The sequence below is a fragment of the Sorex fumeus genome, unplaced genomic scaffold (assembly GCF_029834395.1).
Source record: "Sorex fumeus unplaced genomic scaffold, SorFum_2.1 ptg000170l, whole genome shotgun sequence".
In the NCBI taxonomy this organism is placed as follows: domain Eukaryota; kingdom Metazoa; phylum Chordata; class Mammalia; order Eulipotyphla; family Soricidae; genus Sorex; species Sorex fumeus.
In genome coordinates, this window is record NW_026606227.1 from 692952 (window position 1) to 837130 (window position 144179).

The window sequence follows — 144179 nt, forward strand, 5'->3', positions numbered from 1 at the left end:
GATTTCTGAAGGCTGGGTTTTGTGGACACGAAAATGTAGAGCTGAACAGGGTGGAATGGATAGCCAAATGAACAGCACGTCTCGTAGTAAGAACAGGCCACTGAAAACCAGCTTTGGCTTAATTGGACATTCACAAGTGGTGTAACGAAAACCTGACGGGAGTTGAGAATTAGATGAATTTCAGATTTGCAGTCAATGAATGGAACATTCTGTGGAGGAGATACCAATTGTTTCTGAAGTTTGGGTTATGTGGACAGGAAAATGGAGCTGAAGAGGGTTGAGTGGATAGCAAATTGAACAGCACGGCTGAGAGTATGAGCAGGCCACTTAAAACCAGCATTGGCTTACTTGGATATTTACCAGTGGTGTCACGAAAACCTGCCGGGAGTGGAGATTCAGATGAATTCCAGATTCGCTGTGAATGAATGGAACATTCTGTAGTGGAGATAACAATGATTTCTCCAGTCTCTGTGGTGTGGACAGGAAAATGTAGAGCTGGCCAGGGTTGAGTGGATAGCCAATTGAACAGCACCACTGCGCTTGTGAAGAAAACACTTAAAACATTGGGTTACTTGGACATTCAACAGTGGTGTAACGAAAACCTGCCGGGAGTGGAGGTTCAGAGGAATTCCAGATTCGCAGTGAATGAATGGAACATTCTCTAGTGGAGATTCCAATGATTTCTGAAGGCTGGGTCGTGTGGAAGGAAAATCAAGAACTAATCAGGATTTAGTGGAAAGCCAATTGTATAGCATGGCTGCGAGTGTGAACATGCAGCTGAAAACCAGCATTGGGTTACTTGGACATTCATCAGTGGTGTAAGGAAAACCTGCATGGAGTGGAGAGTCAGTTGAATTCCACATTCGCAGTGAATGAATGGAACATTCTGTAGAGGAGATTCCAATGATTTCTGAAGCCTGTGTTGTGTGGACAGGAAAATGAAGAGCTGACCAGGCTTGAATCGATAGCCAAGTAAACAGCAGGGCTGCGAATATGAACAGGCCGCTGAAAACCAGCATTGGGTTACTTGGACATTCAACAGTGGTGTAATGAAAACCTGCGTGGAGTTGAGAGTCAGATGAATTCCAGATTCGCAGTGAATGAATGGAACATTCTGTAGTGGAGATAACAAAGATTTCTGAAGGCTGGTAGTGTGGTGGGACAATGAAGAGCTGAACAGGGTGGAGTGAATTGTCAATTAAACAGCACGGCTGCGAGTATGAACAGGCCTCTGAAAACCAGCATTGGCTTACTTGGACATTCACAAGTGGTGTAATGTTAACCAGGCGGGAGTGGAGAATCAGATAAACTCCAGACTCGCAGTGAATGAATGGAACATTCTGTAGTGGAGATTGCAATGATTTCTGAAATCTGGATTGTGGGGACACGAAAATGAAGAGCTGACCAGTGTTGAGTGGATAGCCTGTAAAAAGCCTCGGCTTCGAATGTGAACAGACCACTGAAAACCAGTATTGCATTACTTCGACTTTCAGCAGTGGTGTAACGAAAGCCTGCGTGGAGTGCAGATTCAGATGAATTCCAGATTCCCAGTGAATGAATGGAACATCCTGTAGTGGAGATTACAATGATTTCTGAAGGCTGGGTTGTGTGCACAGGAAAATGAGGAGCAAAACAGGTTGAGTGGATAGCCAATTGAACAGCACGACTGCGAACATGAACAGGCCTCTGAAAACCAGCATTGTTTTACTTGGACATTCACAAGTGGTGTAAGATAAATCTGCAGGTAGTGGAGATTCAGTTGAATTCCAGATTCGCAGTGAATGAATGGAACATTCTGTACTGGAGATTGCAATGATTTCTCAAGTCTGGATTGTTTGGACATGAAAATGAAGAGCTGACCACAGTTGTGTGGATACCCAGTAAAAAGCAGGGCTTAGAGTGTGAACAGACCGCTGAAAACCAGCATTGTGTTACTTGGACATTCATAAGTGGTGTAATGAAAGCCTACCTGGAGTGCAGATTCAGATGAATTCCAGATTGGCAGTGAATGAATGGAACATTCTGTACTGGCGATTCCAATGATTTCTGAAGTCTGATATTGTGGAAAAGAAAATGAAAGGCTGACCAGGTTTGAGTGGATAGACAATTGAACAGCACACTGCGAGTGTGAAAAGGCGGCTGAAAACCAGCATTGGATTACTTGGTCATTCACCAGTGCTGTAATGAAAACCTGCCTGGAGTGGAGAGTCAGATGAATGGCAGAATCGCAGTGAATGAATGGAACAGTCTGTAGTGGAGATCCCAATGATTTCTGAAGGCTGGTTTGTGTGGAGAGGAAAATGAAGAGCTGACCAATATAGAGTGGATAGCCCATTGAACAGCACTTCTGCGAGATGAACAGGCCACTGAAAACCAGCATTGGCTTACTTGGACATTCACCAGTGGCGTAACGAAAACCTGCCAGGAGTGGAGGTTCAGATGAATTCCAGATTCGCAGTGAATGAATGGAACATTCTCTAGTGGTGATTCCAATGATTTCTGAAGGCTGGGTTTTGTGGACAGGAAAATGTAGAGCTGAATAGGGTTGGGTGGATAGCCAAATGAACAGCACGGCTGAGTGTGTTAGCAGGCGGCTTAAAACCAGCATTGTCTTCCTTGGACATTTACCAGTGGTGTCACGAAAACCTTCCAGGAGTGGAGACTCTGATGAATTCCAGATTCGCGTGATTGAATGGAACATTCTGTAGTGGTGATTGCCAACATTTAGAAATCTGGATAGTCTGGACAGGATATTGAAGAGCTGACCGATATTGAGTGGATAGCCAATGAACAGCACGGTTTCGAGTGTGAACAGACCACTAAGAAGCAGCATTGCATTACTTGGACATTCATCAGTGGTGTAACGAAAGCCTTCCTGGAATGCAGATTCAGATTATTTCCAGATTCACAGTGAATGAATGGAAATTTCTGTAGTAGAGATTCCAATGATTTCTGAACGCTGGGTTGTGTGGACAGGAAAATGAAGAGCTGACTAGGTTTGACTGGATTGCCAATTGAACAGCAAGGCTGTGAGTGTGAACAGCCGCTGAAAACCAGCATTGGATTACCTGGTCATTCACCAGTGTTGTTAGGAAAATCTGCCTGGTGTGGAGAGTCAGAGGAATTCCAGATTCGCAGGGAACGAATGGAACATTCTGAAGTGGAGATAAGAATGATTTCTGAAGGCTCGGTGTGTGGAAGGAAAATCAAGAGCTAACCAGCGTTCACTGGATAGCCAATTGAACAGCACGGCTGCGAGTGTTAACACGCAGCTGAAACCAGCCTTGGGTTGCTTGGACATTCACCAGTGGTGAAACGAAAACCTGCTGGGAGTGGAGAACAAGATGAATTCAAGATTCGCGTGAATGAATGAAACATTCTGTAGTGTAGATTGCAATGGTTTCTGGGGTTTGTATTGTCTGAACTGGAAAAAGAAGAACTCACCAGTGTTGAGTCGCTAGACCGTGAACAGCACGGGTTCGAGTGTGAATAGACCGCTGAAAACCATCATTGCGTTCCTTGAACATTCAGCAGTGGTGCAATGAAAACCTGCCGGGAGTGGAGATTCAGATGAATTCCAGATTCGCAGTGAATGCATGGAACATTCTCTAGTGGTGATTCCAATGATTTCTGAAGGCTGGGTTTTGTGGACACGAAAATGTAGAGCTGAACAGGGTGGAATGGATAGCCAAATGAACAGCACGTCTCGTAGTAAGAACAGGCCACTGAAAACCAGCTTTGGCTTAATTGGACATTCACAAGTGGTGTAACGAAAACCTGACGGGAGTTGAGAATTAGATGAATTTCAGATTTGCAGTCAATGAATGGAACATTCTGTGGAGGAGATACCAATTGTTTCTGAAGTTTGGGTTATGTGGACAGGAAAATGGAGCTGAAGAGGGTTGAGTGGATAGCAAATTGAACAGCACGGCTGAGAGTATGAGCAGGCCACTTAAAACCAGCATTGGCTTACTTGGATATTTACCAGTGGTGTCACGAAAACCTGCCGGGAGTGGAGATTCAGATGAATTCCAGATTCGCTGTGAATGAATGGAACATTCTGTAGTGGAGATAACAATGATTTCTCCAGTCTCTGTGGTGTGGACAGGAAAATGTAGAGCTGGCCAGGGTTGAGTGGATAGCCAATTGAACAGCACCACTGCGCTTGTGAAGAAAACACTTAAAACATTGGGTTACTTGGACATTCAACAGTGGTGTAACGAAAACCTGCCGGGAGTGGAGGTTCAGAGGAATTCCAGATTCGCAGTGAATGAATGGAACATTCTCTAGTGGAGATTCCAATGATTTCTGAAGGCTGGGTCGTGTGGAAGGAAAATCAAGAACTAATCAGGATTTAGTGGAAAGCCAATTGTATAGCATGGCTGCGAGTGTGAACATGCAGCTGAAAACCAGCATTGGGTTACTTGGACATTCATCAGTGGTGTAAGGAAAACCTGCATGGAGTGGAGAGTCAGTTGAATTCCACATTCGCAGTGAATGAATGGAACATTCTGTAGAGGAGATTCCAATGATTTCTGAAGCCTGTGTTGTGTGGACAGGAAAATGAAGAGCTGACCAGGCTTGAATCGATAGCCAAGTAAACAGCAGGGCTGCGAATATGAACAGGCCGCTGAAAACCAGCATTGGGTTACTTGGACATTCAACAGTGGTGTAATGAAAACCTGCGTGGAGTTGAGAGTCAGATGAATTCCAGATTCGCAGTGAATGAATGGAACATTCTGTAGTGGAGATAACAAAGATTTCTGAAGGCTGGTAGTGTGGTGGGACAATGAAGAGCTGAACAGGGTGGAGTGAATTGTCAATTAAACAGCACGGCTGCGAGTATGAACAGGCCTCTGAAAACCAGCATTGGCTTACTTGGACATTCACAAGTGGTGTAATGTTAACCAGGCGGGAGTGGAGAATCAGATAAACTCCAGACTCGCAGTGAATGAATGGAACATTCTGTAGTGGAGATTGCAATGATTTCTGAAATCTGGATTGTGGGGACACGAAAATGAAGAGCTGACCAGTGTTGAGTGGATAGCCTGTAAAAAGCCTCGGCTTCGAATGTGAACAGACCACTGAAAACCAGTATTGCATTACTTCGACTTTCAGCAGTGGTGTAACGAAAGCCTGCGTGGAGTGCAGATTCAGATGAATTCCAGATTCCCAGTGAATGAATGGAACATCCTGTAGTGGAGATTACAATGATTTCTGAAGGCTGGGTTGTGTGCACAGGAAAATGAGGAGCAAAACAGGTTGAGTGGATAGCCAATTGAACAGCACGACTGCGAACATGAACAGGCCTCTGAAAACCAGCATTGTTTTACTTGGACATTCACAAGTGGTGTAAGATAAATCTGCAGGTAGTGGAGATTCAGTTGAATTCCAGATTCGCAGTGAATGAATGGAACATTCTGTACTGGAGATTGCAATGATTTCTCAAGTCTGGATTGTTTGGACATGAAAATGAAGAGCTGACCACAGTTGTGTGGATACCCAGTAAAAAGCAGGGCTTAGAGTGTGAACAGACCGCTGAAAACCAGCATTGTGTTACTTGGACATTCATAAGTGGTGTAATGAAAGCCTACCTGGAGTGCAGATTCAGATGAATTCCAGATTGGCAGTGAATGAATGGAACATTCTGTACTGGCGATTCCAATGATTTCTGAAGTCTGATATTGTGGAAAAGAAAATGAAAGGCTGACCAGGTTTGAGTGGATAGACAATTGAACAGCACACTGCGAGTGTGAAAAGGCGGCTGAAAACCAGCATTGGATTACTTGGTCATTCACCAGTGCTGTAATGAAAACCTGCCTGGAGCGGAGAGTCAGATGAATTGCAGAATCGCAGTGAATGAATGGAACAGTCTGAAGTGGAGATCCCAATGATTTCTGAAGGCTGGTTTGTGTGGAGAGGAAAATGAAGAGCTGACCAATATTGAGTGGATAGCCCATTGAACAGCACTTCTGCGAGTTGAACATGCCTCTGAAAACCAGTATTGAGTTACTTGGACATTCACCAGTGGCGTAACGAAAACCTGCCGGGAGTGGAGGTTCAGATGAATTCCAGATTCGCAGTGAATGAATGGAACATTCTCTAGTGGTGATTCCAATGATTTCTGAAGGCTGGGTTTTGTGGACACGAAAATGTAGAGCTGAACAGGGTGGCGTGGATAGCCAAATGAACAGCACGTCTCTTAGTATGAACAGGCCACTGAAAACCAGCATTGGCTTACTTGGACATTCACAAGTGGTGTAACGATAACCCGCCGGGAGTTGAGAGTCAGATGAATTTAAGATTCGCAGTGAATGAACGGAACATTCTGTGGAGGAGATACCAATTATTTCTGAAGGTTGGGTTATGAGGACAGGAAAATGTAGAGCTGAATAGGGTTGGGTGGATAGCAAATTGAACAGCACGGCTGAGAGTATAAGCAGGCGGCTTAAAACCAGCATTGGCTTCCTTGGACATATACCAGTGGTGTCACGAAAACCTGCCGGGAGTGGAGACACTGATGAATTCCAGATTCGCGTGATTGAATGGAACATTCTGTAGTGGAGATTGCCAAGATTTAGAAATCTGGATAGTCTGGACAGGATATTGAAGAGCTGACCAATGTTGAGTGGATAGCCAGTGAACAGCACGGTTTCGAGTGTGAACAGACCACTAAGAAGCAGCATTGCATTACTTGGACATTCATCAGTGGTGTAACGAAAGCCTTCCTGGAATGCAGATTCAGATTATTTCCAGATTCACAGTGAATGAATGGAAATTTCTGTAGTAGAGATTCCAATGATTTCTGAACGCTGGGTTGTGTGGACAGGAAAATGAAGAGCTGACTAGGTTTGACTGGATTGCCAATTGAACAGAAAGGCTGTGAGTGTGAACAGCCGCTGAAAACCAGCATTGGATTACCTGGTCATTCACCAGTGTTGTTAGGAAAATCTGCCTGGTGTGGAGAGTCAGAGGAATTCCAGATTCGCAGGGAACGAATGGAACATTCTGAAGTGGAGATAAGAATGATTTCTGAAGGCTCGGTGTGTGGAAGGAAAATCAAGAGCTAACCAGCGTTCACTGGATAGCCAATTGAACAGCACGGCTGCGAGTGTTAACACGCAGCTGAAACCAGCCTTGGGTTGCTTGGACATTCACCAGTGGTGAAACGAAAACCTGCTGGGAGTGGAGAACAAGATGAATTCAAGATTCGCCTGAATGAATGAAACATTCTGTAGTGTAGATTGCAATGGTTTCTGAGGTTTGTATTGTCTGAACTGGAAAAAGAAGAACTCACCAGTGTTGAGTCGCTTGACCGTGAACAGCACGGGTTCGAGTGTGAATAGACCGCTGAAAACCATCATTGCGTTCCTTGAACATTCAGCAGTGGTGCAATGAAAACCTGCCGGGAGTGGAGATTCTGATGAATTCCAGATTCGCAGTGAATGCATGGAACATTCTCTAGTGGTGATTCCAATGATTTCTGAAGGCTGGGTTTTGTGGACACGAAAATGTAGAGCTGAACAGGGTGGAATGGATAGCCAAATGAACAGCACGTCTCGTAGTAAGAACAGGCCACTGAAAACCAGCTTTGGCTTAATTGGACATTCACAAGTGGTGTAACGAAAACCTGACGGGAGTTGAGAATTAGATGAATTTCAGATTTGCAGTCAATGAATGGAACATTCTGTGGAGGAGATACCAATTGTTTCTGAAGTTTGGGTTATGTGGACAGGAAAATGGAGCTGAAGAGGGTTGAGTGGATAGCAAATTGAACAGCACGGCTGAGAGTATGAGCAGGCCACTTAAAACCAGCATTGGCTTACTTGGATATTTACCAGTGGTGTCACGAAAACCTGCCGGGAGTGGAGATTCAGATGAATTCCAGATTCGCTGTGAATGAATGGAACATTCTGTAGTGGAGATAACAATGATTTCTCCAGTCTCTGTGGTGTGGACAGGAAAATGTAGAGCTGGCCAGGGTTGAGTGGATAGCCAATTGAACAGCACCACTGCGCTTGTGAAGAAAACACTTAAAACATTGGGTTACTTGGACATTCAACAGTGGTGTAACGAAAACCTGCCGGGAGTGGAGGTTCAGAGGAATTCCAGATTCGCAGTGAATGAATGGAACATTCTCTAGTGGAGATTCCAATGATTTCTGAAGGCTGGGTCGTGTGGAAGGAAAATCAAGAACTAATCAGGATTTAGTGGAAAGCCAATTGTATAGCATGGCTGCGAGTGTGAACATGCAGCTGAAAACCAGCATTGGGTTACTTGGACATTCATCAGTGGTGTAAGGAAAACCTGCATGGAGTGGAGAGTCAGTTGAATTCCACATTCGCAGTGAATGAATGGAACATTCTGTAGAGGAGATTCCAATGATTTCTGAAGCCTGTGTTGTGTGGACAGGAAAATGAAGAGCTGACCAGGCTTGAATCGATAGCCAAGTAAACAGCAGGGCTGCGAATATGAACAGGCCGCTGAAAACCAGCATTGGGTTACTTGGACATTCAACAGTGGTGTAATGAAAACCTGCGTGGAGTTGAGAGTCAGATGAATTCCAGATTCGCAGTGAATGAATGGAACATTCTGTAGTGGAGATAACAAAGATTTCTGAAGGCTGGTAGTGTGGTGGGACAATGAAGAGCTGAACAGGGTGGAGTGAATTGTCAATTAAACAGCACGGCTGCGAGTATGAACAGGCCTCTGAAAACCAGCATTGGCTTACTTGGACATTCACAAGTGGTGTAATGTTAACCAGGCGGGAGTGGAGAATCAGATAAACTCCAGACTCGCAGTGAATGAATGGAACATTCTGTAGTGGAGATTGCAATGATTTCTGAAATCTGGATTGTGGGGACACGAAAATGAAGAGCTGACCAGTGTTGAGTGGATAGCCTGTAAAAAGCCTCGGCTTCGAATGTGAACAGACCACTGAAAACCAGTATTGCATTACTTCGACTTTCAGCAGTGGTGTAACGAAAGCCTGCGTGGAGTGCAGATTCAGATGAATTCCAGATTCCCAGTGAATGAATGGAACATCCTGTAGTGGAGATTACAATGATTTCTGAAGGCTGGGTTGTGTGCACAGGAAAATGAGGAGCAAAACAGGTTGAGTGGATAGCCAATTGAACAGCACGACTGCGAACATGAACAGGCCTCTGAAAACCAGCATTGTTTTACTTGGACATTCACAAGTGGTGTAAGATAAATCTGCAGGTAGTGGAGATTCAGTTGAATTCCAGATTCGCAGTGAATGAATGGAACATTCTGTACTGGAGATTGCAATGATTTCTCAAGTCTGGATTGTTTGGACATGAAAATGAAGAGCTGACCACAGTTGTGTGGATACCCAGTAAAAAGCAGGGCTTAGAGTGTGAACAGACCGCTGAAAACCAGCATTGTGTTACTTGGACATTCATAAGTGGTGTAATGAAAGCCTACCTGGAGTGCAGATTCAGATGAATTCCAGATTGGCAGTGAATGAATGGAACATTCTGTACTGGCGATTCCAATGATTTCTGAAGTCTGATATTGTGGAAAAGAAAATGAAAGGCTGACCAGGTTTGAGTGGCTAGACAATTGAACAGCACACTGCGAGTGTGAAAAGGCGGCTGAAAACCAGCATTGGATTACTTGGTCATTCACCAGTGCTGTAATGAAAACCTGCCTGGAGCGGAGAGTCAGATGAATTGCAGAATCGCAGTGAATGAATGGAACAGTCTGAAGTGGAGATCCCAATGATTTCTGAAGGCTGGTTTGTGTGGAGAGGAAAATGAAGAGCTGACCAATATTGAGTGGATAGCCCATTGAACAGCACTTCTGCGAGTTGAACATGCCTCTGAAAACCAGTATTGAGTTACTTGGACATTCACCAGTGGCGTAACGAAAACCTGCCGGGAGTGGAGGTTCAGATGAATTCCAGATTCGCAGTGAATGAATGGAACATTCTCTAGTGGTGATTCCAATGATTTCTGAAGGCTGGGTTTTGTGGACACGAAAATGTAGAGCTGAACAGGGTGGCGTGGATAGCCAAATGAACAGCACGTCTCTTAGTATGAACAGGCCACTGAAAACCAGCATTGGCTTACTTGGACATTCACAAGTGGTGTAACGATAACCCGCCGGGAGTTGAGAGTCAGATGAATTTAAGATTCGCAGTGAATGAACGGAACATTCTGTGGAGGAGATACCAATTATTTCTGAAGGTTGGGTTATGAGGACAGGAAAATGTAGAGCTGAATAGGGTTGGGTGGATAGCAAATTGAACAGCACGGCTGAGAGTATAAGCAGGCGGCTTAAAACCAGCATTGGCTTCCTTGGACATATACCAGTGGTGTCACGAAAACCTGCCGGGAGTGGAGACACTGATGAATTCCAGATTCGCGTGATTGAATGGAACATTCTGTAGTGGAGATTGCCAAGATTTAGAAATCTGGATAGTCTGGACAGGATATTGAAGAGCTGACCAATGTTGAGTGGATAGCCAGTGAACAGCACGGTTTCGAGTGTGAACAGACCACTAAGAAGCAGCATTGCATTACTTGGACATTCATCAGTGGTGTAACGAAAGCCTTCCTGGAATGCAGATTCAGATTATTTCCAGATTCACAGTGAATGAATGGAAATTTCTGTAGTAGAGATTCCAATGATTTCTGAACGCTGGGTTGTGTGGACAGGAAAATGAAGAGCTGACTAGGTTTGACTGGATTGCCAATTGAACAGCAAGGCTGTGAGTGTGAACAGCCGCTGAAAACCAGCATTGGATTACCTGGTCATTCACCAGTGTTGTTAGGAAAATCTGCCTGGTGTGGAGAGTCAGAGGAATTCCAGATTCGCAGGGAACGAATGGAACATTCTGAAGTGGAGATAAGAATGATTTCTGAAGGCTCGGTGTGTGGAAGGAAAATCAAGAGCTAACCAGCGTTCACTGGATAGCCAATTGAACAGCACGGCTGCGAGTGTTAACACGCAGCTGAAACCAGCCTTGGGTTGCTTGGACATTCACCAGTGGTGAAACGAAAACCTGCTGGGAGTGGAGAACAAGATGAATTCAAGATTCGCCTGAATGAATGAAACATTCTGTAGTGTAGATTGCAATGGTTTCTGAGGTTTGTATTGTCTGAACTGGAAAAAGAAGAACTCACCAGTGTTGAGTCGCTTGACCGTGAACAGCACGGGTTCGAGTGTGAATAGACCGCTGAAAACCATCATTGCGTTCCTTGAACATTCAGCAGTGGTGCAATGAAAACCTGCCGGGAGTGGAGATTCAGATGAATTCCAGATTCGCAGTGAATGCATGGAACATTCTCTAGTGGTGATTCCAATGATTTCTGAAGGCTGGGTTTTGTGGACACGAAAATGTAGAGCTGAACAGGGTGGAATGGATAGCCAAATGAACAGCACGTCTCGTAGTAAGAACAGGCCACTGAAAACCAGCTTTGGCTTAATTGGACATTCACAAGTGGTGTAACGAAAACCTGACGGGAGTTGAGAATTAGATGAATTTCAGATTTGCAGTCAATGAATGGAACATTCTGTGGAGGAGATACCAATTGTTTCTGAAGTTTGGGTTATGTGGACAGGAAAATGGAGCTGAAGAGGGTTGAGTGGATAGCAAATTGAACAGCACGGCTGAGAGTATGAGCAGGCCACTTAAAACCAGCATTGGCTTACTTGGATATTTACCAGTGGTGTCACGAAAACCTGCCGGGAGTGGAGATTCAGATGAATTCCAGATTCGCTGTGAATGAATGGAACATTCTGTAGTGGAGATAACAATGATTTCTCCAGTCTCTGTGGTGTGGACAGGAAAATGTAGAGCTGGCCAGGGTTGAGTGGATAGCCAATTGAACAGCACCACTGCGCTTGTGAAGAAAACACTTAAAACATTGGGTTACTTGGACATTCAACAGTGGTGTAACGAAAACCTGCCGGGAGTGGAGGTTCAGAGGAATTCCAGATTCGCAGTGAATGAATGGAACATTCTCTAGTGGAGATTCCAATGATTTCTGAAGGCTGGGTCGTGTGGAAGGAAAATCAAGAACTAATCAGGATTTAGTGGAAAGCCAATTGTATAGCATGGCTGCGAGTGTGAACATGCAGCTGAAAACCAGCATTGGGTTACTTGGACATTCATCAGTGGTGTAAGGAAAACCTGCATGGAGTGGAGAGTCAGTTGAATTCCACATTCGCAGTGAATGAATGGAACATTCTGTAGAGGAGATTCCAATGATTTCTGAAGCCTGTGTTGTGTGGACAGGAAAATGAAGAGCTGACCAGGCTTGAATCGATAGCCAAGTAAACAGCAGGGCTGCGAATATGAACAGGCCGCTGAAAACCAGCATTGGGTTACTTGGACATTCAACAGTGGTGTAATGAAAACCTGCGTGGAGTTGAGAGTCAGATGAATTCCAGATTCGCAGTGAATGAATGGAACATTCTGTAGTGGAGATAACAAAGATTTCTGAAGGCTGGTAGTGTGGTGGGACAATGAAGAGCTGAACAGGGTGGAGTGAATTGTCAATTAAACAGCACGGCTGCGAGTATGAACAGGCCTCTGAAAACCAGCATTGGCTTACTTGGACATTCACAAGTGGTGTAATGTTAACCAGGCGGGAGTGGAGAATCAGATAAACTCCAGACTCGCAGTGAATGAATGGAACATTCTGTAGTGGAGATTGCAATGATTTCTGAAATCTGGATTGTGGGGACACGAAAATGAAGAGCTGACCAGTGTTGAGTGGATAGCCTGTAAAAAGCCTCGGCTTCGAATGTGAACAGACCACTGAAAACCAGTATTGCATTACTTCGACTTTCAGCAGTGGTGTAACGAAAGCCTGCGTGGAGTGCAGATTCAGATGAATTCCAGATTCCCAGTGAATGAATGGAACATCCTGTAGTGGAGATTACAATGATTTCTGAAGGCTGGGTTGTGTGCACAGGAAAATGAGGAGCAAAACAGGTTGAGTGGATAGCCAATTGAACAGCACGACTGCGAACATGAACAGGCCTCTGAAAACCAGCATTGTTTTACTTGGACATTCACAAGTGGTGTAAGATAAATCTGCAGGTAGTGGAGATTCAGTTGAATTCCAGATTCGCAGTGAATGAATGGAACATTCTGTACTGGAGATTGCAATGATTTCTCAAGTCTGGATTGTTTGGACATGAAAATGAAGAGCTGACCACAGTTGTGTGGATACCCAGTAAAAAGCAGGGCTTAGAGTGTGAACAGACCGCTGAAAACCAGCATTGTGTTACTTGGACATTCATAAGTGGTGTAATGAAAGCCTACCTGGAGTGCAGATTCAGATGAATTCCAGATTGGCAGTGAATGAATGGAACATTCTGTACTGGCGATTCCAATGATTTCTGAAGTCTGATATTGTGGAAAAGAAAATGAAAGGCTGACCAGGTTTGAGTGGATAGACAATTGAACAGCACACTGCGAGTGTGAAAAGGCGGCTGAAAACCAGCATTGGATTACTTGGTCATTCACCAGTGCTGTAATGAAAACCTGCCTGGAGCGGAGAGTCAGATGAATTGCAGAATCGCAGTGAATGAATGGAACAGTCTGAAGTGGAGATCCCAATGATTTCTGAAGGCTGGTTTGTGTGGAGAGGAAAATGAAGAGCTGACCAATATTGAGTGGATAGCCCATTGAACAGCACTTCTGCGAGTTGAACATGCCTCTGAAAACCAGTATTGAGTTACTTGGACATTCACCAGTGGCGTAACGAAAACCTGCCGGGAGTGGAGGTTCAGATGAATTCCAGATTCGCAGTGAATGAATGGAACATTCTCTAGTGGAGATTCCAATGATTTCTGAAGGCTGGGTTTTGTGGACACGAAAATGTAGAGCTGAACAGGGTGGCGTGGATAGCCAAATGAACAGCACGTCTCTTAGTATGAACAGGCCACTGAAAACCAGCATTGGCTTACTTGGACATTCACAAGTGGTGTAACGATAACCCGCCGGGAGTTGAGAGTCAGATGAATTTAAGATTCGCAGTGAATGAACGGAACATTCTGTGGAGGAGATACCAATTATTTCTGAAGGTTGGGTTATGAGGACAGGAAAATGTAGAGCTGAATAGGGTTGGGTGGATAGCAAATTGAACAGCACGGCTGAGAGTATAAGCAGGCGGCTTAAAACCAGCATTGGCTTCCTTGGACATATACCAGTGGTGTCACGAAAACCTGCCGGGAGTGGAGACACTGATGAATTCCAGATTCGCGTGATTGAATGGAACATTCTGTAGTGGAGATTGCCAAGATTTAGAAATCTGGATAGTCTGGACAGGATATTGAAGAGCTGACCAATGTTGAGTGGATAGCCAGTGAACAGCACGGTTTCGAGTGTGAACAGACCACTAAGAAGCAGCATTGCATTACTTGGACATTCATCAGTGGTGTAACGAAAGCCTTCCTGGAATGCAGATTCAGATTATTTCCAGATTCACAGTGAATGAATGGAAATTTCTGTAGTAGAGATTCCAATGATTTCTGAACGCTGGGTTGTGTGGACAGGAAAATGAAGAGCTGACTAGGTTTGACTGGATTGCCAATTGAACAGCAAGGCTGTGAGTGTGAACAGCCGCTGAAAACCAGCATTGGATTACCTGGTCATTCACCAGTGTTGTTAGGAAAATCTGCCTGGTGTGGAGAGTCAGAGGAATTCCAGATTCGCAGGGAACGAATGGAACATTCTGAAGTGGAGATAAGAATTATTTCTGAAGGCTCGGTGTGTGGAAGGAAAATCAAGAGCTAACCAGCGTTCACTGGATAGCCAATTGAACAGCACGGCTGCGAGTGTTAACACGCAGCTGAAACCAGCCTTGGGTTGCTTGGACATTCACCAGTGGTGAAACGAAAACCTGCTGGGAGTGGAGAACAAGATGAATTCAAGATTCGCCTGAATGAATGAAACATTCTGTAGTGTAGATTGCAATGGTTTCTGAGGTTTGTATTGTCTGAACTGGAAAAAGAAGAACTCACCAGTGTTGAGTCGCTTGACCGTGAACAGCACGGGTTCGAGTGTGAATAGACCGCTGAAAACCATCATTGCGTTCCTTGAACATTCAGCAGTGGTGCAATGAAAACCTGCCGGGAGTGGAGATTCAGATGAATTCCAGATTCGCAGTGAATGCATGGAACATTCTCTAGTGGTGATTCCAATGATTTCTGAAGGCTGGGTTTTGTGGACACGAAAATGTAGAGCTGAACAGGGTGGAATGGATAGCCAAATGAACAGCACGTCTCGTAGTAAGAACAGGCCACTGAAAACCAGCTTTGGCTTAATTGGACATTCACAAGTGGTGTAACGAAAACCTGACGGGAGTTGAGAATTAGATGAATTTCAGATTTGCAGTCAATGAATGGAACATTCTGTGGAGGAGATACCAATTGTTTCTGAAGTTTGGGTTATGTGGACAGGAAAATGGAGCTGAAGAGGGTTGAGTGGATAGCAAATTGAACAGCACGGCTGAGAGTATGAGCAGGCCACTTAAAACCAGCATTGGCTTACTTGGATATTTACCAGTGGTGTCACGAAAACCTGCCGGGAGTGGAGATTCAGATGAATTCCAGATTCGCTGTGAATGAATGGAACATTCTGTAGTGGAGATAACAATGATTTCTCCAGTCTCTGTGGTGTGGACAGGAAAATGTAGAGCTGGCCAGGGTTGAGTGGATAGCCAATTGAACAGCACCACTGCGCTTGTGAAGAAAACACTTAAAACATTGGGTTACTTGGACATTCAACAGTGGTGTAACGAAAACCTGCCGGGAGTGGAGGTTCAGAGGAATTCCAGATTCGCAGTGAATGAATGGAACATTCTCTAGTGGAGATTCCAATGATTTCTGAAGGCTGGGTCGTGTGGAAGGAAAATCAAGAACTAATCAGGATTTAGTGGAAAGCCAATTGTATAGCATGGCTGCGAGTGTGAACATGCAGCTGAAAACCAGCATTGGGTTACTTGGACATTCATCAGTGGTGTAAGGAAAACCTGCATGGAGTGGAGAGTCAGTTGAATTCCACATTCGCAGTGAATGAATGGAACATTCTGTAGAGGAGATTCCAATGATTTCTGAAGCCTGTGTTGTGTGGACAGGAAAATGAAGAGCTGACCAGGCTTGAATCGATAGCCAAGTAAACAGCAGGGCTGCGAATATGAACAGGCCGCTGAAAACCAGCATTGGGTTACTTGGACATTCAACAGTGGTGTAATGAAAACCTGCGTGGAGTTGAGAGTCAGATGAATTCCAGATTCGCAGTGAATGAATGGAACATTCTGTAGTGGAGATAACAAAGATTTCTGAAGGCTGGTAGTGTGGTGGGACAATGAAGAGCTGAACAGGGTGGAGTGAATTGTCAATTAAACAGCACGGCTGCGAGTATGAACAGGCCTCTGAAAACCAGCATTGGCTTACTTGGACATTCACAAGTGGTGTAATGTTAACCAGGCGGGAGTGGAGAATCAGATAAACTCCAGACTCGCAGTGAATGAATGGAACATTCTGTAGTGGAGATTGCAATGATTTCTGAAATCTGGATTGTGGGGACACGAAAATGAAGAGCTGACCAGTGTTGAGTGGATAGCCTGTAAAAAGCCTCGGCTTCGAATGTGAACAGACCACTGAAAACCAGTATTGCATTACTTCGACTTTCAGCAGTGGTGTAACGAAAGCCTGCGTGGAGTGCAGATTCAGATGAATTCCAGATTCCCAGTGAATGAATGGAACATCCTGTAGTGGAGATTACAATGATTTCTGAAGGCTGGGTTGTGTGCACAGGAAAATGAGGAGCAAAACAGGTTGAGTGGATAGCCAATTGAACAGCACGACTGCGAATATGAACAGGCCTCTGAAAACCAGCATTGTTTTACTTGGACATTCACAAGTGGTGTAAGATAAATCTGCAGGTAGTGGAGATTCAGTTGAATTCCAGATTCGCAGTGAATGAATGGAACATTCTGTACTGGAGATTGCAATGATTTCTCAAGTCTGGATTGTTTGGACATGAAAATGAAGAGCTGACCACAGTTGTGTGGATACCCAGTAAAAAGCAGGGCTTAGAGTGTGAACAGACCGCTGAAAACCAGCATTGTGTTACTTGGACATTCATAAGTGGTGTAATGAAAGCCTACCTGGAGTGCAGATTCAGATGAATTCCAGATTGGCAGTGAATGAATGGAACATTCTGTACTGGCGATTCCAATGATTTCTGAAGTCTGATATTGTGGAAAAGAAAATGAAAGGCTGACCAGGTTTGAGTGGATAGACAATTGAACAGCACACTGCGAGTGTGAAAAGGCGGCTGAAAACCAGCATTGGATTACTTGGTCATTCACCAGTGCTGTAATGAAAACCTGCCTGGAGTGGAGAGTCAGATGAATTGCAGAATCGCAGTGAATGAATGGAACAGTCTGTAGTGAGATCCCAATGATTTCTGAAGGCTGGTTTGTGTGGAGAGGAAAATGAAGAGCTGACCAATATAGAGTGGATAGCCCATTGAACAGCACTTCTGCGAGTTGAACAGGCCACTGAAAACCAGCATTGGCTTACTTGGACATTCACCAGTGGCGTAACGAAAACCTGCCAGGAGTGGAGGTTCAGATGAATTCCAGATTCGCAGTGAATGAATGGAACATTCTCTAGTGGTGATTCCAATGATTTCTGAAGGCTGGGTTTTGTGGACAGGAAAATGTAGAGCTGAATAGGGTTGGGTGGATAGCCAAATGAACAGCACGGCTGAGTGTGTTAGCAGGCGGCTTAAAACCAGCATTGTCTTCCTTGGACATTTACCAGTGGTGTCACGAAAACCTTCCAGGAGTGGAGACTCTGATGAATTCCAGATTCGCGTGATTGAATGGAACATTCTGTAGTGGTGATTGCCAACATTTAGAAATCTGGATAGTCTGGACAGGATATTGAAGAGCTGACCGATATTGAGTGGATAGCCAATGAACAGCACGGTTTCGAGTGTGAACAGACCACTAAGAAGCAGCATTGCATTACTTGGACATTCATCAGTGGTGTAACGAAAGCCTTCCTGGAATGCAGATTCAGATTATTTCCAGATTCACAGTGAATGAATGGAAATTTCTGTAGTAGAGATTCCAATGATTTCTGAACGCTGGGTTGTGTGGACAGGAAAATGAAGAGCTGACTAGGTTTGACTGGATTGCCAATTGAACAGCAAGGCTGTGAGTGTGAACAGCCGCTGAAAACCAGCATTGGATTACCTGGTCATTCACCAGTGTTGTTAGGAAAATCTGCCTGGTGTGGAGAGTCAGAGGAATTCCAGATTCGCAGGGAACGAATGGAACATTCTGAAGTGGAGATAAGAATGATTTCTGAAGGCTCGGTGTGTGGAAGGAAAATCAAGAGCTAACCAGCGTTCACTGGATAGCCAATTGAACAGCACGGCTGCGAGTGTTAACACGCAGCTGAAACCAGCCTTGGGTTGCTTGGACATTCACCAGTGGTGAAACGAAAACCTGCTGGGAGTGGAGAACAAGATGAATTCAAGATTCGCGTGAATGAATGAAACATTCTGTAGTGTAGATTGCAATGGTTTCTGAGGTTTGTATTGTCTGAACTGGAAAAAGAAGAACTCACCAGTGTTGAGTCGCTAGACCGTGAACAGCACGGGTTCGAGTGTGAATAGACCGCTGAAAACCATCATTGCGTTCCTTGAACATTCAGCAGTGGTGCAATGAAAACCTGCCGGGAGTGGAGATTCAGATGAATTCCAGATTCGCAGTGAATGCATGGAACATTCTCTAGTGGTGATTCCAATGATTTCTGAAGGCTGGGTTTTGTGGACACGAAAATGTAGAGCTGAACAGGGTGGAATGGATAGCCAAATGAACAGCACGTCTCGTAGTAAGAACAGGCCACTGAAAACCAGCTTTGGCTTAATTGGACATTCACAAGTGGTGTAACGAAAACCTGACGGGAGTTGAGAATTAGATGAATTTCAGATTTGCAGTCAATGAATGGAACATTCTGTGGAGGAGATACCAATTGTTTCTGAAGTTTGGGTTATGTGGACAGGAAAATGGAGCTGAAGAGGGTTGAGTGGATAGCAAATTGAACAGCACGGCTGAGAGTATGAGCAGGCCACTTAAAACCAGCATTGGCTTACTTGGATATTTACCAGTGGTGTCACGAAAACCTGCCGGGAGTGGAGATTCAGATGAATTCCAGATTCGCTGTGAATGAATGGAACATTCGGTAGTGGAGATAACAATGATTTCTCCAGTCTCTGTGGTGTGGACAGGAAAATGTAGAGCTGGCCAGGGTTGAGTGGATAGCCAATTGAACAGCACCACTGCGCTTGTGAAGAAAACACTTAAAACATTGGGTTACTTGGACATTCAACAGTGGTGTAACGAAAACCTGCCGGGAGTGGAGGTTCAGAGGAATTCCAGATTCGCAGTGAATGAATGGAACATTCTCTAGTGGAGATTCCAATGATTTCTGAAGGCTGGGTCGTGTGGAAGGAAAATCAAGAACTAATCAGGATTTAGTGGAAAGCCAATTGTATAGCATGGCTGCGAGTGTGAACATGCAGCTGAAAACCAGCATTGGGTTACTTGGACATTCATCAGTGGTGTAAGGAAAACCTGCATGGAGTGGAGAGTCAGTTGAATTCCACATTCGCAGTGAATGAATGGAACATTCTGTAGAGGAGATTCCAATGATTTCTGAAGCCTGTGTTGTGTGGACAGGAAAATGAAGAGCTGACCAGGCTTGAATCGATAGCCAAGTAAACAGCAGGGCTGCGAATATGAACAGGCCGCTGAAAACCAGCATTGGGTTACTTGGACATTCAACAGTGGTGTAATGAAAACCTGCGTGGAGTTGAGAGTCAGATGAATTCCAGATTCGCAGTGAATGAATGGAACATTCTGTAGTGGAGATAACAAAGATTTCTGAAGGCTGGTAGTGTGGTGGGACAATGAAGAGCTGAACAGGGTGGAGTGAATTGTCAATTAAACAGCACGGCTGCGAGTATGAACAGGCCTCTGAAAAACAGCATTGGCTTACTTGGACATTCACAAGTGGTGTAATGTTAACCAGGCGGGAGTGGAGAATCAGATAAACTCCAGACTCGCAGTGAATGAATGGAACATTCTGTAGTGGAGATTGCAATGATTTCTGAAATCTGGATTGTGGGGACATGAAAATGAAGAGCTGACCAGTGTTGAGTGGATAGCCTGTAAAAAGCCTCGGCTTCGAATGTGAACAGACCACTGAAAACCAGTATTGCATTACTTCGACTTTCAGCAGTGGTGTAACGAAAGCCTGCGTGGAGTGCAGATTCAGATGAATTCCAGATTCCCAGTGAATGAATGGAACATCCTGTAGTGGAGATTACAATGATTTCTGAAGGCTGGGTTGTGTGCACAGGAAAATGAGGAGCAAAACAGGTTGAGTGGATAGCCAATTGAACAGCACGACTGCGAATATGAACAGGCCTCTGAAAACCAGCATTGTTTTACTTGGACATTCACAAGTGGTGTAAGATAAATCTGCAGGTAGTGGAGATTCAGTTGAATTCCAGATTCGCAGTGAATGAATGGAACATTCTGTACTGGAGATTGCAATGATTTCTCAAGTCTGGATTGTTTGGACATGAAAATGAAGAGCTGACCACAGTTGTGTGGATACCCAGTAAAAAGCAGGGCTTAGAGTGTGAACAGACCGCTGAAAACCAGCATTGTGTTACTTGGACATTCATAAGTGGTGTAATGAAAGCCTACCTGGAGTGCAGATTCAGATGAATTCCAGATTGGCAGTGAATGAATGGAACATTCTGTACTGGCGATTCCAATGATTTCTGAAGTCTGATATTGTGGAAAAGAAAATGAAAGGCTGACCAGGTTTGAGTGGATAGACAATTGAACAGCACACTGCGAGTGTGAAAAGGCAGCTGAAAACCAGCATTGGATTACTTGGTCATTCACCAGTGCTGTAATGAAAACCTGCCTGGAGCGGAGAGTCAGATGAATTGCAGAATCGCTGTGAATGAATGGAACAGTCTGTAGTGGAGATCCCAATGATTTCTGAAGGCTGGTTTGTGTGGAGAGGAAAATGAAGAGCTGACCAATATTGAGTGGATAGCCCATTGAACAGCACTTCTGCGAGTTGAACATGCCTCTGAAAACCAGTATTGAGTTACTTGGACATTCACCAGTGGCGTAACGAAAACCTGCCAGGAGTGGAGGTTCAGATGAATTCCAGAATCGCAGTGAATGAATGGAACATTCTCTAGTGGTGATTCCAATGATTTCTGAAGGCTGGGTTTTGTGGACACGAAAATGTAGAGCTGAACAGGGTGGAGTGGATAGCCAAATGAACAGCACGTCTCTTAGTATGAACAGGCCACTGAAAACCAGCATTGGCTTACTTGGACATTCACAAGTGGTGTAACGATAACCCGCCGGGAGTTGAGAGTCAGATGAATTTAAGATTCGCAGTGAATGAACGGAACATTCTGTGGAGGAGATACCAATTATTTCTGAAGGTTGGGTTATGAGGACAGGAAAATGTAGAGCTGAATAGGGTTGGGTGGATAGCAAATTGAACAGCACGGCTGAGTGTGTTAGCAGGCGGCTTAAAACCAGCATTGTCTTCCTTGGACATTTACCAGTGGTGTCACGAAAACCTTCCAGGAGTGGAGACTCTGATGAATTCCAGATTCGCGTGATTGAATGGAACATTCTGTAGTGGTGATTGCCAACATTTAGAAATCTGGATAGTCTGGACAGGATATTGAAGAGCTGACCGATATTGAGTGGATAGCCAATGAACAGCACGGTTTCGAGTGTGAACAGACCACTAAGAAGCAGCATTGCATTACTTGGACATTCATCAGTGGTGTAACGAAAGCCTTCCTGGAATGCAGATTCAGATTATTTCCAGATTCACAGTGAATGAATGGAAATTTCTGTAGTAGAGATTCCAATGATTTCTGAACGCTGGGTTGTGTGGACAGGAAAATGAAGAGCTGACTAGGTTTTCCTGGATTGCGAATTGAACAGCAAGTCTGTGAGTGTGAACAGCCGCTGAAAACCAGCATTGGATTACCTGGTCATTCACCAGTGTTGTTAGGAAAATCTGCCTGGTGTGGAGAGTCAGAGGAATTCCAGATTCGCAGGGAACGAATGGAACATTCTGAAGTGGAGATAAGAATGATTTCTGAAGGCTCGGTGTGTGGAAGGAAAATCAAGAGCTAACCAGCGTTCACTGGATAGCCAATTGAACAGCACGGCTGCGAGTGTTAACACGCAGCTGAAACCAGCCTTGGGTTGCTTGGACATTCACCAGTGGTGAAACGAAAACCTGCTGGGAGTGGAGAACAAGATGAATTCAAGATTCGCGTGAATGAATGAAACATTCTGTAGTGTAGATTGCAATGGTTTCTGAGGTTTGTATTGTCTGAACTGGAAAAAGAAGAACTCACCAGTGTTGAGTCGCTAGACCGTGAACAGCACGGGTTCGAGTGTGAATAGACCGCTGAAAACCATTATTGCGTTACTTGAACATTCAGCAGTGGTGCAATGAAAACCTGCCGGGAGTGGAGATTCAGATGAATTCCAGATTCGCAGTGAATGAATGGAACATTCTCTAGTGGTGATTCCAATGATTTCTGAAGGCTGGGTTTTGTGGACACGAAAATGTAGAGCTGAACAGGGTGGAATGGATAGCCAAATGAACAGCACGTCTCGTAGTAAGAACAGGCCACTGAAAACCAGCTTTGGCTTAATTGGACATTCACAAGTGGTGTAACGAAAACCTGACGGGAGTTGAGAATTAGATGAATTTCAGATTTGCAGTCAATGAATGGAACATTCTGTGGAGGAGATACCAATTGTTTCTGAAGTTTGGGTTATGTGGACAGGAAAATGGAGCTGAAGAGGGTTGAGTGGATAGCAAATTGAACAGCACGGCTGAGAGTATGAGCAGGCCACTTAAAACCAGCATTGGCTTACTTGGATATTTACCAGTGGTGTCACGAAAACCTGCCGGGAGTGGAGATTCAGATGAATTCCAGATTCGCTGTGAATGAATGGAACATTCTGTAGTGGAGATAACAATGATTTCTCCAGTCTCTGTGGTGTGGACAGGAAAATGTAGAGCTGGCCAGGGTTGAGTGGATAGCCAATTGAACAGCACCACTGCGCTTGTGAAGAAAACACTTAAAACATTGGGTTACTTGGACATTCAACAGTGGTGTAACGAAAACCTGCCGGGAGTGGAGGTTCAGAGGAATTCCAGATTCGCAGTGAATGAATGGAACATTCTCTAGTGGAGATTCCAATGATTTCTGAAGGCTGGGTCGTGTGGAAGGAAAATCAAGAACTAATCAGGATTTAGTGGAAAGCCAATTGTATAGCATGGCTGCGAGTGTGAACATGCAGCTGAAAACCAGCATTGGGTTACTTGGACATTCATCAGTGGTGTAAGGAAAACCTGCATGGAGTGGAGAGTCAGTTGAATTCCACATTCGCAGTGAATGAATGGAACATTCTGTAGAGGAGATTCCAATGATTTCTGAAGCCTGTGTTGTGTGGACAGGAAAATGAAGAGCTGACCAGGCTTGAATCGATAGCCAAGTAAACAGCAGGGCTGCGAATATGAACAGGCCGCTGAAAACCAGCATTGGGTTACTTGGACATTCAACAGTGGTGTAATGAAAACCTGCGTGGAGTTGAGAGTCAGATGAATTCCAGATTCGCAGTGAATGAATGGAACATTCTGTAGTGGAGATAACAAAGATTTCTGAAGGCTGGTAGTGTGGTGGGACAATGAAGAGCTGAACAGGGTGGAGTGAATTGTCAATTAAACAGCACGGCTGCGAGTATGAACAGGCCTCTGAAAACCAGCATTGGCTTACTTGGACATTCACAAGTGGTGTAATGTTAACCAGGCGGGAGTGGAGAATCAGATAAACTCCAGACTCGCAGTGAATGAATGGAACATTCTGTAGTGGAGATTGCAATGATTTCTGAAATCTGGATTGTGGGGACACGAAAATGAAGAGCTGACCAGTGTTGAGTGGATAGCCTGTAAAAAGCCTCGGCTTCGAATGTGAACAGACCACTGAAAACCAATATTGCATTACTTCGACTTTCAGCAGTGGTGTAACGAAAGCCTGCGTGGAGTGCAGATTCAGATGAATTCCAGATTCCCAGTGAATGAATGGAACATCCTGTAGTGGAGATTACAATGATTTCTGAAGGCTGGGTTGTGTGCACAGGAAAATGAGGAGCAAAACAGGTTGAGTGGATAGCCAATTGAACAGCACGACTGCGAACATGAACAGGCCTCTGAAAACCAGCATTGTTTTACTTGGACATTCACAAGTGGTGTAAGATAAATCTGCAGGTAGTGGAGATTCAGTTGAATTCCAGATTCGCAGTGAATGAATGGAACATTCTGTACTGGAGATTGCAATGATTTCTCAAGTCTGGATTGTTTGGACATGAAAATGAAGAGCTGACCACAGTTGTGTGGATACCCAGTAAAAAGCAGGGCTTAGAGTGTGAACAGACCGCTGAAAACCAGCATTGTGTTACTTGGACATTCATAAGTGGTGTAATGAAAGCCTACCTGGAGTGCAGATTCAGATGAATTCCAGATTGGCAGTGAATGAATGGAACATTCTGTACTGGCGATTCCAATGATTTCTGAAGTCTGATATTGTGGAAAAGAAAATGAAAGGCTGACCAGGTTTGAGTGGATAGACAATTGAACAGCACACTGCGAGTGTGAAAAGGCGGCTGAAAACCAGCATTGGATTACTTGGTCATTCACCAGTGCTGTAATGAAAACCTGCCTGGAGCGGAGAGTCAGATGAATTGCAGAATCGCAGTGAATGAATGGAACAGTCTGTAGTGGAGATCCCAATGATTTCTGAAGGCTGGTTTGTGTGGAGAGGAAAATGAAGAGCTGACCAATATTGAGTGGATAGCCCATTGAACAGCACTTCTGCGAGTTGAACATGCCTCTGAAAACCAGTATTGAGTTACTTGGACATTCACCAGTGGTGTAACGAAAACCTGCCAGGAGTGGAGGTTCAGATGAATTCCAGATTCGCAGTGAATGAATGGAACATTCTCTAGTGGTGATTCCAATGATTTCTGAAGGCTGGGTTTTGTGGACACGAAAATGTAGAGCTGAACAGGGTGGAGTGGATAGCCAAATGAACAGCACGTCTCTTAGTATGAACAGGCCACTGAAAACCAGCATTGGCTTACTTGGACATTCACAAGTGGTGTAACGATAACCCGCCGGGAGTTGAGAGTCAGATGAATTTAAGATTCGCAGTGAATGAACGGAACATTCTGTGGAGGAGATACCAATTATTTCTGAAGGTTGGGTTATGAGGACAGGAAAATGTAGAGCTGAATAGGGTTGGGTGGATAGCAAATTGAACAGCACGGCTGAGAGTATAAGCAGGCGGCTTAAAACCAGCATTGGCTTCCTTGGACATATACCAGTGGTGTCACGAAAACCTGCCGGGAGTGGAGACTCTGATGAATTCCAGATTCGCGTGATTGAATGGAACATTCTGTAGTGGAGATTGCCAAGATTTAGAAATCTGGATAGTCTGGACAGGATATTGAAGAGCTGACCAATGTTGAGTGGATAGCCAGTGAACAGCACGGTTTCGAGTGTGAACAGACCACTAAGAAGCAGCATTGCATTACTTGGACATTCATCAGTGGTGTAACGAAAGCCTTCCTGGAATGCAGATTCAGATTATTTCCAGATTCACAGTGAATGAATGGAAATTTCTGTAGTAGAGATTCCAATGATTTCTGAACGCTGGGTTGTGTGGACAGGAAAATGAAGAGCTGACTAGGTTTGACTGGATTGCCAATTGAACAGCAAGGCTGTGAGTGTGAACAGCCGCTGAAAACCAGCATTGGATTACCTGGTCATTCACCAGTGTTGTTAGGAAAATCTGCCTGGTGTGGAGAGTCAGAGGAATTCCAGATTCGCAGGGAACGAATGGAACATTCTGAAGTGGAGATAAGAATGATTTCTGAAGGCTCGGTGTGTGGAAGGAAAATCAAGAGCTAACCAGCGTTCACTGGATAGCCAATTGAACAGCACGGCTGCGAGTGTTAACACGCAGCTGAAACCAGCCTTGGGTTGCTTGGACATTCACCAGTGGTGAAACGAAAACCTGCTGGGAGTGGAGAACAAGATGAATTCAAGATTCGCGTGAATGAATGAAACATTCTGTAGTGTAGATTGCAATGGTTTCTGAGGTTTGTATTGTCTGAACTGGAAAAAGAAGAACTCACCAGTGTTGAGTCGCTAGACCGTGAACAGCACGGGTTCGAGTGTGAATAGACCGCTGAAAACCATCATTGCGTTACTTGAACATTCAGCAGTGGTGCAATGAAAACCTGCCGGGAGTGGAGATTCAGATGAATTCCAGATTCGCAGTGAATGAATGGAACATTCTCTAGTGGTGATTCCAATGATTTCTGAAGGCTGGGTTTTGTGGACACGAAAATGTAGAGCTGAACAGGGTGGAATGGATAGCCAAATGAACAGCACGTCTCGTAGTAAGAACAGGCCACTGAAAACCAGCTTTGTCTTAATTGGACATTCACAAGTGGTGTAACGAAAACCTGACGGGAGTTGAGAATTAGATGCATTTCAGATTTGCAGTCAATGAATGGAACATTCTGTGGAGGAGATACCAATTGTTTCTGAAGTTTGGGTTATGTGGACAGGAAAATGGAGCTGAAGAGGGTTGAGTGGATAGCAAATTGAACAGCACGGCTGAGAGTATGAGCAGGCCACTTAAAACCAGCATTGGCTTACTTGGATATTTACCAGTGGTGTCACGAAAACCTGCCGGGAGTGGAGATTCAGATGAATTCCAGATTCGCTGTGAATGAATGGAACATTCTGTAGTGGAGATAACAATGATTTCTCCAGTCTCTGTGGTGTGGACAGGAAAATGTAGAGCTGGCCAGGGTTGAGTGGATAGCCAATTGAACAGCACCACTGCGCTTGTGAAGAAAACACTTAAAACATTGGGTTACTTGGACATTCAACAGTGGTGTAACGAAAACCTGCCGGGAGTGGAGGTTCAGAGGAATTCCAGATTCGCAGTGAATGAATGGAACATTCTCTAGTGGAGATTCCAATGATTTCTGAAGGCTGGGTCGTGTGGAAGGAAAATCAAGAACTAATCAGGATTTAGTGGAAAGCCAATTGTATAGCATGGCTGCGAGTGTGAACATGCAGCTGAAAACCAGCATTGGGTTACTTGGACATTCATCAGTGGTGTAAGGAAAACCTGCATGGAGTGGAGAGTCAGTTGAATTCCACATTCGCAGTGAATGAATGGAACATTCTGTAGAGGAGATTCCAATGATTTCTGAAGCCTGTGTTGTGTGGACAGGAAAATGAAGAGCTGACCAGGCTTGAATCGATAGCCAAGTAAACAGCAGGGCTGCGAATATGAACAGGCCGCTGAAAACCAGCATTGGGTTACTTGGACATTCAACAGTGGTGTAATGAAAACCTGCGTGGAGTTGAGAGTCAGATGAATTCCAGATTCGCAGTGAATGAATGGAACATTCTGTAGTGGAGATAACAAAGATTTCTGAAGGCTGGTAGTGTGGTGGGACAATGAAGAGCTGAACAGGGTGGAGTGAATTGTCAATTAAACAGCACGGCTGCGAGTATGAACAGGCCTCTGAAAACCAGCATTGGCTTACTTGGACATTCACAAGTGGTGTAATGTTAACCAGGCGGGAGTGGAGAATCAGATAAACTCCAGACTCGCAGTGAATGAATGGAACATTCTGTAGTGGAGATTGCAATGATTTCTGAAATCTGGATTGTGGGGACACGAAAATGAAGAGCTGACCAGTGTTGAGTGGATAGCCTGTAAAAAGCCTCGGCTTCGAATGTGAACAGACCACTGAAAACCAGTATTGCATTACTTCGACTTTCAGCAGTGGTGTAACGAAAGCCTGCGTGGAGTGCAGATTCAGATGAATTCCAGATTCCCAGTGAATGAATGGAACATCCTGTAGTGGAGATTACAATGATTTCTGAAGGCTGGGTTGTGTGCACAGTAAAATGAGGAGCAAAACAGGTTGAGTGGATAGCCAATTGAACAGCACGACTGCGAATATGAACAGGCCTCTGAAAAACAGCATTGTTTTACTTGGACATTCACAAGTGGTGTAAGATAAATCTGCAGGTAGTGGAGATTCAGTTGAATTCCAGATTCGCAGTGAATGAATGGAACATTCTGTACTGGAGATTGCAATGATTTCTCAAGTCTGGATTGTTTGGACATGAAAATGAAACACTGACCACAGTTGTGTGGATACCCAGTAAAAAGCAGGGCTTAGAGTGTGAACAGACCGCTGAAAACCAGCATTGTGTTACTTGGACATTCATAAGTGGTGTAATGAAAGCCTACCTGGAGTGCAGATTCAGATGAATTCCAGATTGGCAGTGAATGAATGGAACATTCTGTACTGGCGATTCCAATGATTTCTGAAGTCTGATATTGTGGAAAAGAAAATGAAAGGCTGACCAGGTTTGAGTGGCTAGACAATTGAACAGCACACTGCGAGTGTGAAAAGGCGGCTGAAAACCAGCATTGGATTACTTGGTCATTCACCAGTGCTGTAATGAAAACCTGCCTGGAGCGGAGAGTCAGATGAATTGCAGAATCGCAGTGAATGAATGGAACAGTCTGTAGTGGAGATCCCAATGATTTCTGAAGGCTGGTTTGTGTGGAGAGGAAAATGAAGAGCTGACCAATATTGAGTGGATAGCCCATTGAACAGCACTTCTGCGAGTTGAACATGCCTCTGAAAACCAGTATTGAGTTACTTGGACATTCACCAGTGGCGTAACGAAAACCTGCCGGGAGTGGAGGTTCAGATGAATTCCAGATTCGCAGTGAATGAATGGAACATTCTCTAGTGGTGATTCCAATGATTTCTGAAGGCTGGGTATTGTGGACACGAAAATGTAGAGCTGAACAGGGTGGAGTGGATAGCCAAATGAACAGCACGTCTCTTAGTATGAACAGGCCACTGAAAACCAGCATTGGCTTACTTGGACATTCACAAGTGGTGTAACGATAACCCGCCGGGAGTTGAGAGTCAGATGAATTTAAGATTCGCAGTGAATGAACGGAACATTCTGTGGAGGAGATACCAATTATTTCTGAAGGTTGGGTTATGAGGACAGGAAAATGTAGAGCTGAATAGGGTTGGGTGGATAGCAAATTGAACAGCACGGCTGAGAGTATAAGCAGGCGGCTTAAAACCAGCATTGGCTTCCTTGGACATATACCAGTGGTGTCACGAAAACCTGCCGGGAGTGGAGACTCTGATGAATTCCAGATTCGCGTGATTGAATGGAACATTCTGTAGTGGAGATTGCTAAGATTTAGAAATCTGGATAGTCTGGACAGGATATTGAAGAGCTGACCAATGTTGAGTGGATAGCCAGTGAACAGCACGGTTTCGAGTGTGAACAGACCACTTATAAGCAGCATTGCATTACTTGGACATTCATCAGTGGTGTAACGAAAGCCTTCCTGGAATGCAGATTCAGATTATTTCCAGATTCACAGTGAATGAATGGGAATTTCTGTAGTAGAGATTCCAATGATTTCTGAACGCTGGGTTGTGTGGACAGGAAAATGAAGAGCTGACTAGGTTTGACTGGATTGCCAATTGAACAGCAAGGCTGTGAGTGTGAACAGCCGCTGAAAACCAGCATTGGATTACCTGGTCATTCACCAGTGTTGTTAGGAAAATCTGCCTGGAGTGGAGAGTCAGAGGAATTCCAGATTCGCAGGGAACGAATGGAACATTCTGAAGTGGAGATAAGAATGATTTCTGAAGGCTCGGTGTGTGGAAGGAAAATCAAGAGCTAACCAGCGTTCACTGGATAGCCAATTGAACAGCACGGCTGCGAGTGTTAACACGCAGCTGAAACCAGCCTTGGGTTGCTTGGACATTCACCAGTGGTGAAACGAAAACCTGCTGGGAGTGGAGAACAAGATGAATTCAAGATTCGCGTGAATGAATGAAACATTCTGTAGTGTAGATTGCAATGGTTTCTGAGGTTTGTATTGTCTGAACTGGAAAAAGAAGAACTCACCAGTGTTGAGTCGCTAGACCGTGAACAGCACGGGTTCGAGTGTGAATAGACCGCTGAAAACCATCATTGCGTTACTTGAACATTCAGCAGTGGTGCAATGAAAACCTGCCGGGAGTGGAGATTCAGATGAATTCCAGATTCGCAGTGAATGAATGGAACATTCTCTAGTGGTGATTCCAATGATTTCTGAAGGCTGGGTTTTGTGGACACGAAAATGTAGAGCTGAACAGGGTGGAATGGATAGCCAAATGAACAGCACGTCTCGTAGTAAGAACAGGCCACTGAAAACCAGCTTTGGCTTAATTGGACATTCACAAGTGGTGTAACGAAAACCTGACGGGAGTTGAGAATTAGATGAATTTCAGATTTGCAGTCAATGAATGGAACATTCTGTGGAGGAGATACCAATTGTTTCTGAAGTTTGGGTTATGTGGACAGGAAAATGGAGCTGAAGAGGGTTGAGTGGATAGCAAATTGAACAGCACGGCTGAGAGTATGAGCAGGCCACTTAAAACCAGCATTGGCTTACTTGGATATTTACCAGTGGTGTCACGAAAACCTGCCGGGAGTGGAGATTCAGATGAATTCCAGATTCGCTGTGAATGAATGGAACATTCTGTAGTGGAGATAACAATGATTTCTCCAGTCTCTGTGGTGTGGACAGGAAAATGTAGAGCTGGCCAGGGTTGAGTGGATAGCCAATTGAACAGCACCACTGCGCTTGTGAAGAAAACACTTAAAACATTGGGTTACTTGGACATTCAACAGTGGTGTAACGAAAACCTGCCGGGAGTGGAGGTTCAGAGGAATTCCAGATTCGCAGTGAATGAATGGAACATTCTCTAGTGGAGATTCCAATGATTTCTGAAGGCTGGGTCGTGTGGAAGGAAAATCAAGAACTAATCAGGATTTAGTGGAAAGCCAATTGTATAGCATGGCTGCAAGTGTGAACATGCAGCTGAAAACCAGCATTGGGTTACTTGGACATTCATCAGTGGTGTAAGGAAAACCTGCATGGAGTGGAGAGTCAGTTGAATTCCACATTCGCAGTGAATGAATGGAACATTCTGTAGAGGAGATTCCAATGATTTCTGAAGCCTGTGTTGTGTGGACAGGAAAATGAAGAGCTGACCAGGCTTGAATCGATAGCCAAGTAAACAGCAGGGCTGCGAATATGAACAGGCCGCTGAAAACCAGCATTGGGTTACTTGGACATTCAACAGTGGTGTAATGAAAACCTGCGTGGAGTTGAGAGTCAGATGAATTCCAGATTCGCAGTGAATGAATGGAACATTCTGTAGTGGAGATAACAAAGATTTCTGAAGGCTGGTAGTGCGGTGGGACAATGAAGAGCTGAACAGGGTGGAGTGAATTGTCAATTAAACAGCACGGCTGCGAGTATGAACAGGCCTCTGAAAACCAGCATTGGCTTACTTGGACATTCACAAGTGGTGTAATGTTAACCAGGCGGGAGTGGAGAATCAGATAAACTCCAGACTCGCAGTGAATGAATGGAACATTCTGTAGTGGAGATTGCAATGATTTCTGAAATCTGGATTGTGTGGACACGAAAATGAAGAGCTGACCAGTGTTGAGTGGATAGCCTGTAAAAAGCCTCGGCTTCGAATGTGAACAGACCACTGAAAACCAGTATTGCATTACTTCGACTTTCAGCAGTGGTGTAACGAAAGCCTGCGTGGAGTGCAGATTCAGATGAATTCCAGATTCCCAGTGAATGAATGGAACATCCTGTAGTGGAGATTAAAATGATTTCTGAAGGCTGGGTTGTGTGCACAGGAAAATGAGGAGCAAAACAGGTTGAGTGGATAGCCAATTGAACAGCACGACTGCGAACATGAACAGGCCTCTGAAAACCAGCATTGTTTTACTTGGTCATTCACCAGTGCTGTAATGAAAACCTGCCTGGAGCGGAGAGTCAGATGAATTGCAGAATCGCAGTGAATGAATGGAACAGTCTGTAGTGGAGATCCCAATGATTTCTGAAGGCTGGTTTGTGTGGAGAGGAAAATGAAGAGCTGACCAATATTGAGTGGATAGCCCATTGAACAGCACTTCTGCGAGTTGAACATGCCTCTGAAAACCAGTATTGAGTTACTTGGACATTCACCAGTGGCGTAACGAAAACCTGCCGGGAGTGGAGGTTCAGATGAATTCCAGATTCGCAGTGAATGAATGGAACATTCTCTAGTGGTGATTCCAATGATTTCTGAAGGCTGGGTTTTGTGGACACGAAAATGTAGAGCTGAACAGGGTGGAGTGGATAGCCAAATGAACAGCACGTCTCTTAGTATGAACAGGCCACTGAAAACCAGCATTGGCTTACTTGGACATTCACAAGTGGTGTAACGATAACCCGCCGGGAGTTGAGAGTCAGATGAATTTAAGATTCGCAGTGAATGAACGGAACATTCTGTGGAGGAGATACCAATTATTTCTGAAGGTTGGGTTATGAGGACAGGAAAATGTAGAGCTGAATAGGGTTGGGTGGATAGCAAATTGAACAGCACGGCTGAGAGTATAAGCAGGCGGCTTAAAACCAGCATTGGCTTCCTTGGACATATACCAGTGGTGTCACGAAAACCTGCCGGGAGTGGAGACTCTGATGAATTCCAGATTCGCGTGATTGAATGGAACATTCTGTAGTGGAGATTGCCAAGATTTAGAAATCTGGATAGTCTGGACAGGATATTGAAGAGCTGACCAATGTTGAGTGGATAGCCAGTGAACAGCACGGTTTCGAGTGTGAACAGACCACTAAGAAGCAGCATTGCATTACTTGGACATTCATCAGTGGTGTAACGAAAGCCTTCCTGGAATGCAGATTCAGATTATTTCCAGATTCACAGTGAATGAATGGAAATTTCTGTAGTAGAGATTCCAATGATTTCTGAACGCTGGGTTGTGTGGACAGGAAAATGAAGAGCTGACTAGGTTTGACTGGATTGCCAATTGAACAGCAAGGCTGTGAGTGTGAACAGCCGCTGAAAACCAGCATTGGATTACCTGGTCATTCACCAGTGTTGTTAGGAAAATCTGCCTGGTGTGGAGAGTCAGAGGAATTCCAGATTCGCAGGGAACGAATGGAACATTCTGAAGTGGAGATAAGAATGATTTCTGAAGGCTCGGTGTGTGGAAGGAAAATCAAGAGCTAACCAGCGTTCACTGGATAGCCAATTGAACAGCACGGCTGCGAGTGTTAACACGCAGCTGAAACCAGCCTTGGGTTGCTTGGACATTCACCAGTGGTGAAACGAAAACCTGCTGGGAGTGGAGAACAAGATGAATTCAAGATTCGCGTGAATGAATGAAACATTCTGTAGTGTAGATTGCAATGGTTTCTGAGGTTTGTATTGTCTGAACTGGAAAAAGAAGAACTCACCAGTGTTGAGTCGCTAGACCGTGAACAGCACGGGTTCGAGTGTGAATAGACCGCTGAAAACCATCATTGCGTTCCTTGAACATTCAGCAGTGGTGCAATGAAAACCTGCCGGGAGTGGAGATTCAGATGAATTCCAGATTCGCAGTGAATGCATGGAACATTCTCTAGTGGTGATTCCAATGATTTCTGAAGGCTGGGTTTTGTGGACACGAAAATGTAGAGCTGAACAGGGTGGAATGGATAGCCAAATGAACAGCACGTCTCGTAGTAAGAACAGGCCACTGAAAACCAGCTTTGGCTTAATTGGACATTCACAAGTGGTGTAACGAAAACCTGACGGGAGTTGAGAATTAGATGAATTTCAGATTTGCAGTCAATGAATGGAACATTCTGTGGAGGAGATACCAATTGTTTCTGAAGTTTGGGTTATGTGGACAGGAAAATGGAGCTGAAGAGGGTTGAGTGGATAGCAAATTGAACAGCACGGCTGAGAGTATGAGCAGGCCACTTAAAACCAGCATTGGCTTACTTGGATATTTACCAGTGGTGTCACGAAAACCTGCCGGGAGTGGAGATTCAGATGAATTCCAGATTCGCTGTGAATGAATGGAACATTCTGTAGTGGAGATAACAATGATTTCTCCAGTCTCTGTGGTGTGGACAGGAAAATGTAGAGCTGGCCAGGGTTGAGTGGATAGCCAATTGAACAGCACCACTGCGCTTGTGAAGAAAACACTTAAAACATTGGGTTACTTGGACATTCAACAGTGGTGTAACGAAAACCTGCCGGGAGTGGAGGTTCAGAGGAATTCCAGATTCGCAGTGAATGAATGGAACATTCTCTAGTGGAGATTCCAATGATTTCTGAAGGCTGGGTCGTGTGGAAGGAAAATCAAGAACTAATCAGGATTTAGTGGAAAGCCAATTGTATAGCATGGCTGCGAGTGTGAACATGCAGCTGAAAACCAGCATTGGGTTACTTGGACATTCATCAGTGGTGTAAGGAAAACCTGCATGGAGTGGAGAGTCAGTTGAATTCCACATTCGCAGTGAATGAATGGAACATTCTGTAGAGGAGATTCCAATGATTTCTGAAGCCTGTGTTGTGTGGACAGGAAAATGAAGAGCTGACCAGGCTTGAATCGATAGCCAAGTAAACAGCAGGGCTGCGAATATGAACAGGCCGCTGAAAACCAGCATTGGGTTACTTGGACATTCAACAGTGGTGTAATGAAAACCTGCGTGGAGTTGAGAGTCAGATGAATTCCAGATTCGCAGTGAATGAATGGAACATTCTGTAGTGGAGATAACAAAGATTTCTGAAGGCTGGTAGTGTGGTGGGACAATGAAGAGCTGAACAGGGTGGAGTGAATTGTCAATTAAACAGCACGGCTGCGAGTATGAACAGGCCTCTGAAAACCAGCATTGGCTTACTTGGACATTCACAAGTGGTGTAATGTTAACCAGGCGGGAGTGGAGAATCAGATAAACTCCAGACTCGCAGTGAATGAATGGAACATTCTGTAGTGGAGATTGCAATGATTTCTGAAATCTGGATTGTGGGGACACGAAAATGAAGAGCTGACCAGTGTTGAGTGGATAGCCTGTAAAAAGCCTCGGCTTCGAATGTGAACAGACCACTGAAAACCAGTATTGCATTACTTCGACTTTCAGCAGTGGTGTAACGAAAGCCTGCGTGGAGTGCAGATTCAGATGAATTCCAGATTCCCAGTGAATGAATGGAACATCCTGTAGTGGAGATTACAATGATTTCTGAAGGCTGGGTTGTGTGCACAGGAAAATGAGGAGCAAAACAGGTTGAGTGGATAGCCAATTGAACAGCACGACGGCGAATATGAACAGGCCTCTGAAAACCAGCATTGTTTTACTTGGACATTCACAAGTGGTGTAAGATAAATCTGCAGGTAGTGGAGATTCAGTTGAATTCCAGATTCGCAGTGAATGAATGGAACATTCTGTACTGGAGATTGCAATGATTTCTCAAGTCTGGATTGTTTGGACATGAAAATGAAACACTGACCACAGTTGTGTGGATACCCAGTAAAAAGCAGGGCTTAGAGTGTGAACAGACCGCTGAAAACCAGCATTGTGTTACTTGGACATTCATAAGTGGTGTAATGAAAGCCTACCTGGAGTGCAGATTCAGATGAATTCCAGATTGGCAGTGAATGAATGGAACATTCTGTACTGGCGATTCCAATGATTTCTGAAGTCTGATATTGTGGAAAAGAAAATGAAAGGCTGACCAGGTTTGAGTGGATAGACAATTGAACAGCACACTGCGAGTGTGAAAAGGCGGCTGAAAACCAGCATTGGATTACTTGGTCATTCACCAGTGCTGTAATGAAAACCTGCCTGGAGCGGAGAGTCAGATGAATTGCAGAATCGCAGTGAATGAATGGAACAGTCTGTAGTGGAGATCCCAATGATTTCTGAAGGCTGGTTTGTGTGGAGAGGAAAATGAAGAGCTGACCAATATTGAGTGGATAGCCCATTGAACAGCACTTCTGCGAGTTGAACATGCCTCTGAAAACCAGTATTGAGTTACTTGGACATTCACCAGTGGCGTAACGAAAACCTGCCGGGAGTGGAGGTTCAGATGAATTCCAGATTCGCAGTGAATGAATGGAACATTCTCTAGTGGTGATTCCAATGATTTCTGAAGGCTGGGTTTTGTGGACACGAAAATGTAGAGCTGAACAGGGTGGAGTGGATAGCCAAATGAACAGCACGTCTCTTAGTATGAACAGGCCACTGAAAACCAGCATTGGCTTACTTGGACATTCACAAGTGGTGTAACGATAACCCGCCGGGAGTTGAGAGTCAGATGAATTTAAGATTCGCAGTGAATGAACGGAACATTCTGTGGAGGAGATACCAATTATTTCTGAAGGTTGGGTTATGAGGACAGGAAAATGTAGAGCTGAATAGGGTTGGGTGGATAGCAAATTGAACAGCACGGCTGAGAGTATAAGCAGGCGGCTTAAAACCAGCATTGGCTTCCTTGGACATATACCAGTGGTGTCACGAAAACCTGCCGGGAGTGGAGACTCTGATGAATTCCAGATTCGCGTGATTGAATGGAACATTCTGTAGTGGAGATTGCCAAGATTTAGAAATCTGGATAGTCTGGACAGGATATTGAAGAGCTGACCAATGTTGAGTGGATAGCCAGTGAACAGCACGGTTTCGAGTGTGAACAGACCACTAAGAAGCAGCATTGCATTACTTGGACATTCATCAGTGGTGTAACGAAAGCCTTCCTGGAATGCAGATTCAGATTATTTCCAGATTCACAGTGAATGAATGGAAATTTCTGTAGTAGAGATTCCAATGATTTCTGAACGCTGGGTTGTGTGGACAGGAAAATGAAGAGCTGACTAGGTTTGACTGGATTGCCAATTGAACAGCAAGGCTGTGAGTGTGAACAGCCGCTGAAAACCAGCATTGGATTACCTGGTCATTCACCAGTGTTGTTAGGAAAATCTGCCTGGTGTGGAGAGTCAGAGGAATTCCAGATTCGCAGGGAACGAATGGAACATTCTGAAGTGGAGATAAGAATGATTTCTGAAGGCTCGGTGTGTGGAAGGAAAATCAAGAGCTAACCAGCGTTCACTGGATAGCCAATTGAACAGCACGGCTGCGAGTGTTAACACGCAGCTGAAACCAGCCTTGGGTTGCTTGGACATTCACCAGTGGTGAAACGAAAACCTGCTGGGAGTGGAGAACAAGATGAATTCAAGATTCGCGTGAATGAATGAAACATTCTGTAGTGTAGATTGCAATGGTTTCTGGGGTTTGTATTGTCTGAACTGGAAAAAGAAGAACTCACCAGTGTTGAGTCGCTAGACCGTGAACAGCACGGGTTCGAGTGTGAATAGACCGCTGAAAACCATCATTGCGTTACTTGAACATTCAGCAGTGGTGCAATGAAAACCTGCCGGGAGTGGAGATTCAGATGAATTCCAGATTCGCAGTGAATGCATGGAACATTCTCTAGTGGTGATTCCAATGATTTCTGAAGGCTGGGTTTTGTGGACACGAAAATGTAGAGCTGAACAGGGTGGAATGGATAGCCAAATGAACAGCACGTCTCGTAGTAAGAACAGGCCACTGAAAACCAGCTTTGGCTTAATTGGACATTCACAAGTGGTGTAACGAAAACCTGACGGGAGTTGAGAATTAGATGAATTTCAGATTTGCAGTCAATGAATGGAACATTCTGTGGAGGAGATACCAATTGTTTCTGAAGTTTGGGTTATGTGGACAGGAAAATGGAGCTGAAGAGGGTTGAGTGGATAGCAAATTGAACAGCACGGCTGAGAGTATGAGCAGGCCACTTAAAACCAGCATTGGCTTACTTGGATATTTACCAGTGGTGTCACGAAAACCTGCCGGGAGTGGAGATTCAGATGAATTCCAGATTCGCTGTGAATGAATGGAACATTCTGTAGTGGAGATAACAATGATTTCTCCAGTCTCTGTGGTGTGGACAGGAAAATGTAGAGCTGGCCAGGGTTGAGTGGATAGCCAATTGAACAGCACCACTGCGCTTGTGAAGAAAACACTTAAAACATTGGGTTACTTGGACATTCAACAGTGGTGTAACGAAAACCTGCCGGGAGTGGAGGTTCAGAGGAATTCCAGATTCGCAGTGAATGAATGGAACATTCTCTAGTGGAGATTCCAATGATTTCTGAAGGCTGGGTCGTGTGGAAGGAAAATCAAGAACTAATCAGGATTTAGTGGAAAGCCAATTGTATAGCATGGCTGCGAGTGTGAACATGCAGCTGAAAACAAGCATTGGGTTACTTGGACATTCATCAGTGGTGTAAGGAAAACCTGCATGGAGTGGAGAGTCAGTTGAATTCCACATTCGCAGTGAATGAATGGAACATTCTGTAGAGGAGATTCCAATGATTTCTGAAGCCTGTGTTGTGTGGACAGGAAAATGAAGAGCTGACCAGGCTTGAATCGATAGCCAAGTAAACAGCAGGGCTGCGAATATGAACAGGCCGCTGAAAACCAGCATTGGGTTACTTGGACATTCAACAGTGGTGTAATGAAAACCTGCGTGGAGTTGAGAGTCAGATGAATTCCAGATTCGCAGTGAATGAATGGAACATTCTGTAGTGGAGATAACAAAGATTTCTGAAGGCTGGTAGTGTGGTGGGACAATGAAGAGCTGAACAGGGTGGAGTGAATTGTCAATTAAACAGCACGGCTGCGAGTATGAACAGGCCTCTGAAAACCAGCATTGGCTTACTTGGACATTCACAAGTGGTGTAATGTTAACCAGGCGGGAGTGGAGAATCAGATAAACTCCAGACTCGCAGTGAATGAATGGAACATTCTGTAGTGGAGATTGCAATGATTTCTGAAATCTGGATTGTGGGGACACGAAAATGAAGAGCTGACCAGTGTTGAGTGGATAGCCTGTAAAAAGCCTCGGCTTCGAATGTGAACAGACCACTGAAAACCAGTATTGCATTACTTCGACTTTCAGCAGTGGTGTAACGAAAGCCTGCGTGGAGTGCAGATTCAGATGAATTCCAGATTCCCAGTGAATGAATGGAACATCCTGTAGTGGAGATTACAATGATTTCTGAAGGCTGGGTTGTGTGCACAGGAAAATGAGGAGCAAAACAGGTTGAGTGGATAGCCAATTGAACAGCACGACTGCGAATATGAACAGGCCTCTGAAAACCAGCATTGTTTTACTTGGACATTCACAAGTGGTGTAAGATAAATCTGCAGGTAGTGGAGATTCAGTTGAATTCCAGATTCGCAGTGAATGAATGGAACATTCTGTACTGGAGATTGCAATGATTTCTCAAGTCTGGATTGTTTGGACATGAAAATGAAGAGCTGACCACAGTTGTGTGGATACCCAGTAAAAAGCAGGGCTTAGAGTGTGAACAGACCGCTGAAAACCAGCATTGTGTTACTTGGACATTCATAAGTGGTGTAATGAAAGCCTACCTGGAGTGCAGATTCAGATGAATTCCAGATTGGCAGTGAATGAATGAAACATTCTGTACTGGCGATTCCAATGATTTCTGAAGTCTGATATTGTGGAAAAGAAAATGAAAGGCTGACCAGGTTTGAGTGGATAGACAATTGAACAGCACACTGCGAGTGTGAAAAGGCAGCTGAAAACCAGCATTGGATTACTTGGTCATTCACCAGTGCTGTAATGAAAACCTGCCTGGAGCGGAGAGTCAGATGAATTGCAGAATCGCTGTGAATGAATGGAACAGTCTGTAGTGGAGATCCCAATGATTTCTGAAGGCTGGTTTGTGTGGAGAGGAAAATGAAGAGCTGACCAATATTGAGTGGATAGCCCATTGAACAGCACTTCTGCGAGTTGAACATGCCTCTGAAAACCAGTATTGAGTTACTTGGACATTCACCAGTGGCGTAACGAAAACCTGCCAGGAGTGGAGGTTCAGATGAATTCCAGAATCGCAGTGAATGAATGGAACATTCTCTAGTGGTGATTCCAATGATTTCTGAAGGCTGGGTTTTGTGGACACGAAAATGTAGAGCTGAACAGGGTGGAGTGGATAGCCAAATGAACAGCACGTCTCTTAGTATGAACAGGCCACTGAAAACCAGCATTGGCTTACTTGGACATTCACAAGTGGTGTAACGATAACCCGCCGGGAGTTGAGAGTCAGATGAATTTAAGATTCGCAGTGAATGAACGGAACATTCTGTGGAGGAGATACCAATTATTTCTGAAGGTTGGGTTATGAGGACAGGAAAATGTAGAGCTGAATAGGGTTGGGTGGATAGCAAATTGAACAGCACGGCTGAGTGTGTTAGCAGGCGGCTTAAAACCAGCATTGTCTTCCTTGGACATTTACCAGTGGTGTCACGAAAACCTTCCAGGAGTGGAGACTCTGATGAATTCCAGATTCGCGTGATTGAATGGAACATTCTGTAGTGGTGATTGCCAACATTTAGAAATCTGGATAGTCTGGACAGGATATTGAAGAGCTGACCGATATTGAGTGGATAGCCAATGAACAGCACGGTTTCGAGTGTGAACAGACCACTAAGAAGCAGCATTGCATTACTTGGACATTCATCAGTGGTGTAACGAAAGCCTTCCTGGAATGCAGATTCAGATTATTTCCAGATTCACAGTGAATGAATGGAAATTTCTGTAGTAGAGATTCCAATGATTTCTGAACGCTGGGTTGTGTGGACAGGAAAATGAAGAGCTGACTAGGTTTTCCTGGATTGCGAATTGAACAGCAAGTCTGTGAGTGTGAACAGCCGCTGAAAACCAGCATTGGATTACCTGGTCATTCACCAGTGTTGTTAGGAAAATCTGCCTGGTGTGGAGAGTCAGAGGAATTCCAGATTCGCAGGGAACGAATGGAACATTCTGAAGTGGAGATAAGAATGATTTCTGAAGGCTCGGTGTGTGGAAGGAAAATCAAGAGCTAACCAGCGTTCACTGGATAGCCAATTGAACAGCACGGCTGCGAATGTTAACACGCAGCTGAAACCAGCCTTGGGTTGCTTGGACATTCACCAGTGGTGAAACGAAAACCTGCTGGGAGTGGAGAACAAGATGAATTCAAGATTCGCGTGAATGAATGAAACATTCTGTAGTGTAGATTGCAATGGTTTCTGAGGTTTGTATTGTCTGAACTGGAAAAAGAAGAACTCACCAGTGTTGAGTCGCTAGACCGTGAACAGCACGGGTTCGAGTGTGAATAGACCGCTGAAAACCATCATTGCGTTACTTGAACATTCAGCAGTGGTGCAATGAAAACCTGCCGGGAGTGGAGATTCAGATGAATTCCAGATTCGCAGTGAATGAATGGAACATTCTCTAGTGGTGATTCCAATGATTTCTGAAGGCTGGGTTTTGTGGACACGAAAATGTAGAGCTGAACAGGGTGGAATGGATAGCCAAATGAACAGCACGTCTCGTAGTAAGAACAGGCCACTGAAAACCAGCTTTGGCTTAATTGGACATTCACAAGTGGTGTAACGAAAACCTGACGGGAGTTGAGAATTAGATGAATTTCAGATTTGCAGTCAATGAATGGAACATTCTGTGGAGGAGATACCAATTGTTTCTGAAGTTTGGGTTATGTGGACAGGAAAATGGAGCTGAAGAGGGTTGAGTGGATAGCAAATTGAACAGCACGGCTGAGAGTATGAGCAGGCCACTTAAAACCAGCATTGGCTTACTTGGATATTTACCAGTGGTGTCACGAAAACCTGCCGGGAGTGGAGATTCAGATGAATTCCAGATTCGCTGTGAATGAATGGAACATTCTGTAGTGGAGATAACAATGATTTCTCCAGTCTCTGTGGTGTGGACAGGAAAATGTAGAGCTGGCCAGGGTTGAGTGGATAGCCAATTGAACAGCACCACTGCGCTTGTGAAGAAAACACTTAAAACATTGGGTTACTTGGACATTCAACAGTGGTGTAACGAAAACCTGCCGGGAGTGGAGGTTCAGAGGAATTCCAGATTCGCAGTGAATGAATGGAACATTCTCTAGTGGAGATTCCAATGATTTCTGAAGGCTGGGTCGTGTGGAAGGAAAATCAAGAACTAATCAGGATTTAGTGGAAAGCCAATTGTATAGCATGGCTGCGAGTGTGAACATGCAGCTGAAAACCAGCATTGGGTTACTTGGACATTCATCAGTGGTGTAAGGAAAACCTGCATGGAGTGGAGAGTCAGTTGAATTCCACATTCGCAGTGAATGAATGGAACATTCTGTAGAGGAGATTCCAATGATTTCTGAAGCCTGTGTTGTGTGGACAGGAAAATGAAGAGCTGACCAGGCTTGAATCGATAGCCAAGTAAACAGCAGGGCTGCGAATATGAACAGGCCGCTGAAAACCAGCATTGGGTTACTTGGACATTCAACAGTGGTGTAATGAAAACCTGCGTGGAGTTGAGAGTCAGATGAATTCCAGATTCGCAGTGAATGAATGGAACATTCTGTAGTGGAGATAACAAAGATTTCTGAAGGCTGGTAGTGTGGTGGGACAATGAAGAGCTGAACAGGGTGGAGTGAATTGTCAATTAAACAGCACGGCTGCGAGTATGAACAGGCCTCTGAAAACCAGCATTGGCTTACTTGGACATTCACAAGTGGTGTAATGTTAACCAGGCGGGAGTGGAGAATCAGATAAACTCCAGACTCGCAGTGAATGAATGGAACATTCTGTAGTGGAGATTGCAATGATTTCTGAAATCTGAATTGTGGGGACACGAAAATGAAGAGCTGACCAGTGTTGAGTGGATAGCCTGTAAAAAGCCTCGGCTTCGAATGGGAACAGACCACTGAAAACCAATATTGCATTACTTCGACTTTCAGCAGTGGTGTAACGAAAGCCTGCGTGGAGTGCAGATTCAGATGAATTCCAGATTCCCAGTGAATGAATGGAACATCCTGTAGTGGAGATTACAATGATTTCTGAAGGCTGGGTTGTGTGCACAGGAAAATGAGGAGCAAAACAGGTTGAGTGGATAGCCAATTGAACAGCACGACTGCGAACATGAACAGGCCTCTGAAAACCAGCATTGTTTTACTTGGACATTCACAAGTGGTGTAAGATAAATCTGCAGGTAGTGGAGATTCAGTTGAATTCCAGATTCGCAGTGAATGAATGGAACATTCTGTACTGGAGATTGCAATGATTTCTCAAGTCTGGATTGTTTGGACATGAAAATGAAGAGCTGACCACAGTTGTGTGGATACCCAGTAAAAAGCAGGGCTTAGAGTGTGAACAGACCGCTGAAAACCAGCATTGTGTTACTTGGACATTCATAAGTGGTGTAATGAAAGCCTACCTGGAGTGCAGATTCAGATGAATTCCAGATTGGCAGTGAATGAATGGAACATTCTGTACTGGCGATTCCAATGATTTCTGAAGTCTGATATTGTGGAAAAGAAAATGAAAGGCTGACCAGGTTTGAGTGGATAGACAATTGAACAGCACACTGCGAGTGTGAAAAGGCGGCTGAAAACCAGCATTGGATTACTTGGTCATTCACCAGTGCTGTAATGAAAACCTGCCTGGAGCGGAGAGTCAGATGAATTGCAGAATCGCAGTGAATGAATGGAACAGTCTGTAGTGGAGATCCCAATGATTTCTGAAGGCTGGTTTGTGTGGAGAGGAAAATGAAGAGCTGACCAATATTGAGTGGATAGCCCATTGAACAGCACTTCTGCGAGTTGAACATGCCTCTGAAAACCAGTATTGAGTTACTTGGACATTCACCAGTGGCGTAACGAAAACCTGCCGGGAGTGGAGGTTCAGATGAATTCCAGATTCGCAGTGAATGAATGGAACATTCTCTAGTGGTGATTCCAATGATTTCTGAAGGCTGGGTTTTGTGGACACGAAAATGTAGAGCTGAACAGGGTGGAGTGGATAGCCAAATGAACAGCACGTCTCTTAGTATGAACAGGCCACTGAAAACCAGCATTGGCTTACTTGGACATTCACAAGTGGTGTAACGATAACCCGCCGGGAGTTGAGAGTCAGATGAATTTAAGATTCGCAGTGAATGAACGGAACATTCTGTGGAGGAGATACCAATTATTTCTGAAGGTTGGGTTATGAGGACAGGAAAATGTAGAGCTGAATAGGGTTGGGTGGATAGCAAATTGAACAGCACGGCTGAGAGTATAAGCAGGCGGCTTAAAACCAGCATTGGCTTCCTTGGACATATACCAGTGGTGTCACGAAAACCTGCCGGGAGTGGAGACTCTGATGAATTCCAGATTCGCGTGATTGAATGGAACATTCTGTAGTGGAGATTGCCAAGATTTAGAAATCTGGATAGTCTGGACAGGATATTGAAGAGCTGACCAATGTTGAGTGGATAGCCAGTGAACAGCACGGTTTCGAGTGTGAACAGACCACTAAGAAGCAGCATTGCATTACTTGGACATTCATCAGTGGTGTAACGAAAGCCTTCCTGGAATGCAGATTCAGATTATTTCCAGATTCACAGTGAATGAATGGAAATTTCTGTAGTAGAGATTCCAATGATTTCTGAACGCTGGGTTGTGTGGACAGGAAAATGAAGAGCTGACTAGGTTTGACTGGATTGCCAATTGAACAGCAAGGCTGTGAGTGTGAACAGCCGCTGAAAACCAGCATTGGATTACCTGGTCATTCACCAGTGTTGTTAGGAAAATCTGCCTGGTGTGGAGAGTCAGAGGAATTCCAGATTCGCAGGGAACGAATGGAACATTCTGAAGTGGAGATAAGAATGATTTCTGAAGGCTCGGTGTGTGGAAGGAAAATCAAGAGCTAACCAGCGTTCACTGGATAGCCAATTGAACAGCACGGCTGCGAGTGTTAACACGCAGCTGAAACCAGCCTTGGGTTGCTTGGACATTCACCAGTGGTGAAACGAAAACCTGCTGGGAGTGGAGAACAAGATGAATTCAAGATTCGCGTGAATGAATGAAACATTCTGTAGTGTAGATTGCAATGGTTTCTGGGGTTTGTATTGTCTGAACTGGAAAAAGAAGAACTCACCAGTGTTGAGTCGCTAGACCGTGAACAGCACGGGTTCGAGTGTGAATAGACCGCTGAAAACCATCATTGCGTTACTTGAACATTCAGCAGTGGTGCAATGAAAACCTGCCGGGAGTGGAGATTCAGATGAATTCCAGATTCGCAGTGAATGAATGGAACATTCTCTAGTGGTGATTCCAATGATTTCTGAAGGCTGGGTTTTGTGGACACGAAAATGTAGAGCTGAACAGGGTGGAATGGATAGCCAAATGAACAGCACGTCTCGTAGTAAGAACAGGCCACTGAAAACCAGCTTTGGCTTAATTGGACATTCACAAGTGGTGTAACGAAAACCTGACGGGAGTTGAGAATTAGATGAATTTCAGATTTGCAGTCAATGAATGGAACATTCTGTGGAGGAGATACCAATTGTTTCTGAAGTTTGGGTTATGTGGACAGGAAAATGGAGCTGAAGAGGGTTGAGTGGATAGCAAATTGAACAGCACGGCTGAGAGTATGAGCAGGCCACTTAAAACCAGCATTGGCTTACTTGGATATTTACCAGTGGTGTCACGAAAACCTGCCGGGAGTGGAGATTCAGATGAATTCCAGATTCGCTGTGAATGAATGGAACATTCGGTAGTGGAGATAACAATGATTTCTCCAGTCTCTGTGGTGTGGACAGGAAAATGTAGAGCTGGCCAGGGTTGAGTGGATAGCCAATTGAACAGCACCACTGCGCTTGTGAAGAAAACACTTAAAACATTGGGTTACTTGGACATTCAACAGTGGTGTAACGAAAACCTGCCGGGAGTGGAGGTTCAGAGGAATTCCAGATTCGCAGTGAATGAATGGAACATTCTCTAGTGGAGATTCCAATGATTTCTGAAGGCTGGGTCGTGTGGAAGGAAAATCAAGAACTAATCAGGATTTAGTGGAAAGCCAATTGTATAGCATGGCTGCGAGTGTGAACATGCAGCTGAAAACCAGCATTGGGTTACTTGGACATTCATCAGTGGTGTAAGGAAAACCTGCATGGAGTGGAGAGTCAGTTGAATTCCACATTCGCAGTGAATGAATGGAACATTCTGTAGAGGAGATTCCAATGATTTCTGAAGCCTGTGTTGTGTGGACAGGAAAATGAAGAGCTGACCAGGCTTGAATCGATAGCCAAGTAAACAGCAGGGCTGCGAATATGAACAGGCCGCTGAAAACCAGCATTGGGTTACTTGGACATTCAACAGTGGTGTAATGAAAACCTGCGTGGAGTTGAGAGTCAGATGAATTCCAGATTCGCAGTGAATGAATGGAACATTCTGTAGTGGAGATAACAAAGATTTCTGAAGGCTGGTAGTGTGGTGGGACAATGAAGAGCTGAACAGGGTGGAGTGAATTGTCAATTAAACAGCACGGCTGCGAGTATGAACAGGCCTCTGAAAAACAGCATTGGCTTACTTGGACATTCACAAGTGGTGTAATGTTAACCAGGCGGGAGTGGAGAATCAGATAAACTCCAGACTCGCAGTGAATGAATGGAACATTCTGTAGTGGAGATTGCAATGATTTCTGAAATCTGGATTGTGTGGACACGAAAATGAAGAGCTGACCAGTGTTGAGTGGATAGCCTGTAAAAAGCCTCGGCTTCGAATGTGAACAGACCACTGAAAACCAGTATTGCATTACTTCGACTTTCAGCAGTGGTGTAACGAAAGCCTGCGTGGAGTGCAGATTCAGATGAATTCCAGATTGGCAGTGAATGAATGGAACATCCTGTACTGGAGATTACAATGATTTCTGAAGGCTGGGTTGTGTGCACAAGAAAATGAGGAGCAAAACAGGTTGAGTGGATAGCCAATTGAACAGCACGACTGCGAAAATGAACAGGCCTCTGAAAACCAGCATTGTTTTACTTGGTCATTCACCAGTGCTGTAATGAAAACCTGCCTGGAGTGGAGAGTCAGATGAATTGCAGAATCGCAGTGAATGAATGGAACAGTCTGTAGTGGAGATCCCAATGATTTCTGAAGGCTGGTTTGTGTGGAGAGGAAAATGAAGAGCTGACCAATATTGAGTGGATAGCCCATTGAACAGCACTTCTGCGAGTTGAACAGGCCACTGAAAACCAGCATTGTTTTACTTGGACATTCACAAGTGGTGTAAGATAAATCTGCAGGTAGTGGAGATTCAGTTGAATTCCAGATTCGCAGTGAATGAATGGAACATTCTGTACTGGAGATTGCAATGATTTCTCAAGTCTGGATTGTTTGGACATGAAAATGAAGAGCTGACCACAGTTGTGTGGATACCCAGTAAAAAGCAGGGCTTAGAGTGTGAACAGACCGCTGAAAACCAGCATTGTGTTACTTGGACATTCATAAGTGGTGTAATGAAAGCCTACCTGGAGTGCAGATTCAGATGAATTCCAGATTGGCAGTGAATGAATGGAACATTCTGTACTGGCGATTCCAATGATTTCTGAAGTCTGATATTGTGGAAAAGAAAATGAAAGGCTGACCAGGTTTGAGTGGATAGACAATTGAACAGCACACTGCGAGTGTGAAAAGGCGGCTGAAAACCAGCATTGGATTACTTGGTCATTCACCAGTGCTGTAATGAAAACCTGCCTGGAGCGGAGAGTCAGATGAATTGCAGAATCGCAGTGAATGAATGGAACAGTCTGTAGTGGAGATCCCAATGATTTCTGAAGGCTGGTTTGTGTGGAGAGGAAAATGAAGAGCTGACCAATATTGAGTGGATAGCCCATTGAACAGCACTTCTGCGAGTTGAACATGCCTCTGAAAACCAGTATTGAGTTACTTGGACATTCACCAGTGGCGTAACGAAAACCTGCCGGGAGTGGAGGTTCAGATGAATTCCAGTTTCGCAGTGAATGAATGGAACATTCTCTAGTGGTGATTCCAATGATTTCTGAAGGCTGGGTTTTGTGGACACGAAAATGTAGAGCTGAACAGGGTGGAGTGGATAGCCAAATGAACAGCACGTCTCTTAGTATGAACAGGCCACTGAAAACCAGCATTGGCTTACTTGGACATTCACAAGTGGTGTAACGATAACCCGCCGGGAGTTGAGAGTCAGATGAATTTAAGATTCGCAGTGAATGAACGGAACATTCTGTGGAGGAGATACCAATTATTTCTGAAGGTTGGGTTATGAGGACAGGAAAATGTAGAGCTGAATAGGGTTGGGTGGATAGCAAATTGAACAGCACGGCTGAGAGTATAAGCAGGCGGCTTAAAACCAGCATTGGCTTCCTTGGACATATACCAGTGGTGTCACGAAAACCTGCCGGGAGTGGAGACTCTGATGAATTCCAGATTCGCGTGATTGAATGGAACATTCTGTAGTGGAGATTGCCAAGATTTAGAAATCTGGATAGTCTGGACAGGATATTGAAGAGCTGACCGATGTTGAGTGGATAGCCAGTGAACAGCACGGTTTCGAGTGTGAACAGACCACTAAGAAGCAGCATTGCATTACTTGGACATTCATCAGTGGTGTAACGAAAGCCTTCCTGGAATGCAGATTCAGATTATTTCCAGATTCACAGTGAATGAATGGAAATTTCTGTAGTAGAGATTCCAATGATTTCTGAACGCTGGGTTGTGTGGACAGGAAAATGAAGAGCTGACTAGGTTTGACTGGATTGCCAATTGAACAGCAAGGCTGTGAGTGTGAACAGCCGCTGAAAACCAGCATTGGATTACCTGGTCATTCACCAGTGTTGTTAGGAAAATCTGCCTGGTGTGGAGAGTCAGAGGAATTCCAGATTCGCAGGGAACGAATGGAACATTCTGAAGTGGAGATAAGAATGATTTCTGAAGGCTCGGTGTGTGGAAGGAAAATCAAGAGCTAACCAGCGTTCACTGGATAGCCAATTGAACAGCACGGCTGCGAGTGTTAACACGCAGCTGAAACCAGCCTTGGGTTGCTTGGACATTCACCAGTGGTGAAACGAAAACCTGCTGGGAGTGGAGAACAAGATGAATTCAAGATTCGCGTGAATGAATGAAACATTCTGTAGTGTAGATTGCAATGGTTTCTGGGGTTTGTATTGTCTGAACTGGAAAAAGAAGAACTCACCAGTGTTGAGTCGCTAGACCGTGAACAGCACGGGTTCGAGTGTGAATAGACCGCTGAAAACCATCATTGCGTTACTTGAACATTCAGCAGTGGTGCAATGAAAACCTGCCGGGAGTGGAGATTCAGATGAATTCCAGATTCGCAGTGAATGAATGGAACATTCTCTAGTGGTGATTCCAATGATTTCTGAAGGCTGGGTTTTGTGGACACGAAAATGTAGAGCTGAACAGGGTGGAATGGATAGCCAAATGAACAGCACGTCTCGTAGTAAGAACAGGCCACTGAAAACCAGCTTTGTCTTAATTGGACATTCACAAGTGGTGTAACGAAAACCTGACGGGAGTTGAGAATTAGATGAATTTCAGATTTGCAGTCAATGAATGGAACATTCTGTGGAGGAGATACCAATTGTTTCTGAAGTTTGGGTTATGTGGACAGGAAAATGGAGCTGAAGAGGGTTGAGTGGATAGCAAATTGAACAGCACGGCTGAGAGTATGAGCAGGCCACTTAAAACCAGCATTGGCTTACTTGGATATTTACCAGTGGTGTCACGAAAACCTGCCGGGAGTGGAGATTCAGATGAATTCCAGATTCGCTGTGAATGAATGGAACATTCTGTAGTGGAGATAACAATGATTTCTCCAGTCTCTGTGGTGTGGACAGGAAAATGTAGAGCTGGCCAGGGTTGAGTGGATAGCCAATTGAACAGCACCACTGCGCTTGTGAAGAAAACACTTAAAACATTGGGTTACTTGGACATTCAACAGTGGTGTAACGAAAACCTGCCGGGAGTGGAGGTTCAGAGGAATTCCAGATTCGCAGTGAATGAATGGAACATTCTCTAGTGGAGATTCCAATGATTTCTGAAGGCTGGGTCGTGTGGAAGGAAAATCAAGAACTAATCAGGATTTAGTGGAAAGCCAATTGTATAGCATGGCTGCGAGTGTGAACATGCAGCTGAAAACCAGCATTGGGTTACTTGGACATTCATCAGTGGTGTAAGGAAAACCTGCATGGAGTGGAGAGTCAGTTGAATTCCACATTCGCAGTGAATGAATGGAACATTCTGTAGAGGAGATTCCAATGATTTCTGAAGCCTGTGTTGTGTGGACAGGAAAATGAAGAGCTGACCAGGCTTGAATCGATAGCCAAGTAAACAGCAGGGCTGCGAATATGAACAGGCCGCTGAAAACCAGCATTGGGTTACTTGGACATTCAACAGTGGTGTAATGAAAACCTGCGTGGAGTTGAGAGTCAGATGAATTCCAGATTCGCAGTGAATGAATGGAACATTCTGTAGTGGAGATAACAAAGATTTCTGAAGGCTGGTAGTGTGGTGGGACAATGAAGAGCTGAACAGGGTGGAGTGAATTGTCAATTAAACAGCACGGCTGCGAGTATGAACAGGCCTCTGAAAACCAGCATTGGCTTACTTGGACATTCACAAGTGGTGTAATGTTAACCAGGCGGGAGTGGAGAATCAGATAAACTCCAGACTCGCAGTGAATGAATGGAACATTCTGTAGTGGAGATTGCAATGATTTCTGAAATCTGGATTGTGGGGACACGAAAATGAAGAGCTGACCAGTGTTGAGTGGATAGCCTGTAAAAAGCCTCGGCTTCGAATGTGAACAGACCACTGAAAACCAGTATTGCATTACTTCGACTTTCAGCAGTGGTGTAACGAAAGCCTGCGTGGAGTGCAGATTCAGATGAATTCCAGATTCCCAGTGAATGAATGGAACATCCTGTAGTGGAGATTACAATGATTTCTGAAGGCTGGGTTGTGTGCACAGGAAAATGAGGAGCAAAACAGGTTGAGTGGATAGCCAATTGAACAGCACGACTGCGAACATGAACAGGCCTCTGAAAACCAGCATTGTTTTACTTGGACATTCACAAGTGGTGTAAGATAAATCTGCAGGTAGTGGAGATTCAGTTGAATTCCAGATTCGCAGTGAATGAATGGAACATTCTGTACTGGAGATTGCAATGATTTCTCAAGTCTGGATTGTTTGGACATGAAAATGAAGAGCTGACCACAGTTGTGTGGATACCCAGTAAAAAGCAGGGCTTAGAGTGTGAACAGACCGCTGAAAACCAGCATTGTGTTACTTGGACATTCATAAGTGGTGTAATGAAAGCCTACCTGGAGTGCAGATTCAGATGAATTCCAGATTGGCAGTGAATGAATGGAACATTCTGTACTGGCGATTCCAATGATTTCTGAAGTCTGATATTGTGGAAAAGAAAATGAAAGGCTGACCAGGTTTGAGTGGATAGACAATTGAACAGCACACTGCGAGTGTGAAAAGGCGGCTGAAAACCAGCATTGGATTACTTGGTCATTCACCAGTGCTGTAATGAAAACCTGCCTGGAGCGGAGAGTCAGATGAATTGCAGAATCACAGTGAATGAATGGAACAGTCTGTAGTGGAGATCCCAATGATTTCTGAAGGCTGGTTTTTGTGGAGAGGAAAATGAAGAGCTGACCAATATTGAGTGGATAGCCCATTGAACAGCACTTCTGTGAGTTGAACAGGCCTCTGAAAACCAGCATTGGCTTACTTGGACATTCACAAGTGGTGTAACGATAACCCGCCGGGAGTTGAGAGTCAGATGAATTTAAGATTCGCAGTGAATGAACGGAACATTCTGTGGAGGAGATACCAATTATTTCTGAAGGTTGGGTTATGAGGACAGGAAAATGTAGATCTGAATGGGGTTGGGTGGATAGCAAATTGAACAGCACGGCTGAGTGTGTTAGCAGGCGGCTTAAAACCAGCATTGTCTTCCTTGGACATTTACCAGTGGTGTCACGAAAACCTTCCAGTAGTGGAGACTCTGATGAATTCCAGATTCGCGTGATTGAATGGAACATTCTGTAGTGGTGATTGCCAACATTTAGAAATCTGGATAGTCTGGACAGGATATTGACCGATATTGAGTGGATAGCCAATGAACAACACGGTTTCGAGTGTGAACAGACCACTAAGAAGCAGCATTGCATTACTTGGACATTCATCAGTGGTGTAACGAAAGCCTTCCTGGAATGCAGATTCAGATTATTTCCAGATTCACAGTGAATGAATGGAAATTTCTGTAGTAGAGATTCCAATGATTTCTGAACGCTGGGTTGTGTGGACAGGAAAATGAAGAGCTGACTAGGTTTGACTGGATTGCCAATTGAACAGCAAGGCTGTGAGTGTGAACAGCCGCTGAAAACCAGCATTGGATTACCTGGTCATTCACCAGTGTTGTTAGGAAAATCTGCCTGGTGTGGAGAGTCAGAGGAATTCCAGATTCGCAGGGAACGAATGGAACATTCTGAAGTGGAGATAAGAATGATTTCTGAAGGCTCGGTGTGTGGAAGGAAAATCAAGAGCTAACCAGCGTTCACTGGATAGCCAATTGAACAGCACGGCTGCGAGTGTTAACACGCAGCTGAAACCAGCCTTGGGTTGCTTGGACATTCACCAGTGGTGAAACGAAAACCTGCTGGGAGTGGAGAACAAGATGAATTCAAGATTCGCGTGAATGAATGAAACATTCTGTAGTGTAGATTGCAATGGTTTCTGAGGTTTGTATTGTCTGAACTGGAAAAAGAAGAACTCACCAGTGTTGAGTCGCTAGACCGTGAACAGCACGGGTTCGAGTGTGAATAGACCGCTGAAAACCATCATTGCGTTACTTGAACATTCAGCAGTGGTGCAATGAAAACCTGCCGGGAGTGGAGATTCAGATGAATTCCAGATTCGCAGTGAATGAATGGAACATTCTCTAGTGGTGATTCCAATGATTTCTGAAGGCTGGGTTTTGTGGACACGAAAATGTAGAGCTGAACAGGGTGGAATGGATAGCCAAATGAACAGCACGTCTCGTAGTAAGAACAGGCCACTGAAAACCAGCTTTGGCTTAATTGGACATTCACAAGTGGTGTAACGAAAACCTGACGGGAGTTGAGAATTAGATGAATTTCAGATTTGCAGTCAATGAATGGAACATTCTGTGGAGGAGATACCAATTGTTTCTGAAGTTTGGGTTATGTGGACAGGAAAATGGAGCTGAAGAGGGTTGAGTGGATAGCAAATTGAACAGCACGGCTGAGAGTATGAGCAGGCCACTTAAAACCAGCATTGGCTTACTTGGATATTTACCAGTGGTGTCACGAAAACCTGCCGGGAGTGGAGATTCAGATGAATTCCAGATTCGCTGTGAATGAATGGAACATTCTGTAGTGGAGATAACAATGATTTCTCCAGTCTCTGTGGTGTGGACAGGAAAATGTAGAGCTGGCCAGGGTTGAGTGGATAGCCAATTGAACAGCACCACTGCGCTTGTGAAGAAAACACTTAAAACATTGGGTTACTTGGACATTCAACAGTGGTGTAACGAAAACCTGCCGGGAGTGGAGGTTCAGAGGAATTCCAGATTCGCAGTGAATGAATGGAACATTCTCTAGTGGAGATTCCAATGATTTCTGAAGGCTGGGTCGTGTGGAAGGAAAATCAAGAACTAATCAGGATTTAGTGGAAAGCCAATTGTATAGCATGGCTGCGAGTGTGAACATGCAGCTGAAAACCAGCATTGGGTTACTTGGACATTCATCAGTGGTGTAAGGAAAACCTGCATGGAGTGGAGAGTCAGTTGAATTCCACATTCGCAGTGAATGAATGGAACATTCTGTAGAGGAGATTCCAATGATTTCTGAAGCCTGTGTTGTGTGGACAGGAAAATGAAGAGCTGACCAGGCTTGAATCGATAGCCAAGTAAACAGCAGGGCTGCGAATATGAACAGGCCGCTGAAAACCAGCATTGGGTTACTTGGACATTCAACAGTGGTGTAATGAAAACCTGCGTGGAGTTGAGAGTCAGATGAATTCCAGATTCGCAGTGAATGAATGGAACATTCTGTAGTGGAGATAACAAAGATTTCTGAAGGCTGGTAGTGTGGTGGGACAATGAAGAGCTGAACAGGGTGGAGTGAATTGTCAATTAAACAGCACGGCTGCGAGTATGAACAGGCCTCTGAAAACCAGCATTGGCTTACTTGGACATTCACAAGTGGTGTAATGTTAACCAGGCGGGAGTGGAGAATCAGATAAACTCCAGACTCGCAGTGAATGAATGGAACATTCTGTAGTGGAGATTGCAATGATTTCTGAAATCTGGATTGTGGGGACACGAAAATGAAGAGCTGACCAGTGTTGAGTGGATAGCCTGTAAAAAGCCTCGGCTTCGAATGTGAACAGACCACTGAAAACCAGTATTGCATTACTTCGACTTTCAGCAGTGGTGTAACGAAAGCCTGCGTGGAGTGCAGATTCAGATGAATTCCAGATTCCCAGTGAATGAATGGAACATCCTGTAGTGGAGATTACAATGATTTCTGAAGGCTGGGTTGTGTGCACAGGAAAATGAGGAGCAAAACAGGTTGAGTGGATAGCCAATGGAACAGCACGACTGCGAACATGAACAGGCCTCTGAAAACCAGCATTGTTTTACTTGGACATTCACAAGTGGTGTAAGATAAATCTGCAGGTAGTGGAGATTCAGTTGAATTCCAGATTCGCAGTGAATGAATGGAACATTCTGTACTGGAGATTGCAATGATTTCTCAAGTCTGGATTGTTTGGACATGAAAATGAAGAGCTGACCACAGTTGTGTGGATACCCAGTAAAAAGCAGGGCTTAGAGTGTGAACAGACCGCTGAAAACCAGCATTGTGTTACTTGGACATTCATAAGTGGTGTAATGAAAGCCTACCTGGAGTGCAGATTCAGATGAATTCCAGATTGGCAGTGAATGAATGGAACATTCTGTACTGGCGATTCCAATGATTTCTGAAGTCTGATATTGTGGAAAAGAAAATGAAAGGCTGACCAGGTTTGAGTGGATAGACAATTGAACAGCACACTGCGAGTGTGAAAAGGCGGCTGAAAACCAGCATTGGATTACTTGGTCATTCACCAGTGCTGTAATGAAAACCTGCCTGGAGCGGAGAGTCAGATGAATTGCAGAATCACAGTGAATGAATGGAACAGTCTGTAGTGGAGATCCCAATGATTTCTGAAGGCTGGTTTTTGTGGAGAGGAAAATGAAGAGCTGACCAATATTGAGTGGATAGCCCATTGAACAGCACTTCTGTGAGTTGAACAGGCCTCTGAAAACCAGCATTGGCTTACTTGGACATTCACAAGTGGTGTAACGATAACCCGCCGGGAGTTGAGAGTCAGATGAATTTAAGATTCGCAGTGAATGAACGGAACATTCTGTGGAGGAGATACCAATTATTTCTGAAGGTTGGGTTATGAGGACAGGAAAATGTAGATCTGAATGGGGTTGGGTGGATAGCAAATTGAACAGCACGGCTGAGTGTGTTAGCAGGCGGCTTAAAACCAGCATTGTCTTCCTTGGACATTTACCAGTGGTGTCACGAAAACCTTCCAGTAGTGGAGACTCTGATGAATTCCAGATTCGCGTGATTGAATGGAACATTCTGTAGTGGTGATTGCCAACATTTAGAAATCTGGATAGTCTGGACAGGATATTGACCGATATTGAGTGGATAGCCAATGAACAACACGGTTTCGAGTGTGAACAGACCACTAAGAAGCAGCATTGCATTACTTGGACATTCATCAGTGGTGTAACGAAAGCCTTCCTGGAATGCAGATTCAGATTATTTCCAGATTCACAGTGAATGAATGGAAATTTCTGTAGTAGAGATTCCAATGATTTCTGAACGCTGGGTTGTGTGGACAGGAAAATGAAGAGCTGACTAGGTTTGACTGGATTGCCAATTGAACAGCAAGGCTGTGAGTGTGAACAGCCGCTGAAAACCAGCATTGGATTACCTGGTCATTCACCAGTGTTGTTAGGAAAATCTGCCTGGTGTGGAGAGTCAGAGGAATTCCAGATTCGCAGGGAACGAATGGAACATTCTGAAGTGGAGATAAGAATGATTTCTGAAGGCTCGGTGTGTGGAAGGAAAATCAAGAGCTAACCAGCGTTCACTGGATAGCCAATTGAACAGCACGGCTGCGAGTGTTAACACGCAGCTGAAACCAGCCTTGGGTTGCTTGGACATTCACCAGTGGTGAAACGAAAACCTGCTGGGAGTGGAGAACAAGATGAATTCAAGATTCGCGTGAATGAATGAAACATTCTGTAGTGTAGATTGCAATGGTTTCTGAGGTTTGTATTGTCTGAACTGGAAAAAGAAGAACTCACCAGTGTTGAGTCGCTAGACCGTGAACAGCACGGGTTCGAGTGTGAATAGACCGCTGAAAACCATCATTGCGTTACTTGAACATTCAGCAGTGGTGCAATGAAAACCTGCCGGGAGTGGAGATTCAGATGAATTCCAGATTCGCAGTGAATGAATGGAACATTCTCTAGTGGTGATTCCAATGATTTCTGAAGGCTGGGTTTTGTGGACACGAAAATGTAGAGCTGAACAGGGTGGAATGGATAGCCAAATGAACAGCACGTCTCGTAGTAAGAACAGGCCACTGAAAACCAGCTTTGGCTTAATTGGACATTCACAAGTGGTGTAACGAAAACCTGACGGGAGTTGAGAATTAGATGAATTTCAGATTTGCAGTCAATGAATGGAACATTCTGTGGAGGAGATACCAATTGTTTCTGAAGTTTGGGTTATGTGGACAGGAAAATGGAGCTGAAGAGGGTTGAGTGGATAGCAAATTGAACAGCACGGCTGAGAGTATGAGCAGGCCACTTAAAACCAGCATTGGCTTACTTGGATATTTACCAGTGGTGTCACGAAAACCTGCCGGGAGTGGAGATTCAGATGAATTCCAGATTCGCTGTGAATGAATGGAACATTCTGTAGTGGAGATAACAATGATTTCTCCAGTCTCTGTGGTGTGGACAGGAAAATGTAGAGCTGGCCAGGGTTGAGTGGATAGCCAATTGAACAGCACCACTGCGCTTGTGAAGAAAACACTTAAAACATTGGGTTACTTGGACATTCAACAGTGGTGTAACGAAAACCTGCCGGGAGTGGAGGTTCAGAGGAATTCCAGATTCGCAGTGAATGAATGGAACATTCTCTAGTGGAGATTCCAATGATTTCTGAAGGCTGGGTCGTGTGGAAGGAAAATCAAGAACTAATCAGGATTTAGTGGAAAGCCAATTGTATAGCATGGCTGCGAGTGTGAACATGCAGCTGAAAACCAGCATTGGGTTACTTGGACATTCATCAGTGGTGTAAGGAAAACCTGCATGGAGTGGAGAGTCAGTTGAATTCCACATTCGCAGTGAATGAATGGAACATTCTGTAGAGGAGATTCCAATGATTTCTGAAGCCTGTGTTGTGTGGACAGGAAAATGAAGAGCTGACCAGGCTTGAATCGATAGCCAAGTAAACAGCAGGGCTGCGAATATGAACAGGCCGCTGAAAACCAGCATTGGGTTACTTGGACATTCAACAGTGGTGTAATGAAAACCTGCGTGGAGTTGAGAGTCAGATGAATTCCAGATTCGCAGTGAATGAATGGAACATTCTGTAGTGGAGATAACAAAGATTTCTGAAGGCTGGTAGTGTGGTGGGACAATGAAGAGCTGAACAGGGTGGAGTGAATTGTCAATTAAACAGCACGGCTGCGAGTATGAACAGGCCTCTGAAAACCAGCATTGGCTTACTTGGACATTCACAAGTGGTGTAATGTTAACCAGGCGGGAGTGGAGAATCAGATAAACTCCAGACTCGCAGTGAATGAATGGAACATTCTGTAGTGGAGATTGCAATGATTTCTGAAATCTGGATTGTGGGGACACGAAAATGAAGAGCTGACCAGTGTTGAGTGGATAGCCTGTAAAAAGCCTCGGCTTCGAATGTGAACAGACCACTGAAAACCAGTATTGCATTACTTCGACTTTCAGCAGTGGTGTAACGAAAGCCTGCGTGGAGTGCAGATTCAGATGAATTCCAGATTCCCAGTGAATGAATGGAACATCCTGTAGTGGAGATTACAATGATTTCTGAAGGCTGGGTTGTGTGCACAGGAAAATGAGGAGCAAAACAGGTTGAGTGGATAGCCAATGGAACAGCACGACTGCGAACATGAACAGGCCTCTGAAAACCAGCATTGTTTTACTTGGACATTCACAAGTGGTGTAAGATAAATCTGCAGGTAGTGGAGATTCAGTTGAATTCCAGATTCGCAGTGAATGAATGGAACATTCTGTACTGGAGATTGCAATGATTTCTCAAGTCTGGATTGTTTGGACATGAAAATGAAGAGCTGACCACAGTTGTGTGGATACCCAGTAAAAAGCAGGGCTTAGAGTGTGAACAGACCGCTGAAAACCAGCATTGTGTTACTTGGACATTCATAAGTGGTGTAATGAAAGCCTACCTGGAGTGCAGATTCAGATGAATTCCAGATTGGCAGTGAATGAATGGAACATTCTGTACTGGCGATTCCAATGATTTCTGAAGTCTGATATTGTGGAAAAGAAAATGAAAGGCTGACCAGGTTTGAGTGGATAGACAATTGAACAGCACACTGCGAGTGTGAAAAGGCGGCTGAAAACCAGCATTGGATTACTTGGTCATTCACCAGTGCTGTAATGAAAACCTGCCTGGAGCGGAGAGTCAGATGAATTGCAGAATCGCAGTGAATGAATGGAACAGTCTGTAGTGGAGATCCCAATGATTTCTGAAGGCTGGTTTGTGTGGAGAGGAAAATGAAGAGCTGACCAATATTGAGTGGATAGCCCATTGAACAGCACTTCTGCGAGTTGAACATGCCTCTGAAAACCAGTATTGAGTTACTTGGACATTCACCAGTGGCGTAACGAAAACCTGCCGGGAGTGGAGGTTCAGATGAATTCCAGTTTCGCAGTGAATGAATGGAACATTCTCTAGTGGTGATTCCAATGATTTCTGAAGGCTGGGTTTTGTGGACACGAAAATGTAGAGCTGAACAGGGTGGAGTGGATAGCCAAATGAACAGCACGTCTCTTAGTATGAACAGGCCACTGAAAACCAGCATTGGCTTACTTGGACATTCACAAGTGGTGTAACGATAACCCGCCGGGAGTTGAGAGTCAGATGAATTTAAGATTCGCAGTGAATGAACGGAACATTCTGTGGAGGAGATACCAATTATTTCTGAAGGTTGGGTTATGAGGACAGGAAAATGTAGAGCTGAATAGGGTTGGGTGGATAGCAAATTGAACAGCACGGCTGAGAGTATAAGCAGGCGGCTTAAAACCAGCATTGGCTTCCTTGGACATATACCAGTGGTGTCACGAAAACCTGCCGGGAGTGGAGACTCTGATGAATTCCAGATTCGCGTGATTGAATGGAACATTCTGTAGTGGAGATTGCCAAGATTTAGAAATCTGGATAGTCTGGACAGGATATTGAAGAGCTGACCGATGTTGAGTGGATAGCCAGTGAACAGCACGGTTTCGAGTGTGAACAGACCACTAAGAAGCAGCATTGCATTACTTGGACATTCATCAGTGGTGTAACGAAAGCCTTCCTGGAATGCAGATTCAGATTATTTCCAGATTCACAGTGAATGAATGGAAATTTCTGTAGTAGAGATTCCAATGATTTCTGAACGCTGGGTTGTGTGGACAGGAAAATGAAGAGCTGACTAGGTTTGACTGGATTGCCAATTGAACAGCAAGGCTGTGAGTGTGAACAGCCGCTGAAAACCAGCATTGGATTACCTGGTCATTCACCAGTGTTGTTAGGAAAATCTGCCTGGTGTGGAGAGTCAGAGGAATTCCAGATTCGCAGGGAACGAATGGAACATTCTGAAGTGGAGATAAGAATGATTTCTGAAGGCTCGGTGTGTGGAAGGAAAATCAAGAGCTAACCAGCGTTCACTGGATAGCCAATTGAACAGCACGGCTGCGAGTGTTAACACGCAGCTGAAACCAGCCTTGGGTTGCTTGGACATTCACCAGTGGTGAAACGAAAACCTGCTGGGAGTGGAGAACAAGATGAATTCAAGATTCGCGTGAATGAATGAAACATTCTGTAGTGTAGATTGCAATGGTTTCTGGGGTTTGTATTGTCTGAACTGGAAAAAGAAGAACTCACCAGTGTTGAGTCGCTAGACCGTGAACAGCACGGGTTCGAGTGTGAATAGACCGCTGAAAACCATCATTGCGTTACTTGAACATTCAGCAGTGGTGCAATGAAAACCTGCCGGGAGTGGAGATTCAGATGAATTCCAGATTCGCAGTGAATGAATGGAACATTCTCTAGTGGTGATTCCAATGATTTCTGAAGGCTGGGTTTTGTGGACACGAAAATGTAGAGCTGAACAGGGTGGAATGGATAGCCAAATGAACAGCACGTCTCGTAGTAAGAACAGGCCACTGAAAACCAGCTTTGGCTTAATTGGACATTCACAAGTGGTGTAACGAAAACCTGACGGGAGTTGAGAATTAGATGAATTTCAGATTTGCAGTCAATGAATGGAACATTCTGTGGAGGAGATACCAATTGTTTCTGAAGTTTGGGTTATGTGGACAGGAAAATGGAGCTGAAGAGGGTTGAGTGGATAGCAAATTGAACAGCACGGCTGAGAGTATGAGCAGGCCACTTAAAACCAGCATTGGCTTACTTGGATATTTACCAGTGGTGTCACGAAAACCTGCCGGGAGTGGAGATTCAGATGAATTCCAGATTCGCTGTGAATGAATGGAACATTCTGTAGTGGAGATAACAATGATTTCTCCAGTCTCTGTGGTGTGGACAGGAAAATGTAGAGCTGGCCAGGGTTGAGTGGATAGCCAATTGAACAGCACCACTGCGCTTGTGAAGAAAACACTTAAAACATTGGGTTACTTGGACATTCAACAGTGGTGTAACGAAAACCTGCCGGGAGTGGAGGTTCAGAGGAATTCCAGATTCGCAGTGAATGAATGGAACATTCTCTAGTGGAGATTCCAATGATTTCTGAAGGCTGGGTCGTGTGGAAGGAAAACCAAGAACTAATCAGGATTTAGTGGAAAGCCAATTGTATAGCATGGCTGCGAGTGTGAACATGCAGCTGAAAACCAGCATTGGGTTACTTGGACATTCATCAGTGGTGTAAGGAAAACCTGCATGGAGTGGAGAGTCAGTTGAATTCCACATTCGCAGTGAATGAATGGAACATTCTGTAGAGGAGATTCCAATGATTTCTGAAGCCTGTGTTGTGTGGACAGGAAAATGAAGAGCTGACCAGGCTTGAATCGATAGCCAAGTAAACAGCAGGGCTGCGAATATGAACAGGCCGCTGAAAACCAGCATTGGGTTACTTGGACATTCAACAGTGGTGTAATGAAAACCTGCGTGGAGTTGAGAGTCAGATGAATTCCAGATTCGCAGTGAATGAATGGAACATTCTGTAGTGGAGATAACAAAGATTTCTGAAGGCTGGTAGTGTGGTGGGACAATGAAGAGCTGAACAGGGTGGAGTGAATTGTCAATTAAACAGCACGGCTGCGAGTATGAACAGGCCTCTGAAAACCAGCATTGGCTTACTTGGACATTCACAAGTGGTGTAATGTTAACCAGGCGGGAGTGGAGAATCAGATAAACTCCAGACTCGCAGTGAATGAATGGAACATTCTGTAGTGGAGATTGCAATGATTTCTGAAATCTGGATTGTGGGGACACGAAAATGAAGAGCTGACCAGTGTTGAGTGGATAGCCTGTAAAAAGCCTCGGCTTCGAATGTGAACAGACCACTGAAAACCAGTATTGCATTACTTCGACTTTCAGCAGTGGTGTAACGAAAGCCTGCGTGGAGTGCAGATTCAGATGAATTCCAGATTCCCAGTGAATGAATGGAACATCCTGTAGTGGAGATTACAATGATTTCTGAAGGCTGGGTTGTGTGCACAGGAAAATGAGGAGCAAAACAGGTTGAGTGGATAGCCAATTGAACAGCACGACTGCGAACATGAACAGGCCTCTGAAAACCAGCATTGTTTTACTTGGACATTCACAAGTGGTGTAAGATAAATCTGCAGGTAGTGGAGATTCAGTTGAATTCCAGATTCGCAGTGAATGAATGGAACATTCTGTACTGGAGATTGCAATGATTTCTCAAGTCTGGATTGTTTGGACATGAAAATGAAGAGCTGACCACAGTTGTGTGGATACCCAGTAAAAAGCAGGGCTTAGAGTGTGAACAGACCGCTGAAAACCAGCATTGTGTTACTTGGACATTCATAAGTGGTGTAATGAAAGCCTACCTGGAGTGCAGATTCAGATGAATTCCAGATTGGCAGTGAATGAATGGAACATTCTGTACTGGCGATTCCAATGATTTCTGAAGTCTGATATTGTGGAAAAGAAAATGAAAGGCTGACCAGGTTTGAGTGGATAGACAATTGAACAGCACACTGCGAGTGTGAAAAGGCGGCTGAAAACCAGCATTGGATTACTTGGTCATTCACCAGTGCTGTAATGAAAACCTGGCTGGAGCGGAGAGTCAGATGAATTGCAGAATCGCAGTGAATGAATGGAACAGTCTGTAGTGGAGATCCCAATGATTTCTGAAGGCTGGTTTTTGTGGAGAGGAAAATGAAGAGCTGACCAATATTGAGTGGATAGCCCATTGAACAGCACTTCTGTGAGTTGAACAGGCCTCTGAAAACCAGCATTGGCTTACTTGGACATTCACAAGTGGTGTAACGATAACCCGCCGGGAGTTGAGAGTCAGATGAATTTAAGATTCGCAGTGAATGAACGGAACATTCTGTGGAGGAGATACCAATTATTTCTGAAGGTTGGGTTATGAGGACAGGAAAATGTAGATCTGAATGGGGTTGGGTGGATAGCAAATTGAACAGCACGGCTGAGTGTGTTAGCAGGCGGCTTAAAACCAGCATTGTCTTCCTTGGACATTTACCAGTGGTGTCACGAAAACCTTCCAGTAGTGGAGACTCTGATGAATTCCAGATTCGCGTGATTGAATGGAACATTCTGTAGTGGTGATTGCCAACATTTAGAAATCTGGATAGTCTGGACAGGATATTGACCGATATTGAGTGGATAGCCAATGAACAACACGGTTTCGAGTGTGAACAGACCACTAAGAAGCAGCATTACATTACTTGGACATTCATCAGTGGTGTAACGAAAGCCTTCCTGGAATGCAGATTCAGATTATTTCCAGATTCACAGTGAATGAATGGAAATTTCTGTAGTAGAGATTCCAATGATTTCTGAACGCTGGGTTGTGTGGACAGGAAAATGAAGAGCTGACTAGGTTTGACTGGATTGCCAATTGAACAGCAAGGCTGTGAGTGTGAACAGCCGCTGAAAACCAGCATTGGATTACCTGGTCATTCACCAGTGTTGTTAGGAAAATCTGCCTGGTGTGGAGAGTCAGAGGAATTCCAGATTCGCAGGGAACGAATGGAACATTCTGAAGTGGAGATAAGAATGATTTCTGAAGGCTCGGTGTGTGGAAGGAAAATCAAGAGCTAACCAGCGTTCACTGGATAGCCAATTGAACAGCACGGCTGCGAGTGTTAACACGCAGCTGAAACCAGCCTTGGTTTGCTTGGACATTCACCAGTGGTGAAACGAAAACCTGCTGGGAGTGGAGAACAAGATGAATTCAAGATTCGCGTGAATGAATGAAACATTCTGTAGTGTAGATTGCAATGGTTTCTGAGGTTTGTATTGTCTGAACTGGAAAAAGAAGAACTCACCAGTGTTGAGTCGCTAGACCGTGAACAGCACGGGTTCGAGTGTGAATAGACCGCTGAAAACCATCATTGCGTTACTTGAACATTCAGCAGTGGTGCAATGAAAACCTGCCGGGAGTGGAGATTCAGATGAATTCCAGATTCGCAGTGAATGCATGGAACATTCTCTAGTGGTGATTCCAATGATTTCTGAAGGCTGGGTTTTGTGGACACGAAAATGTAGAGCTGAACAGGGTGGAATGGATAGCCAAATGAACAGCACGTCTCGTAGTAAGAACAGGCCACTGAAAACCAGCTTTGGCTTAATTGGACATTCACAAGTGGTGTAACGAAAACCTGACGGGAGTTGAGAATTAGATGAATTTCAGATTTGCAGTCAATGAATGGAACATTCTGTGGAGGAGATACCAATTGTTTCTGAAGTTTGGGTTATGTGGACAGGAAAATGGAGCTGAAGAGGGTTGAGTGGATAGCAAATTGAACAGCACGGCTGAGAGTATGAGCAGGCCACTTAAAACCAGCATTGGCTTACTTGGATATTTACCAGTGGTGTCACGAAAACCTGCCGGGAGTGGAGATTCAGATGAATTCCAGATTCGCTGTGAATGAATGGAACATTCTGTAGTGGAGATAACAATGATTTCTCCAGTCTCTGTGGTGTGGACAGGAAAATGTAGAGCTGGCCAGGGTTGAGTGGATAGCCAATTGAACAGCACCACTGCGCTTGTGAAGAAAACACTTAAAACATTGGGTTACTTGGACATTCAACAGTGGTGTAACGAAAACCTGCCGGGAGTGGAGGTTCAGAGGAATTCCAGATTCGCAGTGAATGAATGGAACATTCTCTAGTGGAGATTCCAATGATTTCTGAAGGCTGGGTCGTGTGGATGGAAAATCAAGAACTAATCAGGATTTAGTGGAAAGCCAATTCTATAGCATGGCTGCGAGTGTGAACATGCAGCTGAAAACCAGCATTGGGTTACTTGGACATTCATCAGTGGTGTAAGGAAAACCTGCATGGAGTGGAGAGTCAGTTGAATTCCACATTCGCAGTGAATGAATGGAACATTCTGTAGAGGAGATTCCAATGATTTCTGAAGCCTGTGTTGTGTGGACAGGAAAATGAAGAGCTGACCAGGCTTGAATCGATAGCCAAGTAAACAGCAGGGCTGCGAATATGAACAGGCCGCTGAAAACCAGCATTGGGTTACTTGGACATTCAACAGTGGTGTAATGAAAACCTGCGTGGAGTTGAGAGTCAGATGAATTCCAGATTCGCAGTGAATGAATGGAACATTCTGTAGTGGAGATAACAAAGATTTCTGAAGGCTGGTAGTGTGGTGGGACAATGAAGAGCTGAACAGGGTGGAGTGAATTGTCAATTAAACAGCACGGCTGCGAGTATGAACAGGCCTCTGAAAACCAGCATTGGCTTACTTGGACATTCACAAGTGGTGTAATGTTAACCAGGCGGGAGTGGAGAATCAGATAAACTCCAGACTCGCAGTGAATGAATGGAACATTCTGTAGTGGAGATTGCAATGATTTCTGAAATCTGGATTGTGGGGACACGAAAATGAAGAGCTGACCAGTGTTGAGTGGATAGCCTGTAAAAAGCCTCGGCTTCGAATGTGAACAGACCACTGAAAACCAGTATTGCATTACTTCGACTTTCAGCAGTGGTGTAACGAAAGCCTGCGTGGAGTGCAGATTCAGATGAATTCCAGATTCCCAGTGAATGAATGGAACATCCTGTAGTGGAGATTACAATGATTTCTGAAGGCTGGGTTGTGTGCACAGGAAAATGAGGAGCAAAACAGGTTGAGTGGATAGCCAATTGAACAGCACGACTGCGAACATGAACAGGCCTCTGAAAACCAGCATTGTTTTACTTGGACATTCACAAGTGGTGTAAGATAAATCTGCAGGTAGTGGAGATTCAGTTGAATTCCAGATTCGCAGTGAATGAATGGAACATTCTGTACTGGAGATTGCAATGATTTCTCAAGTCTGGATTGTTTGGACATGAAAATGAAGAGCTGACCACAGTTGTGTGGATACCCAGTAAAAAGCAGGGCTTAGAGTGTGAACAGACCGCTGAAAACCAGCATTGTGTTACTTGGACATTCATAAGTGGTGTAATGAAAGCCTACCTGGAGTGCAGATTCAGATGAATTCCAGATTGGCAGTGAATGAATGGAACATTCTGTACTGGCGATTCCAATGATTTCTGAAGTCTGATATTGTGGAAAAGAAAATGAAAGGCTGACCAGGTTTGAGTGGATAGACAATTGAACAGCACACTGCGAGTGTGAAAAGGCGGCTGAAAACCAGCATTGGATTACTTGGTCATTCACCAGTGCTGTAATGAAAACCTGCCTGGAGCGGAGAGTCAGATGAATTGCAGAATCGCAGTGAATGAATGGAACAGTCTGTAGTGGAGATCCCAATGATTTCTGAAGGCTGGTTTGTGTGGAGAGGAAAATGAAGAGCTGACCAATATTGAGTGGATAGCCCATTGAACAGCACTTCTGCGAGTTGAACATGCCTCTGAAAACCAGTATTGAGTTACTTGGACATTCACCAGTGGCGTAACGAAAACCTGCCGGGAGTGGAGGTTCAGATGAATTCCAGTTTCGCAGTGAATGAATGGAACATTCTCTAGTGGTGATTCCAATGATTTCTGAAGGCTGGGTTTTGTGGACACGAAAATGTAGAGCTGAACAGGGTGGAGTGGATAGCCAAATGAACAGCACGTCTCTTAGTATGAACAGGCCACTGAAAACCAGCATTGGCTTACTTGGACATTCACAAGTGGTGTAACGATAACCCGCCGGGAGTTGAGAGTCAGATGAATTTAAGATTCGCAGTGAATGAACGGAACATTCTGTGGAGGAGATACCAATTATTTCTGAAGGTTGGGTTATGAGGACAGGAAAATGTAGAGCTGAATAGGGTTGGGTGGATAGCAAATTGAACAGCACGGCTGAGAGTATAAGCAGGCGGCTTAAAACCAGCATTGGCTTCCTTGGACATATACCAGTGGTGTCACGAAAACCTGCCGGGAGTGGAGACTCTGATGAATTCCAGATTCGCGTGATTGAATGGAACATTCTGTAGTGGAGATTGCCAAGATTTAGAAATCTGGATAGTCTGGACAGGATATTGAAGAGCTGACCGATGTTGAGTGAATAGCCAGTGAACAGCATGGTTTCGAGTGTGAACAGACCACTAAGAAGCAGCATTGCATTACTTGGACATTCATCAGTGGTGTAACGAAAGCCTTCCTGGAATGCAGATTCAGATTATTTCCAGATTCACAGTGAATGAATGGAAATTTCTGTAGTAGAGATTCCAATGATTTCTGAACGCTGGGTTGTGTGGACAGGAAAATGAAGAGCTGACTAGGTTTGACTGGATTGCCAATTGAACAGCAAGGCTGTGAGTGTGAACAGCCGCTGAAAACCAGCATTGGATTACCTGGTCATTCACCAGTGTTGTTAGGAAAATCTGCCTGGTGTGGAGAGTCAGAGGAATTCCAGATTCGCAGGGAACGAATGGAACATTCTGAAGTGGAGATAAGAATGATTTCTGAAGGCTCGGTGTGTGGAAGGAAAATCAAGAGCTAACCAGCGTTCACTGGATAGCCAATTGAACAGCACGGCTGCGAGTGTTAACACGCAGCTGAAACCAGCCTTGGGTTGCTTGGACATTCACCAGTGGTGAAACGAAAACCTGCTGGGAGTGGAGAACAAGATGAATTCAAGATTCGCGTGAATGAATGAAACATTCTGTAGTGTAGATTGCAATGGTTTCTGGGGTTTGTATTGTCTGAACTGGAAAAAGAAGAACTCACCAGTGTTGAGTCGCTAGACCGTGAACAGCACGGGTTCGAGTGTGAATAGACCGCTGAAAACCATCATTGCGTTACTTGAACATTCAGCAGTGGTGCAATGAAAACCTGCCGGGAGTGGAGATTCAGATGAATTCCAGATTCGCAGTGAATGAATGGAACATTCTCTAGTGGTGATTCCAATGATTTCTGAAGGCTGGGTTTTGTGGACACGAAAATGTAGAGCTGAACAGGGTGGAATGGATAGCCAAATGAACAGCACGTCTCGTAGTAAGAACAGGCCACTGAAAACCAGCTTTGTCTTAATTGGACATTCACAAGTGGTGTAACGAAAACCTGACGGGAGTTGAGAATTAGATGAATTTCAGATTTGCAGTCAATGAATGGAACATTCTGTGGAGGAGATACCAATTGTTTCTGAAGTTTGGGTTATGTGGACAGGAAAATGGAGCTGAAGAGGGTTGAGTGGATAGCAAATTGAACAGCACGGCTGAGAGTATGAGCAGGCCACTTAAAACCAGCATTGGCTTACTTGGATATTTACCAGTGGTGTCACGAAAACCTGCCGGGAGTGGAGATTCAGATGAATTCCAGATTCGCTGTGAATGAATGGAACATTCTGTAGTGGAGATAACAATGATTTCTCCAGTCTCTGTGGTGTGGACAGGAAAATGTAGAGCTGGCCAGGGTTGAGTGGATAGCCAATTGAACAGCACCACTGCGCTTGTGAAGAAAACACTTAAAACATTGGGTTACTTGGACATTCAACAGTGGTGTAACGAAAACCTGCCGGGAGTGGAGGTTCAGAGGAATTCCAGATTCGCAGTGAATGAATGGAACATTCTCTAGTGGAGATTCCAATGATTTCTGAAGGCTGGGTCGTGTGGAAGGAAAATCAAGAACTAATCAGGATTTAGTGGAAAGCCAATTGTATAGCATGGCTGCGAGTGTGAACATGCAGCTGAAAACCAGCATTGGGTTACTTGGACATTCATCAGTGGTGTAAGGAAAACCTGCATGGAGTGGAGAGTCAGTTGAATTCCACATTCGCAGTGAATGAATGGAACATTCTGTAGAGGAGATTCCAATGATTTCTGAAGCCTGTGTTGTGTGGACAGGAAAATGAAGAGCTGACCAGGCTTGAATCGATAGCCAAGTAAACAGCAGGGCTGCGAATATGAACAGGCCGCTGAAAACCAGCATTGGGTTACTTGGACATTCAACAGTGGTGTAATGAAAACCTGCGTGGAGTTGAGAGTCAGATGAATTCCAGATTCGCAGTGAATGAATGGAACATTCTGTAGTGGAGATAACAAAGATTTCTGAAGGCTGGTAGTGTGGTGGGACAATGAAGAGCTGAACAGGGTGGAGTGAATTGTCAATTAAACAGCACGGCTGCGAGTATGAACAGGCCTCTGAAAACCAGCATTGGCTTACTTGGACATTCACAAGTGGTGTAATGTTAACCAGGCGGGAGTGGAGAATCAGATAAACTCCAGACTCGCAGTGAATGAATGGAACATTCTGTAGTGGAGATTGCAATGATTTCTGAAATCTGGATTGTGGGGACACGAAAATGAAGAGCTGACCAGTGTTGAGTGGATAGCCTGTAAAAAGCCTCGGCTTCGAATGTGAACAGACCACTGAAAACCAGTATTGCATTACTTCGACTTTCAGCAGTGGTGTAACGAAAGCCTGCGTGGAGTGCAGATTCAGATGAATTCCAGATTCCCAGTGAATGAATGGAACATCCTGTAGTGGAGATTACAATGATTTCTGAAGGCTGGGTTGTGTGCACAGGAAAATGAGGAGCAAAACAGGTTGAGTGGATAGCCAATTGAACAGCACGACTGCGAACATGAACAGGCCTCTGAAAACCAGCATTGTTTTACTTGGACATTCACAAGTGGTGTAAGATAAATCTGCAGGTAGTGGAGAGATTCAGTTGAATTCCAGATTCGCAGTGAATGAATGGAACATTCTGTACTGGAGATTGCAATGATTTCTCAAGTCTGGATTGTTTGGACATGAAAATGAAGAGCTGACCACAGTTGTGTGGATACCCAGTAAAAAGCAGGGCTTAGAGTGTGAACAGACCGCTGAAAACCAGCATTGTGTTACTTGGACATTCATAAGTGGTGTAATGAAAGCCTACCTGGAGTGCAGATTCAGATGAATTCCAGATTGGCAGTGAATGAATGGAACATTCTGTACTGGCGATTCCAATGATTTCTGAAGTCTGATATTGTGGAAAAGAAAATGAAAGGCTGACCAGGTTTGAGTGGATAGACAATTGAACAGCACACTGCGAGTGTGAAAAGGCAGCTGAAAACCAGCATTGGATTACTTGGTCATTCACCAGTGCTGTAATGAAAACCTGCCTGGAGCGGAGAGTCAGATGAATTGCAGAATCGCAGTGAATGAATGGAACAGTCTGTAGTGGAGATCCCAATGATTTCTGAAGGCTGGTTTGTGTGGAGAGGAAAATGAAGAGCTGACCAATATTGAGTGGATAGCCCATTGAACAGCACTTCTGCGAGTTGAACATGCCTCTGAAAACCAGTATTGAGTTACTTGGACATTCACCAGTGGCGTAACGAAAACCTGCCGGGAGTGGAGGTTCAGATGAATTCCAGATTCGCAGTGAATGAATGGAACATTCTCTAGTGGTGATTCCAATTATTTCTGAAGGCTGGGTTTTGTGGACACGAAAATGTAGAGCTGAACAGGGTGGAGTGGATAGCCAAATGAACAGCACGTCTCTTAGTATGAACAGGCCACTGAAAACCAGCATTGGCTTACTTGGACATTCACAAGTGGTGTAACGATAACCCGCCGGGAGTTGAGAGTCAGATGAATTTAAGATTCGCAGTGAATGAACGGAACATTCTGTGGAGGAGATACCAATTATTTCTGAAGGTTGGGTTATGAGGACAGGAAAATGTAGAGCTGAATAGGGTTGGGTGGATAGCAAATTGAACAGCACGGCTGAGTGTGTTAGCAGGCGGCTTAAAACCAGCATTGTCTTCCTTGGACATTTACCAGTGGTGTCACGAAAACCTTCCAGGAGTGGAGACTCTGATGAATTCCAGATTCGCGTGACTGAATGGAACATTCTGTAGTGGTGATTGCCAACATTTAGAAATCTGGATAGTCTGGACAGGATATTGAAGAGCTGACCGATATTGAGTGGATAGCCAATGAACAGCACGGTTTCGAGTGTGAACAGACCACTAAGAAGCAGCATTGCATTACTTGGACATTCATCAGTGGTGTAACGAAAGCCTTCCAGGAATGCAGATTCAGATTATTTCCAGATTCACAGTGAATGAATGGAAATTTCTGTAGTAGAGATTCCAATGATTTCTGAACGCTGGGTTGTGTGGACAGGAAAATGAAGAGCTGACTGGGTTTGACTGGATTGCCAATTGAACAGCAAGGCTGTGAGTGTGAACAGCCGCTGAAAACCAGCATTGGATTACCTGGTCATTCACCAGTGTTGTTAGGAAAATCTGCCTGGTGTGGAGAGTCAGAGGAATTCCAGATTCGCAGGGAACGAATGGAACATTCTGAAGTGGAGATAAGAATGATTTCTGAAGGCTCGGTGTGTGGAAGGAAAATCAAGAGCTAACCAGCGTTCACTGGATAGCCAATTGAACAGCACGGCTGCGAGTGTTAACACGCAGCTGAAACCAGCCTTGGGTTGCTTGGACATTCACCAGTGGTGAAACGAAAACCTGCTGGGAGTGGAGAACAAGATGAATTCAAGATTCGCGTGAATGAATGAAACATTCTGTAGTGTAGATTGCAATGGTTTCTGAGGTTTGTATTGTCTGAACTGGAAAAAGAAGAACTCACCAGTGTTGAGTCGCTAGACCGTGAACAGCACGGGTTCGAGTGTGAATAGACCGCTGAAAACCATCATTGCGTTACTTGAACATTCAGCAGTGGTGCAATGAAAACCTGCCGGGAGTGGAGATTCAGATGAATTCCAGATTCGCAGTGAATGAATGGAACATTCTCTAGTGGTGATTCCAATGATTTCTGAAGGCTGGGTTTTGTGGACACGAAAATGTAGAGCTGAACAGGGTGGAATGGATAGCCAAATGAACAGCACGTCTCGTAGTAAGAACAGGCCACTGAAAACCAGCTTTGGCTTAATTGGACATTCACAAGTGGTGTAACGAAAACCTGACGGGAGTTGAGAATTAGATGAATTTCAGATTTGCAGTCAATGAATGGAACATTCTGTGGAGGAGATACCAATTGTTTCTGAAGTTTGGGTTATGTGGACAGGAAAATGGAGCTGAAGAGGGTTGAGTGGATAGCAAATTGAACAGCACGGCTGAGAGTATGAGCAGGCCACTTAAAACCAGCATTGGCTTACTTGGATATTTACCAGTGGTGTCACGAAAACCTGCCGGGAGTGGAGATTCAGATGAATTCCAGATTCGCTGTGAATGAATGGAACATTCTGTAGTGGAGATAACAATGATTTCTCCAGTCTCTGTGGTGTGGACAGGAAAATGTAGAGCTGGCCAGGGTTGAGTGGATAGCCAATTGAACAGCACCACTGCGCTTGTGAAGAAAACACTTAAAACATTGGGTTACTTGGACATTCAACAGTGGTGTAACGAAAACCTGCCGGGAGTGGAGGTTCAGAGGAATTCCAGATTCGCAGTGAATGAATGGAACATTCTCTAGTGGAGATTCCAATGATTTCTGAAGGCTGGGTCGTGTGGAAGGAAAATCAAGAACTAATCAGGATTTAGTGGAAAGCCAATTGTATAGCATGGCTGCGAGTGTGAACATGCAGCTGAAAACCAGCATTGGGTTACTTGGACATTCATCAGTGGTGTAAGGAAAACCTGCATGGAGTGGAGAGTCAGTTGAATTCCACATTCGCAGTGAATGAATGGAACATTCTGTAGAGGAGATTCCAATGATTTCTGAAGCCTGTGTTGTGTGGACAGGAAAATGAAGAGCTGACCAGGCTTGAATCGATAGCCAAGTAAACAGCAGGGCTGCGAATATGAACAGGCCGCTGAAAACCAGCATTGGGTTACTTGGACATTCAACAGTGGTGTAATGAAAACCTGCGTGGAGTTGAGAGTCAGATGAATTCCAGATTCGCAGTGAATGAATGGAACATTCTGTAGTGGAGATAACAAAGATTTCTGAAGGCTGGTAGTGTGGTGGGACAATGAAGAGCTGAACAGGGTGGAGTGAATTGTCAATTAAACAGCACGGCTGCGAGTATGAACAGGCCTCTGAAAACCAGCATTGGCTTACTTGGACATTCACAAGTGGTGTAATGTTAACCAGGCGGGAGTGGAGAATCAGATAAACTCCAGACTCGCAGTGAATGAATGGAACATTCTGTAGTGGAGATTGCAATGATTTCTGAAATCTGGATTGTGGGGACACGAAAATGAAGAGCTGACCAGTGTTGAGTGGATAGCCTGTAAAAAGCCTCGGCTTCGAATGTGAACAGACCACTGAAAACCAGTATTGCATTACTTCGACTTTCAGCAGTGGTGTAACGAAAGCCTGCGTGGAGTGCAGATTCAGATGAATTCCAGATTCCCAGTGAATGAATGGAACATCCTGTAGTGGAGATTACAATGATTTCTGAAGGCTGGGTTGTGTGCACAGGAAAATGAGGAGCAAAACAGGTTGAGTGGATAGCCAATTGAACAGCACGACTGCGAACATGAACAGGCCTCTGAAAACCAGCATTGTTTTACTTGGACATTCACAAGTGGTGTAAGATAAATCTGCAGGTAGTGGAGATTCAGTTGAATTCCAGATTCGCAGTGAATGAATGGAACATTCTGTACTGGAGATTGCAATGATTTCTCAAGTCTGGATTGTTTGGACATGAAAATGAAGAGCTGACCACAGTTGTGTGGATACCCAGTAAAAAGCAGGGCTTAGAGTGTGAACAGACCGCTGAAAACCAGCATTGTGTTACTTGGACATTCATAAGTGGTGTAATGAAAGCCTACCTGGAGTGCAGATTCAGATGAATTCCAGATTGGCAGTGAATGAATGGAACATTCTGTACTGGCGATTCCAATGATTTCTGAAGTCTGATATTGTGGAAAAGAAAATGAAAGGCTGACCAGGTTTGAGTGGATAGACAATTGAACAGCACACTGCGAGTGTGAAAAGGCGGCTGAAAACCAGCATTGGATTACTTGGTCATTCACCAGTGCTGTAATGAAAACCTGCCTGGAGCGGAGAGTCAGATGAATTGCAGAATCGCAGTGAATGAATGGAACAGTCTGTAGTGGAGATCCCAATGATTTCTGAAGGCTGGTTTGTGTGGAGAGGAAAATGAAGAGCTGACCAATATTGAGTGGATAGCCCATTGAACAGCACTTCTGCGAGTTGAACAGGCCTCTGAAAACCAGCATTGGCTTACTTGGACATTCACAAGTGGTGTAACGATAACCCGCCGGGAGTTGAGAGTCAGATGAATTTAAGATTCGCAGTGAATGAACGGAACATTCTGTGGAGGAGATACCAATTATTTCTGAAGGTTGGGTTATGAGGACAGGAAAATGTAGAGCTGAATGGGGTTGGGTGGATAGCAAATTGAACAGCACGGCTGAGTGTGTTAGCAGGCGGCTTAAAACCAGCATTGTCTTCCTTGGACATTTACCAGTGGTGTCACGAAAACCTTCCAGTAGTGGAGACTCTGATGAATTCCAGATTCGCGTGATTGAATGGAACATTCTGTAGTGGTGATTGCCAACATTTAGAAATCTGGATAGTCTGGACAGGATATTGAAGAGCTGACCGATATTGAGTGGATAGCCAATGAACAACACGGTTTCGAGTGTGAACAGACCACTAAGAAGCAGCATTGCATTACTTGGACATTCATCAGTGGTGTAACGAAAGCCTTCCTGGAATGCAGATTCAGATTATTTCCAGATTCACAGTGAATGAATGGAAATTTCTGTAGTAGAGATTCCAATGATTTCTGAACGCTGGGTTGTGTGGACAGGAAAATGAAGAGCTGACTAGGTTTGACTGGATTGCCAATTGAACAGCAAGGCTGTGAGTGTGAACAGCCGCTGAAAACCAGCATTGGATTACCTGGTCATTCACCAGTGTTGTTAGGAAAATCTGCCTGGTGTGGAGAGTCAGAGGAATTCCAGATTCGCAGGGAACGAATGGAACATTCTGAAGTGGAGATAAGAATGATTTCTGAAGGCTCGGTGTGTGGAAGGAAAATCAAGAGCTAACCAGCGTTCACTGGATAGCCAATTGAACAGCACGGCTGCGAGTGTTAACACGCAGCTGAAACCAGCCTTGGGTTGCTTGGACATTCACCAGTGGTGAAACGAAAACCTGCTGGGAGTGGAGAACAAGATGAATTCAAGATTCGCGTGAATGAATGAAACATTCTGTAGTGTAGATTGCAATGGTTTCTGAGGTTTGTATTGTCTGAACTGGAAAAAGAAGAACTCACCAGTGTTGAGTCGCTAGACCGTGAACAGCACGGGTTCGAGTGTGAATAGACCGCTGAAAACCATCATTGCGTTACTTGAACATTCAGCAGTGGTGCAATGAAAACCTGCCGGGAGTGGAGATTCAGATGAATTCCAGATTCGCAGTGAATGCATGGAACATTCTCTAGTGGTGATTCCAATGATTTCTGAAGGCTGGGTTTTGTGGACACGAAAATGTAGAGCTGAACAGGGTGGAATGGATAGCCAAATGAACAGCACGTCTCGTAGTAAGAACAGGCCACTGAAAACCAGCTTTGGCTTAATTGGACATTCACAAGTGGTGTAACGAAAACCTGACGGGAGTTGAGAATTAGATGAATTTCAGATTTGCAGTCAATGAATGGAACATTCTGTGGAGGAGATACCAATTGTTTCTGAAGTTTGGGTTATGTGGACAGGAAAATGGAGCTGAAGAGGGTTGAGTGGATAGCAAATTGAACAGCACGGCTGAGAGTATGAGCAGGCCACTTAAAACCAGCATTGGCTTACTTGGATATTTACCAGTGGTGTCACGAAAACCTGCCGGGAGTGGAGATTCAGATGAATTCCAGATTCGCTGTGAATGAATGGAACATTCTGTAGTGGAGATAACAATGATTTCTCCAGTCTCTGTGGTGTGGACAGGAAAATGTAGAGCTGGCCAGGGTTGAGTGGATAGCCAATTGAACAGCACCACTGCGCTTGTGAAGAAAACACTTAAAACATTGGGTTACTTGGACATTCAACAGTGGTGTAACGAAAACCTGCCGGGAGTGGAGGTTCAGAGGAATTCCAGATTCGCAGTGAATGAATGGAACATTCTCTAGTGGAGATTCCAATGATTTCTGAAGGCTGGGTCGTGTGGAAGGAACATCAAGAACTAATCAGGATTTAGTGGAAAGCCAATTCTATAGCATGGCTGCGAGTGTGAACATGCAGCTGAAAACCAGCATTGGGTTACTTGGACATTCATCAGTGGTGTAAGGAAAACCTGCATGGAGTGGAGAGTCAGTTGAATTCCACATTCGCAGTGAATGAATGGAACATTCTGTAGAGGAGATTCCAATGGTTTCTGAAGCCTGTGTTGTGTGGACAGGAAAATGAAGAGCTGACCAGGCTTGAATCGATAGCCAAGTAAACAGCAGGGCTGCGAATATGAACAGGCCGCTGAAAACCAGCATTGGGTTACTTGGACATTCAACAGTGGTGTAATGAAAACCTGCGTGGAGTTGAGAGTCAGATGAATTCCAGATTCGCAGTGAATGAATGGAACATTCTGTAGTGGAGATAACAAAGATTTCTGAAGGCTGGTAGTGTGGTGGGACAATGAAGAGCTGAACAGGGTGGAGTGAATTGTCAATTAAACAGCACGGCTGCGAGTATGAACAGGCCTCTGAAAACCAGCATTGGCTTACTTGGACATTCACAAGTCGTGTAATGTTAACCAGGCGGGAGTGGAGAATCAGATAAACTCCAGACTCGCAGTGAATGAATGGAACATTCTGTAGTGGAGATTGCAATGATTTCTGAAATCTGGATTGTGGGGACACGAAAATGAAGAGCTGACCAGTGTTGAGTGGATAGCCTGTAAAAAGCCTCGGCTTCGAATGTGAACAGACCACTGAAAACCAGTATTGCATTACTTCGACTTTCAGCAGTGGTGTAACGAAAGCCTGCGTGGAGTGCAGATTCAGATGAATTCCAGATTCCCAGTGAATGAATGGAACATCCTGTAGTGGAGATTACAATGATTTCTGAAGGCTGGGTTGTGTGCACAGGAAAATGAGGAGCAAAACAGGTTGAGTGGATAGCCAATTGAACAGCACGACTGCGAACATGAACAGGCCTCTGAAAACCAGCATTGTTTTACTTGGACATTCACAAGTGGTGTAAGATAAATCTGCAGGTAGTGGAGATTCAGTTGAATTCCAGATTCGCAGTGAATGAATGGAACATTCTGTACTGGAGATTGCAATGATTTCTCAAGTCTGGATTGTTTGGACATGAAAATGAAGAGCTGACCACAGTTGTGTGGATACCCAGTAAAAAGCAGGGCTTAGAGTGTGAACAGACCGCTGAAAACCAGCATTGTGTTACTTGGACATTCATAAGTGGTGTAATGAAAGCCTACCTGGAGTGCAGATTCAGATGAATTCCAGATTGGCAGTGAATGAATGGAACATTCTGTACTGGCGATTCCAATGATTTCTGAAGTCTGATATTGTGGAAAAGAAAATGAAAGGCTGACCAGGTTTGAGTGGCTAGACAATTGAACAGCACACTGCGAGTGTGAAAAGGCGGCTGAAAACCAGCATTGGATTACTTGGTCATTCACCAGTGCTGTAATGAAAACCTGCCTGGAGCGGAGAGTCAGATGAATTGCAGAATCGCAGTGAATGAATGGAACAGTCTGTAGTGGAGATCCCAATGATTTCTGAAGGCTGGTTTGTGTGGAGAGGAAAATGAAGAGCTGACCAATATTGAGTGGATAGCCCATTGAACAGCACTTCTGCGAGTTGAACAGGCCTCTGAAAACCAGTATTGAGTTACTTGGACATTCACCAGTGGCGTAACGAAAACCTGCCAGGAGTGGAGGTTCAGATGAATTCCAGATTCGCAGTGAATGAATGGAACATTCTCTAGTGGTGATTCCAATGATTTCTGAAGGCTGGGTTTTGTGGACACGAAAATGTAGAGCTGAACAGGGTGGAGTGGATAGCCAAATGAACAGCACGTCTCTTAGTATGAACAGGCCACTGAAAACCAGCATTGGCTTACTTGGACATTCACAAGTGGTGTAACGATAACCCGCCGGGAGTTGAGAGTCAGATGAATTTAAGATTCGCAGTGAATGAACGGAACATTCTGTGGAGGAGATACCAATTATTTCTGAAGGTTGGGTTATGAGGACAGGAAAATGTAGAGCTGAATAGGGTTGGGTGGATAGCAAATTGAACAGCACGGCTGTGTGTGTTAGCAGGCGGCTTAAAACCAGCATTGTCTTCCTTGGACATTTACCAGTGGTGTCACGAAAACCTTCCAGGAGTGGAGACTCTGATGAATTCCAGATTCGCGTGATTGAATGGAACATTCTGTAGTGGTGATTGCCAACATTTAGAAATCTGGATAGTCTGGACAGGATATTGAAGAGCTGACCGATATTGAGTGGATAGCCAATGAACAGCACGGTTTCGAGTGTGAACAGACCACTAAGAAGCAGCATTGCATTACTTGGACATTCATCAGTGGTGTAACGAAAGCCTTCCTGGAATGCAGATTCAGATTATTTCCAGATTCACAGTGAATGAATGGAAATTTCTGTAGTAGAGATTCCAATGATTTCTGAACGCTGGGTTGTGTGGACAGGAAAATGAAGAAGAGCTGACTAGGTTTGACTGGATTGCCAATTGAACAGCAAGGCTGTGAGTGTGAACAGCCGCTGAAAACCAGCATTGGATTACCTGGTCATTCACCAGTGTTGTTAGGAAAATCTGCCTGGTGTGGAGAGTCAGAGGAATTCCAGATTCGCAGGGAACGAATGGAACATTCTGAAGTGGAGATAAGAATGATTTCTGAAGGCTCGGTGTGTGGAAGGAAAATCAAGAGCTAACCAGCGTTCACTGGATAGCCAATTGAACAGCACGGCTGCGAGTGTTAACACGCAGCTGAAACCAGCCTTGGGTTGCTTGGACATTCACCAGTGGTGAAACGAAAACCTGCTGGGAGTGGAGAACAAGATGAATTCAAGATTCGCGTGAATGAATGAAACATTCTGTAGTGTAGATTGCAATGGTTTCTGAGGTTTGTATTGTCTGAACTGGAAAAAGAAGAACTCACCAGTGTTGAGTCGCTAGACCGTGAACAGCACGGGTTCGAGTGTGAATAGACCGCTGAAAACCATCATTGCGTTACTTGAACATTCAGCAGTGGTGCAATGAAAACCTGCCGGGAGTGGAGATTCAGATGAATTCCAGATTCGCAGTGAATGAATGGAACATTCTCTAGTGGTGATTCCAATGATTTCTGAAGGCTGGGTTTTGTGGACACGAAAATGTAGAGCTGAACAGGGTGGAATGGATAGCCAAATGAACAGCACGTCTCGTAGTAAGAACAGGCCACTGAAAACCAGCTTTGGCTTAATTGGACATTCACAAGTGGTGTAACGAAAACCTGACGGGAGTTGAGAATTAGATGAATTTCAGATTTGCAGTCAATGAATGGAACATTCTGTGGAGGAGATACCAATTGTTTCTGAAGTTTGGGTTATGTGGACAGGAAAATGGAGCTGAAGAGGGTTGAGTGGATAGCAAATTGAACAGCACGGCTGAGAGTATGAGCAGGCCACTTAAAACCAGCATTGGCTTACTTGGATATTTACCAGTGGTGTCACGAAAACCTGCCGGGAGTGGAGATTCAGATGAATTCCAGATTCGCTGTGAATGAATGGAACATTCTGTAGTGGAGATAACAATGATTTCTCCAGTCTCTGTGGTGTGGACAGGAAAATGTAGAGCTGGCCAGGGTTGTTTGGATAGCCAATTGAACAGCACCACTGCGCTTGTGAAGAAAACACTTAAAACATTGGGTTACTTGGACATTCAACAGTGGTGTAACGAAAACCTGCCGGGAGTGGAGGTTCAGAGGAATTCCAGATACGCAGTGAATGAATGGAACATTCTCTAGTGGAGATTCCAATGATTTCTGAAGGCTGGGTCGTGTGGAAGGAACATCAAGAACTAGTCAGGATTTAGTGGAAAGCCAATTCTATAGCATGGCTGCGAGTGTGAACATGCAGCTGAAAACCAGCATTGGGTTACTTGGACATTCATCAGTGGTGTAAGGAAAACCTGCATGGAGTGGAGAGTCAGTTGAATTCCACATTCGCAGTGAATGAATGGAACATTCTGTAGAGGAGATTCCAATGGTTTCTGAAGCCTGTGTTGTGTGGACAGGAAAATGAAGAGCTGACCAGGCTTGAATCGATAGCCAAGTAAACAGCAGGGCTGCGAATATGAACAGGCCGCTGAAAACCAGCATTGGGTTACTTGGACATTCAACAGTGGTGTAATGAAAACCTGCGTGGAGTTGAGAGTCAGATGAATTCCAGATTCGCAGTGAATGAATGGAACATTCTGTAGTGGAGATAACAAAGATTTCTGAAGGCTGGTAGTGTGGTGGGACAATGAAGAGCTGAACAGGGTGGAGTGAATTGTCAATTAAACAGCACGGCTGCGAGTATGAACAGGCCTCTGAAAACCAGCATTGGCTTACTTGGACATTCACAAGTCGTGTAATGTTAACCAGGCGGGAGTGGAGAATCAGATAAACTCCAGACTCGCAGTGAATGAATGGAACATTCTGTAGTGGAGATTGCAATGATTTCTGAAATCTGGATTGTGGGGACACGAAAATGAAGAGCTGACCAGTGTTGAGTGGATAGCCTGTAAAAAGCCTCGGCTTCGAATGTGAACAGACCACTGAAAACCAGTATTGCATTACTTCGACTTTCAGCAGTGGTGTAACGAAAGCCTGCGTGGAGTGCAGATTCAGATGAATTCCAGATTCCCAGTGAATGAATGGAACATCCTGTAGTGGAGATTACAATGATTTCTGAAGGCTGGGTTGTGTGCACAGGAAAATGAGGAGCAAAACAGGTTGAGTGGATAGCCAATTGAACAGCACGACTGCGAACATGAACAGGCCTCTGAAAACCAGCATTGTTTTACTTGGACATTCACAAGTGGTGTAAGATAAATCTGCAGGTAGTGGAGATTCAGTTGAATTCCAGATTCGCAGTGAATGAATGGAACATTCTGTACTGGAGATTGCAATGATTTCTCAAGTCTGGATTGTTTGGACATGAAAATGAAGAGCTGACCACAGTTGTGTGGATACCCAGTAAAAAGCAGGGCTTAGAGTGTGAACAGACCGCTGAAAACCAGCATTGTGTTACTTGGACATTCATAAGTGGTGTAATGAAAGCCTACCTGGAGTGCAGATTCAGATGAATTCCAGATTGGCAGTGAATGAATGGAACATTCTGTACTGGCGATTCCAATGATTTCTGAAGTCTGATATTGTGGAAAAGAAAATGAAAGGCTGACCAGGTTTGAGTGGCTAGACAATTGAACAGCACACTGCGAGTGTGAAAAGGCGGCTGAAAACCAGCATTGGATTACTTGGTCATTCACCAGTGCTGTAATGAAAACCTGCCTGGAGCGGAGAGTCAGATGAATTGCAGAATCGCAGTGAATGAATGGAACAGTCTGTAGTGGAGATCCCAATGATTTCTGAAGGCTGGTTTGTGTGGAGAGGAAAATGAAGAGCTGACCAATATTGAGTGGATAGCCCATTGAACAGCACTTCTGCGAGTTGAACAGGCCTCTGAAAACCAGTATTGAGTTACTTGGACATTCACCAGTGGCGTAACGAAAACCTGCCAGGAGTGGAGGTTCAGATGAATTCCAGATTCGCAGTGAATGAATGGAACATTCTCTAGTGGTGATTCCAATGATTTCTGAAGGCTGGGTTTTGTGGACACGAAAATGTAGAGCTGAACAGGGTGGAGTGGATAGCCAAATGAACAGCACGTCTCTTAGTATGAACAGGCCACTGAAAACCAGCATTGGCTTACTTGGACATTCACAAGTGGTGTAACGATAACCCGCCGGGAGTTGAGAGTCAGATGAATTTAAGATTCGCAGTGAATGAACGGAACATTCTGTGGAGGAGATACCAATTATTTCTGAAGGTTGGGTTATGAGGACAGGAAAATGTAGAGCTGAATAGGGTTGGGTGGATAGCAAATTGAACAGCACGGCTGTGTGTGTTAGCAGGCGGCTTAAAACCAGCATTGTCTTCCTTGGACATTTACCAGTGGTGTCACGAAAACCTTCCAGGAGTGGAGACTCTGATGAATTCCAGATTCGCGTGATTGAATGGAACATTCTGTAGTGGTGATTGCCAACATTTAGAAATCTGGATAGTCTGGACAGGATATTGAAGAGCTGACCGATATTGAGTGGATAGCCAATGAACAGCACGGTTTCGAGTGTGAACAGACCACTAAGAAGCAGCATTGCATTACTTGGACATTCATCAGTGGTGTAACGAAAGCCTTCCTGGAATGCAGATTCAGATTATTTCCAGATTCACAGTGAATGAATGGAAATTTCTGTAGTAGAGATTCCAATGATTTCTGAACGCTGGGTTGTGTGGACAGGAAAATGAAGAAGAGCTGACTAGGTTTGACTGGATTGCCAATTGAACAGCAAGGCTGTGAGTGTGAACAGCCGCTGAAAACCAGCATTGGATTACCTGGTCATTCACCAGTGTTGTTAGGAAAATCTGCCTGGTGTGGAGAGTCAGAGGAATTCCAGATTCGCAGGGAACGAATGGAACATTCTGAAGTGGAGATAAGAATGATTTCTGAAGGCTCGGTGTGTGGAAGGAAAATCAAGAGCTAACCAGCGTTCACTGGATAGCCAATTGAACAGCACGGCTGCGAGTGTTAACACGCAGCTGAAACCAGCCTTGGGTTGCTTGGACATTCACCAGTGGTGAAACGAAAACCTGCTGGGAGTGGAGAACAAGATGAATTCAAGATTCGCGTGAATGAATGAAACATTCTGTAGTGTAGATTGCAATGGTTTCTGAGGTTTGTATTGTCTGAACTGGAAAAAGAAGAACTCACCAGTGTTGAGTCGCTAGACCGTGAACAGCACGGGTTCGAGTGTGAATAGACCGCTGAAAACCATCATTGCGTTACTTGAACATTCAGCAGTGGTGCAATGAAAACCTGCCGGGAGTGGAGATTCAGATGAATTCCAGATTCGCAGTGAATGAATGGAACATTCTCTAGTGGTGATTCCAATGATTTCTGAAGGCTGGGTTTTGTGGACACGAAAATGTAGAGCTGAACAGGGTGGAATGGATAGCCAAATGAACAGCACGTCTCGTAGTAAGAACAGGCCACTGAAAACCAGCTTTGGCTTAATTGGACATTCACAAGTGGTGTAACGAAAACCTGACGGGAGTTGAGAATTAGATGAATTTCAGATTTGCAGTCAATGAATGGAACATTCTGTGGAGGAGATACCAATTGTTTCTGAAGTTTGGGTTATGTGGACAGGAAAATGGAGCTGAAGAGGGTTGAGTGGATAGCAAATTGAACAGCACGGCTGAGAGTATGAGCAGGCCACTTAAAACCAGCATTGGCTTACTTGGATATTTACCAGTGGTGTCACGAAAACCTGCCGGGAGTGGAGATTCAGATGAATTCCAGATTCGCTGTGAATGAATGGAACATTCTGTAGTGGAGATAACAATGATTTCTCCAGTCTCTGTGGTGTGGACAGGAAAATGTAGAGCTGGCCAGGGTTGTTTGGATAGCCAATTGAACAGCACCACTGCGCTTGTGAAGAAAACACTTAAAACATTGGGTTACTTGGACATTCAACAGTGGTGTAACGAAAACCTGCCGGGAGTGGAGGTTCAGAGGAATTCCAGATACGCAGTGAATGAATGGAACATTCTCTAGTGGAGATTCCAATGATTTCTGAAGGCTGGGTCGTGTGGAAGGAACATCAAGAACTAGTCAGGATTTAGTGGAAAGCCAATTCTATAGCATGGCTGCGAGTGTGAACATGCAGCTGAAAACCAGCATTGGGTTACTTGGACATTCATCAGTGGTGTAAGGAAAACCTGCATGGAGTGGAGAGTCAGTTGAATTCCACATTCGCAGTGAATGAATGGAACATTCTGTAGAGGAGATTCCAATGGTTTCTGAAGCCTGTGTTGTGTGGACAGGAAAATGAAGAGCTGACCAGGCTTGAATCGATAGCCAAGTAAACAGCAGGGCTGCGAATATGAACAGGCCGCTGAAAACCAGCATTGGGTTACTTGGACATTCAACAGTGGTGTAATGAAAACCTGCGTGGAGTTGAGAGTCAGATGAATTCCAGATTCGCAGTGAATGAATGGAACATTCTGTAGTGGAGATAACAAAGATTTCTGAAGGCTGGTAGTGTGGTGGGACAATGAAGAGCTGAACAGGGTGGAGTGAATTGTCAATTAAACAGCACGGCTGCGAGTATGAACAGGCCTCTGAAAACCAGCATTGGCTTACTTGGACATTCACAAGTCGTGTAATGTTAACCAGGCGGGAGTGGAGAATCAGATAAACTCCAGACTCGCAGTGAATGAATGGAACATTCTGTAGTGGAGATTGCAATGATTTCTGAAATCTGGATTGTGGGGACACGAAAATGAAGAGCTGACCAGTGTTGAGTGGATAGCCTGTAAAAAGCCTCGGCTTCGAATGTGAACAGACCACTGAAAACCAGTATTGCATTACTTCGACTTTCAGCAGTGGTGTAACGAAAGCCTGCGTGGAGTGCAGATTCAGATGAATTCCAGATTCCCAGTGAATGAATGGAACATCCTGTAGTGGAGATTACAATGATTTCTGAAGGCTGGGTTGTGTGCACAGGAAAATGAGGAGCAAAACAGGTTGAGTGGATAGCCAATTGAACAGCACGACTGCGAACATGAACAGGCCTCTGAAAACCAGCATTGTTTTACTTGGACATTCACAAGTGGTGTAAGATAAATCTGCAGGTAGTGGAGATTCAGTTGAATTCCAGATTCGCAGTGAATGAATGGAACATTCTGTACTGGAGATTGCAATGATTTCTCAAGTCTGGATTGTTTGGACATGAAAATGAAGAGCTGACCACAGTTGTGTGGATACCCAGTAAAAAGCAGGGCTTAGAGTGTGAACAGACCGCTGAAAACCAGCATTGTGTTACTTGGACATTCATAAGTGGTGTAATGAAAGCCTACCTGGAGTGCAGATTCAGATGAATTCCAGATTGGCAGTGAATGAATGGAACATTCTGTACTGGCGATTCCAATGATTTCTGAAGTCTGATATTGTGGAAAAGAAAATGAAAGGCTGACCAGGTTTGAGTGGCTAGACAATTGAACAGCACACTGCGAGTGTGAAAAGGCGGCTGAAAACCAGCATTGGATTACTTGGTCATTCACCAGTGCTGTAATGAAAACCTGCCTGGAGCGGAGAGTCAGATGAATTGCAGAATCGCAGTGAATGAATGGAACAGTCTGTAGTGGAGATCCCAATGATTTCTGAAGGCTGGTTTGTGTGGAGAGGAAAATGAAGAGCTGACCAATATTGAGTGGATAGCCCATTGAACAGCACTTCTGCGAGTTGAACAGGCCTCTGAAAACCAGTATTGAGTTACTTGGACATTCACCAGTGGCGTAACGAAAACCTGCCAGGAGTGGAGGTTCAGATGAATTCCAGATTCGCAGTGAATGAATGAAACATTCTCTAGTGGTGATTCCAATGATTTCTGAAGGCTGGGTTTTGTGGACACGAAAATGTAGAGCTGAACAGGGTGGAGTGGATAGCCAAATGAACAGCACGTCTCTTAGTATGAACAGGCCACTGAAAACCAGCATTGGCTTACTTGGACATTCACAAGTGGTGTAACGATAACCCGCCGGGAGTTGAGAGTCAGATGAATTTAAGATTCGCAGTGAATGAACGGAACATTCTGTGGAGGAGATACCAATTATTTCTGAAGGTTGGGTTATGAGGACAGGAAAATGTAGAGCTGAATAGGGTTGGGTGGATAGCAAATTGAACAGCACGGCTGTGTGTGTTAGCAGGCGGCTTAAAACCAGCATTGTCTTCCTTGGACATTTACCAGTGGTGTCACGAAAACCTTCCAGGAGTGGAGACTCTGATGAATTCCAGATTCGCGTGATTGAATGGAACATTCTGTAGTGGTGATTGCCAACATTTAGAAATCTGGATAGTCTGGACAGGATATTGAAGAGCTGACCGATATTGAGTGGATAGCCAATGAACAGCACGGTTTCGAGTGTGAACAGACCACTAAGAAGCAGCATTGCATTACTTGGACATTCATCAGTGGTGTAACGAAAGCCTTCCTGGAATGCAGATTCAGATTATTTCCAGATTCACAGTGAATGAATGGAAATTTCTGTAGTAGAGATTCCAATGATTTCTGAACGCTGGGTTGTGTGGACAGGAAAATGAAGAAGAGCTGACTAGGTTTGACTGGATTGCCAATTGAACAGCAAGGCTGTGAGTGTGAACAGCCGCTGAAAACCAGCATTGGATTACCTGGTCATTCACCAGTGTTGTTAGGAAAATCTGCCTGGTGTGGAGAGTCAGAGGAATTCCAGATTCGCAGGGAACGAATGGAACATTCTGAAGTGGAGATAAGAATGATTTCTGAAGGCTCGGTGTGTGGAAGGAAAATCAAGAGCTAACCAGCGTTCACTGGGTAGCCAATTGAACAGCACGGCTGCGAGTGTTAACACGCAGCTGAAACCAGCCTTGGGTTGCTTGGACATTCACCAGTGGTGAAACGAAAACCTGCTGGGAGTGGAGAACAAGATGAATTCAAGATTCGCGTGAATGAATGAAACATTCTGTAGTGTAGATTGCAATGGTTTCTGAGGTTTGTATTGTCTGAACTGGAAAAAGAAGAACTCACCAGTGTTGAGTCGCTAGACCGTGAACAGCACGGGTTCGAGTGTGAATAGACCGCTGAAAACCATCATTGCGTTACTTGAACATTCAGCAGTGGTGCAATGAAAACCTGCCGGGAGTGGAGATTCAGATGAATTCCAGATTCGCAGTGAATGAATGGAACATTCTCTAGTGGTGATTCCAATGATTTCTGAAGGCTGGGTTTTGTGGACACGAAAATGTAGAGCTGAACAGGGTGGAATGGATAGCCAAATGAACAGCACGTCTCGTAGTAAGAACAGGCCACTGAAAACCAGCTTTGGCTTAATTGGACATTCACAAGTGGTGTAACGAAAACCTGACGGGAGTTGAGAATTAGATGAATTTCAGATTTGCAGTCAATGAATGGAACATTCTGTGGAGGAGATACCAATTGTTTCTGAAGTTTGGGTTATGTGGACAGGAAAATGGAGCTGAAGAGGGTTGAGTGGATAGCAAATTGAACAGCACGGCTGAGAGTATGAGCAGGCCACTTAAAACCAGCATTGGCTTACTTGGATATTTACCAGTGGTGTCACGAAAACCTGCCGGGAGTGGAGATTCAGATGAATTCCAGATTCGCTGTGAATGAATGGAACATTCTGTAGTGGAGATAACAATGATTTCTCCAGTCTCTGTGGTGTGGACAGGAAAATGTAGAGCTGGCCAGGGTTGTTTGGATAGCCAATTGAACAGCACCACTGCGCTTGTGAAGAAAACACTTAAAACATTGGGTTACTTGGACATTCAACAGTGGTGTAACGAAAACCTGCCGGGAGTGGAGGTTCAGAGGAATTCCAGATACGCAGTGAATGAATGGAACATTCTCTAGTGGAGATTCCAATGATTTCTGAAGGCTGGGTCGTGTGGAAGGAACATCAAGAACTAGTCAGGATTTAGTGGAAAGCCAATTCTATAGCATGGCTGCGAGTGTGAACATGCAGCTGAAAACCAGCATTGGGTTACTTGGACATTCATCAGTGGTGTAAGGAAAACCTGCATGGAGTGGAGAGTCAGTTGAATTCCACATTCGCAGTGAATGAATGGAACATTCTGTAGAGGAGATTCCAATGGTTTCTGAAGCCTGTGTTGTGTGGACAGGAAAATGAAGAGCTGACCAGGCTTGAATCGATAGCCAAGTAAACAGCAGGGCTGCGAATATGAACAGGCCGCTGAAAACCAGCATTGGGTTACTTGGACATTCAACAGTGGTGTAATGAAAACCTGCGTGGAGTTGAGAGTCAGATGAATTCCAGATTCGCAGTGAATGAATGGAACATTCTGTAGTGGAGATAACAAAGATTTCTGAAGGCTGGTAGTGTGGTGGGACAATGAAGAGCTGAACAGGGTGGAGTGAATTGTCAATTAAACAGCACGGCTGCGAGTATGAACAGGCCTCTGAAAACCAGCATTGGCTTACTTGGACATTCACAAGTCGTGTAATGTTAACCAGGCGGGAGTGGAGAATCAGATAAACTCCAGACTCGCAGTGAATGAATGGAACATTCTGTAGTGGAGATTGCAATGATTTCTGAAATCTGGATTGTGGGGACACGAAAATGAAGAGCTGACCAGTGTTGAGTGGATAGCCTGTAAAAAGCCTCGGCTTCGAATGTGAACAGACCACTGAAAACCAGTATTGCATTACTTCGACTTTCAGCAGTGGTGTAACGAAAGCCTGCGTGGAGTGCAGATTCAGATGAATTCCAGATTCCCAGTGAATGAATGGAACATCCTGTAGTGGAGATTACAATGATTTCTGAAGGCTGGGTTGTGTGCACAGGAAAATGAGGAGCAAAACAGGTTGAGTGGATAGCCAATTGAACAGCACGACTGCGAACATGAACAGGCCTCTGAAAACCAGCATTGTTTTACTTGGACATTCACAAGTGGTGTAAGATAAATCTGCAGGTAGTGGAGATTCAGTTGAATTCCAGATTCGCAGTGAATGAATGGAACATTCTGTACTGGAGATTGCAATGATTTCTCAAGTCTGGATTGTTTGGACATGAAAATGAAGAGCTGACCACAGTTGTGTGGATACCCAGTAAAAAGCAGGGCTTAGAGTGTGAACAGACCGCTGAAAACCAGCATTGTGTTACTTGGACATTCATAAGTGGTGTAATGAAAGCCTACCTGGAGTGCAGATTCAGATGAATTCCAGATTGGCAGTGAATGAATGGAACATTCTGTACTGGCGATTCCAATGATTTCTGAAGTCTGATATTGTGGAAAAGAAAATGAAAGGCTGACCAGGTTTGAGTGGCTAGACAATTGAACAGCACACTGCGAGTGTGAAAAGGCGGCTGAAAACCAGCATTGGATTACTTGGTCATTCACCAGTGCTGTAATGAAAACCTGCCTGGAGCGGAGAGTCAGATGAATTGCAGAATCGCAGTGAATGAATGGAACAGTCTGTAGTGGAGATCCCAATGATTTCTGAAGGCTGGTTTGTGTGGAGAGGAAAATGAAGAGCTGACCAATATTGAGTGGATAGCCCATTGAACAGCACTTCTGCGAGTTGAACATGCCTCTGAAAACCAGTATTGAGTTACTTGGACATTCACCAGTGGCGTAACGAAAACCTGCCAGGAGTGGAGGTTCAGATGAATTCCAGATTCGCAGTGAATGAATGGAACATTCTCTAGTGGTGATTCCAATGATTTCTGAAGGCTGGGTTTTGTGGACACGAAAATGTAGAGCTGAACAGGGTGGAGTGGATAGCCAAATGAACAGCACGTCTCTTAGTATGAACAGGCCACTGAAAACCAGCATTGGCTTACTTGGACATTCACAAGTGGTGTAACGATAACCCGCCGGGAGTTGAGAGTCAGATGAATTTAAGATTCGCAGTGAATGAACGGAACATTCTGTGGAGGAGATACCAATTATTTCTGAAGGTTGGGTTATGAGGACAGGAAAATGTAGAGCTGAATAGGGTTGGGTGGATAGCAAATTGAACAGCACGGCTGAGAGTGTTAGCAGGCGGCTTAAAACCAGCATTGTCTTCCTTGGACATTTACCAGTGGTGTCACGAAAACCTTCCAGGAGTGGAGACTCTGATGAATTCCAGATTCGCGTGATTGAATGGAACATTCTGTAGTGGTGATTGCCAACATTTAGAAATCTGGATAGTCTGGACAGGATATTGAAGAGCTGACCGATATTGAGTGGATAGCCAATGAACAGCACGGTTTCGAGTGTGAACAGACCACTAAGAAGCAGCATTGCATTACTTGGACATTCATCAGTGGTGTAACGAAAGCCTTCCTGGAATGCAGATTCAGATTATTTCCAGATTCACAGTGAATGAATGGAAATTTCTGTAGTAGAGATTCCAATGATTTCTGAACGCTGGGTTGTGTGGACAGGAAAATGAAGAGCTGACTAGGTTTGACAGGATTGCCAATTGAACAGCAAGGCTGTGAGTGTGAACAGCCGCTGAAAACCAGCATTGGATTACCTGGTCATTCACCAGTGTTGTTAGGAAAATCTGCCTGGTGTGGAGAGTCAGAGGAATTCCAGATTCGCAGGGAACGAATGGAACATTCTGAAGTGGAGATAAGAATGATTTCTGAAGGCTCGGTGTGTGGAAGGAAAATCAAGAGCTAACCAGCGTTCACTAGATAGCCAATTGAACAGCACGGCTGCGAGTGTTAACACGCAGCTGAAACCAGCCTTGGGTTGCTTGGACATTCACCAGTGGTGAAACGAAAACCTGCTGGGAGTGGAGAACAAGATGAATTCAAGATTCGCGTGAATGAATGAAACATTCTGTAGTGTAGATTGCAATGGTTTCTGAGGTTTGTATTGTCTGAACTGGAAAAAGAAGAACTCACCAGTGTTGAGTCGCTAGACCGTGAACAGCACGGGTTCGAGTGTGAATAGACCGTTGAAAACCATCATTGCGTTACTTGAACATTCAGCAGTGGTGCAATGAAAACCTGCCGGGAGTGGAGATTCAGATGAATTCCAGATTCGCAGTGAATGCATGGAACATTCTCTAGTGGTGATTCCAATGATTTCTGAAGGCTGGGTTTTGTGGACACGAAAATGTAGAGCTGAACAGGGTGGAATGGATAGCCAAATGAACAGCACGTCTCGTAGTAAGAACAGGCCACTGAAAACCAGCTTTGGCTTAATTGGACATTCACAAGTGGTGTAACGAAAACCTGACGGGAGTTGAGAATTAGATGAATTTCAGATTTGCAGTCAATGAATGGAACATTCTGTGGAGGAGATACCAATTGTTTCTGAAGTTTGGGTTATGTGGACAGGAAAATGGAGCTGAAGAGGTTTGAGTGGATAGCAAATTGAACAGCACGGCTGAGAGTATGAGCAGGCCACTTAAAACCAGCATTGGCTTACTTGGATATTTACCAGTGGTGTCACGAAAACCTGCCGGGAGTGGAGATTCAGATGAATTCCAGATTCGCTGTGAATGAATGGAACATTCTGTAGTGGAGATAACAATGATTTCTCCAGTCTCTGTGGTGTGGACAGGAAAATGTAGAGCTGGCCAGGGTTGAGTGGATAGCCAATTGAACAGCACCACTGCGCTTGTGAAGAAAACACTTAAAACATTGGGTTACTTGGACATTCAACAGTGGTGTAACGAAATCCTGCCGGGAGTGGAGGTTCAGAGGAATTCCAGATTCGCAGTGAATGAATGGAACATTCTCTAGTGGAGATTCCAATGATTTCTGAAGGCTGGGTCGTGTGGAAGGAACATCAAGAACTAATCAGGATTTAGTGGAAAGCCAATTCTATAGCATGGCTGCGAGTGTGAACATGCAGCTGAAAACCAGCATTGGGTTACTTGGACATTCATCAGTGGTGTAAGGAAAACCTGCATGGAGTGGAGAGTCAGTTGAATTCCATATTCGCAGTGAATGAATGGAACATTCTGTAGAGGAGATTCCAATGATTTCTGAAGCCTGTGTTGTGTGGACAGGAAAATGAAGAGCTGACCAGGCTTGAATCGATAGCCAAGTAAACAGCAGGGCTGCGAATATGAACAGGCCGCTGAAAACCAGCATTGGGTTACTTGGACATTCAACAGTGGTGTAATGAAAACCTGCGTGGAGTTGAGAGTCAGATGAATTCCAGATTCGCAGTGAATGAATGGAACATTCTGTAGTGGAGATAACAAAGATTTCTGAAGGCTGGTAGTGTGGTGGGACAATGAAGAGCTGAACAGGGTGGAGTGAATTGTCAATTAAACAGCACGGCTGCGAGTATGAACAGGCCTCTGAAAACCAGCATTGGCTTACTTGGACATTCACAAGTCGTGTAATGTTAACCAGGCGGGAGTGGAGAATCAGATAAACTCCAGACTCGCAGTGAATGAATGGAACATTCTGTAGTGGAGATTGCAATGATTTCTGAAATCTGGATTGTGGGGACACGAAAATGAAGAGCTGACCAGTGTTGAGTGGATAGCCTGTAAAAAGCCTCGGCTTCGAATGTGAACAGACCACTGAAAACCAGTATTGCTTTACTTCGACTTTCAGCAGTGGTGTAACGAAAGCCTGCGTGGAGTGCAGATTCAGATGAATTCCAGATTCCCAGTGAATGAATGGAACATCCTGTAGTGGAGATTACAATGATTTCTGAAGGCTGGGTTGTGTGCACAGGAAAATGAGGAGCAAAACAGGTTGAGTGGATAGCCAATTGAACAGCACGACTGCGAACATGAACAGGCCTCTGAAAACCAGCATTGTTTTACTTGGACATTCACAAGTGGTGTAAGATAAATCTGCAGGTAGTGGAGATTCAGTTGAATTCCAGATTCGCAGTGAATGAATGGAACATTCTGTACTGGAGATTGCAATGATTTCTCAAGTCTGGATTGTTTGGACATGAAAATGAAGAGCTGACCACAGTTGTGTGGATACCCAGTAAAAAGCAGGGCTTAGAGTGTGAACAGACCGCTGAAAACCAGCATTGTGTTACTTGGACATTCATAAGTGGTGTAATGAAAGCCTACCTGGAGTGCAGATTCAGATGAATTCCAGATTGGCAGTGAATGAATGGAACATTCTGTACTGGAGATTCCAATGATTTCTGAAGTCTGATATTGTGGAAAAGAAAATGAAAGGCTGACCAGGTTTGAGTGGCTAGACAATTGAACAGCACACTGCGAGTGTGAAAAGGCGGCTGAAAACCAGCATTGGATTACTTGGTCATTCACCAGTGCTGTAATGAAAACCTGCCTGGAGCGGAGAGTCAGATGAATTGCAGAATCGCAGTGAATGAATGGAACAGTCTGTAGTGGAGATCCCAATGATTTCTGAAGGCTGGTTTGTGTGGAGAGGAAAATGAAGAGCTGACCAATATTGAGTGGATAGCCCATTGAACAGCAATTCTGCGAGTTGAACAGGCCTCTGAAAACCAGCATTGGCTTACTTGGACATTCACAAGTGGTGTAACGATAACCCGCCGGGAGTTGAGAGTCAGATGAATTTAAGATTCGCAGTGAATGAACGGAACATTCTGTGGAGGAGATACCAATTATTTCTGAAGGTTGGGTTATGAGGACAGGAAAATGTAGAGCTGAATGGGGTTGGGTGGATAGCAAATTGAACAGCACGGCTGAGTGTGTTAGCAGGCGGCTTAAAACCAGCATTGTCTTCCTTGGACATTTACCAGTGGTGTCACGAAAACCTTCCAGGAGTGGAGACTCTGATGAATTCCAGATTCGCGTGATTGAATGGAACATTCTGTAGTGGTGATTGCCAACATTTAGAAATCTGGATAGTCTGGACAGGATATTGAAGAGCTGACCGATATTGAGTGGATAGCCAATGAACAGCACGGTTTCGAGTGTGAACAGACCACTAAGAAGCAGCATTGCATTACTTGGACATTCATCAGTGGTGTAACGAAAGCCTTCCTGGAATGCAGATTCAGATTATTTCCAGATTCACAGTGAATGAATGGAAATTTCTGTAGTAGAGATTCCAATGATTTCTGAACGCTGGGTTGTGTGGACAGGAAAATGAAGAGCTGACTAGGTTTGACTGGATTGCCAATTGAACAGCAAGGCTGTGATTGTGAACAGCCGCTGAAAACCAGCATTGGATTACCTGGTCATTCACCAGTGTTGTTAGGAAAATCTGCCTGGTGTGGAGAGTCAGAGGAATTCCAGATTCGCAGGGAACGAATGGAACATTCTGAAGTGGAGATAAGAATGATTTCTGAAGGCTCGGTGTGTGGAAGGAAAATCAAGAGCTAACCAGCGTTCACTGGATAGCCAATTGAACAGCACGGCTGCGAGTGTTAACACGCAGCTGAAACCAGCCTTGGGTTGCTTGGACATTCACCAGTGGTGAAACGAAAACCTGCTGGGAGTGGAGAACAAGATGAATTCAAGATTCGCGTGAATGAATGAAACATTCTGTAGTGTAGATTGCAATGGTTTCTGAGGTTTGTATTGTCTGAACTGGAAAAAGAAGAACTCACCAGTGTTGAGTCGCTAGACCGTGAACAGCACGGGTTCGAGTGTGAATAGACCGCTGAAAACCATCATTGCGTTACTTGAACATTCAGCAGTGGTGCAATGAAAACCTGCCGGGAGTGGAGATTCAGATGAATTCCAGATTCGCAGTGAATGCATGGAACATTCTCTAGTGGTGATTCCAATGATTTCTGAAGGCTGGGTTTTGTGGACACGAAAATGTAGAGCTGAACAGGGTGGAATGGATAGCCAAATGAACAGCACGTCTCGTAGTAAGAACAGGCCACTGAAAACCAGCTTTGGCTTAATTGGACATTCACAAGTGGTGTAACGAAAACCTGACGAGAGTTGAGAATTAGATGAATTTCAGATTTGCAGTCAATGAATGGAACATTCTGTGGAGGAGATACCAATTGTTTCTGAAGTTTGGGTTATGTGGACAGGAAAATGGAGCTGAAGAGGGTTGAGTGGATAGCAAATTGAACAGCACGGCTGAGAGTATGAGCAGGCCACTTAAAACCAGCATTGGCTTACTTGGATATTTACCAGTGGTGTCACGAAAACCTGCCGGGAGTGGAGATTCAGATGAATTCCAGATTCGCTGTGAATGAATGGAACATTCTGTAGTGGAGATAACAATGATTTCTCCAGTCTCTGTGGTGTGGACAGGAAAATGTAGAGCTGGCCAGGGTTGAGTGGATAGCCAATTGAACAGCACCACTGCGCTTGTGAAGAAAACACTTAAAACATTGGGTTACTTGGACATTCAACAGTGGTGTAACGAAAACCTGCCGGGAGTGGAGGTTCAGAGGAATTCCAGATTCGCAGTGAATGAATGGAACATTCTCTAGTGGAGATTCCAATGATTTCTGAAGGCTGGGTCGTGTGGAAGGAACATCAAGAACTAATCAGGATTTAGTGGAAAGCCAATTGTATAGCATGGCTGCGAGTGTGAACATGCAGCTGAAAACCAGCATTGGGTTACTTGGACATTCATCAGTGGTGTAAGGAAAACCTGCATGGAGTGGAGAGTCAGTTGAATTCCACATTCGCAGTGAATGAATGGAACATTCTGTAGAGGAGATTCCAATGATTTCTGAAGCCTGTGTTGTGTGGACAGGAAAATGAAGAGCTGACCAGGCTTGAATCGATAGCCAAGTAAACAGCAGGGCTGCGAATATGAACAGGCCGCTGAAAACCAGCATTGGGTTACTTGGACATTCAACAGTGGTGTAATGAAAACCTGCGTGGAGTTGAGAGTCAGATGAATTCCAGATTCGCAGTGAATGAATGGAACATTCTGTAGTGGAGATAACAAAGATTTCTGAAGGCTGGTAGTGTGGTGGGACAATGAAGAGCTGAACAGGGTGGAGTGAATTGTCAATTAAACAGCACGGCTGCGAGTATGAACAGGCCTCTGAAAACCAGCATTGGCTTACTTGGACATTCACAAGTGGTGTAATGTTAACCAGGCGGGAGTGGAGAATCAGATAAACTCCAGACTCGCAGTGAATGAATGGAACATTCTGTAGTGGAGATTGCAATGATTTCTGAAATCTGGATTGTGGGGACACGAAAATGAAGAGCTGACCAGTGTTGAGTGGATAGCCTGTAAAAAGCCTCGGCTTCGAATGTGAACAGACCACTGAAAACCAGTATTGCATTACTTCGACTTTCAGCAGTGGTGTAACGAAAGCCTGCGTGGAGTGCAGATTCAGATGAATTCCAGATTCCCAGTGAATGAATGGAACATCCTGTAGTGGAGATTACAATGATTTCTGAAGGCTGGGTTGTGTGCACAGGAAAATGAGGAGCAAAACAGGTTGAGTGGATAGCCAATTGAACAGCACGACTGCGAACATGAACAGGCCTCTGAAAACCAGCATTGTTTTACTTGGACATTCACAAGTGGTGTAAGATAAATCTGCAGGTAGTGGAGATTCAGTTGAATTCCAGATTCGCAGTGAATGAATGGAACATTCTGTACTGGAGATTGCAATGATTTCTCAAGTCTGGATTGTTTGGACATGAAAATGAAGAGCTGACCACAGTTGTGTGGATACCCAGTAAAAAGCAGGGCTTAGAGTGTGAACAGACCGCTGAAAACCAGCATTGTGTTACTTGGACATTCATAAGTGGTGTAATGAAAGCCTACCTGGAGTGCAGATGCAGATGAATTCCAGATTGGCAGTGAATGAATGGAACATTCTGTACTGGCGATTCCAATGATTTCTGAAGTCTGATATTGTGGAAAAGAAAATGAAAGGCTGACCAGGTTTGAGTGGATAGACAATTGAACAGCACACTGCGAGTGTGAAAAGGCGGCTGAAAACCAGCATTGGATTACTTGGTCATTCGCCAGTGCTGTAATGAAAACCTGCCTGGAGCGGAGAGTCAGATGAATTGCAGAATCGCAGTGAATGAATGGAACAGTCTGTAGTGGAGATCCCAATGATTTCTGAAGGCTGGTTTGTGTGGAGAGGAAAATGAAGAGCTGACCAATATTGAGTGGATAGCCCATTGAACAGCAATTCTGCGAGTTGAACAGGCCTCTGAAAACCAGCATTGGCTTACTTGGACATTCACAAGTGGTGTAACGATAACCCGCCGGGAGTTGAGAGTCAGATGAATTTAAGATTCGCAGTGAATGAACGGAACATTCTGTGGAGGAGATACCAATTATTTCTGAAGGTTGGGTTATGAGGACAGGAAAATGTAGAGCTGAATGGGGTTGGGTGGATAGCAAATTGAACAGCACGGCTGAGTGTGTTAGCAGGCGGCTTAAAACCAGCATTGTCTTCCTTGGACATTTACCAGTGGTGTCACGAAAACCTTCCAGGAGTGGAGACTCTGATGAATTCCAGATTCGCGTGATTGAATGGAACATTCTGTAGTGGTGATTGCCAACATTTAGAAATCTGGATAGTCTGGACAGGATATTGAAGAGCTGACCGATATTGAGTGGATAGCCAATGAACAGCACGGTTTCGAGTGTGAACAGACCACTAAGAAGCAGCATTGCATTACTTGGACATTCATCAGTGGTGTAACGAAAGCCTTCCTGGAATGCAGATTCAGATTATTTCCAGATTCACAGTGAATGAATGGAAATTTCTGTAGTAGAGATTCCAATGATTTCTGAACGCTGGGTTGTGTGGACAGGAAAATGAAGAAGAGCTGACTAGGTTTGACTGGATTGCCAATTGAACAGCAAGGCTGTGAGTGTGAACAGCCGCTGAAAACCAGCATTGGATTACCTGGTCATTCACCAGTGTTGTTAGGAAAATCTGCCTGGTGTGGAGAGTCAGAGGAATTCCAGATTCGCAGGGAACGAATGGAACATTCTGAAGTGGAGATAAGAATGATTTCTGAAGGCTCGGTGTGTGGAAGGAAAATCAAGAGCTAACCAGCGTTCACTGGATAGCCAATTGAACAGCACGGCTGCGAGTGTTAACACGCAGCTGAAACCAGCCTTGGGTTGCTTGGACATTCACCAGTGGTGAAACGAAAACCTGCTGGGAGTGGAGAACAAGATGAATTCAAGATTCGCGTGAATGAATGAAACATTCTGTAGTGTAGATTGCAATGGTTTCTGAGGTTTGTATTGTCTGAACTGGAAAAAGAAGAACTCACCAGTGTTGAGTCGCTAGACCGTGAACAGCACGGGTTCGAGTGTGAATAGACCGCTGAAAACCATCATTGCGTTACTTGAACATTCAGCAGTGGTGCAATGAAAACCTGCCGGGAGTGGAGATTCAGATGAATTCCAGATTCGCAGTGAATGCATGGAACATTCTCTAGTGGTGATTCCAATGATTTCTGAAGGCTGGGTTTTGTGGACACGAAAATGTAGAGCTGAACAGGGTGGAATGGATAGCCAAATGAACAGCACGTCTCGTAGTAAGAACAGGCCACTGAAAACCAGCTTTGGCTTAATTGGACATTCACAAGTGGTGTAACGAAAACCTGACGAGAGTTGAGAATTAGATGAATTTCAGATTTGCAGTCAATGAATGGAACATTCTGTGGAGGAGATACCAATTGTTTCTGAAGTTTGGGTTATGTGGACAGGAAAATGGAGCTGAAGAGGGTTGAGTGGATAGCAAATTGAACAGCACGGCTGAGAGTATGAGCAGGCCACTTAAAACCAGCATTGGCTTACTTGGATATTTACCAGTGGTGTCACGAAAACCTGCCGGGAGTGGAGATTCAGATGAATTCCAGATTCGCTGTGAATGAATGGAACATTCTGTAGTGGAGATAACAATGATTTCTCCAGTCTCTGTGGTGTGGACAGGAAAATGTAGAGCTGGCCAGGGTTGAGTGGATAGCCAATTGAACAGCACCACTGCGCTTGTGAAGAAAACACTTAAAACATTGGGTTACTTGGACATTCAACAGTGGTGTAACGAAAACCTGCCGGGAGTGGAGGTTCAGAGGAATTCCAGATTCGCAGTGAATGAATGGAACATTCTCTAGTGGAGATTCCAATGATTTCTGAAGGCTGGGTCGTGTGGAAGGAACATCAAGAACTAATCAGGATTTAGTGGAAAGCCAATTGTATAGCATGGCTGCGAGTGTGAACATGCAGCTGAAAACCAGCATTGGGTTACTTGGACATTCATCAGTGGTGTAAGGAAAACCTGCATGGAGTGGAGAGTCAGTTGAATTCCACATTCGCAGTGAATGAATGGAACATTCTGTAGAGGAGATTCCAATGATTTCTGAAGCCTGTGTTGTGTGGACAGGAAAATGAAGAGCTGACCAGGCTTGAATCGATAGCCAAGTAAACAGCAGGGCTGCGAATATGAACAGGCCGCTGAAAACCAGCATTGGGTTACTTGGACATTCAACAGTGGTGTAATGAAAACCTGCGTGGAGTTGAGAGTCAGATGAATTCCAGATTCGCAGTGAATGAATGGAACATTCTGTAGTGGAGATAACAAAGATTTCTGAAGGCTGGTAGTGTGGTGGGACAATGAAGAGCTGAACAGGGTGGAGTGAATTGTCAATTAAACAGCACGGCTGCGAGTATGAACAGGCCTCTGAAAACCAGCATTGGCTTACTTGGACATTCACAAGTGGTGTAATGTTAACCAGGCGGGAGTGGAGAATCAGATAAACTCCAGACTCGCAGTGAATGAATGGAACATTCTGTAGTGGAGATTGCAATGATTTCTGAAATCTGGATTGTGGGGACACGAAAATGAAGAGCTGACCAGTGTTGAGTGGATAGCCTGTAAAAAGCCTCGGCTTCGAATGTGAACAGACCACTGAAAACCAGTATTGCATTACTTCGACTTTCAGCAGTGGTGTAACGAAAGCCTGCGTGGAGTGCAGATTCAGATGAATTCCAGATTCCCAGTGAATGAATGGAACATCCTGTAGTGGAGATTACAATGATTTCTGAAGGCTGGGTTGTGTGCACAGGAAAATGAGGAGCAAAACAGGTTGAGTGGATAGCCAATTGAACAGCACGACTGCGAACATGAACAGGCCTCTGAAAACCAGCATTGTTTTACTTGGACATTCACAAGTGGTGTAAGATAAATCTGCAGGTAGTGGAGATTCAGTTGAATTCCAGATTCGCAGTGAATGAATGGAACATTCTGTACTGGAGATTGCAATGATTTCTCAAGTCTGGATTGTTTGGACATGAAAATGAAGAGCTGACCACAGTTGTGTGGATACCCAGTAAAAAGCAGGGCTTAGAGTGTGAACAGACCGCTGAAAACCAGCATTGTGTTACTTGGACATTCATAAGTGGTGTAATGAAAGCCTACCTGGAGTGCAGATTCAGATGAATTCCAGATTGGCAGTGAATGAATGGAACATTCTGTACTGGCGATTCCAATGATTTCTGAAGTCTGATATTGTGGAAAAGAAAATGAAAGGCTGACCAGGTTTGAGTGGATAGACAATTGAACAGCACACTGCGAGTGTGAAAAGTCGGCTGAAAACCAGCATTGGATTACTTGGTCATTCGCCAGTGCTGTAATGAAAACCTGCCTGGAGCGGAGAGTCAGATGAATTGCAGAATCGCAGTGAATGAATGGAACAGTCTGTAGTGGAGATCCCAATGATTTCTGAAGGCTGGTTTGTGTGGAGAGGAAAATGAAGAGCTGACCAATATTGAGTGGATAGCCCATTGAACAGCACTTCTGCGAGTTGAACAGGCCTCTGAAAACCAGCATTGGCTTACTTGGACATTCACAAGTGGTGTAACGATAACCCGCCGGGAGTTGAGAGTCAGATGAATTTAAGATTCGCAGTGAATGAACGGAACATTCTGTGGAGGAGATACCAATTATTTCTGAAGGTTGGGTTATGAGGACAGGAAAATGTAGAGCTGAATGGGGTTGGGTGGATAGCAAATTGAACAGCACGGCTGAGTGTGTTAGCAGGCGGCTTAAAACCAGCATTGTCTTCCTTGGACATTTACCAGTGGTGTCACGAAAACCTTCCAGGAGTGGAGACTCTGATGAATTCCAGATTCGCGTGATTGAATGGAACATTCTGTAGTGGTGATTGCCAACATTTAGAAATCTGGATAGTCTGGACAGGATATTGAAGAGCTGACCGATATTGAGTGGATAGCCAATGAACAGCACGGTTTCGAGTGTGAACAGACCACTAAGAAGCAGCATTGCATTACTTGGACATTCATCAGTGGTGTAACGAAAGCCTTCCTGGAATGCAGATTCAGATTATTTCCAGATTCACAGTGAATGAATGGAAATTTCTGTAGTAGAGATTCCAATGATTTCTGAACGCTGGGTTGTGTGGACAGGAAAATGAAGAAGAGCTGACTAGGTTTGACTGGATTGCCAATTGAACAGCAAGGCTGTGAGTGTGAACAGCCGCTGAAAACCAGCATTGGATTACCTGGTCATTCAACAGTGTTGTTAGGAAAATCTGCCTGGTGTGGAGAGTCAGAGGAATTCCAGATTCGCAGGGAACGAATGGAACATTCTGAAGTGGAGATAAGAATGATTTCTGAAGGCTCGGTGTGTGGAAGGAAAATCAAGAGCTAACCAGCGTTCACTGGATAGCCAATTGAACAGCACGGCTGCGAGTGTTAACACGCAGCTGAAACCAGCCTTGGGTTGCTTGGACATTCACCAGTGGTGAAACGAAAACCTGCTGGGAGTGGAGAACAAGATGAATTCAAGATTCGCGTGAATGAATGAAACATTCTGTAGTGTAGATTGCAATGGTTTCTGAGGTTTGTATTGTCTGAACTGGAAAAAGAAGAACTCACCAGTGTTGAGTCGCTAGACCGTGAACAGCACGGGTTCGAGTGTGAATAGACCGCTGAAAACCATCATTGCTTTACTTGAACATTCAGCAGTGGTGCAATGAAAACCTGCCGGGAGTGGAGATTCAGATGAATTCCAGATTCGCAGTGAATGCATGGAACATTCTCTAGTGGTGATTCCAATGATTTCTGAAGGCTGGGTTTTGTGGACACGAAAATGTAGAGCTGAACAGGGTGGAATGGATAGCCAAATGAACAGCACGTCTCGTAGTAAGAACAGGCCACTGAAAACCAGCTTTGGCTTAATTGGACATTCACAAGTGGTGTAACGAAAACCTGACGGGAGTTGAGAATTAGATGAATTTCAGATTTGCAGTCAATGAATGGAACATTCTGTGGAGGAGATACCAATTGTTTCTGAAGTTTGGGTTATGTGGACAGGAAAATGGAGCTGAAGAGGGTTGAGTGGATAGCAAATTGAACAGCACGGCTGAGAGTATGAGCAGGCCACTTAAAACCAGCATTGGCTTACGTGGATATTTACCAGTGGTGTCACGAAAACCTGCCGGGAGTGGAGATTCAGATGAATTCCAGATTCGCTGTGAATGAATGGAACATTCTGTAGTGGAGATAACAATGATTTCTCCAGTCTCTGTGGTGTGGACAGGAAAATGTAGAGCTGGCCAGGGTTGAGTGGATAGCCAATTGAACAGCACCACTGCGCTTGTGAAGAAAACACTTAAAACATTGGGTTACTTGGACATTCAACAGTGGTGTAACGAAAACCTGCCGGGAGTGGAGGTTCAGAGGAATTCCAGATTCACAGTGAATGAATGGAACATTCTCTAGTGGAGATTCCAATGATTTCTGAAGGCTGGGTCGTGTGGAAGGAACATCAAGAACTAATCAGGATTTAGTGGAAAGCCAATTGTATAGCATGGCTGCGAGTGTGAACATGCAGCTGAAAACCAGCATTGGGTTACTTGGACATTCATCAGTGGTGTAAGGAAAACCTGCATGGAGTGGAGAGTCAGTTGAATTCCACATTCGCAGTGAATGAATGGAACATTCTGTAGAGGAGATTCCAATGATTTCTGAAGCCTGTGTTGTGTGGACAGGAAAATGAAGAGCTGACCAGGCTTGAATCGATAGCCAAGTAAACAGCAGGGCTGCGAATATGAACAGGCCGCTGAAAACCAGCATTGGGTTACTTGGACATTCAACAGTGGTGTAATGAAAACCTGCGTGGAGTTGAGAGTCAGATGAATTCCAGATTCGCAGTGAATGAATGGAACATTCTGTTGTGGAGATAACAAAGATTTCTGAAGGCTGGTAGTGTGGTGGGACAATGAAGAGCTGAACAGGGTGGAGTGAATTGTCAATTAAACAGCACGGCTGCGAGTATGAACAGGCCTCTGAAAACCAGCATTGGCTTACTTGGACATTCACAAGTGGTGTAATGTTAACCAGGCGGGAGTGGAGAATCAGATAAACTCCAGACTCGCAGTGAATGAATGGAACATTCTGTAGTGGAGATTGCAATGATTTCTGAAATCTGGATTGTGGGGACACGAAAATGAAGAGCTGACCAGTGTTGAGTGGATAGCCTGTAAAAAGCCTCGGCTTCGAATGTGAACAGACCACTGAAAACCAGTATTGCATTACTTCGACTTTCAGCAGTGGTGTAACGAAAGCCTGCGTGGAGTGCAGATTCAGATGAATTCCAGATTCCCAGTGAATGAATGGAACATCCTGTAGTGGAGATTACAATGATTTCTGAAGGCTGGGTTGTGTGCACAGGAAAATGAGGAGCAAAACAGGTTGAGTGGATAGCCAATTGAACAGCACGACTGCGAACATGAACAGGCCTCTGAAAACCAGCATTGTTTTACTTGGACATTCACAAGTGGTGTAAGATAAATCTGCAGGTAGTGGAGATTCAGTTGAATTCCAGATTCGCAGTGAATGAATGGAACATTCTGTACTGGAGATTGCAATGATTTCTCAAGTCTGGATTGTTTGGACATGAAAATGAAGAGCTGACCACAGTTGTGTGGATACCCAGTAAAAAGCAGGGCTTAGAGTGTGAACAGACCGCTGAAAACCAGCATTGTGTTACTTGGACATTCATAAGTGGTGTAATGAAAGCCTACCTGGAGTGCAGATTCAGATGAATTCCAGATTGGCAGTGAATGAATGGAACATTCTGTACTGGCGATTCCAATGATTTCTGAAGTCTGATATTGTGGAAAAGAAAATGAAAGGCTGACCAGGTTTGAGTGGATAGACAATTGAACAGCACACTGCGAGTGTGAAAAGGCGGCTGAAAACCAGCATTGGATTACTTGGTCATTCGCCAGTGCTGTAATGAAAACCTGCCTGGAGCGGAGAGTCAGATGAATTGCAGAATCGCAGTGAATGAATGGAACAGTCTGTAGTGGAGATCCCAATGATTTCTGAAGGCTGGTTTGTGTGGAGAGGAAAATGAAGAGCTGACCAATATTGAGTGGATAGCCCATTGAACAGCAATTCTGCGAGTTGAACAGGCCTCTGAAAACCAGCATTGGCTTACTTGGACATTCACAAGTGGTGTAACGATAACCCGCCGGGAGTTGAGAGTCAGATGAATTTAAGATTCGCAGTGAATGAACGGAACATTCTGTGGAGGAGATACCAATTATTTCTGAAGGTTGGGTTATGAGGACAGGAAAATGTAGAGCTGAATGGGGTTGGGTGGATAGCAAATTGAACAGCACGGCTGAGTGTGTTAGCAGGCGGCTTAAAACCAGCATTGTCTTCCTTGGACATTTACCAGTGGTGTCACGAAAACCTTCCAGGAGTGGAGACTCTGATGAATTCCAGATTCGCGTGATTGAATGGAACATTCTGTAGTGGTGATTGCCAACATTTAGAAATCTGGATAGTCTGGACAGGATATTGAAGAGCTGACCGATATTGAGTGGATAGCCAATGAACAGCACGGTTTCGAGTGTGAACAGACCACTAAGAAGCAGCATTGCATTACTTGGACATTCATCAGTGGTGTAACGAAAGCCTTCCTGGAATGCAGATTCAGATTATTTCCAGATTCACAGTGAATGAATGGAAATTTCTGTAGTAGAGATTCCAATGATTTCTGAACGCTGGGTTGTGTGGACAGGAAAATGAAGAAGAGCTGACTAGGTTTGACTGGATTGCCAATTGAACAGCAAGGCTGTGAGTGTGAACAGCCGCTGAAAACCAGCATTGGATTACCTGGTCATTCACCAGTGTTGTTAGGAAAATCTGCCTGGTGTGGAGAGTCAGAGGAATTCCAGATTCGCAGGGAACGAATGGAACATTCTGAAGTGGAGATAAGAATGATTTCTGAAGGCTCGGTGTGTGGAAGGAAAATCAAGAGCTAACCAGCGTTCACTGGATAGCCAATTGAACAGCACGGCTGCGAGTGTTAACACGCAGCTGAAACCAGCCTTGGGTTGCTTGGACATTCACCAGTGGTGAAACGAAAACCTGCTGGGAGTGGAGAACAAGATGAATTCAAGATTCGCGTGAATGAATGAAACATTCTGTAGTGTAGATTGCAATGGTTTCTGAGGTTTGTATTGTCTGAACTGGAAAAAGAAGAACTCACCAGTGTTGAGTCGCTAGACCGTGAACAGCACGGGTTCGAGTGTGAATAGACCGCTGAAAACCATCATTGCTTTACTTGAACATTCAGCAGTGGTGCAATGAAAACCTGCCGGGAGTGGAGATTCAGATGAATTCCAGATTCGCAGTGAATGCATGGAACATTCTCTAGTGGTGATTCCAATGATTTCTGAAGGCTGGGTTTTGTGGACACGAAAATGTAGAGCTGAACAGGGTGGAATGGATAGCCAAATGAACAGCACGTCTCGTAGTAAGAACAGGCCACTGAAAACCAGCTTTGGCTTAATTGGACATTCACAAGTGGTGTAACGAAAACCTGACGGGAGTTGAGAATTAGATGAATTTCAGATTTGCAGTCAATGAATGGAACATTCTGTGGAGGAGATACCAATTGTTTCTGAAGTTTGGGTTATGTGGACAGGAAAATGGAGCTGAAGAGGGTTGAGTGGATAGCAAATTGAACAGCACGGCTGAGAGTATGAGCAGGCCACTTAAAACCAGCATTGGCTTACGTGGATATTTACCAGTGGTGTCACGAAAACCTGCCGGGAGTGGAGATTCAGATGAATTCCAGATTCGCTGTGAATGAATGGAACATTCTGTAGTGGAGATAACAATGATTTCTCCAGTCTCTGTGGTGTGGACAGGAAAATGTAGAGCTGGCCAGGGTTGAGTGGATAGCCAATTGAACAGCACCACTGCGCTTGTGAAGAAAACACTTAAAACATTGGGTTACTTGGACATTCAACAGTGGTGTAACGAAAACCTGCCGGGAGTGGAGGTTCAGAGGAATTCCAGATTCACAGTGAATGAATGGAACATTCTCTAGTGGAGATTCCAATGATTTCTGAAGGCTGGGTCGTGTGGAAGGAACATCAAGAACTAATCAGGATTTAGTGGAAAGCCAATTGTATAGCATGGCTGCGAGTGTGAACATGCAGCTGAAAACCAGCATTGGGTTACTTGGACATTCATCAGTGGTGTAAGGAAAACCTGCATGGAGTGGAGAGTCAGTTGAATTCCACATTCGCAGTGAATGAATGGAACATTCTGTAGAGGAGATTCCAATGATTTCTGAAGCCTGTGTTGTGTGGACAGGAAAATGAAGAGCTGACCAGGCTTGAATCGATAGCCAAGTAAACAGCAGGGCTGCGAATATGAACAGGCCGCTGAAAACCAGCATTGGGTTACTTGGACATTCAACAGTGGTGTAATGAAAACCTGCGTGGAGTTGAGAGTCAGATGAATTCCAGATTCGCAGTGAATGAATGGAACATTCTGTAGTGGAGATAACAAAGATTTCTGAAGGCTGGTAGTGTGGTGGGACAATGAAGAGCTGAACAGGGTGGAGTGAATTGTCAATTAAACAGCACGGCTGCGAGTATGAACAGGCCTCTGAAAACCAGCATTGGCTTACTTGGACATTCACAAGTGGTGTAATGTTAACCAGGCGGGAGTGGAGAATCAGATAAACTCCAGACTCGCAGTGAATGAATGGAACATTCTGTAGTGGAGATTGCAATGATTTCTGAAATCTGGATTGTGGGGACACGAAAATGAAGAGCTGACCAGTGTTGAGTGGATAGCCTGTAAAAAGCCTCGGCTTCGAATGTGAACAGACCACTGAAAACCAGTATTGCATTACTTCGACTTTCAGCAGTGGTGTAACGAAAGCCTGCGTGGAGTGCAGATTCAGATGAATTCCAGATTCCCAGTGAATGAATGGAACATCCTGTAGTGGAGATTACAATGATTTCTGAAGGCTGGGTTGTGTGCACAGGAAAATGAGGAGCAAAACAGGTTGAGTGGATAGCCAATTGAACAGCACGACTGCGAACATGAACAGGCCTCTGAAAACCAGCATTGTTTTACTTGGACATTCACAAGTGGTGTAAGATAAATCTGCAGGTAGTGGAGATTCAGTTGAATTCCAGATTCGCAGTGAATGAATGGAACATTCTGTACTGGAGATTGCAATGATTTCTCAAGTCTGGATTGTTTGGACATGAAAATGAAGAGCTGACCACAGTTGTGTGGATACCCAGTAAAAAGCAGGGCTTAGAGTGTGAACAGACCGCTGAAAACCAGCATTGTGTTACTTGGACATTCATAAGTGGTGTAATGAAAGCCTACCTGGAGTGCAGATTCAGATGAATTCCAGATTGGCAGTGAATGAATGGAACATTCTGTACTGGCGATTCCAATGATTTCTGAAGTCTGATATTGTGGAAAAGAAAATGAAAGGCTGACCAGGTTTGAGTGGATAGACAATTGAACAGCACACTGCGAGTGTGAAAAGGCGGCTGAAAACCAGCATTGGATTACTTGGTCATTCACCAGTGCTGTAATGAAAACCTGCCTGGAGCGGAGAGTCAGATGAATTGCAGAATCGCAGTGAATGAATGGAACAGTCTGTAGTGGAGATCCCAATGATTTCTGAAGGCTGGTTTGTGTGGAGAGGAAAATGAAGAGCTGACCAATATTGAGGGGATAGCCCATTGAACAGCACTTCTGCGAGTTGAACATGCCTCTGAAAACCAGTATTGAGTTACTTGGACATTCACCAGTGGCGTAACGAAAACCTGCCAGGAGTGGAGGTTCAGATGAATTCCAGATTCGCAGTGAATGAATGGAACATTCTCTAGTGGTGATTCCAATGATTTCTGAAGGCTGGGTTTTGTGGACACGAAAATGTAGAGCTGAACAGGGTGGAGTGGATAGCCAAATGAACAGCACGTCTCTTAGTATGAACAGGCCACTGAAAACCAGCATTGGCTTACTTGGACATTCACAAGTGGTGTAACGATAACCCGCCGGGAGTTGAGAGTCAGATGAATTTAAGATTCGCAGTGAATGAACGGAACATTCTGTGGAGGAGATACCAATTATTTCTGAAGGTTGGGTTATGAGGACAGGAAAATGTAGAGCTGAATAGGGTTGGGTGGATAGCAAATTGAACAGCACGGCTGTGTGTGTTAGCAGGCGGCTTAAAACCAGCATTGTCTTCCTTGGACATTTACCAGTGGTGTCACGAAAACCTTCCAGGAGTGGAGACTCTGATGAATTCCAGATTCGCGTGATTGAATGGAACATTCTGTAGTGGTGATTGCCAACATTTAGAAATCTGGATAGTCTGGACAGGATATTGAAGAGCTGACCGATATTGAGTGGATAGCCAATGAACAGCACGGTTTCGAGTGTGAACAGACCACTAAGAAGCAGCATTGCATTACTTGGACATTCATCAGTGGTGTAACGAAAGCCTTCCTGGAATGCAGATTCAGATTATTTCCAGATTCACAGTGAATGAATGGAAATTTCTGTAGTAGAGATTCCAATGATTTCTGAACGCTGGGTTGTGTGGACAGGAAAATGAAGAAGAGCTGACTAGGTTTGACTGGATTGCCAATTGAACAGCAAGGCTGTGAGTGTGAACAGCCGCTGAAAACCAGCATTGGATTACCTGGTCATTCACCAGTGTTGTTAGGAAAATCTGCCTGGTGTGGAGAGTCAGAGGAATTCCAGATTCGCAGGGAACGAATGGAACATTCTGAAGTGGAGATAAGAATGATTTCTGAAGGCTCGGTGTGTGGAAGGAAAATCAAGAGCTAACCAGCGTTCACTGGATAGCCAATTGAACAGCACGGCTGCGAGTGTTAACACGCAGCTGAAACCAGCCTTGGGTTGCTTGGACATTCACCAGTGGTGAAACGAAAACCTGCTGGGAGTGGAGAACAAGATGAATTCAAGATTCGCGTGAATGAATGAAACATTCTGTAGTGTAGATTGCAATGGTTTCTGAGGTTTGTATTGTCTGAACTGGAAAAAGAAGAACTCACCAGTGTTGAGTCGCTAGACCGTGAACAGCACGGGTTCGAGTGTGAATAGACCGCTGAAAACCATCATTGCGTTACTTGAACATTCAGCAGTGGTGCAATGAAAACCTGCCGGGAGTGGAGATTCAGATGAATTCCAGATTCGCAGTGAATGCATGGAACATTCTCTAGTGGTGATTCCAATGATTTCTGAAGGCTGGGTTTTGTGGACACGAAAATGTAGAGCTGAACAGGGTGGAATGGATAGCCAAATGAACAGCACGTCTCGTAGTAAGAACAGGCCACTGAAAACCAGCTTTGGCTTAATTGGACATTCACAAGTGGTGTAACGAAAACCTGACGGGAGTTGAGAATTAGATGAATTTCAGATTTGCAGTCAATGAATGGAACATTCTGTGGAGGAGATACCAATTGTTTCTAAAGTTTGGGTTATGTGGACAGGAAAATGGAGCTGAAGAGGGTTGAGTGGATAGCAAATTGAACAGCACGGCTGAGAGTATGAGCAGGCCACTTAAAACCAGCATTGGCTTACTTGGATATTTACCAGTGGTGTCACGAAAACCTGCCGGGAGTGGAGATTCAGATGAATTCCAGATTCGCTGTGAATGAATGGAACATTCTGTAGTGGAGATAACAATGATTTCTCCAGTCTCTGTGGTGTGGACAGGAAAATGTAGAGCTGGCCAGGGTTGAGTGGATAGCCAATTGAACAGCACCACTGCGCTTGTGAAGAAAACACTTAAAACATTGGGTTACTTGGACATTCAACAGTGGTGTAACGAAAACCTGCCGGGAGTGGAGGTTCAGAGGAATTCCAGATTCGCAGTGAATGAATGGAACATTCTCTAGTGGAGATTCCAATGATTTCTGAAGGCTGGGTCGTGTGGAAGGAAAATCAAGAACTAATCAGGATTTAGTGGAAAGCCAATTCTATAGCATGGCTGCGAGTGTGAACATGCAGCAGAAAACCAGCATTGGGTTACTTGGACATTCATCAGTGGTGTAAGGAAAACCTGCATGGAGTGGAGAGTCAGTTGAATTCCACATTCGCAGTGAATGAATGGAACATTCTGTAGAGGAGATTCCAATGATTTCTGAAGCCTGTGTTGTGTGGACAGGAAAATGAAGAGCTGACCAGGCTTGAATCGATAGCCAAGTAAACAGCAGGGCTGCGAATATGAACAGGCCGCTGAAAACCAGCATTGGGTTACTTGGACATTCAACAGTGGTGTAATGAAAACCTGCGTGGAGTTGAGAGTCAGATGAATTCCAGATTCGCAGTGAATGAATGGAACATTCTGTTGTGGAGATAACAAAGATTTCTGAAGGCTGGTAGTGTGGTGGGACAATGAAGAGCTGAACAGGGTGGAGTGAATTGTCAATTAAACAGCACGGCTGCGAGTATGAACAGGCCTCTGAAAACCAGCATTGGCTTACTTGGACATTCACAAGTGGTGTAATGTTAACCAGGCGGGAGTGGAGAATCAGATAAACTCCAGACTCGCAGTGAATGAATGGAACATTCTGTAGTGGAGATTGCAATGATTTCTGAAATCTGGATTGTGGGGACACGAAAATGAAGAGCTGACCAGTGTTGAGTGGATAGCCTGTAAAAAGCCTCGGCTTCGAATGTGAACAGACCACTGAAAACCAGTATTGCATTACTTCGACTTTCAGCAGTGGTGTAACGAAAGCCTGCGTGGAGTGCAGATTCAGATGAATTCCAGATTCCCAGTGAATGAATGGAACATCCTGTAGTGGAGATTACAATGATTTCTGAAGGCTGGGTTGTGTGCACAGGAAAATGAGGAGCAAAACAGGTTGAGTGGATAGCCAATTGAACAGCACGACTGCGAACATGAACAGGCCTCTGAAAACCAGCATTGTTTTACTTGGACATTCACAAGTGGTGTAAGATAAATCTGCAGGTAGTGGAGATTCAGTTGAATTCCAGATTCGCAGTGAATGAATGGAACATTCTGTACTGGAGATTGCAATGATTTCTCAAGTCTGGATTGTTTGGACATGAAAATGAAGAGCTGACCACAGTTGTGTGGATACCCAGTAAAAAGCAGGGCTTAGAGTGTGAAAGACCGCTGAAAACCAGCATTGTGTTACTTGGACATTCATAAGTGGTGTAATGAAAGCCTACCTGGAGTGCAGATTCAGATGAATTCCAGATTGGCAGTGAATGAATGGAACATTCTGTACTGGCGATTCCAATGATTTCTGAAGTCTGATATTGTGGAAAAGAAAATGAAAGGCTGACCAGGTTTGAGTGGATAGACAATTGAACAGCACACTGCGAGTGTGAAAAGGCGGCTGAAAACCAGCATTGGATTACTTGGTCATTCACCAGTGCTGTAATGAAAACCTGCCTGGAGCGGAGAGTCAGATGAATTGCAGAATCGCAGTGAATGAATGGAACAGTCTGTAGTGGAGATCCCAATGATTTCTGAAGGCTGGTTTGTGTGGAGAGGAAAATGAAGAGCTGACCAATATTGAGTGGATAGCCCATTGAACAGCACTTCTGCGAGTTGAACATGCCTCTGAAAACCAGTATTGAGTTACTTGGACATTCACCAGTGGCGTAACGAAAACCTGCCAGGAGTGGAGGTTCAGATGAATTCCAGATTCGCAGTGAATGAATGGAACATTCTCTAGTGGTGATTCCAATGATTTCTGAAGGCTGGGTTTTGTGGACACGAAAATGTAGAGCTGAACAGGGTGGAGTGGATAGCCAAATGAACAGCACGTCTCTTAGTATGAACAGGCCACTGAAAACCAGCATTGGCTTACTTGGACATTCACAAGTGGTGTAACGATAACCCGCCGGGAGTTGAGAGTCAGATGAATTTAAGATTCGCAGTGAATGAACGGAACATTCTGTGGAGGAGATACCAATTATTTCTGAAGGTTGGGTTATGAGGACAGGAAAATGTAGAGCTGAATAGGGTTGGGTGGATAGCAAATTGAACAGCACGGCTGTGTGTGTTAGCAGGCGGCTTAAAACCAGCATTGTCTTCCTTGGACATTTACCAGTGGTGTCACGAAAACCTTCCAGGAGTGGAGACTCTGATGAATTCCAGATTCGCGTGATTGAATGGAACATTCTGTAGTGGTGATTGCCAACATTTAGAAATCTGGATAGTCTGGACAGGATATTGAAGAGCTGACCGATATTGAGTGGATAGCCAATGAACAGCACGGTTTCGAGTGTGAACAGACCACTAAGAAGCAGCATTGCATTACTTGGACATTCATCAGTGGTGTAACGAAAGCCTTCCTGGAATGCAGATTCAGATTATTTCCAGATTCACAGTGAATGAATGGAAATTTCTGTAGTAGAGATTCCAATGATTTCTGAACGCTGGGTTGTGTGGACAGGAAAATGAAGAAGAGCTGACTAGGTTTGACTGGATTGCCAATTGAACAGCAAGGCTGTGAGTGTGAACAGCCGCTGAAAACCAGCATTGGATTACCTGGTCATTCACCAGTGTTGTTAGGAAAATCTGCCTGGTGTGGAGAGTCAGAGGAATTCCAGATTCGCAGGGAACGAATGGAACATTCTGAAGTGGAGATAAGAATGATTTCTGAAGGCTCGGTGTGTGGAAGGAAAATCAAGAGCTAACCAGCGTTCACTGGATAGCCAATTGAACAGCACGGCTGCGAGTGTTAACACGCAGCTGAAACCAGCCTTGGGTTGCTTGGACATTCACCAGTGGTGAAACGAAAACCTGCTGGGAGTGGAGAACAAGATGAATTCAAGATTCGCGTGAATGAATGAAACATTCTGTAGTGTAGATTGCAATGGTTTCTGAGGTTTGTATTGTCTGAACTGGAAAAAGAAGAACTCACCAGTGTTGAGTCGCTAGACCGTGAACAGCACGGGTTCGAGTGTGAATAGACCGCTGAAAACCATCATTGCGTTACTTGAACATTCAGCAGTGGTGCAATGAAAACCTGCCGGGAGTGGAGATTCAGATGAATTCCAGATTCGCAGTGAATGCATGGAACATTCTCTAGTGGTGATTCCAATGATTTCTGAAGGCTGGGTTTTGTGGACACGAAAATGTAGAGCTGAACAGGGTGGAATGGATAGCCAAATGAACAGCACGTCTCGTAGTAAGAACAGGCCACTGAAAACCAGCTTTGGCTTAATTGGACATTCACAAGTGGTGTAACGAAAACCTGACGGGAGTTGAGAATTAGATGAATTTCAGATTTGCAGTCAATGAATGGAACATTCTGTGGAGGAGATACCAATTGTTTCTGAAGTTTGGGTTATGTGGACAGGAAAATGGAGCTGAAGAGGGTTGAGTGGATAGCAAATTGAACAGCACGGCTGAGAGTATGAGCAGGCCACTTAAAACCAGCATTGGCTTACTTGGATATTTACCAGTGGTGTCACGAAAACCTGCCGGGAGTGGAGATTCAGATGAATTCCAGATTCGCTGTGAATGAATGGAACATTCTGTAGTGGAGATAACAATGATTTCTCCAGTCTCTGTGGTGTGGACAGGAAAATGTAGAGCTGGCCAGGGTTGAGTGGATAGCCAATTGAACAGCACCACTGCGCTTGTGAAGAAAACACTTAAAACATTGGGTTACTTGGACATTCAACAGTGGTGTAACGAAAACCTGCCGGGAGTGGAGGTTCAGAGGAATTCCAGATTCGCAGTGAATGAATGGAACATTCTCTAGTGGAGATTCCAATGATTTCTGAAGGCTGGGTCGTGTGGAAGGAAAATCAAGAACTAATCAGGATTTAGTGGAAAGCCAATTCTATAGCATGGCTGCGAGTGTGAACATGCAGCAGAAAACCAGCATTGGGTTACTTGGACATTCATCAGTGGTGTAAGGAAAACCTGCATGGAGTGGAGAGTCAGTTGAATTCCACATTCGCAGTGAATGAATGGAACATTCTGTAGAGGAGATTCCAATGATTTCTGAAGCCTGTGTTGTGTGGACAGGAAAATGAAGAGCTGACCAGGCTTGAATCGATAGCCAAGTAAACAGCAGGGCTGCGAATATGAACAGGCCGCTGAAAACCAGCATTGGGTTACTTGGACATTCAACAGTGGTGTAATGAAAACCTGCGTGGAGTTGAGAGTCAGATGAATTCCAGATTCGCAGTGAATGAATGGAACATTCTGTTGTGGAGATAACAAAGATTTCTGAAGGCTGGTAGTGTGGTGGGACAATGAAGAGCTGAACAGGGTGGAGTGAATTGTCAATTAAACAGCACGGCTGCGAGTATGAACAGGCCTCTGAAAACCAGCATTGGCTTACTTGGACATTCACAAGTGGTGTAATGTTAACCAGGCGGGAGTGGAGAATCAGATAAACTCCAGACTCGCAGTGAATGAATGGAACATTCTGTAGTGGAGATTGCAATGATTTCTGAAATCTGGATTGTGGGGACACGAAAATGAAGAGCTGACCAGTGTTGAGTGGATAGCCTGTAAAAAGCCTCGGCTTCGAATGTGAACAGACCACTGAAAACCAGTATTGCATTACTTCGACTTTCAGCAGTGGTGTAACGAAAGCCTGCGTGGAGTGCAGATTCAGATGAATTCCAGATTCCCAGTGAATGAATGGAACATCCTGTAGTGGAGATTACAATGATTTCTGAAGGCTGGGTTGTGTGCACAGGAAAATGAGGAGCAAAACAGGTTGAGTGGATAGCCAATTGAACAGCACGACTGCGAACATGAACAGGCCTCTGAAAACCAGCATTGTTTTACTTGGACATTCACAAGTGGTGTAAGATAAATCTGCAGGTAGTGGAGATTCAGTTGAATTCCAGATTCGCAGTGAATGAATGGAACATTCTGTACTGGAGATTGCAATGATTTCTCAAGTCTGGATTGTTTGGACATGAAAATGAAGAGCTGACCACAGTTGTGTGGATACCCAGTAAAAAGCAGGGCTTAGAGTGTGAACAGACCGCTGAAAACCAGCATTGTGTTACTTGGACATTCATAAGTGGTGTAATGAAAGCCTACCTGGAGTGCAGATTCAGATGAATTCCAGATTGGCAGTGAATGAATGGAACATTCTGTACTGGCGATTCCAATGATTTCTGAAGTCTGATATTGTGGAAAAGAAAATGAAAGGCTGACCAGGTTTGAGTGGATAGACAATTGAACAGCACACTGCGAGTGTGAAAAGGCGGCTGAAAACCAGCATTGGATTACTTGGTCATTCACCAGTGCTGTAATGAAAACCTGCCTGGAGCGGAGAGTCAGATGAATTGCAGAATCGCAGTGAATGAATGGAACAGTCTGTAGTGGAGATCCCAATGATTTCTGAAGGCTGGTTTGTGTGGAGAGGAAAATGAAGAGCTGACCAATATTGAGTGGATAGCCCATTGAACAGCACTTCTGCGAGTTGAACATGCCTCTGAAAACCAGTATTGAGTTACTTGGACATTCACCAGTGGCGTAACGAAAACCTGCCAGGAGTGGAGGTTCAGATGAATTCCAGATTCGCAGTGAATGAATGGAACATTCTCTAGTGGTGATTCCAATGATTTCTGAAGGCTGGGTTTTGTGGACACGAAAATGTAGAGCTGAACAGGGTGGAGTGGATAGCCAAATGAACAGCACGTCTCTTAGTATGAACAGGCCACTGAAAACCAGCATTGGCTTACTTGGACATTCACAAGTGGTGTAACGATAACCCGCCGGGAGTTGAGAGTCAGATGAATTTAAGATTCGCAGTGAATGAACGGAACATTCTGTGGAGGAGATACCAATTATTTCTGAAGGTTGGGTTATGAGGACAGGAAAATGTAGAGCTGAATAGGGTTGGGTGGATAGCAAATTGAACAGCACGGCTGTGTGTGTTAGCAGGCGGCTTAAAACCAGCATTGTCTTCCTTGGACATTTACCAGTGGTGTCACGAAAACCTTCCAGGAGTGGAGACTCTGATGAATTCCAGATTCGCGTGATTGAATGGAACATTCTGTAGTGGTGATTGCCAACATTTAGAAATCTGGATAGTCTGGACAGGATATTGAAGAGCTGACCGATATTGAGTGGATAGCCAATGAACAGCACGGTTTCGAGTGTGAACAGACCACTAAGAAGCAGCATTGCATTACTTGGACATTCATCAGTGGTGTAACGAAAGCCTTCCTGGAATGCAGATTCAGATTATTTCCAGATTCACAGTGAATGAATGGAAATTTCTGTAGTAGAGATTCCAATGATTTCTGAACGCTGGGTTGTGTGGACAGGAAAATGAAGAAGAGCTGACTAGGTTTGACTGGATTGCCAATTGAACAGCAAGGCTGTGAGTGTGAACAGCCGCTGAAAACCAGCATTGGATTACCTGGTCATTCACCAGTGTTGTTAGGAAAATCTGCCTGGTGTGGAGAGTCAGAGGAATTCCAGATTCGCAGGGAACGAATGGAACATTCTGAAGTGGAGATAAGAATGATTTCTGAAGGCTCGGTGTGTGGAAGGAAAATCAAGAGCTAACCAGCGTTCACTGGATAGCCAATTGAACAGCACGGCTGCGAGTGTTAACACGCAGCTGAAACCAGCCTTGGGTTGCTTGGACATTCACCAGTGGTGAAACGAAAACCTGCTGGGAGTGGAGAACAAGATGAATTCAAGATTCGCGTGAATGAATGAAACATTCTGTAGTGTAGATTGCAATGGTTTCTGAGGTTTGTATTGTCTGAACTGGAAAAAGAAGAACTCACCAGTGTTGAGTCGCTAGACCGTGAACAGCACGGGTTCGAGTGTGAATAGACCGCTGAAAACCATCATTGCGTTACTTGAACATTCAGCAGTGGTGCAATGAAAACCTGCCGGGAGTGGAGATTCAGATGAATTCCAGATTCGCAGTGAATGCATGGAACATTCTCTAGTGGTGATTCCAATGATTTCTGAAGGCTGGGTTTTGTGGACACGAAAATGTAGAGCTGAACAGGGTGGAATGGATAGCCAAATGAACAGCACGTCTCGTAGTAAGAACAGGCCACTGAAAACCAGCTTTGGCTTAATTGGACATTCACAAGTGGTGTAACGAAAACCTGACGGGAGTTGAGAATTAGATGAATTTCAGATTTGCAGTCAATGAATGGAACATTCTGTGGAGGAGATACCAATTGTTTCTGAAGTTTGGGTTATGTGGACAGGAAAATGGAGCTGAAGAGGGTTGAGTGGATAGCAAATTGAACAGCACGGCTGAGAGTATGAGCAGGCCACTTAAAACCAGCATTGGCTTACTTGGATATTTACCAGTGGTGTCACGAAAACCTGCCGGGAGTGGAGATTCAGATGAATTCCAGATTCGCTGTGAATGAATGGAACATTCTGTAGTGGAGATAACAATGATTTCTCCAGTCTCTGTGGTGTGGACAGGAAAATGTAGAGCTGGCCAGGGTTGAGTGGATAGCCAATTGAACAGCACCACTGCGCTTGTGAAGAAAACACTTAAAACATTGGGTTACTTGGACATTCAACAGTGGTGTAACGAAAACCTGCCGGGAGTGGAGGTTCAGAGGAATTCCAGATTCGCAGTGAATGAATGGAACATTCTCTAGTGGAGATTCCAATGATTTCTGAAGGCTGGGTCGTGTGGAAGGAAAATCAAGAACTAATCAGGATTTAGTGGAAAGCCAATTCTATAGCATGGCTGCGAGTGTGAACATGCAGCAGAAAACCAGCATTGGGTTACTTGGACATTCATCAGTGGTGTAAGGAAAACCTGCATGGAGTGGAGAGTCAGTTGAATTCCACATTCGCAGTGAATGAATGGAACATTCTGTAGAGGAGATTCCAATGATTTCTGAAGCCTGTGTTGTGTGGACAGGAAAATGAAGAGCTGACCAGGCTTGAATCGATAGCCAAGTAAACAGCAGGGCTGCGAATATGAACAGGCCGCTGAAAACCAGCATTGGGTTACTTGGACATTCAACAGTGGTGTAATGAAAACCTGCGTGGAGTTGAGAGTCAGATGAATTCCAGATTCGCAGTGAATGAATGGAACATTCTGTTGTGGAGATAACAAAGATTTCTGAAGGCTGGTAGTGTGGTGGGACAATGAAGAGCTGAACAGGGTGGAGTGAATTGTCAATTAAACAGCACGGCTGCGAGTATGAACAGGCCTCTGAAAACCAGCATTGGCTTACTTGGACATTCACAAGTGGTGTAATGTTAACCAGGCGGGAGTGGAGAATCAGATAAACTCCAGACTCGCAGTGAATGAATGGAACATTCTGTAGTGGAGATTGCAATGATTTCTGAAATCTGGATTGTGGGGACACGAAAATGAAGAGCTGACCAGTGTTGAGTGGATAGCCTGTAAAAAGCCTCGGCTTCGAATGTGAACAGACCACTGAAAACCAGTATTGCATTACTTCGACTTTCAGCAGTGGTGTAACGAAAGCCTGCGTGGAGTGCAGATTCAGATGAATTCCAGATTCCCAGTGAATGAATGGAACATCCTGTAGTGGAGATTACAATGATTTCTGAAGGCTGGGTTGTGTGCACAGGAAAATGAGGAGCAAAACAGGTTGAGTGGATAGCCAATTGAACAGCACGACTGCGAACATGAACAGGCCTCTGAAAACCAGCATTGTTTTACTTGGACATTCACAAGTGGTGTAAGATAAATCTGCAGGTAGTGGAGATTCAGTTGAATTCCAGATTCGCAGTGAATGAATGGAACATTCTGTACTGGAGATTGCAATGATTTCTCAAGTCTGGATTGTTTGGACATGAAAATGAAGAGCTGACCACAGTTGTGTGGATACCCAGTAAAAAGCAGGGCTTAGAGTGTGAACAGACCGCTGAAAACCAGCATTGTGTTACTTGGACATTCATAAGTGGTGTAATGAAAGCCTACCTGGAGTGCAGATTCAGATGAATTCCAGATTGGCAGTGAATGAATGGAACATTCTGTACTGGCGATTCCAATGATTTCTGAAGTCTGATATTGTGGAAAAGAAAATGAAAGGCTGACCAGGTTTGAGTGGCTAGACAATTGAACAGCACACTGCGAGTGTGAAAAGGCGGCTGAAAACCAGCATTGGATTACTTGGTCATTCACCAGTGCTGTAATGAAAACCTGCCTGGAGCGGAGAGTCAGATGAATTGCAGAATCGCAGTGAATGAATGGAACAGTCTGTAGTGGAGATCCCAATGATTTCTGAAGGCTGGTTTGTGTGGAGAGGAAAATGAAGAGCTGACCAATATTGAGTGGATAGCCCATTGAACAGCACTTCTGCGAGTTGAACATGCCTCTGAAAACCAGTATTGAGTTACTTGGACATTCACCAGTGGCGTAACGAAAACCTGCCAGGAGTGGAGGTTCAGATGAATTCCAGATTCGCAGTGAATGAATGGAACATTCTCTAGTGGTGATTCCAATGATTTCTGAAGGCTGGGTTTTGTGGACACGAAAATGTAGAGCTGAACAGGGTGGAGTGGATAGCCAAATGAACAGCACGTCTCTTAGTATGAACAGGCCACTGAAAACCAGCATTGGCTTACTTGGACATTCACAAGTGGTGTAACGATAACCCGCCGGGAGTTGAGAGTCAGATGAATTTAAGATTCGCAGTGAATGAACGGAACATTCTGTGGAGGAGATACCAATTATTTCTGAAGGTTGGGTTATGAGGACAGGAAAATGTAGAGCTGAATAGGGTTGGGTGGATAGCAAATTGAACAGCACGGCTGTGTGTGTTAGCAGGCGGCTTAAAACCAGCATTGTCTTCCTTGGACATTTACCAGTGGTGTCACGAAAACCTTCCAGGAGTGGAGACTCTGATGAATTCCAGATTCGCGTGATTGAATGGAACATTCTGTAGTGGTGATTGCCAACATTTAGAAATCTGGATAGTCTGGACAGGATATTGAAGAGCTGACCGATATTGAGTGGATAGCCAATGAACAGCACGGTTTCGAGTGTGAACAGACCACTAAGAAGCAGCATTGCATTACTTGGACATTCATCAGTGGTGTAACGAAAGCCTTCCTGGAATGCAGATTCAGATTATTTCCAGATTCACAGTGAATGAATGGAAATTTCTGTAGTAGAGATTCCAATGATTTCTGAACGCTGGGTTGTGTGGACAGGAAAATGAAGAAGAGCTGACTAGGTTTGACTGGATTGCCAATTGAACAGCAAGGCTGTGAGTGTGAACAGCCGCTGAAAACCAGCATTGGATTACCTGGTCATTCACCAGTGTTGTTAGGAAAATCTGCCTGGTGTGGAGAGTCAGAGGAATTCCAGATTCGCAGGGAACGAATGGAACATTCTGAAGTGGAGATAAGAATGATTTCTGAAGGCTCGGTGTGTGGAAGGAAAATCAAGAGCTAACCAGCGTTCACTGGATAGCCAATTGAACAGCACGGCTGCGAGTGTTAACACGCAGCTGAAACCAGCCTTGGGTTGCTTGGACATTCACCAGTGGTGAAACGAAAACCTGCTGGGAGTGGAGAACAAGATGAATTCAAGATTCGCGTGAATGAATGAAACATTCTGTAGTGTAGATTGCAATGGTTTCTGAGGTTTGTATTGTCTGAACTGGAAAAAGAAGAACTCACCAGTGTTGAGTCGCTAGACCGTGAACAGCACGGGTTCGAGTGTGAATAGACCGCTGAAAACCATCATTGCGTTACTTGAACATTCAGCAGTGGTGCAATGAAAACCTGCCGGGAGTGGAGATTCAGATGAATTCCAGATTCGCAGTGAATGCATGGAACATTCTCTAGTGGTGATTCCAATGATTTCTGAAGGCTGGGTTTTGTGGACACGAAAATGTAGAGCTGAACAGGGTGGAATGGATAGCCAAATGAACAGCACGTCTCGTAGTAAGAACAGGCCACTGAAAACCAGCTTTGGCTTAATTGGACATTCACAAGTGGTGTAACGAAAACCTGACGGGAGTTGAGAATTAGATGAATTTCAGATTTGCAGTCAATGAATGGAACATTCTGTGGAGGAGATACCAATTGTTTCTGAAGTTTGGGTTATGTGGACAGGAAAATGGAGCTGAAGAGGGTTGAGTGGATAGCAAATTGAACAGCACGGCTGAGAGTATGAGCAGGCCACTTAAAACCAGCATTGGCTTACTTGGATATTTACCAGTGGTGTCACGAAAACCTGCCGGGAGTGGAGATTCAGATGAATTCCAGATTCGCTGTGAATGAATGGAACATTCTGTAGTGGAGATAACAATGATTTCTCCAGTCTCTGTGGTGTGGACAGGAAAATGTAGAGCTGGCCAGGGTTGAGTGGATAGCCAATTGAACAGCACCACTGCGCTTGTGAAGAAAACACTTAAAACATTGGGTTACTTGGACATTCAACAGTGGTGTAACGAAAACCTGCCGGGAGTGGAGGTTCAGAGGAATTCCAGATTCGCAGTGAATGAATGGAACATTCTCTAGTGGAGATTCCAATGATTTCTGAAGGCTGGGTCGTGTGGAAGGAAAATCAAGAACTAATCAGGATTTAGTGGAAAGCCAATTCTATAGCATGGCTGCGAGTGTGAACATGCAGCAGAAAACCAGCATTGGGTTACTTGGACATTCATCAGTGGTGTAAGGAAAACCTGCATGGAGTGGAGAGTCAGTTGAATTCCACATTCGCAGTGAATGAATGGAACATTCTGTAGAGGAGATTCCAATGATTTCTGAAGCCTGTGTTGTGTGGACAGGAAAATGAAGAGCTGACCAGGCTTGAATCGATAGCCAAGTAAACAGCAGGGCTGCGAATATGAACAGGCCGCTGAAAACCAGCATTGGGTTACTTGGACATTCAACAGTGGTGTAATGAAAACCTGCGTGGAGTTGAGAGTCAGATGAATTCCAGATTCGCAGTGAATGAATGGAACATTCTGTTGTGGAGATAACAAAGATTTCTGAAGGCTGGTAGTGTGGTGGGACAATGAAGAGCTGAACAGGGTGGAGTGAATTGTCAATTAAACAGCACGGCTGCGAGTATGAACAGGCCTCTGAAAACCAGCATTGGCTTACTTGGACATTCACAAGTGGTGTAATGTTAACCAGGCGGGAGTGGAGAATCAGATAAACTCCAGACTCGCAGTGAATGAATGGAACATTCTGTAGTGGAGATTGCAATGATTTCTGAAATCTGGATTGTGGGGACACGAAAATGAAGAGCTGACCAGTGTTGAGTGGATAGCCTGTAAAAAGCCTCGGCTTCGAATGTGAACAGACCACTGAAAACCAGTATTGCATTACTTCGACTTTCAGCAGTGGTGTAACGAAAGCCTGCGTGGAGTGCAGATTCAGATGAATTCCAGATTCCCAGTGAATGAATGGAACATCCTGTAGTGGAGATTACAATGATTTCTGAAGGCTGGGTTGTGTGCACAGAAAAATGAGGAGCAAAACAGGTTGAGTGGATAGCCAATTGAACAGCACGACTGCGAACATGAACAGGCCTCTGAAAACCAGCATTGTTTTACTTGGACATTCACAAGTGGTGTAAGATAAATCTGCAGGTAGTGGAGATTCAGTTGAATTCCAGATTCGCAGTGAATGAATGGAACATTCTGTACTGGAGATTGCAATGATTTCTCAAGTCTGGATTGTTTGGACATGAAAATGAAGAGCTGACCACAGTTGTGTGGATACCCAGTAAAAAGCAGGGCTTAGAGTGTGAACAGACCACTGAAAACCAGCATTGTGTTACTTGGACATTCATAAGTGGTGTAATGAAAGCCTACCTGGGTGCAGATTCAGATGAATTCCAGATTGGCAGTGAATGAATGGAACATTCTGTACTGGTGATTCCAATGATTTCTGAAGTCTGATATTGTGGAAAAGAAAATGAAAGGCTGACCAGGTTTGAGTGGATAGACAATTGAACAGCACACTGCGAGTGTGAAAAGGCGGCTGAAAACCAGCATTGGATTACTTGGTCATTCACCAGTGCTGTAATGAAAACCTGCCTGGAGCGGAGAGTCAGGTGAATTGCAGAATCGCAGTGAATGAATGGAACAGTCTGTAGTGGAGATCCCAATGATTTCTGAAGGCTGGTTTGTGTGGAGAGGAAAATGAAGAGCTGACCAATATTGAGTGGATAGCCCATTGAACAGCACTTCTGCGAGTTGAACATGCCTCTGAAAACCAGTATTGAGTTACTTGGACATTCACCAGTGGCGTAACGAAAACCTGCCAGGAGTGGAGGTTCAGATGAATTCCAGATTCGCAGTGAATGAATGGAACATTCTCTAGTGGTGATTCCAATGATTTCTGAAGGCTGGGTTTTGTGGACACGAAAATGTAGAGCTGAACAGGGTGGAGTGGATAGCCAAATGAACAGCACGTCTCTTAGTATGAACAGGCCACTGAAAACCAGCATTGGCTTACTTGGACATTCACAAGTGGTGTAACGATAACCCGCCGGGAGTTGAGAGTCAGATGAATTTAAGATTCGCAGTGAATGAACGGAACATTCTGTGGAGGAGATACCAATTATTTCTGAAGGTTGGGTTATGAGGACAGGAAAATGTAGAGCTGAATAGGGTTGGGTGGATAGCAAATTGAACAGCACGGCTGAGTGTGTTAGCAGGCGGCTTAAAACCAGCATTGTCTTCCTTGGACATTTACCAGTGGTGTCACGAAAACCTTCCAGGAGTGGAGACTCTGATGAATTCCAGATTCGCGTGATTGAATGGAACATTCTGTAGTGGTGATTGCCAACATTTAGAAATCTGGATAGTCTGGACAGGATATTGAAGAGCTGACCGATATTGAATGGATAGCCAATGAACAGCACGGTTTCGAGTGTGAACAGACCACTAAGAAGCAGCATTGCATTACTTGGACATTCATCAGTGGTGTAACGAAAGCCTTCCTGGAATGCAGATTCAGATTATTTCCAGATTCACAGTGAATGAATGGAAATTTCTGTAGTAGAGATTCCAATGATTTCTGAACGCTGGGTTGTGTGGACAGGAAAATGAAGAAGAGCTGACTAGGTTTGACTGGATTGCCAATTGAACAGCAAGGCTGTGAGTGTGAACAGCCGCTGAAAACCAGCATTGGATTACCTGGTCATTCACCAGTGTTGTTAGGAAAATCTGCCTGGTGTGGAGAGTCAGAGGAATTCCAGATTCGCAGGGAACGAATGGAACATTCTGAAGTGGAGATAAGAATGATTTCTGAAGGCTCGGTGTGTGGAAGGAAAATCAAGAGCTAACCAGCGTTCACTGGATAGCCAATTGAACAGCACGGCTGCGAGTGTTAACACGCAGCTGAAACCAGCCTTGGGTTGCTTGGACATTCACCAGTGGTGAAACGAAAACCTGCTGGGAGTGGAGAACAAGATGAATTCAAGATTCGCGTGAATGAATGAAACATTCTGTAGTGTAGATTGCAATGGTTTCTGAGGTTTGTATTGTCTGAACTGGAAAAAGAAGAACTCACCAGTGTTGAGTCGCTAGACCGTGAACAGCACGGGTTCGAGTGTGAATAGACCGCTGAAAACCATCATTGCGTTACTTGAACATTCAGCAGTGGTGCAATGAAAACCTGCCGGGAGTGGAGATTCAGATGAATTCCAGATTCGCAGTGAATGAATGGAACATTCTCTAGTGGTGATTCCAATGATTTCTGAAGGCTGGGTTTTGTGGACACGAAAATGTAGAGCTGAACAGGGTGGAATGGATAGCCAAATGAACAGCACGTCTCGTAGTAAGAACAGGCCACTGAAAACCAGCTTTGGCTTAATTGGACATTCACAAGTGGTGTAACGAAAACCTGACGGGAGTTGAGAATTAGATGAATTTCAGATTTGCAGTCAATGAATGGAACATTCTGTGGAGGAGATACCAATTGTTTCTGAAGTTTGGGTTATGTGGACAGGAAAATGGAGCTGAAGAGGGTTGAGTGGATAGCAAATTGAACAGCACGGCTGAGAGTATGAGCAGGCCACTTAAAACCAGCATTGGCTTACTTGGATATTTACCAGTGGTGTCACGAAAACCTGCCGGGAGTGGAGATTCAGATGAATTCCAGATTCGCTGTGAATGAATGGAACATTCTGTAGTGGAGATAACAATGATTTCTCCAGTCTCTGTGGTGTGGACAGGAAAATGTAGAGCTGGCCAGGGTTGAGTGGATAGCCAATTGAACAGCACCACTGCGCTTGTGAAGAAAACACTTAAAACATTGGGTTACTTGGACATTCAACAGTGGTGTAACGAAAACCTGCCGGGAGTGGAGGTTCAGAGGAATTCCAGATTCGCAGTGAATGAATGGAACATTCTCTAGTGGAGATTCCAATGATTTCTGAAGGCTGGGTCGTGTGGAAGGAACATCAAGAACTAATCAGGATTTAGTGGAAAGCCAATTCTATAGCATGGCTGCGAGTGTGAACATGCAGCTGAAAACCAGCATTGGGTTACTTGGACATTCATCAGTGGTGTAAGGAAAACCTGCATGGAGTGGAGAGTCAGTTGAATTCCACATTCGCAGTGAATGAATGGAACATTCTGTAGAGGAGATTCCAATGATTTCTGAAGCCTGTGTTGTGTGGACAGGAAAATGAAGAGCTGACCAGGCTTGAATCGATAGCCAAGTAAACAGCAGGGCTGCGAATATGAACAGGCCGCTGAAAACCAGCATTGGGTTACTTGGACATTCAACAGTGGTGTAATGAAAACCTGCGTGGAGTTGAGAGTCAGATGAATTCCAGATTCGCAGTGAATGAATGGAACATTCTGTAGTGGAGATAACAAAGATTTCTGAAGGCTGGTAGTGTGGTGGGACAATGAAGAGCTGAACAGGGTGGAGTGAATTGTCAATTAAACAGCACGGCTGCGAGTATGAACAGGCCTCTGAAAACCAGCATTGGCTTACTTGGACATTCACAAGTGGTGTAATGTTAACCAGGCGGGAGTGGAGAATCAGATAAACTCCAGACTCGCAGTGAATGAATGGAACATTCTGTAGTGGAGATTGCAATGATTTCTGAAATCTGGATTGTGGGGACACGAAAATGAAGAGCTGACCAGTGTTGAGTGGATAGCCTGTAAAAAGCCTCGGCTTCGAATGTGAACAGACCACTGAAAACCAGTATTGCATTACTTCGACTTTCAGCAGTGGTGTAACGAAAGCCTGCGTGGAGTGCAGATTCAGATGAATTCCAGATTCCCAGTGAATGAATGGAACATCCTGTAGTGGAGATTACAATGATTTCTGAAGGCTGGGTTGTGTGCACAGGAAAATGAGGAGCAAAACAGGTTGAGTGGATAGCCAATTGAACAGCACGACTGCGAACATGAACAGGCCTCTGAAAACCAGCATTGTTTTACTTGGACATTCACAAGTGGTGTAAGATAAATCTGCAGGTAGTGGAGATTCAGTTGAATTCCAGATTCGCAGTGAATGAATGGAACATTCTGTACTGGAGATTGCAATGATTTCTCAAGTCTGGATTGTTTGGACATGAAAATGAAGAGCTGACCACAGTTGTGTGGATACCCAGTAAAAAGCAGGGCTTAGAGTGTGAACAGACCACTGAAAACCAGCATTGTGTTACTTGGACATTCATAAGTGGTGTAATGAAAGCCTACCTGGAGTGCAGATTCAGATGAATTCCAGATTGGCAGTGAATGAATGGAACATTCTGTACTGGTGATTCCAATGATTTCTGAAGTCTGATATTGTGGAAAAGAAAATGAAAGGCTGACCAGGTTTGAGTGGATAGACAATTGAACAGCACACTGCGAGTGTGAAAAGGCGGCTGAAAACCAGCATTGGATTACTTGGTCATTCACCAGTGCTGTAATGAAAACCTGCCTGGAGCGGAGAGTCAGATGAATTGCAGAATCGCAGTGAATGAATGGAACAGTCTGTAGTGGAGATCCCAATGATTTCTGAAGGCTGGTTTGTGTGGAGAGGAAAATGAAGAGCTGACCAATATTGAGTGGATAGCCCATTGAACAGCACTTCTGCGAGTTGAACATGCCTCTGAAAACCAGTATTGAGTTACTTGGACATTCACCAGTGGCGTAACGAAAACCTGCCAGGAGTGGAGGTTCAGATGAATTCCAGATTCGCAGTGAATGAATGGAACATTCTCTAGTGGTGATTCCAATGATTTCTGAAGGCTGGGTTTTGTGGACACGAAAATGTAGAGCTGAACAGGGTGGAGTGGATAGCCAAATGAACAGCACGTCTCTTAGTATGAACAGGCCACTGAAAACCAGCATTGGCTTACTTGGACATTCACAAGTGGTGTAACGATAACCCGCCGGGAGTTGAGAGTCAGATGAATTTAAGATTCGCAGTGAATGAACGGAACATTCTGTGGAGGAGATACCAATTATTTCTGAAGGTTGGGTTATGAGGACAGGAAAATGTAGAGCTGAATAGGGTTGGGTGGATAGCAAATTGAACAGCACGGCTGAGTGTGTTAGCAGGCGGCTTAAAACCAGCATTGTCTTCCTTGGACATTTACCAGTGGTGTCACGAAAACCTTCCAGGAGTGGAGACTCTGATGAATTCCAGATTCGCGTGATTGAATGGAACATTCTGTAGTGGTGATTGCCAACATTTAGAAATCTGGATAGTCTGGACAGGATATTGAAGAGCTGACCGATATTGAGTGGATAGCCAATGAACAGCACGGTTTCGAGTGTGAACAGACCACTAAGAAGCAGCATTGCATTACTTGGACATTCATCAGTGGTGTAACGAAAGCCTTCCTGGAATGCAGATTCAGATTATTTCCAGATTCACAGTGAATGAATGGAAATTTCTGTAGTAGAGATTCCAATGATTTCTGAACGCTGGGTTGTGTGGACAGGAAAATGAAGAAGAGCTGACTAGGTTTGACTGGATTGCCAATTGAACAGCAAGGCTGTGAGTGTGAACAGCCGCTGAAAACCAGCATTGGATTACCTGGTCATTCACCAGTGTTGTTAGGAAAATCTGCCTGGTGTGGAGAGTCAGAGGAATTCCAGATTCGCAGGGAACGAATGGAACATTCTGAAGTGGAGATAAGAATGATTTCTGAAGGCTCGGTGTGTGGAAGGAAAATCAAGAGCTAACCAGCGTTCACTGGATAGCCAATTGAACAGCACGGCTGCGAGTGTTAACACGCAGCTGAAACCAGCCTTGGGTTGCTTGGACATTCACCAGTGGTGAAACGAAAACCTGCTGGGAGTGGAGAACAAGATGAATTCAAGATTCGCGTGAATGAATGAAACATTCTGTAGTGTAGATTGCAATGGTTTCTGAGGTTTGTATTGTCTGAACTGGAAAAAGAAGAACTCACCAGTGTTGAGTCGCTAGACCGTGAACAGCACGGGTTCGAGTGTGAATAGACCGCTGAAAACCATCATTGCGTTACTTGAACATTCAGCAGTGGTGCAATGAAAACCTGCCGGGAGTGGAGATTCAGATGAATTCCAGATTCGCAGTGAATGAATGGAACATTCTCTAGTGGTGATTCCAATGATTTCTGAAGGCTGGGTTTTGTGGACACGAAAATGTAGAGCTGAACAGGGTGGAATGGATAGCCAAATGAACAGCACGTCTCGTAGTAAGAACAGGCCACTGAAAACCAGCTTTGGCTTAATTGGACATTCACAAGTGGTGTAACGAAAACCTGACGGGAGTTGAGAATTAGATGAATTTCAGATTTGCAGTCAATGAATGGAACATTCTGTGGAGGAGATACCAATTGTTTCTGAAGTTTGGGTTATGTGGACAGGAAAATGGAGCTGAAGAGGGTTGAGTGGATAGCAAATTGAACAGCACGGCTGAGAGTATGAGCAGGCCACTTAAAACCAGCATTGGCTTACTTGGATATTTACCAGTGGTGTCACGAAAACCTGCCGGGAGTGGAGATTCAGATGAATTCCAGATTCGCTGTGAATGAATGGAACATTCTGTAGTGGAGATAACAATGATTTCTCCAGTCTCTGTGGTGTGGACAGGAAAATGTAGAGCTGGCCAGGGTTGAGTGGATAGCCAATTGAACAGCACCACTGCGCTTGTGAAGAAAACACTTAAAACATTGGGTTACTTGGACATTCAACAGTGGTGTAACGAAAACCTGCCGGGAGTGGAGGTTCAGAGGAATTCCAGATTCGCAGTGAATGAATGGAACATTCTCTAGTGGAGATTCCAATGATTTCTGAAGGCTGGGTCGTGTGGAAGGAACATCAAGAACTAATCAGGATTTAGTGGAAAGCCAATTGTATAGCATGGCTGCGAGTGTGAACATGCAGCTGAAAACCAGCATTGGGTTACTTGGACATTCATCAGTGGTGTAAGGAAAACCTGCATGGAGTGGAGAGTCAGTTGAATTCCACATTCGCAGTGAATGAATGGAACATTCTGTAGAGGAGATTCCAATGATTTCTGAAGCCTGTGTTGTGTGGACAGGAAAATGAAGAGCTGACCAGGCTTGAATCGATAGCCAAGTAAACAGCAGGGCTGCGAATATGAACAGGCCGCTGAAAACCAGCATTGGGTTACTTGGACATTCAACAGTGGTGTAATGAAAACCTGCGTGGAGTTGAGAGTCAGATGAATTCCAGATTCGCAGTGAATGAATGGAACATTCTGTAGTGGAGATAACAAAGATTTCTGAAGGCTGGTAGTGTGGTGGGACAATGAAGAGCTGAACAGGGTGGAGTGAATTGTCAATTAAACAGCACGGCTGCGAGTATGAACAGGCCTCTGAAAACCAGCATTGGCTTACTTGGACATTCACAAGTGGTGTAATGTTAACCAGGCGGGAGTGGAGAATCAGATAAACTCCAGACTCGCAGTGAATGAATGGAACATTCTGTAGTGGAGATTGCAATGATTTCTGAAATCTGGATTGTGGGGACACGAAAATGAAGAGCTGACCAGTGTTGAGTGGATAGCCTGTAAAAAGCCTCGGCTTCGAATGTGAACAGACCACTGAAAACCAGTATTGCATTACTTCGACTTTCAGCAGTGGTGTAACGAAAGCCTGCGTGGAGTGCAGATTCAGATGAATTCCAGATTCCCAGTGAATGAATGGAACATCCTGTAGTGGAGATTACAATGATTTCTGAAGGCTGGGTTGTGTGCACAGGAAAATGAGGAGCAAAACAGGTTGAGTGGATAGCCAATTGAACAGCACGACTGCGAACATGAACAGGCCTCTGAAAACCAGCATTGTTTTACTTGGACATTCACAAGTGGTGTAAGATAAATCTGCAGGTAGTGGAGATTCAGTTGAATTCCAGATTCGCAGTGAATGAATGGAACATTCTGTACTGGAGATTGCAATGATTTCTCAAGTCTGGATTGTTTGGACATGAAAATGAAGAGCTGACCACAGTTGTGTGGATACCCAGTAAAAAGCAGGGCTTAGAGTGTGAACAGACCGCTGAAAACCAGCATTGTGTTACTTGGACATTCATAAGTGGTGTAATGAAAGCCTACCTGGAGTGCAGATTCAGATGAATTCCAGATTGGCAGTGAATGAATGGAACATTCTGTACTGGCGATTCCAATGATTTCTGAAGTCTGATATTGTGGAAAAGAAAATGAAAGGCTGACCAGGTTTGAGTGGATAGACAATTGAACAGCACACTGCGAGTGTGAAAAGGCGGCTGAAAACCAGCATTGGATTACTTGGTCATTCACCAGTGCTGTAATGAAAACCTGCCTGGAGCGGAGAGTCAGATGAATTGCAGAATCGCAGTGAATGAATGGAACAGTCTGTAGTGGAGATCCCAATGATTTCTGAAGGCTGGTTTGTGTGGAGAGGAAAATGAAGAGCTGACCAATATTGAGTGGATAGCCCATTGAACAGCACTTCTGCGAGTTGAACATGCCTCTGAAAACCAGTATTGAGTTTCTTGGACATTCACCAGTGGCGTAACGAAAACCTGCCAGGAGTGGAGGTTCAGATGAATTCCAGATTCGCAGTGAATGAATGGAACATTCTCTAGTGGTGATTCCAATGATTTCTGAAGGCTGGGTTTTGTGGACACGAAAATGTAGAGCTGAACAGGGTGGAGTGGATAGCCAAATGAACAGCACGTCTCTTAGTATGAACAGGCCACTGAAAACCAGCATTGGCTTACTTGGACATTCACAAGTGGTGTAACGATAACCCGGAACGACATATCCATCATGCAGAATGTGGTATTTGGGCAAGTGGACGTGGCTATTAAAGAGATCTAAGTAGAAGTCATGAATAATCGTCTCCATTGCCCTTCTGGAAGATGTGAGAGATCCATCAGGATGCCGGAGGGCAGTCATCTTGGTCTTGTAGTTGGTGAAGGACTGGCGGGCATTACAAATGCTTTTCCCGGCTTCTGCCGCATCTACCAGCACCGCTGCTCTCCTGTCTTTGAATTCATCCTTGATGGCTTCTCTGCATTGTTTTGCCAGCTCGGATGTTCGCTTGCGGTTGCCTGAGGCATGTGCCAAGCCACGTTGGTGAATAAGTTCAAGAGTGTTCGAAGAAGGGCGGTTTTTTGTGGTTATCTCTGTCTTGGCATTCCTTGCACAATCATGGAGGTGCTGAATCATTAGATCATATTTCTCATCAACGTTGACAATGACGGCATCTTCCCATGTTGCCGCCACAGAGCCAAAGAGCTCCCAGTTGTTGGTCGTTCTGGGAGTTCTCTTCTTAAACTTTGCATTCTTTTCTGCTCGTTCTGTGAGGTAGAATTTTGCAAAAAGGAGACGGTGGTCCAATCCCGTTTGGAATTTTGGGACAAAAGCAACATTGGTTAGGTAAAACTGCCGATTGAATATGATGTGGTCTATTTCATTGTGGAACCGTCCACCGGGAGACTCCCATGTCCAACGTTTAGATTCAGCCTTTTGGAACTGTGAGTTACCATGGAAGGTTGTGTAAACTCACACAAAGGGGGGGGGGCACGGCATACACACAGCGGCGGTGGCTCTATCTCTCCTGCCGCCCGCATTCGGTAGTCTCACCCTTCTCCCACCCGGGGAGGTCGATGGTGATGGTCAGGCAGAGGAAGGAACGAGGGCCAGGCTAGTAGGTATTAGTCGTAGCTTATTCCAATTCTCTCTTCATCTCTGTGTCTGCTCCCCATTCTTCCTCCCCCAGCTACTTCATTCTCCTTCTGTCTCTGCTACTGTCTCTCTCTGTCTCCCCCCCCCCCCCCGCCCAATCTACAGTCTCATATCTCTCTCCAAGAGGAATTGGGGAAACAATTACACATAGGTGCGGTCACAATCAATAGGGGTAGAACTCAATAGGAGTAGAAATCTTAGCCTCAGGGAAGACCGCTCCTAGGACAGATCCTTCCTCAGCAGGAGGACCCACCCTAGAGCAGAATCCCATGAGCGTGCCTCTCCTCTCCTTGCCTGACAAGCATATAAGCATATATAATATAAATCATTTTGTATGGATACAGTAAGAAATATCTTAAACTTATAGAATTGCTCTCCTAGGGCCATCTCCATCTCAGACTACAGTGCTCAGGCCCCATAGTCTTTCCCACCCCTAGCAGGATCCTAGTCTTGTCGTTACCTTTGGATCATGACAGCATTTGTCTATGATCAAACTCTTAACTTATAGTTAAGAATCGTGGCACTTTGGCCTAGCCCATTTCGCTGCCAGGGTAGCTCACCGCTTGCCCTGGGTCCATTCAGTCCCTCGGCAGAACCCTGCTTTTGGGGTGTTAGGAACTAAGGGCAACTGAGGCTTAAGTCGAGAAAGCAGATGCCCGGGAGTGAATAATATTCAAAGCCAATCAAATCCTAAGTTACAAAGCATAATGTTAACGGCCTTCCTGTATCTGTACAAAAAGGATATTACTTTAAGGTAAACTATTCATAAGGCATAAGGAGAGGAGAAAGGCAATATTTCAATCATACATATAAAATCATAGATTTCTGGGAAACTGATCTTACAAATTAACAGTCTGAATAAGGGGAAAGCTGATTAACTGGGTGGGGAGGAGAGCATAGGGAAGACTGTTTACAGATAAACACAATGGAAGTGGAAGTGCTTTAGGAGCACTGTGATGGGTGTAACCAGATTGATGGGTGTAACTAGATAAACCTAAGCTTCTTGTAGAAGGACAAAGCAATGTTACCCAACAGAAGGTGTTGGTTGACATTATGAACTCAGACAATCTGTCAGCCTGTTCATCCCATTCTAGGCCATGGGTCCCAATGTGGAGTTCATAGGCTGATATTCTTGGTCCTATCTTGGCATTAAAATCACCGACAATGATCTTGTAGAACGTGTGATCTTCTTTATAGAACTTCTCCAGCTCCATGTATAACTTCTCAATTTATCTTTCACCATATTTGGATGTTGGTGCATAGACAACAAATATAGAATCTGACTGCAGTGTGCCACATCTATTCAAGTGTAATCGTCCGATTCTGGTTATTAGGCATTCGAATGAATCAATGCTCATGGCTAAGTTTGTGTTGACATTGATACCAACACCACTGAAGCCTCTTTTCTCACATGTTCCAAGGAACAGTTCTTCTCCAGTGTCGAAAACGGCGTGATGTGATTGATGTCTTCTCATTTCGGTCAGACCAATGATGTCGTACTTGATCTTTCGCGCTTGTACCATCAGGTCCTCGATGGATGCATCAGATGCCAGCGTAAGTGCATTAAAAATACAGACAATCATATTTGTCTTTCTTCATTTTGGCAGCCTATTTCTGCCTTGGGATTTTATCCGCCTGTCCTTTCACATCCTTCTCGACTCTGCCCTATTCAGGGTCAGGGGAATGGGATCCATTTTTTTTTTACAGGATATGGCATATCAAATAGACCACGGACAGCTTGCATGGCTCTGCAAAAATGAGGACACTGCACATATATGTATAAGTATATATAAATTCACTGTAAATCACAATATTACTCAGAGGATGAAAGAAAGAAATTAGAGTAAGGTATCATTATACTCACATACTCATAGTGTCATCTGTTGATACTTGAAAGTACACTTAGTTGCAGTATATATATATATATATATATATTCAATATGTAAAAAAGGACTATGAACTATGAACTAGAAAAAATTACACCATGAACTAGAAAAAATTACATGTAGATATGAACTTACGTGAAATATTTTATTCAAATCACAACTAATAGAAACAATGTAAAATAAAACTGGGACAAAGAGGAAGGAACATGAATAAGACCATAATTTTATGGTAGGAATTAATTCAAAATATCAATAATCACATTTATTTTTTTAAAAAATATATTTTAAATAGAGTTTTCAAAATTAGAGCAGTTGACATTATTTTAGAAGTAAATTTAATTTCAATTAAAGGTAAAGGTAAAAGGTAAAGGCCCTCCCGTTGTTCATCGATTTGCTTGTGCGGGCCCAGTAACATCTCCATTGGAGACTTTGTTGTTACTGTGTTTGGCATATCGAATACGTCATGGGGATCTTGCCAGGCTCTGCCGTGCGGGCGAGATACTCTCGGTAGCTTGCCTGGCTCTCCGAGAGGGGCGGAGGAATCGAACTCAGGTCGGCCATGTTGGCTGCGTGCAAGGCAAACACCCTATCGCTGTGCTATCACTCCAGCCCAATTACAATTAAAAGAAAATTTTAATTTGTGATAAGATTGCTTATGTGCTCATAGCTAATCTTGCAATATTACATTGTAAAACTTTCTTTCTTTTTCTTTTATCAGTGAGACACCATGAGGTACAGTTGTAGACTTACAAATTTTGTGCTTGGGTTTTAATTATACAATGATCAAATACCCATCCCTCCACCAGTGCCCATTTCCCACCACCACGAATCCCAGTATTCCTCCGACCCTCTGAACACATACGGGCATGCTGTTAGCCCACTTCATGGTTAAAGATAATGCGAAAAGTAGATATTTTATAAATGCTTTTTGTAAATTTCAATTAGGTTTTCATGGACTTTTTTATTATTAATTTTTATTAGTGAAACACCATGAGGTATAGTTGTAAAAGGTAAAGGTAAAGGCCCTCCCGTTGATCGTCGATTTGCTCGAGTCTTCCATTGGAGACTTTGTTGTTACTGTGTTTGGCATATCGAATACTCTCGGTAGCTTGCCGGGCTCTCCGAGAGGGGCGGAGGAATCGAACTCGGGTCGGCCATGTTGGCCGCTTGTAAGGCAAACACCCTACCGCTGTGCTATATTTACAAATTTTTGTTCTTGGGTTTTGATTATACAATGATCAAATACCCATCCCTACACCAGTGCCCATTTTCCACCACCATGGATCCAAGTATCCCTCCCACACCAATACCCCCCATCCCACCCTGCCTCTGTGGCAGGGCATTCCCTTTTGTTCTTTCTCGTTTCGGGTGTTGTGGTAAGCAATAGAGGCATTGAGTGGCAATCATGTTCGGTCCATCGTCTACTTTCAACATGCATCTCCCATCCTTGGAGGATCCTCCAAACACCCTTTATTTGGTGCTCCCTTCTCTATCTGAGCTGCCATTTCCCCTAGAATGCCAGGATGGCCTCTAAGTCATGGAGTAATCCTCCTGGTACTGATCTTGGCCATTCTTGGGTATTAATCTACTATTTTGTTACTTTATGTCCCACAGAAGAATGCAATCTTTTTATGTCTAACCCTCTCTTTCTGACTCATTTCGCTTATTATGATACTTTCCATGTAGTACCAATTGTATGTAAATTTCATGGTTTCATCTTTTCTAACAGCTACATAGTACTCCATTGTGTAGATGTACCAAATTTTCTTTAACCAGTCATCTGTTCTTGGGCACTCAGATTTTTTTCCAGATTCTGGCTATTGTAAAGAGTGCTGCAATGAACAAACAAGTGTAGATGCCACTTCGCCTATAAATTTTTGTCCCTTTGGGATATATTCCCAGGAGTGGTATTACTAGGTCAAATGGGTGCTCAATTTATAATTTTTTGAGAATTGTCCATACTGTTTTCCAAAAGGGCTGAACCAGTAGGCATTCCCACCAACAGTGAAGAAGTGTCCCTTTCTCGCCACATCCACGCCAGCATTGGTTGCTTTTGTTCTTTTGGATGTGAGCCAGTCTCTGAGGTGTGAGATGGTATCTCATTGTGGTTTTGATCTGCATCTCCCTGATGATTAATGATGTAGAGCATTTTCTCATGTGCTTGTTTGCCATTCGGATTTCTTCTTTGAGAAAGTTTCTGTTCATTTCATTGCCCCATTTTTTATGGGGTTAGATATTTTCTTCTTGTGGAGTTCAACCAGTACTTTATATATCCTTGATATCAACCCCTTGTCAGATATATATTCGGCGAATATCCTTTCCCATTGTGTAGACTGTCTTTGTATTTTGGTCACTGTTTCTTTTGAGGTGCAGAAGCTTCTTAGTTTAAGATAGGCCCATTTATCTATCTCTGTTTTCACTTGCTCGGCCAGTGGCGTGACATCTTTGAAAATACCATTAGCTTCAATGTCATGGAGGGTTTTGCCAACTTTGTCTTCAATGTACCTTATGGTTTCCGGTCTGATGTTGAGGTCTTTAATCCATCTTGATCTTACTTTTGTACATGGTGTTAGGCAGAGTTCTGAGCCCATTTTTTTTTGCATGTAGCCGTCCAGTTTTGCCAGCACGATTTGTTAAAGAGACTTTCCTTACTCCACTTCACATTTCTTGCACCTTTATAAAAGATTAGATGATCATATGATTGAGGGGAGATGTCAGTGTATTCAACACTGTTCCATTGGTCTCAAGCTCTGCCTTTGTTCCATTACCATGCTGTTTTAATTGTTACCACTTTGTAGTAGTGTTTGAAGTTAGGGAGGTTGATTCCTCCCATTTTCTTTTTCCCAAGAATTGTTTTAGCTATTCGTGGGGGCTTATTGGTCCATATTAATTTCAGGAGTGTTTGGTCCATTTCTTTGAAGAATGTCATGAGTATCCTTCTAGGGATTGCATTGACTTTGTACAGTGCTTTGGGAAGTATTGTCATTTTGAAAAAGTTAACTCTCCTAATCCATGAGTACGGGGTATCTTTCCATTTTCTCATATCCTCTTTTATTTCCTGAAGTAGCGTTTTGTAGTTTTCTTTAAACAGGTCCTTTACTTCCTTAGTTAAGCTGATTCCTAGGTACTTGATTTTCTGGGGCACAATTGTGAACGTGATTGTTTTTTTCATGTCGTAATGGAGCGATAGCACAGCGGGTAGGGCGTTCGCCTTACAAGCGGCCAACATGGCTGACCCGAGTTCGATTCCTCCGCCCCTCTTGGAGAGCCCGGCAAGCTACCGAGAGTATTGGATATGCCAGACACAGTAACAACAAAGTCTCCAATGGAGACGTTACTGGGCCCGCTCGAGCAAATCGACGATCAACGGGAGGGCCTTTACCTTTACCTTTTATTCTTCTCTCTCACTGTTTGCATTTAGGAAAGCCATGGACTTTTGGGTATTGATTTTATAGCCTGCAACTTTACTATACAAGTCTATTGTTTCTAGGAGTTTCTTGGTGGAGGTTATAGGGTTCTCTAAGTATAGTATCATATCATCTGCGAGTAGTGAGAACTTGATTTCTTCCTTTACAACCTGAATGCCCTTTATATTTTTTTCTTGCCTAATCGCTATTGCAAGTACTTCCAGTACTATATTGTACAGAAGTTGAGAGAGTGGGCATCCTTGTCTCGTCCTTGATCTTAGAGTGAAGACTCTCAGTTTTTCCCCATTGAGGATGATGCTTGCTGTAGGTTTGTGGTAGATGTCTTTAACTATGTTGAAGAAAGTCCCCTCTATACCCATTTTGACTAGGGTTTTCATCATAAAGGGGTGCTGGATCTTGTCATATGCTTTCTCTGCATCTATTGATATGATTATATGCTTTTTTATCCTTTCTTTTGTTGATATGTTGGATTACGTTGTTTGATTTCTGAATGTTAAAACATCCTTGTTGGGGGTATGGTGCCGCCAGCAGGTCCAATTGTACCTGTGAGGCGAGTGCATCAGCAGCCTCATGGCGCCTTCAGACTTCCAGATACCCCAAAATTGCTGCTGTGCCTTTGGTCAGACCCCAAAAACTTGGGGCAAAGTTTACCAAGAAAGTAAATGGCCAAAAGTTAGGTATGTGGGGAACACACCCACAAACCACCTCTGGCTCAGCTATATAATTGGAGGCAAGGCCTCTTTGGTTCCTGATTGAACTGCTTAATGGACATGATCCCAGAGACTCAGAAACGAATCTCAGAACCCAGTGACTTTAGGTAGAAATGTGTCTGGTCTCTGCAGTAGGCTACCGGTCCTGGGCCAACCCAGGTGGGAATAGGTTCCGTGCCTTGGCCTGTTCCCCTTGGCGGCCCAGTGGCCGCCATCCATCTGAGGCCACTGGATAGTCACATTTGGGACCTCAGTGACGAGACACACAGGGCCTCACGGGATGAGGGTGGAGCCGAGCTTGTCCTCCCCACCCCAATGAGACCCCAAGTCATCGCCCACAAATGGCCTCTCTGACTCCTGATCAAGCTGCTTAATGGCCATGATCCCAGAGACTCAGAAACAAATCTCAAAACCCAGTGGTGTTTGGCAGAAATGCATCCGGACTCCACAGTACATTACTGTCGCCGGGCCACCCCAGGGAGGAAAGGGTGTTGTACCTCCACCTGTTCCCTCTTTGCGACTTGGTGGCTGTCATCCTCCAGAGGCCATTGGACAGTCAGATTTGGGCCTGCAGTGACGAAACTTGTTGGGTCTCACGGGATGGAGGGGGGAGGTGGAGCCGGGCCTGTCCTCCCCACCCTAACGAGACCCCAAGTCATCACCCACAAACGGCCTCTCTGGCTCCTCATCAAGCTGCTCAACGGCCTTGATCCCAGAGACTCAGAAACAAATCTCAAAACCCAGTGGCTTTTGTCAGAAATGTGTCCGGACCCCGCAGTAGGTTACTGTCGCCGGGCCACCCCAGGGGGGAATGGGTGCTGTCCCCCCCCGCCTGCTCCCTCTTGGCAACTTGGTGGCTGTCATCCTCCAGAGGCCATTGGACAGTCAGGCTCGGGCCCGCAGTGACGAAACTTTTGGGTCTCATGGGATGGGGGGGTGAGGTGGAGCCGGACCTGTGCTCCCCACCCTAACGAGACCCCAAGTCATCACCCACAAACGGCCTCTCTGGCTCCTCATCAAGCTGCTCAATGGCCTTGATCCCAGAGACTCAGAAACAAATCCAAAACCCAGTGGCTTTTGTCAGAAATGTGTCCGGACCCCGCAGTAGGTTACTGTTGCCGGGCCACCCCAGGGGGGAATGGGTGCTGTCCCCCCCCCCCCCGCCTGCTCCCTCTTGGCGACTTGGTGGCTGTCCTCCTCCAGAGGCCATTGGACAGTCAGGCTTGGACCCCAAGTGACGAAACTTGTTGGGTATCACGGGATGGGGGGGAGGTGGAGCCAGGCCTGTCTTCCCCACCCCAATGAGACCCCAAGTCATCGCCCACGAACGGCCTCTTTGGCTCCTCATCAAGCTGCTCAACGGCCATGATCCCAGAGACTCAGGAGCAGATCTCTAAACCCAGTGGCTTTTGGCAGAAATCCCTCCAGATTTAAGTGTTAAAATTTCAGAATTTCAAAACCACATGGCCCTACTGCAGCCACACGACATCATATGTTATTCATAACCAGCAATAGAACACAAATTGTCTATTGTTGCCTTTTCAGCAGATCTGAGTGTTGGGGTAAAATCTCAAATAATGGTGGGTCTGGTGTCGAAATAGTGAATGTGATCAAAGTAGAGAGAGAGTAATGTAGAAATCATCTGCCCCACAGGCAGGGGGAGGGTGTGGGATGGGGTATACTGGGATTTTTGGTGGTGGAGAATGGGCACTGGTGAAGGTACGGGTGTTTCATTGTATGACTGAGACTTAGACCCAAAAGCTTTGTAACTGCTCTCACGGTGATTCAATAAATAAAATTATAAAAAAATGGAAAAAGAAAAAAAAAAGTAAGGTGGAGTTCATGCACAATTCAATCAGCTAATCAGTGGCTGAATAAATAGCAGTACTCCTACAAAAAAAGAGAAAAAAAATCCTTGCATCACTGGGATCAATCCTACTTGGTCATGGTGTATGATCTTTTTGATAAGTAGTTAGTTGGATTCTATTTGCTAGTAATTTGTTGAGGATCTTTGCATTTGTGTTCATCAGGGATATTGGCCTGTAATTCTCTTTCTTTGTGGTATCTCTGTCTGCTTTTGGTATCAGGGTAATATTTGCTTCGTAGAAATTGTTCAGAAATGTTTTTGATATTTCAATTTCATGGAAAAGTTTAAAGAGGATTGGGAGTAAGTCTTCTTTAAAGATTTGGAAGAATTCACTAGTGAATCCATCCGGGCCAGGATTTTTGTGCTCAGGGAGATTTTTTATTACCATTTTAATTTCCTTGATGGTAATAGGTCTGTTCAGGTATTCCAGGTCTTCTTGGTTCAGCCTTGGGAGTCTGTAGGAGACTAGGAATTCATCCATTTCCTCGAGGTTTTGATGTTCTGTGGCATAAAGCTTCTCAAAGTACTCCCTAAGGATCCTTTGAATTTTTATAGTTTCTGTTGTAATGACTCCCTTTTCATTTCTGATTCTGTTTATTAGGGTTTTCTCTCTCCCTTTCTTTGTGAGTTTTGCTGGAGGCTTATCGATTTGTTAATTTTCTCGAAGAACCAGCTCTTGGTTCCACTGATCTTTCGGATTGTTTTTTTTTGGTTTCCATCTCGTTAATCTCTGCTCGGAGTTTTATTATATCCTTCCTCCTGTACGGGTTGTGCTCCTTTTGTTGGTCCTTCTCCAAGCTCTTAATCTGTGAGTTTAGGTTATATGTGAGGGCTCGCTCCTCCTTCTGAGGAATGCCTGTAGAGCTACAAACTTTCCTCTTAACACAGCTTTTTCTGTGTCTCATAAGTTTTGGTAACTCGTGTCCTCATTTTCATTTGTTTCTAGGAATCCTTTGATTTCCTCTTTGATTTCCTTTCTAAGCCACTCGTTGTTCAATAGCGCACTGTTTAATTTCCAAGTGTTTTATTTAGTTTTCTGTTTTTGTGTGTGATTTACTTCTAATTTCAGTGCTTTATGGTCTGAGAAGATTGTTGATACAAACTCTATCTTCTTAATTTTATGGAGGTATGTTTAGTGGCTCAGCATGTGGTCTATCTTGGAGAATGTTCAATATACACTTGAGAAGAATGTGTATTCAGCTTTTTGAGGATGAATGTCCTGTATATATCTACTAAGTCCCTTTCTTCCATTATTTCCCTCAGATGAAGTATGTCCTTGCTAAGCTTTAGTCTGGTTGATCTATCAAGAAGTGATAAAGCTGTGTTGAAGTTTCCCACTAGTATTGTGTTGCTATTGACATCTTTCTCGATATCTATGAGTAGTTGTTTTAAGTACTTTGCTGGTCCCTCATTATGTGCATATAAATTTAGTATTATAAGTTCTTCCTGTTGTATATATTCTTTGATCAATAAGAAATGGCCTTCACTGTCTTTTGTGAACTTCTTCACTCTGAAATCTATGTGGTCTTATATTAGGATGGCTACCCCAGCTTTTTTATGGGAGCTCTTTGCCTGTAGGATTGTTTTCCAGCCTTTGACTCTGAGCGTGTGTTTGCTTTGAGTATTGAGATGTGTTTCTTGCAGGCAGCAGAATGTTGGGTTCAATTTTCTAATCCATCCTGCCACTCTGTGTCTTTTAATTGGTGCGTTTAGCCCATTGACATTTTGAGAGATTATTGTTATGGGGTTTTGTCCCATTTTTTGGTTTAAATTTTGTGTATTTGAGGGGCCTGTCTTTTCTTAAAGTAGTCCATTTAGTTGTTCTTGTAACCATGGGTTTGAGTCTATGAAGTTCCTGAGCTGTTGTTTGTCTGTGAAACTGTGTGTTGTTCCTTCTGTTATGAATGTGAGTCTCGCTGGGTAAAGTATTTTTGGTGAGACATTTATTACATTGAGTTTTTTTCACTATATCCCACCACTGTTTTGGGGCCATGAGGGTTTCATCGGACAAAGCAGCTGTGAATTTTAAGGATACTCCTTTGTAGGAAATTTCTTTCTTTGATCTTGCTGCTTTCAGAATTTTGTCTCTATCTAAGGTTTTGGTCATTTTGCTCAGGATGTTTCTTGGGGTGGGATTACACGGCGCCAAGGGGCCAGCTGGTGGGTGTGACCCCCGCCTACTGGAATTTGGAGGATCTGGGTGGAGGATGCTTGACTCCAATCCGAGTAGGCTTGGAGATCTCAGCCCCGGAACCCACGTGGCTTTGTCCCTCTGCCGGTACCTTCAGGTGTGCGGAGAGTGGTCTCAGCATGGTGCTGGCTGGTCCTGGAGGTCTTCAGCTGCCAGAACCCTGGCCAGGGCAGGAAGGAACGCTCAACCCGCTCCCCTCCAAGGGGCCCCGGCGAGGAATAGCCAGACACGGTGGCAGGAGACTGCGCTCTTCTCCTCCAGGAGCTGGTTTTTATATTCTCAGAGTCCTGGCGGCTGATAGGATTACACGGCACCAGGGGGCCAGTTGGTGGGTGTGACCCCCACCTACTGGAATTTGGAGGATCTGGGTGGAGGATGCTCGACTCCAATCCGAGTAGGCTTGGAGGTCTTGGCCCCGGAACCCACGTGGCTTTGTCCCTCTGCCGGTACCTTCAGTTGTGTGGAGAGTGGTCTCAGCATGATGCTGGCTGGTCCTGGAGGTCTTCGGCTGCCGGGGCCCTGGCCACGGCGGGGAGGAAAGCTCAAACCGCTCCCCTCCAAGGGGCCCCGGCGAGGAATAGCCAGGCGCGGGGGCAGGAGACTGCGCTCTTCTCCTCCGGGAGCTGGTTTTTATAGTCTCAGAGTCTTGGCCGTTGATGGGATTACACGGTGCCAGGGGGCCAGTGCTGCACGCGGCCCATGAGCCTCCGTGTGGACACAGAGAGCCCTGTGACAGGCTTAAGAAGACACTGGCTCCAACTGACCCGTCCAGCGGCCGCGCCTAACTCGGGCTGTCCAGTGGTGCAAGGCCTAGAGAGGGTTTGTCAGAAGGGGCGGGAGGGGCGGGGTTGCCCGACCTTTGCCCCCTGACCCAGAAACAACTCTGTAGGTCCGGCAGCGGGAAGAACCTTCCAGTACATTCCAGGGATCCTGTACCAGTTACCGCCTGCTTTTCCCTTCTACCGTCCCCCCTACATCTCTCTCCTTCCTCTCATTCTCTCTCTCTCTCTCTCTCTCTCTCTCCCTCACCCTCGTCCTTGTGTCCTTCTCTGTGTAAACTCACACAAAAGGGGGCGCAGCAAACAGCGGCAGTGGCTCTATCTCTCCCAACGCCCATGTCCGGTAGTGTCACCCTTCTCCCACTACGGCGAGGTCAATGGCGATGGTCAGGTGGAGGAAGGAAACGAGGGCCAGGCTGGTAGGTATTAGTCCTAGTTTTTTCTGATTCTCTCTCCATCTACACCAGTCTTCCTTCTCTGCCTCTGCCCCCACTTCTTCCTCCCCCATGCTTCTTCATTCTCCTTCTCCATCCCCCTTCATCCTCCTTCTCCTCCTTCTGAACCCCTGCTTCTTCCTTCTCCACCCTTCGCCCCCCCTGCCCACTCCCACCGTACAGTTAAATCCTTTCTCTATGAGGAATTGGGGAACAATTGCACATAGGTGCGGTCACAATCAATAGAGGTAGAAATCAATAGGGGTAGAAATCTTAGCCTCAGGGAAAGCCGCTCCTAAGACAGATCCTTTCTCAGCAGGAGGATCCACCCTAGAGCAGAATTCCAAGGATGTGTCTCTCCTCTCCTTGTCCAACAAGCATATAAGCATATATGATATAAATAATTTTGTATGGATACAGTAAGAAATATCTTAAACTTATAGAATTGCTCTCCTAAGGCCATCTCGATCTCAGACTAAAGTGCTCAGGCCAGATAGTCTTTCCCACCCCTAGCAGGATCCTAGTCTCATCGTTACCTTTGGATCATGACAGCATTTTTCTATGATCAAACTCTTAAGTTATAGTTAAGAATCGTGGCACTTTGGCCTGACCTATTTCATTGCCAGGGTAGCTCACCGCTTGCCCTGGGTCCATTCAGTCCCTCGTTGGGACCCTGCTTTTGGGGTGTTAGGAACTAAGGGCAACTGAGGCTTAAGTCGAGAAAGCAGATGCCCGGGAGTGAATAATATTCAAAGCCAATCAAATCCTAAGTTACAAAGCATAATGTTAAC